The following is a 142881-nucleotide window of genomic DNA, read 5'->3' on the forward strand; positions in this document are numbered from 1 at the left end:
AAGTCATAGTTGTGTTAAACATTTATCCCAAAGGTTGTTACAATCTGAGGACAACGCGGCTTTTAGCCGAATGTATCGAATCATGATGACCGGCACATTTTGTCTCCTTCGCATTCAGCAAACAAATAACTGTGGTCCAAGGGCACCCCAAGTAGCATTTGGTATCAAAACCACCTGAATCATGTGCCCAATTGAGATTACATAAGGCTGGTATAGTTTGCCCCATCAAATTGGCAAATGATATAAGGGAATATTAGCCACTCTATAGTTTTCAATTATCAAATATCCTTTTGCAATTAAGAGATTGAGGAAATATCGATATATTTTTTATCAATGAATCATGAGCAATCATATAAATAAATCTAATACAAATGAACCTAATAACATATTTTAATCTAAAATTTAAATTTTAAATTTATAAATTTTCTCCTTATGATTCTCACAACTTTGTTACACTTGTATTCTAACACCTACATATTCCACACCATGATTTGAGGCACCAAATTGGTATTGGTAAGTAAAGCGTCTCTGTCCCACTCTAACCTGATAAAAGATGGGGAGTGGGTATAGCCTTGGCCCCACACCACCCAGTGATCATAATTCAAAAGCAAACCCAACATCACACACAGCTTTTCAATCTCCACTTTGTATACCCTCTTGAAACCAAAAGAGAAAACTCATCGTTAACCCCACCGTAGCTCATTCATTCTCACCCTCTTCTTTTCTTCAATCTTTGAGTGACAAACAACAACACCAATCACATGCCATCCAATTTTCTAACCTACAAAACTCGAAAGGAATAATGGTGAGAGGAAGGTTTGTGAGAAAACTAAAACTCGTCCCAACCATAACCAACTTGAAGAAACAAGACCTAGTTCTTCAGAAAAAGTTCCCAACCTCATATGATGACTACAAAGGGAACAACCTACCCGAGCTAGCGGTTAAGGATGATAATCATTTTGAGGAGGAAGAAGCCACCGTTGGTTCCAAAAAGATCACAGAACTCGCAGAAGAAAAGTTAGTGATTACTAAAATGCCATCGTGCAACAATAATGAATACCCATCTCTCAGTGACTTCAAAGAGTTACGTCCACAAGGGGGGAATAGCCACTCAATCATTCTCTACACAACAAGCTTGAGAGGGATAAGGAAAACCTTTCAGGACTGTAACACGATCCGTTTCTTGTTGAGGAGCTTCAAAATAATGTACCATGAGAGGGACGTGTCTCTTCACTTGGAGTTCAGAGAGGAGTTGTGGAAAATCTTGGGAGGGAAAGTGATTCCCCCGAAGCTTTTCATCAAGGGAAGGTACATTGGAGGAGCTGATGAAGTGGTTGGGTTGCATGAGATGGGGTGGCTTGGGAAGTTTCTAGAAGGAACACCAACTCACTCTAGTGATTCTCCTTGCACTGGCTGCGCCAACATGAGATTCACTATTTGTTCCAACTGTTGTGGAAGTTGCAAAGTGTTCACTGACAATAGCGACAACAAAAACAACGATGAATGCTTCGTTAGATGTTCTTTGTGCAACGAGAATGGCCTTGTCAAATGCCCCGTTTGCTGCTAGAAAGATATTTATCTCACCTTTGGTGCGTTTTGTTTTCATTTTTCAGTTGATATATATTTTTAATTACAAAAGCATCATTTTTATTTTTATTCTATATCTTGTTTTCAATTAAGAATTTGTTAAAGAAAAGGTGACAACAAAATTAATCTAGTTTTGCTGTCACTGTTTTTTTTTATAAATTTGTGGAAAAATAAGAAATAGAAAGTAAAAAAAAAAAAGTGATGTTTTTTTTTATAATTATTGATATCAACTGAAAATGAAAAGAAAACACAACGCAAAAGTGGCCATAAGTTCTATATCATTCTTCATGTACTATATTGATTTTTTCTCTTTTTAGTCTTAATTTTTCTTGGCATGTAACGAACCAGCCTTGCCTATCTGGTAGAGTCCTTAGAAATGGGCATTGTATGAAACTCGTACTATTAGATGTAAAAACTACAAGCTAATGTTGTGTAGTGACTACTGACTAGTAAACATGTTACTCGGTTATTATTAGTCCTGCAAGATTGAATGGGAAAATTAAGTTCGATGATTTCATAAAAAAAAAATGAGGTGTTAATTTAAGTGGAGCTAGCTAGGATCCATGGCTTTTGAAGCCAAACTTCGTAAAAGGTACGTAGTTGGACAAGAAGTTATACGTACCCTGTTAGAATATACTAGAGATTTCGCTACTATATATAGAAACCAAAATAAAAAGAAGAAAAGAAACAAAATAATGAAGCAATAACAAAATATGAAATGGAAACCGAGTAAAAGCGTATTATCCTATCCTCGTGGATTGATCTCTTCCTCGAGATACCGTGGAAACTCATCCACACAAGATAAACCCAATTACACATACAAAATTAGTAGGAGACATGTCGCTTTTCAATAGACAAAAAACGCAACAGAGTTACGAGGAAACTCCTCCAGTGTGCTAGGCCTAACAGTGAGTAGAAGTGTAGTGTCAACAGAAGCGGAGGTAAAAATTGTTCTAGTTTTGGGTTATAAATTATAATAAAGAAAGAAATAAAAGTAGTTAGCTTAGTAACTCGTTTACGCCTCAAAAAAGAAAAAATGTTGTGGTACGTCAACAAAAGCCTATGCAAAAGGTAATGGTCCTAGAAACAAATGGGCACCTAACAGTGACATGTTAGTTATGCAATGCTCCTAGAAACAACAGTAGAACTACATTAAGTAAAAAAATATATATCAAATAAAAATCAGCAAAAAAAATTGAATTTCAGATGCCAAATTTAGAGAGAAAATGTATTTACTGTCAGTAATAGAATTTATGACATCTAATGAAGATTGATTCACTGCATTATTTTCATATGCGCAGCAGCAAACTCCCTTCATGTGCAGTGGCTCCATCAAACAAAATTAAAGAATTTATATTACTAATAAGATAGGATTATTTGATAGTAAAAATGCAAAATGAGAAAGTATTGTTAGATTATATAAAATGAAGATAAACATGAATACCAACAATACATTCATGTCCAAGCTAAGGAAGAATTTAAGTAAAAAATAAAAATGAAATTAAGGAAAATGTCCTATCAATCTTCACTCCACCAATGGCCATATAGTTAGCAGAGACTCTATATGTACATGTACATGTAAATTATTAATTAGCCAAAGAAGAAAATTGTACAAAAGCCAAAAAAAAAAAAAAATAGGAACATTTTATTGAACAAATACTATATGCAATAATCAAAAGCTATACTGAAAAGAAAGAAAGAAAAAAGAAAAAGAAAAAAAAAATGCAAACTGTATGTGAACCCTCTTCTCAATCCCATGCCACCAGTACCACACGCCTACTTGGGAAAAAATGTAAATTATATTAAACCCAAAATGATACAATAATAAATGGGGCATATCCCGCAGTTAAAGAAAATCAAAAATTTCCCTAATACAAGAAGACCTATATCAAGATGCTAAAACAAATGCAACAGGTGTGCTTGTCTATACATAAGAAACTTAATCTTGCTAATAACCTCTATTACAGAAAATTGATAATCTTCAAAGCTTGTTCCTAGACAGCCAAATGCAGTAGACTGTAATTACTATAACCAGACAACGTAATTTTCCTTAAACACCTAATGTAGATCTGCCCTTAATTAAAGAGTCAGTAATGCGCAAAGAAGTGAAACGTCGAAACCACACACCTACTTAAACTCGGCGACACACAACTCCTCACCATCTCTTCAATCAAACCCTGTAAGTTAGAGTGGATACTGAATATAAAAAATGAAAATGGAAGCAGTTAGCGTGTTTTTTTGGGCATTAAGCAGTTACGTATGTTTTGAAGAAAGTGGGAAATTTTCGATTCTAATTGAAAGATGAGGTATTGTGCAGTTACATGAGTTTTGAAGCACACTTTGGATCCAAGTACTACTAAATGTGCGGTTATTTATTATATTGGATTCACTTTTTCTGTATACTTTTTTTTTTTCATTTTAACCTTTGATTAAGAATATGGGTTTATTTATGAAGAGTATACATGAGCACATATATCTCGTAAAAAGAGAGATCAAGATGCAGTATTCCCTTTATCTATTGTTATGAATTATATAATAATAATAATGTATGTTTTTTGGTTCTGTCTTTGGTGCCAAATTTTTATGCAAAATTCACGTCCGAGGTCCAATTAATAAATCACGCATGACTATCCTATACAACGGCCTTTGCTTCCTGCATCTTTTTTTTTCATGCTTCGTGCAACTCCAAAATTTTTAATTTCTCGCACATTTACATGACCAAGCCACCGTTGTCACTTGTCACATTACCGCAACCAAGGCCTGGCACCACTGCGACCTAGACCTCGTGTCGCCGCAACTAGAGCATCGTACCACATTCCACCATGGGATCACACCTCTCCTTCCTAGTGCTGCCACCAACGCAAAATTTTGAATCCAAAAGCTAGCCAACAATGTTCCGGATTAATACTCAAAACTAATTAACTAATGAAGAATTAATTTTAGTTTATGAAGAAGTTTATTTTTTTTTCTCTTAGAAATGTTTTTAAAAAAACTTACCCATAAACATCCCAGGAGCTCATGCATGTTGAGAAATAATAGTAAAGACAACATTTGTGTTGCTGGAGATGCTTTTCACCCTAAACTTGGACACGGTGGGTGCTATGCTATGGAATTGAGATTATTTTAGTCAGGTGCCTAGGACAAATACAAATGGATTGAGGAAGGCTTGAAGAAATATGCAAATGAGAGAAGAAGAAGAAAAAGCATTGATGTTATTCTCGTCATACCATAAAAAAAAAAAAAACTCATCAAATAAGTATGCGTTGAGGGTTTAGGTTGCATTGAACTAAATACTGCATTAGTTGCATATGCCATCACAACTCTAGTCATCAAGGTTTAACAAAGGACTACTTGATACTTAAAAAAAAACACTTATCTCATATATTTCATCCCTATCTATAAGACATAGTTAACAGTTTATTTTGATTGTTATTATAAGACTTTATTTTATCTCTTTTGTGCATTAATTATTTTTTATTAAAATATCCTAAAAAAAAAATTCTTTCTTCTATAAAGCTGTAGAAAATGAGTAAGTTTTCAATAAAAATTAAGGATAAATTTGGAAAAACATAAATATGGACATATTTAAATTAATAATTAAATTAACTAATTTTTTTAATAAGCTTAAATTTGTCAATTATATCTTATAATTAGAGAGAGAATAATATTTAAGCCAACGAGGAATTTAAGGAGACTCTGTAGTTCAAAATTTACGAAAACGATTCATTATGTTCATAATAACTGCATTTCCTATAATTTAAAAGTGAACTACATTGTTCCAGTTCCATGGAGACAGGAACCTAAGTAGAACCTAGTAAACATTCAGTAAAAATAGTAAAATGATGATAAATTGTTAACTGGAGATTAGAACTCATTTCTGAGCCCAAAACTAATGAAGTTGTATCTTCTGAACCTGTATTGTTCAGTAACAAAGCAAGAAAAAAACATATCTACATCCTAAAACAAGAATCAAAAGAAAGTCAAAATAAAATTTTAATCTTTCCCGAAGCAACTAAGTAGAACCTCGGAATCAGAGTGCAAAACAAAAGTAAGCACGCCTGAGGAGTCTTTAAAAACTAAGTTACCTGCCATTTACTAGTAGAATCTGTTCAGAACTTACATTTCAGATGCCAAAAGCATACACTCACTTGAAAAAGGAAATTACAGAGCCATTTACAGAATAACCTTCCCAAGGAAAAATACAGGTAAAACAAGGCAAGTGCCACGCAGAACTGCACAAATAAAAGCTCAGCTCACTCATTGCTCGCACCAAAAGCTTAAACGAGCCTCCATATGTTAATTAAATTCACTTCAAAATCAGAAGAACATCAATGGTTAAAGTAGTAAAATAAGTTAGAATAGACGTGCATTTTCTTCAATTTACAGCTTGGTTATGTAGAAGCCTTAGTTATTGCAAGAGCTAAGGTCTCTTAGTTCAGCCATTGGTGATGTTTCACCTAACAGTTGGGTGTAGTGAAACTCAATTTGTAGCAGTCTATGGTAAAGGGATGCTGAAGAAATGAGACCTTTCTTGGCATCTGCTTCCAATTCTCTGATAGGGATTGCAGCTAGGAAGCTTTTAATGTACTCTTTGCATGCTTCCTTCCCTCTGCATATAACTTGTTCTTCTTGCTCAGTCCTCAACTGTTCTTTTTCCCCTGCAACAGAATCCACCTCCTTGCTATTTACTTGTTGGGTTTGACTATTATTAGGATCTAATATTTCTGCTACAGTTTGCTGGTCATTGGATGTCTTGTCGTCTGATGAATGAGCAACATTTGGCGTTTTGTACATCATTGTGTTGCTGTCAAATTTCAAGATATATGCCTGGTTGCACCCTTCATAAAGTCTCTCTCCCAAAGTGTCAATGATGTAATAACAATCATATTCAACTTTAAGGATGAAAAAATGATCATTCCAACTAACAATATAAATGTGAGGTTCACCATTGCTGGGGCACTCTTGTCCAGCACGACTAATCTCATCCCAAATATTATCAAAAGACATGGCACCATGCAGAAAGTCAAATCTGCCTTCATCCATCCCTTCAGGATGAAAAAAACCAATAAAGGACTTCCCAGGAGCCACAGTAAGCGGACGTATTTTTGCTTGAATGACTGTTTCCAGGTCAAAATGCTTGTCAGGGAACCGCTCTCTGTAGGCATCATTTTCACATAAGTTCCTCCATTCTGAGGAGCCTTCTCTAATTAGACTATCTAACTGTGATTTTATGGGCATAAGATCACAATTATTTTGGAACCAGTCAGCAATCACAGCAACAAGAGCTGTACATGCACTCTCACCTGCTGCACGTTCACTGCGTTGATCAATTGAAGCAAAGAAGACCTGTGTCTGAAGCTTCATATGACCATCACGACTCGTGACTTCTTTCTGCTCCCAACTCCCTACAGCAAAACTGTCATCCCCGAAATCAGAGATTGATGATCGATGTGCAGACGTGTCATCCTCAATCTTGTACCACTGGCAAAAAAATATAAAACCATTAACATGAATAAAATAAACTAAGTGTGAAACAAAAGTTACAAAAGTATTAAGAAATTATGTCAAAAGTTAATGGCTTATGTATCATACTTTCATGAACAATGGAGATTTATACACTACATTTTTGTTAGTTTACAATCATTACCACACAAATGAGGACTAGGCTAAAACTGCTCCCCAGAAAGATCAATTGTGAAGGTTTGCAAACAAGACATGGATTGATACTCCAATGAGAAGGAAACAGGTTTTAAGAAAGAATTCTTACAGTCAAAGAAAGGGATTCATCAGAGCTAAGTTGACGGCGATCAAAGTCTATGTCATCACCACCTTCTTCTGCATACACCTTCTTTAACAATGGCTCTCCCTTATAAGCTTTAGGAGATCTGAAACTCAACTTCCTCTTCCTCCATGGAAGTATGCTGCGCTTGGAACTTTGTACTAAATAAGGCTGAGAAGAAGAAGCAGTAGAATCCTCCCTCTGTGAACACCCAACATCAGACTTGCGATGGCTGTAATAAACCCAGTCTTCATCATTACAATTTACTCTCGCATTGGAATGAAAAAATCCCCCAGCATTTGCAGAAGCCAGTGTTCCATAACTGAATGACTTCCTAACACTGGAATCCTCCTTCCCCCCATCTGTTTCACCTTCCTCAGAATCATCAAGTGACTCAGAATCCAAAGGATAATTGTATTCACCATCCTCACTCCTAGAGCACCTTCCTTCACTGCCTTCTTCCTCACGACAACCCTTTTTTGCTTTCTTGGGAGATACAAACTCCGTCAAAATCATTACTTTCCTAAGACCAGCTTTAATTGCAGAAAGCTCATCTTTTTCTGCCAAGGCTGTTTCTCCCGACTTGGCAGAGGGCGATGGCACAGGCACTATAGATCTCTGAACTGGCTCCAAGCTTTCTTGAGCTACGCTTAGCTCCATCAAACTTATTGATATCTGCATACAATCAAAATCCAAGACAAAACCTGAAAGCTAGAATTTTAATGATTGTGACTGTAAATTGGACCAGCCTATATACAGGAATTCCTATATGGCATGAGATAAAAGAAATCAGCAAAGAGACTCACACAGAGTAAAGGAGAAGGCTCCCCAGAACCTCCGGTTAGTGTGAGTGGAATGTTTAAATCAAAATCCTTTTGATCAGTTGAAGATGCAAATTCAGCAATATTTAATAATGCGGTTCCAATTGCAGGAACCTTGTTTTTTGGCCTCTGGTTCAATCCCTACAAAAGTGAAATACAAATTCTGTTCAGATTTTAAAAAAAAAAAAAAAAACAACGCCCTTGCCTATTAACCCGTGGAAAAAAAGAACTGAAATTAGGCATTAATTAACCTATGACAAATTAAAAAAAAAAAATACAGAAATCATTTAGACAAAAAAAGTCAACCACTGCACAAAAGTTCCCACTGTGGAAGGAAAAATCCAAAAAAATTCAATAATAAAACTCCTATTAGTAGTCAGAAAACAATAAGTCAACACCATTATTATCGGTAACGCGGAACACAAATAAACGCTCACCTATTCAGTATTATGACATTCATTTAAAAGGGCAGATAGGCAGATAAAAGATACGACAGAACAATAGTTCCAGACAAAGACACATGCAAACCTATTACAAAGAAAAGGAAACAGATGAAAGACAAAGACGGTGACAACCCAAAAGAACCCGATCATCCAAAATTTCAATACTCCACCAAACCATTTATTTAAAAATAAAATAACCTAGAACAATAATCCTTCTATTTTGATCAGTAATAATCCCCAAATTTGAAGGAGGAACAACATTTCACCAATTCAAATAGTCGTCTTCTTTTTTTTTTATTGGTTCTTTTATTTGACAATCCAATTTTTAAATTATTGAAACAAATTCCGTTGTAAGGGGAAAAAGGTTGAGAGAGAGAGAGAGAGAGAGAGAGACTGACATTAAAGAGAGTGAAAGCGATCTCCCAAGGGTGAAAGACATTGTCTCTGTAACCGTTCAAATTGCACATAGTCTGAAACTCCTCGTCCCAGTGAACGACGGCGGCGCCACCGCCGTCGAGTTCAAAGTCCGCCTCTTTAGTAAAATTTCTGGCGACGGAGTTCCATCGCAGAGAGCCAAGGATCAACTTAGGACCCTTCCAGCGAATCTCAAGGACCAATCTTGAACCTTGGAGTGCAGCGTTCTGCAGCAGATCGCAGCCCTGGAGCCTCCGCACGTGCAGCCTCACTTGGAACTTCTTCGAGAGGAGAGGCGGCCAGGGCCGCCACCTCATCATCTTCACCACCATTACTCTGTTATAGAAAAAAAAAATGGTGTTTGGTAGAAACAAACAAAAAGGTTAAGGTTGTTGGTTGTGGTTGTTGATATATTTAAGATTAAAAGGGAAGGGGGGATTCACCGGAATCTGGGAGGATAAGACAGTGCGTTGGGATCTTGGAAATACGGAGAATGGGAGCGAGAGAGATGACTTGGCCGATCAAAGCATGCGCTGCGGCATATAGAGAGAGAGAGAATATGCCGTTAGTTTGAGACTTGTTATAAAAAGAGAGAGAAAGCGTGGGTGGGTCTAACAAGTTAACGGGTTACAAACCGTGTGCTTTGGGGTTAAGAGAGTTAGGGGTTTGTTCTTTGTTAGTCGTTACGCGTTACTACTTGAACGGATTAAGGTTAAATCACTAACCACGTCATATGATATGATAAGCAGTCCTTGACTCAACTATTTTTTTTCACTTGTGTTGTTTTTATCTAACTATATATCCGTTCCAATGATCTGAATTTATCTACCATATGAAACTTTTTTTCATCATTCAAAATGTCAAATATTCTAATTGATTTTTTTACCCTTCCGTCGATGGGGAACGAATGACTTCGTATATTTTTAATTTATTCTTAGTCTCTTTTTGTTATACACTTGAATATAGGGGACTGTATATTTTTCGGTCAATGATAGACCGGTCTAATCAAATGTCTTTTGATTCATTGGTAACGATCGACCCACTCCAATAACAAGAATCTGGAATTTCAGATGGTTAGATCATATCATCTCATACACGTTATATTATCATATCTTATGATTAACATGTTTGGGTAGTGGTAGGATCAATCAAAATTAATTATCAAATGTGAAGTAACATATAATTAATTTGAAAAAATCATGGTGATATTACTTTGGAAAGTGTGAAATAGGTTCCTAATGGGTTTTGTAACGTCTCATTTTTTTTAATAAATTAAAAAGGTTTTTTTAATAAAAAAAATAATAATAAAGTTTTAGAAAATAGTGAGATTTTTATTATTAAATAAATATGGAGAAATAATTTTATTAATTAAAATAATGATTTTAGAAAAAATAAAGAGAATATTTTATTTATTCATTTAATAGGAAATAAAATATAGTTTGTTTTATAAAATAATAAAAATAAATAAATTGAGTAAATAATAAGTTGTAAATACCTTGACTATAAATAGAGACGTGTTAGGTCCATTTTCACACCGATATGTCTCCTCTTCCTCTGAATTTCGTTTTCCCTTTCTCCTCAAAATTCTCTCTTTTTTTCATAGACCACAAAACCTGTCTCAGAAAAATGATAATTTCGAACTCATTTATTGTTGGATCGTTGTGAAATTTAAGCACCAGGTTTGCAACTCAATTTGGAGCCTTTCCACCATTGGAAATTATGAGAACATGTCGGAATTGGGAGAAATACCCTTCCATTGTAACTTTTCCTTTCTCGCAGAAATCCTGAGTTGTCTCGATAAAATTACGATCTTGAATTCATTAACCGTTAGATTGTCGTGAAATTTGGATATGTGGTTTGTGATTCATTTTCTCATGTCTTCACCGTTGGGATTTGCAAAGTACTATATGCGGAGGGAGAAAGATGCATCACACGTAGGACCATGGAATGAAGGCTTCGATTCCTTCTCCTTCTCCCTAACGTTTGGGAACCCTAACAGAGCAACCGGAGGAGGAGCTCTAGAGAACACCAGAAATATCACAATTGATAACGGAGAACGCTTGAGTGACTACATCGAGGTAAGGGATAAGTTATTCACAATTAGGGATTAGTGAGAACATGTGTAGGGATTAGAGTATCAATTGAAATGGGTTTTTGGGTGTTTCTGCAATTTTTTATTCTATCCTTATAATTATAAGTGTGAATTATATATTTTTGATGAACCAGTTGATGTCCCAATGAGAAATTGTTATGAAATTGATGTGTTCTTGTGTTGAGTGTGAATCCTATAAATTGAATCTTTGTCTAATTAACTTAAATTGATGAAATTAAGTAGAGATTTAGCATAAGATGGAGTGAGATATTGATTTTGTATTTTCTCTTTTTCATGTTTTTAGGTTTTTTTATATAGTTTAAAATTAATATTATATTTGAAATTGACCAAAGATTTCTAGTAGACTATGTGTTGTATTCTTAGATAATATATATGAATTCATGTATACTTATATATACGAGAAAATGTTCATATAATTAGTTAGAATTGGTACATTGAAAGCTTACTTTGAAATTCATGATTCAATATGATGTATGTTGTTGGTTTTATATATATAGATTTAGCTATATATTTATTTATATTAATATTTTATATAAATAATATTGTAGTGTTGTTATAGTGTGATTCCAAAAATTATTCAAGTGTTGAAGTTTGAGAATATTATGGTTAGATTTGAGGTACATGTGTGTATTGAGTTATAAGCTATGAATTATACAATAATCCGATCAGTGTTGATATTGAGAAAAGTGTTGATGCGCAGTGTTAAAGGGAAAGTGTAGATTTCCTATTTAGGAAACAGTGTTAAATTATAACGTAATGTGTTAAACATGTTTGAAACGCGAGTGTGAGGTATAATTCATAAACAGTGTTTATAAATGGAATATGTGATGAATTGTGGAATAACATGTTGCTTTGAGATTATAATATTGTTATTGAGATTGAGTATAAGTGCAAAGTTGAATATGTGTTAATTTGTGAGATACGTGTAAACATGTGATGATGGATTGTGACATTATGAGATGTAAAATTGTGAATGAGTTTTGACTATGAATAAGTGTGTGGTTAACACTTGATGTGACATTACTTGTGTTGTAAGCTGTGAATTGTATAATAATCCGACTAGTGTTATCTTGAAAAAAGTGTTGATACGCTGTGTTAAAGAGAAAAGTGTAGGTTTCCTATTTAGGAACCAGTGTTAAATTGTAGCGCAATTGTGTTAAACATGTTTAAGACACGAATGTGAAGTCGTGGGTATTATATAATTCATGAGCAGTGTCTGTATGCAAAAAATTATTTTAGGGTTGGACCTGAATCAGGAGGGAGAAACCCTGACAGACTCTTCGGAGTGTAAGCCTTGGGGGTCACCCGATTTGAGTGTTCATTTAAGTCTGTGCCGATCTCACATGGTTGGAGCATTCTCGCAAAACAACGTGACCCTGACTGATCTCCCTATGATTTTACTTAGTGGGAGTGACCTGACATACTCATTGTGTAGTGTGTCTTGTTATGTACTCCTAAGCGTCCCAAGGTAGTTTTTCAGTGACATGGTACTACATTGCATATAGGCTTGAGTCTTAGCATAATTGTTGCATACGCTTGCTAATTGTTTATTATGAAATTGATGTGTTATTATGTCTTGATCGGAGTGTGTGATTTTTGTGTAATGTGATTGATAATTGAAAAGTGAATTTTGAATGACAAAGTGGTGGAATTACATGAGTTATGTTTAAATAAGTTTTATTCTATTTATATGATATGTATATCTAGTTGTTTTGCTTCTCTATTAGTTAGAAATGTGATAACTCACTCTCTGTGTGTTGGTTGTGTTTGGATCCTGTGATGATCTTGAACTTTGTGTTCGGGGGAGCAGATGACTAGGTGAATTGCTTTAAGGAACCTTGTGCTGAAAGACGTTGGGACACAATGTTTTGATAGGATGTAACATTGGAGCATAAGTTTTTATATTAATTGCATGATGTTAGTTTATTTTATTTTACCTCACTGATTTAATAAAATATTTTTGTAAATTTTGATGGTCTTATATTGAGCTGAATATGTTTTTAGTAAATTTTAATTGATAATAATAAAGTAAATATGAACATTTTATCCACGTGAATTTATTTATCGATATTTTTATATATTTTATTTATTTATATATATGTCGGGTAAAGGGTGTAACAGTTTTCAAACACATTCGATATTCAAGTATATGCAATACGTGTATAATCATATCTCCATGGTATTCTAATGTTATTATATCTTATTTTAACACATAATAAAGGAAACAAGTTATCTTATATGAGACATGGAAGGACTAATAGACGAACAGAATCCATTTTATGTTCGTGTTAGACAACTTTAAATCTTAAAACAATCCTGTACGACAATAACTTTTATATAAAAAAAATAGTAATGTTTTTTTTTTTAATTCACATTGTGAAAACTGAGTTTTATGACATCGAACTTGTAAATAGTCGTTTATTTATTTAGTCCATTGACTTTTTTTTTACTGAGACTGAATGAATATTAACACTGACATATAGGAAATAAAGACCTTTTAAGTTATAAATCTTATATTTGGAAGCCTCTTTTGAGATGACAGGAAGCAATGTGAAAACAAAAGGAGAAGGAAACAAAATACATCGGATGAAATGGAAGTTCTTTTTTAATAATAAACAAGTAGTGAACGAGGGTTAAAACGAATAAGCAAGGACGCGAGGGGCACAAGTGGTATGATTGAAAAGCGTTGACCAAACCAAAGTTATTAACTTCTATTTTAACTGGTGGTCTTATATGAACAACACATATAATATATTGGAAATATTAACAATTTGTCCGTACATACTATTTTAAATTTAAATAAAATTGAAATTTAAAATATTATTATTGTTATTATTAAACTGTGATAAATTGTGTACTTAAAAAATTTAGATATCTAATCACAAGGCTCAAACGCCAGATTTTACTTAAGAATATAAACTCAATTTCACTTAGATTAAACCATATGTTGGTTGTGTAACTCGCTCTCTAATAAAGTGAATAATAATGAGAAGAAATTTAATGGTCAATATTTTGCATATACATTTTGTTTATATAAGGTTTTTAATTGTTGATAATTTATTTTAAAAAATAAATTGAAAGATAGAAGAGGGAGAGAAATTACCGAGAAAAAAAAAATCTAATAATAGTCTTGTTGAAGAATAGGTTCTAAAACCACTCTCAATTATTTTAATTTTAATATATAAAAAGATAAATAATTATTAAAGTAGTGAATGTCTTTTAAAAATGGAAAAAATAAAAACTTCCTCATTTTTTTTCCCATCTAAAATTGAACTATGGGAATAAAGAATCATAAATTAGTTAAAACAAATACGTGTTTTTTATTCAAACCCAACATACATGCATGTATATCAGAAAATTTACAACAAGCACTTGTTTATTAAAATGCAAATGTATGAAGATATCTTATCATATTTTCTTGAAATATTTAAGACTGTGTTTTGTTATTGATGTCTATAATTACATTATTTTTCTAATCATGTGTATTAAACAAATATTTGTTGTATCAATCTATACCAAAAACAAATATTCATTGTAATAAAAGAACAAATATTTATTCCCTAAAAAATAAATAGTTATGTGTAACAAGCATAAAATTTTAATAAGTTCTAACTTGAGGAAAATGTTAAAATATAAGAAATTAAATACATTAACATAATTTTTTATTTTTTTTGTTAGTTATATATTAAAATAGTTTAAAATGTAAATCTTAGAGTATATTTTAATTGCACAAAAAAAGAATATAATTATAAGATTAATTTCTTTATTTTCTCTTTATTTTTTTAGGATTGATTGTCTTATTTTTTTATCTTAATTATCATTATTAACTTCCTTGATTAGTTAGGATTGTGATTAGGAGATAACTTTCAGTACCTTTATTCATAGTAATAATAATTCCATGATTAAAAAAATAGTAATCATTGTTCTAGTTAATTAAGGAAACATGATAAAATATTTGATGTTCGTGGATTTCTCTGGTTGGAATTTAGGATAAAATTGAATATAGGTGTTTGTGGATTCAATTAAATATTTGGTGTTTGTGGATTCTTTTTTCAGAAGTTATAGTAAATCAATCCCACTAAAAATAACTTCTGAAAAAAAAAATCAGTCAATATGAACCTAATCAATCCTATTATGTATTTAATAGTAAAGCCAACCTCGTATAAAATGTTGGCAACAAATTGAACATATGCTTTTTTCAACTTTGAGTGGTACCATGAACTTGCATTAATGTTTCCATATGTATTGATCAGCTCTTTATAACTCGGCGTTTGAAATGATAAAAATCTTAAATGCAGCAATATTTGTTGGATATTTTCTCTTTTTTTTTTTTTCTGGTGGAGGATGAAGGAAATGCATTTGACTATGCAGCGTAGGTCCACTAGTGTCCGTGACTATGCGTTGTTTTTGTTTCTAAAATTTTGTACAATTTCGATATATTTATAACATATAAAATAATTTTAGGAGAATCAGAATTTGAATCCATGCGTTCTACTTTGATGAAAAACAGAAACAACGAAATGATGAAAAACTCCTGTTTGTCTGGTGGTTAGAAATTCTTCTAATTTATAAAGATGATAATTTTATCTTAAAAATATGATAATATCATATCTTCTAGATAAGATTAGTAATTAACCCTTCGTTTGTAATATCAACTATCACGTGAGAGTTTAACTCATCGATCATACGCTTATTCACATTATAAGTCTAAAACAAATATCCATCAACATAATTTAAAATAACATAACATGAATTTAATAATCAATCTTATTTGAAAATCTAAAATTAAATAATTAACCCACAAATATTTAACAATCTCTCACTTAGATAACACTTATTGGCGTTTTAGAGAGAAAAAAATATTATTGTAACAAAATGTATTCATGATTAATTTAATCTCTCATTCAATTAGAATAAATAAGCAAAGAGGTTGAACTGTTGAAGTATAAGTATCCTAACTCATCCCACAATAGGATTATGTCTAGTTTTGTTATTTTTTTTACTATTAAAACATCACAGAAGTTTAGGATTTGATTCCTCTAAAGTCTAAAGTGAGTATGCATACTTAGATAATAAATTGCATTCAAAATTGTTGATTAAAAACTAATTTTTTAATGCAAAAAAAAACTTCTAAAGTTAATTACAATTTCAAAATTACAATGAATTCCTTTTTTTTGGTGCATTAACTCCTTCCAGGTTTTGTTTGTAGATTTATAAAGAGGTTGTCAAGGAAGAAATTAATTATTATTTCAAATGCAACATAAATTATAGAAGTGGAAACAGTGGCATTGTGATGCTTATGGTCAATGCTTAATAGGTAGTTTAATTCAGGTTCAAATCAGGGTTTATTCTGAAGCCTTACGCCAGAAATAGAGTTTGGCTTGTGACAAGACAAAGAAAGGCGTATACGGAATGACTCACATGCACGCCCGCATTATTGGAATGCGTCGACTAAGAGAGGAACATATTCTAATTTACACGAATAAGACTGCTACTACGTCATGTATTGTAAAATCAATGTGCATGTGCTAATTAACTTGCTTGCTCATCTTCGAATGTACAATGTGTTCACATGTCAAGCCACATATGGTAATAATAAATGAACAAAGATTGGTATATAGAAGTCGAAAGCATACACTAAATTTAAAGAACCGAAAGGCTTAAAACTGGGGAGTACTATTATGACCATAATCCAATTGAAGTAGAAATTTGAACTTTATGTTCAGTAGTTAATTTTAAATAAATAGTTGTCCACCAACATTATGATAGTCTGAATAGAACTTTATGATCAAATCCTTTATATAAAAATTCAGATTCAAATCTTATAAATGAAAATATCTGATTGAAAAGAGGTTTTCAATAAAAATATCCATCTAAATTTTTCCATAGGAGAAAGAAAGTCAATATATATTTCAAAAACTATAAAATGATAACTAAAAAAAATAAAAAGTACTCCTATTAAACTTAATGCTAAACGCAGGTAATCTAACAATTGAGCATGCATGAATAATTTTGTTTTTAAATAATTATTTTAAACTAAAAAGATTATAACATACGCATTACTAAAAAAAATTTATACACATCAGTAGATTGGCATTGTAGAAATTTTGAAGCACGAGTGAAATTATTGTTTTTATGTAGTTAAAATTAAGAAAAAAGAAGGTATGAATTAAACTTCTTCTCTCTCCCTATATATATTAACTGTGCACTCTCATTTTCTATTTAACTTCTATCCATCTCTCTTATTTTATTATTGTTTAAAAAAAAACATTAAAAACATAGAGTGTCTCTCTTTTCTTTAATTCAACTTAAATAAAGCTTAATAAAAAGCAGTCAAATAAAAATGGCAAGATGAATAGAGTTAACAACTAAACCAGTTTCAACCCGGCCGTGTGATAATATGACTGTTGTTTTTTATTTTTGGAAAAGCCAAAAGAATTACTATATTAACAAAAAACAAAACTGAAACAAGATGTGGAGTGTGGCCCAAAGCAAACAGCATTATAAAGAAGAATCCAAACCAGTTTTGAGATTGTTATTGATGCAATATAGAGACGCAGTTATTCACCATCAAGTCATGAAAGCAATCGAACAGAACTGACTACGGGCAGTGTCAGTTTGAAACTTTGAATTGACTAGTGCACCAAGTTGGATAATACAATATGAGTGGTAACAACATTTTTGTGGCTGAGAATGATGTTGCTGCAGCCAATAACATAAACTAGGTGCTTAGCTTTGTGGCTCTTTTCACTCTCTTTTTTCTTTAGTTTCCTCACTTTAATTAATTAACTTTCAATGCTTTGTTAATTGTAATTCAATCGTTGTTCACAGGATCTAAACTCCCCGTAATGATTCAGAAAAAAAATAAAACAAAAAAGAAGTCAGAAAGCATGAAATACAGCCGTAATGGTTGTTATTAATTACAGTAGTCGAACAGTACATATGAGGGGACCTCTCACCGTTTTCTTTGTATTCATTTGCCATAGTATAATTAATTGAGAACATAAAAAGATCTTGCACAGTGTAATTCGATCTTTATCTTTCAATAAATATATTTATATTTTAAAATTCCTAAATCTCAATACCTTTAGGATGCTATAGTTTGCTTGCTTTCCTCCATATCATAAATGCAAGGAGATTATTTTTTTCTTCTCAAAATCTTCGGGAGAATAAGATACTATTAGCATGTGTTTGTTTATGTGGTTAATGGAATTTGAAATGAAATATTAGTGCAAAACATAAGTATACTAATATGTGATTGATTTAAATGAAATTGACCTTAAATCTCTTAAATAAAATTTCAAATTCAAATTGGATATGAAAATGGAGAAAATATTATTTGATTTCATCAAAAATATCATTTAAAAAAAATTAATCATTAATAAAGTTAATAAATATTTTAGGCTAATAAAAAATCGACAAAAAATAACATATACTATGATCTTGAAGGAATTCACTATGGCGTACTGAGGAGGAGGAAATGATTAACTAACTATAGAATGATGATATTTTGACATCCTAATAATTTTTATTTTTTTATCTGTTTTTTTATTACATCATATCATCGTTAAATTTTTTCTCCTTTTTTTTTTATCTAGGCTGGCATTTCGATCTCAAAATATTTTTTTTTCTTTAACTATACGTGTGAACGCGTATATTTTTTTGGTCGATGAGAGAGCAGATGGGTGAGGTTCACAGGCGTACTCAACATTGGTGGGTGAAGTTTCATGATTATCTGTGTCTCTGTGGACTTATTTTATTAAAGAGATGAGTAAGCCATGGATTAGTTAAAGTGCATGTCTAAATTGTCTATCTATAATCAAATGTTTCTCAAAGTCAAAGGTCTCTAAAGTCTAATCTAAAGCATGCATTCCTTGAAGCACAGGAATTGAAAGGGAGTTATATTATATCGTGTGAGAACATATTTGGCACTCGTATTGCTGAAAAAAAATAAAGTGAGATTTTATTTAAAAGTATCACATCTTTTTAGAACCAATAGGTATATAAGATATAAATAAATAAAAATATATTATTTGTGAATTTTATTAGAATACAATGATAATGTAAATGTTTTTTGTTCTAACATTTAATATAATTTATGTATAATAAAATTGTAGAATTTTGTAAATGATTATTGTAAAAGTTATATCTAGAGTGATTTTTAATTAATTAATAATATAAAAATATTTACATTAAATAATTTAAAATAAACTCATTATTTATATAAATTTAACTCACTTAACAGTATAATAAATTTTACATTTGTCTTCATTTTTTTAAGAACATATCTCTTCACTTTTATATATTTTAATAGAAAAATATTTTTTACTCCATTTATTTCTATTTATAAGATTCAAATATAATATAATATTTGTTTTTTAAAGATTTTATTTATGATGTTTATTACATTAATTATTTTTATACTATAAATATCCTTAATTAAAAGAATAGAAAAAACATATTGACAAATAATTAGAAGAAAGATGAATATTAATGATAACGATAATTTAAAATATATATATATATATATATATATATATATATATAAATTTAAGATAAATTTATTAATATCAATTAAATTAATATTTTTTAATATTGATAAATTAGGTTATTGAATTTTATATATATCAACGGAGTATTTGTTTTCTTAACTACCCACTAGTTAGTTTTATTGACAACCACTCCTTTTAATTTTTTTGTTCCCCTTGGCTTTTATGATGATTTAAAAGTCAATTGATCACATCTTTGACAATTCAACGTGTGTTGTTCTGGTGTAATGAATTACCAAGGAGAATAATAATGCTTTGTGAATGCACGTTAGACTGACTATTCCTCAACAAATTTTCCAGCACACTGTTAGATACTTAGGACTGTTTGACATATAGTTGCCAATTTTTGTTTTCTTTTTTAATTTTTAAATGAAATTTTTAAATCAAAACATATTTAACAGAGGATGAGCTAAGTTGTTAACTTATTTTTAAAATACTTTTATATTTATTTTAAATTAAAAAAATAAATTATAAATTTGATTTGTAGTCTAAAAAATATATTCTCCTAACATTTGATAATAATCATTTTCATCACCAACGCAATCATTGTTAGTTTAAGTATCACTATTGTCTTCAGTGCCACTATTACTAACATCAAGATCACCCTTCATATCATTGTCATCAATAATAACAGCATTGCTATTATCACCAACAATTGTTACCTGTGATGGATTTAGAAATTTTTCTTGGTGGAAAGAAAAATAATTTATAATATTTTGATAAAAGAAAAATATTTAAAGCTTTTACAAAATATATAACATAATAACAAAAGAAATCTAAAATATTTAAGTTTCTACATATTATAATTGTTTTATGTGCATTTTCTTATTAAAAATGTATTATAATTTTTTCATTGTCAATATCATAAAAAATAAAAATAATACAAGTAGTATTAATTTATTAAAATATTAAAATTAGCATTAATATATTTTTATTATTTGTATTTTTTTTACATTCATTTAAAAAAATAGTTTGTGAGAACAATACCTATTTTTTTATTGGGACAAAAATACTTGTTATTACACATATACAAAATAAAAATAAAAAGATTCTTGTGGGAGGAATTACCCACAACCTAACATGCATGCTTCTGCCACCAACCACCCACCCCATAGACATTAATGCTATTACCTTCACACAAACACACCCTAAATGTGATACTATAAGTCATAGACTATTAATATGATTGTTACCTCATCAATATCCATTAATGTGATTACTTGATTGTGGGAACTAAATTTGTTAATAGGAAAAAAAAACATAGGTATCGGAAATACTAAAAAAAATGTTCATCAATAAAAAAACAAAATTTTGAAAATGCTTAACAACAAAAAGTTAATAAAAAAATTCTTATCCATAATTAACATAGTTAAACAATGCATACAGAGGTTTCTTGTTCTTACTGTTATAGCCTAAGCACAATAATAGGCTCTCATAGTAAGTTAGACTAAAAAAAAAGCAGAGCAACAATGGACTTTTTGATAATTATTTAATGTACTTCATTATTTGCTTTGGTGCACCTTAAGTGTATTGTAAATTGGACAATTTATAATACAAGTTTGTATTACGGATTGTTCAATTTATAATTGACTTGAGGTATACCAAAACAAATAATAAGGTTTGTTAAGTAATACCCTAGACTTGTTAAGCAATAAAGAATTTGTAGGGTTAGGGGCCAAACTTTTTTTGGTCATGGTTTAGTAACAATTTTTTGGGGGATTGTTATTGGCCTCATTGGAATTGCTCTTGACCTCTACTAAGGGACTAACAACTTTTTTTATTCCAAGAATGTCCTTTCCCATAAAATCATGATTTTATTGAATAAAATATATAATGAGATCATGATTTTGTTGCATAACCAAAGTCACCCCTTTATCACAATAGTCAGGATTCCATTGTATATTATATAATAAAATCACAATTCCATTGTATATATATTTTTTGCTCTAGACATAACAATAAAATCAAGGTTCTGCTGTTATATTTTTTTTTTTGCACCCCTTATCACAACGAAATCTCAACTCTATTATGTACGTTTTTTTTTATCACAACGGAATTGAGATTCCATTGTTATTTGTTTTGGCACCCCCTTATGACAACAGAATCTCAATTCTGTTGTTTAAGTTTTTTTATTCACAACAAAATAGATTTTGTTGTGTTATTTTTTTAAAAAAAATTGAATAAAAAAGGAAATAAAAAAATCTCGATTATTTTTCTGTATTCTCCTCTATCTCTAAGGTCATCTTTATTTGAGTTACCTATACCCTAGTTACCAAGGTAGAGGTGCTTAGAAAGAAGTGACTTTAGAGGTAGATTTTATGAGAAGGTGAGGTTGCTTTGACGAAGTGGATGATGGACAGAAATACATTGGGCTGTAGTGGGCAGAGAGGTTCGAAGAAGCTACGGGAATTAGCGAGTGGTAACTACTCGACATTTGTTGTACTCATTTGACGTGGGTAACTCAGAAACCTCACTTTACTACTCCTGACGGGCTCCGAGATTATGTTTTTTTAGTAGGGAGATGATGGGTCGATGTACAATGTATCTATATGTAGCGATTACTCCCGACTGTTATCCATGTGATTTTTGTAAAACCATCAAGACCTGGGAGGATTTGTGATAATGATTGGGCCTTATTGTGAATTAAGTGTGATAATTACGTGCTTAGGATGCGAGAGTGTTATTTGTTTAGATAACTACACACAGTGGTTATGTAGATTGTATGTTTTAAATTTTATTTTACTATTGTTTGTTGTTTGTGGCGTTCGAGGAGCAAGGGATTAATCTCTACAACCAACAAATTTCAGGTACTGATGGTGCCAAGTACATCGAGGTGTTTGTCGGCTCAATGTAGCTTGCAAAGAAAGCGAGTATGACTCAACATCGTAATGCGGACTACACATTACACTTGTCATACTCAAGTCCATGTTGTGTCAATTGATAGACCAAATACAACATACATCAAGTACACCCACTGAAAGTTACAAAGGATCTAGGTGACCATTTAGACATGTCGTTTGAGGGGATGAAGGAGTATCAAGAACTACTGAGGCAATTGGAACCAATGTTTGAAGAAGAGAGTGACAATTCTTTCAAGGACACGTCTTAGTTAACTCAATACTTCTAATGTGACAAGTGATATGCTCTAGTCTTAGTTTTCTTTATTGTTTTGTTGAATTTTGAGAGATGTTTTTCTCACAAACATGTATTTTATTGTACCAGGAATATAAAATGTATTTTGTTATTATCACACTATTATGAGTTGTATCCATATATTTATTTGTGACACTATAAGTTTTGTTTTATTTATGTATGGAAACTGAATTACTCTACATATGCATTTATTTTAATTCGATGTAACTATTTAGCATTTTACCACCATTGTGTTTTGTTTTTAAAAAATAATATACGAAGATTTTATTATTATTTATAAATAATAGTTAAAAAAGTGATGCGTATTTCTAAAATAAATTAAATTAAAATATTTTCTAACAATATTTTAATATAAATTTTGAGGTGTTACAAATTATATCACGTCAATTTAATTTAAATTTTCTTTTATCAATGTTGATTCAAACATTGAGGTATTTTTTCTTCACACCAAAGTTGATCCACATCTCCATAAAGCATGCCTAATTTATATGTTTTTATGCATTATTGTTTGATGTGGTTTTTTATGTTAATGTGAATTCTTAAGTGTATGTTTGGATTAGAATTTGTAAACTTAATACATATTTGATTTGTAATTAGAATTGTTATGACACACATTTCAATATCAATCTAACAAATAAAAACAAAATCACCCAAAAACAAAGATTTTGATGTGTTGGCAACAGAGAACCAAACGTGGAACTTGCAAACAAAGTTTTTCTCCAATAAAAGAAAATCAAATAAGATCCAAACTGATTTTCTTTTAAATATTCTTTTGAATTCTTTAACCAAAAATCCATACATACCTAATTTAGCGTCATGCCAAATACACAAGTAATTTTTCGGGATACACAATTAGGATATAATAATTAATTGCAACAGATCGATTTTGCTCAATCTGAAAAAAAGTTACAGTACTAAGAAAACATTGGTCCACGGCTGAAATGGATCCTACCCATTAAAGGTGAAGAGAAGAGACCCTTTGCATTGCATCTTTTGCTAAAACAAGTGCAAAAGAAAAGAGGATCCATCAGATACCGATACACACACCCACGCCTCCACACTTTATCACAACTCTCAAACCTTGAAACTTCAAATCTCAACCATCCATAAAATAGAAATCACATTAATTGAAGTTTGCCCATCACTATAAAATTTTACTGCAAGTTTGATAAATTAAATTAAAATTATTTATCCTAACTAAATTTACCTTTAATCATTTAAAAATTTAATGAAATTAAGATTCATTAATTTGTACTATTTTTTTTTAAAATTGTTTATTAATTTAAAGCTTGTGTAATAATTGCACGATTTAAAAAATAAACTTTAATTTAAATACACTTACAATCTATTATTTTATATAATTACAAGATAAAGTCATTAATTCTATATTAAAATCATTTCAAGAATGTTTTATAACTAGGTTATAATGTAAACTTTTTTATATTAACACTATATATGATAATTAAACTCTTGATAATAACTCTTTTTAAAAATGGTCAATGATTAAAGGTTAAATTACTCTCAATTGGTTTTTGTATTATTTGCAAATTTTATATAGGTTCCTAAAGTATTTTTCTTTTTAATTAGGTCACCGATGATATATCTTTTTAGTTGAATTTTTTAGGATTTTTAAAGTCGTCACTGATTATCATTTTATAACAATTTTAAGCTGCTAAAAAGTAACTCCAAGACCCACTATTTTTAGTTTAAAGATTCAATTAAAACGAAAAATAATTTAAAAACTTATTTGAAAATTTACATATAATTCAGGGACTTACGGACTAATTTAATCTTAATTAAAAATATAGTATAAATATCTTATGTTGACTCATTTTAAAAATGAAAAACACAAAAATAATTTGAACATCCTTTTCACATGTGGATTCATCTTATCTTATACTAATCAATGCACTTTAATAGTAGCATTTCGGGATAATTCTTTTGAGTTTCATTTTCATATCACAAAGCAATATTTATAGAAAGATTAGGAGAAATCTGAAGAGATTAACCATTATTACCATTCAGTTTTTTTTTTTTTTTGAAAAGAAAAGGGTGCAACTCGGTGCAAGCAAAGAATTAAGAAGTGTGATTGTTTAAAACGTGATGATGATGATGTTGCATTTGACGTAGCGAAGAAAAGGGATTTCTATTCTATGACCCGTTTATCCGAGAGACTGGTCCGTTTGCGTGGGTTGTTTCCGAAACCGACCCGTTTTCTCGCTCTTGTTTCTCTCTCCTATCTCCTTCATCTCTGCAAGTTCCTCGCTCGCTTCCTACTCTCCCAAATACTACCCGCCATGGACAACCTCTTCTCTGATTACTTCTCCGACGACTTCGATTCCTCCCCCTACCGTCCCCACCGCCGCTTCCTCCAAGACCAAGACCACCACCGCGACCGCGATTTCGCCGCCCTCGAGCGCCTCTACCTCCTCCCCTACACCTGGTGGCTGGAAGCGGAAAACGAAGGTGATCGAGGAGACGCAGTGCTTTATACGGTGTCATGCAATTCCGATTCCGACTCCGAGATTTTGCTTCATCTCAGGAAGGAAGAGGAACCACACAACAACATTGGGGTTTCTGCCCGTCAGTATGCCTTGGTTCCCGAGGGACTTTGGTTGCGTGCTCTCAAGAGGTGAGTCACCATAATAATAATAATAATAATAATAATAATAATAATAATAATAATAATAGGGTTGCAAAATAGGTAATGGGGTAGTCTAGATAATTGTTTGTCTTATTGAGGAATTCCATTGGGCAGTTGGGAGGTATGAGAGTCATGAAATAATGTCTTCTTTGTTTCCAAGTCCATGTTAAGGGGTTGCAAGTTCTAACCTTACAAGGTTAAGCACAGAAGGGCTGTGCCACCATGCTCTTGTTGTAAATGCAGCTCTATGGATGCAGTCTCCATCCATAAGGCCCAAACACGTGTCCCCCAGGATGTGCCTGCTCTATTAAGTGCGTGTCTGATACTAACTATTAAGTCTACACTAGGAACTGCATAGGCCAAATAGTTTTCATTACTTCACTTGCACTAGCCTTGGCAGCTGGTAAGCAAATACTAAACCTAAAAAAATGAAGTGGTTGAGAATTATTTAAGGATTGGATGGTGGTGTGGTGCTAATAAATCTTTTCCTCCAATTCCGCCTGTGGGTTATTATCATATGATGTTGACAGTTGACAGAAATGGTTACAAGAACAACAGAGTGCAGTAAATGAGCCATGGACTTTGCTAGGAGTATCCCACTCAGTTTGCTTGCCTTTTTTTTTAATGCCAATGTGACATTAAACGCACCACAATCAGGTCTTAATCAGAATGGGAAGCCACAGTGCTTTTATTCTTCTCTCAATCATTCTCTGCGTATATTATAGCAATTTAACATTTCACCAAAAAAAAATTATAGCAATTTAACAGTGATTTATATTTTATTGTTGCTTTTCCACTGGCATAATGTTTTTAACAGCAATGGACGATATTCTAAGTCTACTGATGAAAGATCTTCTGCCTGATTTATTTCCATTTCAAGTTAGAAAATATTTCTAGATGTTTCTTGTAAGAACATATTGTTTGCAGAAGTAGAAAGTTGATTCATCATTCATCTCACTCTCTTGTAGGTATAATGATTTTAATAATGCAGTGAAAGATTTTGGAAGCATCCCATATGAAGAGGAAAGTTTGCCAGATTTGTTCCCTTTGCAAGTTAAGATATTTGTTTCATGGGAAACCAGTTCACTGGTAGCAAAGATAAGCCAAAAGGTTGAATTAATGATTTGCTTGTTGCTCAAATTGTATTTTCTATTTTATATAAAGTAGATTTGGATAAACAGTACTCCTGTTGCTGGGATTGTTGATAAGTGGCATGATTTCAGGAAAATGTGGCTGACTTCTATGATAAAGCTTGTGACATTTTCAATTCTACATATAACCCTGTAAGTTAGCTATCTATTGATTTTATTTTGTTTATAGGTTTCTAATTTCTATCATACGTTGGTTACATATATTTATATTTTATTGATGTTGCAGGTGCACATTTGGGACTTTTCAGGACAGACAACCCAGTTCTTCTTGAATGACAAATCTAGATTGCCAAACGATTCTCCTGGTCAACTTGGAAAAGAGGTAGTTGGTGATTGTTAATAGATTGGCAAGTGTATCAATTTTATCACAAGTAGTAAAGATTAAAATGGAAGTTCAAGTATCGAATCCACGAGGACTTTGGTTGTACTTTAGTGATTCTAACCCAATTATTAAGCAATGAGAAGAAGTAGAAGAGAAAATGAATTGTAAGTGTGAAAATTGGGAGTAAAAGAAAAGAAGATAACAAGAAAAATAAATAATAGTTTAAATGCGAAAAGATAAAGTTAGAATGCAATAATGTTGGGGTCTAGTATGCCAAAATTACTTATAATATAATGTAGTAGATTTTCTCTAATTAATGAAATCCCTGTTTTCACCTGTGTCTACTGAATTATCATATTTTTGGTTTCCAGCATGAAGGACCTAGTTTATTTATCATTTTCCCCCAAATTTATTTGCAGATATAAATTAACACACCATATTAAGATAAGAAATGCAAAAATTCTTGGGCAAAATAAATGTCAATCTATTTCTAGTAATGAATTTATTCAAATACCTTTTCTCGGTTCTTTAGAAAATAATCATTTTTCAATGCATTACTTTTTAAACATTATATGAATGATCAGACTATAATAACAGAAAAGCACATAGAAGAATAATATAAACAAAAAGGGGTAATGAAAGAAGGGACTACTAATAGCAAGAAAAAGGAAAATGGCTAAGGAGGAGGGTTTTTCCTAAGGGATAGGCTCAGACTTTGGATAGCTCTAAGACGCAGTGTGTATTTTCCTTCTGCTTCCTATTCCTTTTACAGGTCTAAGGTAGCTTATTTTTCACGTTGACCTTGCGCTTAGCGCGAGCTTTCGCGTTAAGCGCGCATCTAAGCTTCCTCGTGGGCCTTCTTTTGCAGTTATCAGTGATCCATTATTTTTCTCTGTTTTCTTTTGATATAATTTTCTATAGAAATATCAATTTTGTGGTGGTCTAGGAAGGATCTAGATGTTTGATAATTGATGGTGGGATATTGGAATCAATCCATGCACCTGATAACTTTGAACTTTTTTCACATTTGTTTTTAATATCTCTATCTATTATTTCTGTCTGTTTATAGCTTTCTGGTGCTCCATGTCTATTCAGGTAGTTCTGGAGTTACAAGTTCATGGACTTCCAGATTCTGTAGGGGGTAATGGGGGCAATGAAATGATTTTAGATAGGTCTCAGACGGAATGTTCACATAGTGGCTCTGTTATAATGAATGGAAGCACCGACAATGTGATCCCCTGCATATCAGCGACCAACCATTTTCGAGGCAGTAGCTGTAGAGCAATTCAATCTTTGGGCTTAACAGGATTACAGAATCTTGGAAATACATGTTTTATGAATAGTGCCATTCAGTGTTTAGCTCATACCCCAAAACTTGTTGATTTTTTCCTTGGAGATTACTGTAAAGAGATAAATTATGAAAATCCGTTGGGAATGAATGTATGCTATTTATTTTCTGTTTTATAAGTAATGTAATCTCATTTCTAAACAGTTTTTTTATTTTATTTTTTATTTTGTAATATTATTTATTGATTTACTTTTTTTTGTTTTTCTCTTTTTCTTTTTTTTGTAAAAATATTTTTCAGGGAGAACTTGCTCTAGCTTTTGGAGACTTGCTTAGAAAGCTGTGGGTTCCTGGAGCAGCGCCCATTGCACCAAGAACGTTCAAGATGAAACTAGCTAATTTTGCTCCTCAATTTAGTGGTTATAGCCAGCATGACTCTCAAGTTAATACCTTCATCTTTTTATACTATTAATAATAGTAGTATTTATAATGCAAAATATGCATTAAAAAATTCTGGTTTCCATGAGCATCTCTTATCATTGATGAATTTTCCTTTGTTTTGATGAGAGGAAATAATTTTATAAAACATTGAAGTTTCTGGCATGCAGGAACTTCTTGCTTTTTTGTTGGATGGATTGCATGAAGACCTTAATCGTGTAAAACGCAAACCATATCATGAAGTTAAGGATGCAGATGGTCGTCCAGATGAAGAAGTGGCAGAAGAGTATTGGCGAAATCACCTTGCTCGCAATGACTCCATAGTAGTTGATTTGTGCCAAGTGAGTCTTATAGGAACCCCCCTCCTCGTGATGTGAGAATCTCATTATAGATTTTTAACATAATTTTTGGGTTCAGTACCCTCTATGTTTTTTGTACCAGAGATGCATTAGAACTTTTGATGGAATCAATCAAATAGATATCTCAAAGAGATATTTTAATTTGTTGTATATCAGATTATGAGATTATTTATTGAAGCAGTTGGCATAATATTGTTATGGTGAACTGGCTACTAGTTGCCACTGAGCTCATTTTTTATTGACTGGTTGACAACCACAATGAATGAGTTTAAAACAATTATTTCTTTAGTTTTTTTAAAGAAATAAAAGCAATACGGTAATTAGGAAGCTATAACAATACTATACTTTGTTCCATTATCTTGTAGGGTCAATTTCGGTCGACATTGGTTTGCCCTATTTGCAAGAAGGTTTCAATCACATTTGACCCTTTTATGTATCTATCTCTGCCTTTACCTTCTACTACGATACGGACCATGACTTTGACGGTCATAAGCACTGATGGGATAACATCGCCTTCCACAATTACGGTAACAGTGCCTGAAAGTGGAACACTTAAGGATCTTATTGGGGCATTAAGTACTTCTTGTTCTCTGAGAGATGATGAAACCCTCTTGGTGGCTGAGGTATGTTGCAAAAGTTAGAAATTGAATAAAACGTTATTGAGGTGTTTTAACTATAATTTATCTAATGCAAACACTTTTTTTGTGTGTATTCTTATTAAAATTATGACTTGATGGAGTTTATACAGATATACAGGAATAAAATTTTTCGAGTATTCGAGGATCCATCTGATTTGTTAGTTGAAATTAGAGATCAGGACAAACTTGTCGCTTACCGAATGCAGAAGTGTAATGAGCCTAGTCCCTTGGTTGTTTTTTTGCATGAACGTTTGGCGGAAAAGTAAGTTTTTCTATACTCCCATTCCATTCCTTACAGAGAAGTAATTTGTTTCAGTTTCATCCCTACAATACTCTTACCTGTATATCATGAATAATTATTGTGTATCCCACGACCTGAAATTCATACTAATCCCACTGTGGCCATCATGCCGTGACCTCAAATGTTGGGAGCACATTACTACTAAAGCATCTAATAATTTCACATTTGTCACTACAGAATTTGAATAAAAAAGAACTTTAGATTCTGTCATCATAACATTTTGCAAATACCCAAACAACCTACCTCTTTGTCTCAGGTTGCTAATATGATTGATTTATACAAGTTGGGCTTGTATGCCTTTAGTATAAAACATACACATTTTTCAGGACTTGTGCAATAATTTTTGTTTCTGAAATGGTTACATAGGCAAATTTTGGTGTTAAATGTCACGTGTATTGGGTAGATGAGTATGTTTTTGAAGTTATTCTGTTGGTTGTTTCTCAATTTTCTTACCTTAATACCTTTGTGATTTTATTTGGTGCACTAAATTTATGTCTATCTATCATGTATTACAGTTTTGGGAAGGAGAGGTTTGAAAACAGGTTGTTTGGTATTCCGCTTGTTACAAGGTGGTCCAGTATTTCCTGTGGATATGATGATGTTCAAAAGGAGTTTCTGAAGTTAATCAATCCATTTCTGATGCGCACTGAAGATGTATTACATGAGTATGATAAGAATGATGGTGTTAATAAAAGAGTAAGTGAAGATGATGAATTGGGTGATGCTACTAACTCTGCAGCAATAGGAAATGATGCAGACTCAAACAGTGGAACAGAGGATGGCATTCATTCTTCAACTGCCTTTGAATTCTACTTACAAGGAATAGAGAGGGCGAAGATAATAGTGAAAAAACCATTACCACAAGTCACAACATTGCCTGGAAAGCTGCCTGTGGTAGTTGTCTTGTGGTCGGATAAGATGCTTAAAATGTATGATACATACCTGCTTGACTCATTGCCTGAGGTTTTCAAGCCCCAGCTATTTGCCAAGAGAATGCAAGAATCAGTTTCTATTTACAAGTGCCTTGAAGCCTTCTTGAAAGAGGAACCTCTTGGGCCAGAAGACATGTGGTTAGTTGATATATGATATATCTAGTCTGTTATTTTATCTTTTAAGACATTTTCTTTTTGTTTTGAGAACATTATATCTTCAATACTATTAGTCAGCATGTTTAATATGTTAATCAAGATCAATGTCTTTCTGATGTTTGATATTGCAATTTGGTGCGCGCAAGGTACTGTCCTCACTGCAAAGAACCTCAGCAAGCATATAAGAAACTAGATCTTTGGAGATTGCCTGAAATTCTTGTTGTTCATTTGAAGAGGTTCTCATACAGCCGCTACTTCAAGAACAAGCTGGAAACATTTGTTGATTTCCCAATTAATGATCTGGACTTATCAACATATGTAGCCCACGGGAATAGCCAGTCTTCCAACCGCTATGTGTTATATGCAATTAGTTGTCATTATGGAGGGTTAGGAGGAGGTCACTATACAGCATTTGTCCGTGTAAGTACCTCACAATTTGTAATGTCTCTTGCTCTGTTAAAACATTAGAATGCATTCTTCTCAATTTTTTTTATAATATTAGGGGTTAATTATTTATCCATAGAAAAACTAAGCTTGATTGGTTTGAGAAGACATTTGTTTGTTTTTATGTTCTGTTTTTACTAATAATTACCTAAATTTCCTTTTTCTACTATTTTTAATTCAAATATTTAAACTCAGGGCGTAAAGTGTTTGTGATTATCACTAAAAAGTAAAAAATGAAATATGTTAGATATTAAGGGGTCAGTGGCAAACAATGTTATGATATGCGAGGCCAGTGGGAAGTAAGAGAGCTTTGACAGACTAACGGAGAGGGTGAAATATGTTTTTGTAGTTTAGTTTTTAGTAGTTTGTTCCCGAGGATGCTATGGCACATAAGTTTTCCATATAATATTAGTTTTAATTTGACATCCTTATTGATTTATGTATTTTTTTAGTTGATACAATCTTAGTGTTTTTCGGGTTATTTGCTTTAACTAAATCTCTTGATACAATATTATATTCGTTATAATTACGCTTATTCAACTTTTTTTTCCCCTTGCAGTATGGCTATGATAAATGGTATGATTTTGATGACAGCAGGGTCGAATCTGTTAGTGAGGACATGATAAAGACTCCTGCTGCCTATGTTCTTTTCTACAGGAAAATTTAGATGAAAATTTTAGATGCAATTGTGTAATTAGTGATAGCAGCATGGGATGCTTGAGGCTTTTCAGACCTTTTGCCTATACATACAATTGTCTGATTTCCTCAAAATTGCTGCTTACGCGGTACCGGTAGGGTTTTACGGAGACAAGTGAAGAGAAATGCAAAGAACTTAATATTGTACAGCTTTTAGAAGCTACAGGTAAAAGAAGGTAGGACTTCAATTTTTAAACCCAGAGGATAGATTATTACATATGTGGGACATGTACATATGCATCCTGAAAATATTTAACCAATTTTTTAAGCAGATGTAGCTTGGGTTCTTTTTAAACCATGATCATATTAGATATGGAAAATTACACATTTTTTGCCTCCGTGGTTCATCCCATTTTTCTTATTGCTCTTCAGTTAGGCCAAAAGTTCCCGTTTCAAGTTGTACGTCTGACTTGTTCAGTTAATGCTATACATTTCCTATCTTCGGTAGGGAAATGCCGATATATTTGTACTTCCAATTTTTTACTCGCATGTTTGTGAGTGTTGCATTAGCAATATTTGAAACTGAAATGCGTGAGAAATTTTTATGGTTTTATTTTTGGGAACTGATCCAGACCCTCCGACTTTGATGAAAAAAAAAATCGAGTTGATCGGGATGGGGATTGGATTTTTCTTGATTTAGAAAGTCAGGTTTGGGAATGGAATGGAACCAGGTATGCTGGGTTTTGTCCCGTCTCAGTTATTTTAATGTAATAAATATTTTAAATTATTATTATAATCTTATAATTTTAATGAATTAATATTTGTTTTATGTATCAAATTATTGCTTTCCTTGTAATTTTATATAATTTTATGTTATATCAAATTAAATAATTTAATTAGTAATTATATTTGATGATATTATTTAGAGATATTTTTTCCACTAATGATGTGAGTTCCTTCCATCTCTCACTAATTGCCAATGCCTCTTCTATCTAATAATATGCACGTGTGTGAATTTCGATTTCAATTGAATTTAAACATAATTACCAATTCACTATTGCTTAACACGTTCTTCTCCTTGTCTTTTAATTATAAACAAGTCCTCTACTCTTTTTATCACCTACATTTCTTTCTTTTCCCCAGATTTATTTATTATTTCAGCGATTTAGAAATTTGTGTTCTATTCAGGTTAGGGCGTTTGATGATATGGATTAGGAGTTAGAGTGTAACTACATTTTTTATAAATTGTCTCGATTACCCATTTTCTAATTGGTGCTATTTGGTTTATTTATTTTCTGTTTTTATTTTTTAATAAGATTGAAAAATTAAGTTAATATGTTTAGTAGAATTTTTCGAAATATTTCTTGAATTAGACTCAAATCTAACAAAATGATTTTCTATGTTTCCTTTTTAAACTTTTGAAAGGGTTTCTGTACAAATGTAATTAGCATAGATTGTAACGAAAAACTAACCAATGAGGTGAAGTTGCTATTACCAATTAACTTTTAAAAAAATGTTCGTTTCATTAATGTTTTTGAAAGTAATAAAGGGGTAAAAATTACAGCGTATACTTAAAGTAAAAGTAACTTCAAAATTATTTGGGTCTCTTTCATTTGGATGCTGCATTCCACATCCCTACGAGCTCCAGAGGTCATCATCTTCTTATTCTTCATTTTGTGTTGGAATGGGTAGTGATTGCATGCAAGTGATTTTATCCTGAGTTTCAAGTATATAGATTAGAGAACTTAAACTTAGTAGTAGTAGAAATTGTGCTTGGACTGTCTTTATACCTCCCACGATATCTTATTTTTCTGGTTTAAAATTCGACTGTTTATCCATGTGAACAATTTAGTTGTCCTTCTCCAAGGTGTGATAATTTCTTTTGAAGCAACTATCCACAGTTCATGCCTTTATTCTTTGCTCACCGTAATGATGTGCAATTATCCGTATGAATTTTGTTTCCATTTATTACAAATAAAACTGTATACGTTTAGCATTTTGTGTATCAGGTATGTGTGAGAGATTTTGGAATTTTGGTTTGGTTGGAAGCAAGGTTTTAAATTGCAGTTGTAGTTGTTGTGGCCATCTGTAATGGAAATTACATTAATAGGAATGTAAGCTAAAACATCTCAAGGATTGTGGTACCATTCGAGGGTTTCGGTGAATACCTAAAATTGAATGATGCCGGAAAGAATTTGGATACATACATTAGTTGGTTGTGTATTAGCAGACTATATATACAGAGGTTCACGATGCATTGCCGTTAGAAATCAAGATATTGGAATTTGATTTATCAATCGATTTAAAACCTTTCAAACCCGATCTCATTGTATTCCGGAAGCCCGAAGCATCGGTCATGATAAACCCCAATTTATTACTTCCTTTATATCAACTACACCTACCCCCTCAACTTGTTTTAAAAAAAAAATGGGATTTAGCATAATAAGTTTTTGATATTCAATCATTCTTGTTAAAAAATAATCACAGAAATTTGTTGCAATTCTTGATGTCACAGAAAATTGTGAACCATTGTGGCCGATACAACTATAATTGCAGCTGTGATGACTACAAAAACCTTGACGTTGCAGTTGAAATTGTGGTCACAGACTGTTTTTTAAAACCTTGGTTGGAAGTGGATATGAGAGAATCTCAAGGAGGGATTCTTTTTTTGTTTAGTTTCTGTTGGGCTAGGAGATGGAGAATCCTTGTTTTCTCTGGTTGGTTGGTTGGTTGAGATGGGTGGATTGGTATATGGTTGTATAAAGTTCAGACAAACAATTTTTTTGAGGTACTGAACCTGTGATTCAACTAATAGCTAAGAGGTGCCAAATGAAATCACATTTTGGAAAGCGTGGTCTGATGATGAGAACTCATGTTTTTATTTTATATTTATACACTGTTGTATAGTTTACAGACTACTTTCTGGACACAAATGTGCATGGTGTGCTTGTGTATAATACTGAGCAAGTCAAGATTCAATGTTTCTGTCTTGATTATCTGCTAAAGCATATTCTGTTGGACACTAATTGAATTGCAGCTGGAAAATTATTGATGTACAAGTTTTATACTTCAATTTTGTTGTTGCTTTGATTTACTGCCTCGTCATGTATTGTTTCCTCCTTTTTTGTTGCATGCGTTTATTATATGAAATCAATATGAGGAGGATTAATAAATCAAGAAGTTCCTTTTGTGAATCAGAGTTTTACTTTTTAGAGTTTTTAGTGATGGTTATATTTAACAAAGGCACTTGTTATATTTGATTTGATTTTTAATACTAAATACGCCTTTGCATTTCTACTTGTCATTGATTTCAGCAAAAATGGAATCTGATGCACTGACATGGGGAGACAAACTCATGCTATGGGGATTGTCATTCCATGGTTTTCATGGAGCAAAGCCCGAAGAAAGGACGCTGGGCCAGAAGTTCTTCATAGATATAGATGCTTGGATGGATCTCAAAGCAGCTGGCAAATCTGATCACTTATCAGATACCGTTTGTTACACAGAAGAAATATATGAGTGAGCCACCAACAACTTCAGCACGTCTTTGTTCTGCTTTCATCGTTTGATTGAATAAACTGTCAGTGGCGCTCTTCATATTGCTAATTTGCTAATGTAGTAGCTGTAATCTTATTAACATATCAATAATTGGTGATGCAGTATAGCTAAGGAAGTTCTTGAAGGCTCACCTCACAACCTTCTGGAGTCTCTGGCCCAAAAAATTGCAATTACTATCACAAATCATAAAGAAATATCTGCTGTTCGAGTGAAGGTTGGAAAGCCTCATGTTTACTGCTTAGGCGTTGAGATTCTTAGACGCAGAAGTTTCATATTTACTGCTGCAGAATTTTTATATTTTCACGTTCCACTTGAGACAAAAGCAACGTAACTCTTTCCTTCATGCCCCATTAGTCTTTTATCTCGTATCAATCTTGCTAATGAAATTACAAGATCAAAGTCAGGCATATTAAAGGAACTAATCAATTAATGTGGATTCTCCAAAATGGATGAAATGGAGAAAAGCATCGGGGGTGTTATGTGATGCAAAGGTACCGATCAAGCTAAAGGGAAAGTTTTATCGGACTGCGGTAAGACCGGCGATTTTGTACGGCACAGAATGTTGGGCGGTCAAGAGCCAACATGAGATTAAAGTAGGTGTAGCGGAGATGAGGATGTTGCGGTGGATGTGTGGTAAGACTCGACAGGATAAAATTAGAAACAGAGCTATTAGAGAGAGGGTTGGAGTAGCGCCTATTGTAGAGAAGATGGTGGAAAATAGACTTAGGTGGTTTGGGCATGTAGAGAGAAGACCGGTAGACTCTGTAGTGAGGAGAGTAGACCAGATGGAGAGAAGACAAACAATTCGAGACAGAGAAAGACCCAAAAAGACTATAAGAGAGGTTATCAAGAAGGATCTCGAACTTAATGATTTGGATAGAAGTATGGTACTTGATAGAACATTATGGCGGAAGTTGATCCATGTAGCCGACCCCACCTAGTGGGATAAGATGTTGTTGTTGTTGTTGTTGTACAGTTATTTAATGTGTTTGCTTAAATGTGTGAGTAAAGTTTATGTAACTAATTAACTATCATAGAATATTCAAGAAGCCCGAAAAGAATAACCTTCGGATTTCAATTTTTCTATATGAAGAGAAACTATGTTCAGCCTTTCAAAAAAAAAAAAAAAACTTCTGTTCATTACTTAACAAATTCTTCATTTGTAATTTCCCCCCCTCGGTGATACAGTCTTGAACTGAAGGATATCTTTTATAGGCTTATAAAAGCTTGAATGTATAACTTTAATCACATTTCATAACTCTGAACCGAAGGAAATTCAAAGCCAATAACTCTCGTCTTGATGTTGACAAAGATTACCAATGCATAATTGTATCTTCGATTATGTTAAAGAGTTCAAAGGTCAAAACAGGTTACAGTTTTCTTTGAATAAAGTTGAAAAGAATTTATGAAACCCGACTCATCAGATGAACTACGCCATTATAATTAATAAATCAAACTGAACAAAGCTTATTCAATGACCATTTCTTTTTCAGATTAGCATCCAAGGCTAGAAACATTCTTGCTCTTCTTTCATCTTCCAAAATTCACAGCTGTCTAATAACTATATCGTCATCATTCATGTTTGGTATATCCGAAGAAATGCTCATAACAGTATTTACTTTATTTTTCTTCTTGTTTAGTAATGTACCAGAGGCTGCCATATTTAGTAGTATCTGTCAATTGCCATGCCCTGGTTGTAGTAGTGTCTTGTCTCCACTTAAGGTTTGGAGCAAATTAGGCTGAAAAATTAATTGGTGACCAGACCCATTATTTGCACGTGGCTTAGAATCTAGAGTAGAGTTCTTGATCCCTTTTCTATATTTGACTTGCGATACACTCACTTTTCTCCCAGGTATGCCTTTTTAGTTCAATTAAACCAGAAGCTGTGATGAACCCGCAATTATAATATGAAGAGTATTACAATCCCATTAATCCTTGAAATTACAGCCATCAACCAAAATTGTAAAAGTATGTTTTAAGTCTTGAAATTATCAACATAGGTCATTTTGGTAGTTTGACAGTTTTAGAAACAAAAATAACATTTTTGTAATTTTAAGGATTAACTTTATTCCCAGAATTTGGATATAGGAGTCTCTTAAAATAAGTTCTTTCTAATTCTTCAAAAGAACAAACATCATTTAGGTATCTAACATCCTACCCAATAAAAGTACTCTACTTTTACAAGAGAGATTTTATTAATACTTCTCGAATTACAAGATTTTAGATTATTTACTCAACACAAGTTTTTTTATCTCTCGATGTTCTTCAAAATGATGTTACAACCTTGTTCCTAAACAATTTTTTTTACATGATGACAAGCTTTATTATCTTGCTTTGATTTTGAAATTATTTTATACATTAAAAGAGAGAAAAATTCATTACCTAGTTTTCTTACTCAATTTTTTTTAAGGAAACGAATGAGTGAAAAATAAAAAAGAACAAAAATCAATAAAGGAGGACCTTTAAAACTACCACTTCATAATCTGATTCAATAACATTAAGAATTGCCTGTCTACAAATTATCAATATCACCAATATCAAATGAGTTAACTTAACTCAACTTGTCCTTAACCCACTAACAGCTGGGTTGGGTTAAACTTGTTTTTCATGGAGTTCAAAATCTTAACCTAATTTTTGTTGGGTTGAGTTCCCCCAAAAAATTATTGTTTAATTAAGTTTTTCATACCTGAAAAATAAGTTATTTTTATATTATTATCTAATATTCATTTTTTTTCAATTAAGTATCGAAAAAAAATTTATGTTTCAATTTACTACTTGTGGTTAGTCGGTAGTCTCAGTCTGTTAAGTGATAACATGACAGATAAAGTATCATGTTATCACTTCTTATCACTAACATTTCATTATCATATCATCACTAATTATATATGATTTAAATATGTTTTTCATATCTAAAAAATAAGTTGTTTTCATATTATTACATAAAATTTCATTTCTTATCAAATAATTATCTGAATTTTTTTTATATTCTAATTTATTACATGTCATTAGTTCTCTTCCATCAAGTGATGATGTGACATATGAAGTTTTACATTATCAAGTCTAACCAATAACACGTCATTATCACGTTGAAGGTGATAATGTAATAATGAAGTATCAATGATAAGACATGATAACATGATACTCTGTCTATCACATTATTATTTAATGAACGAAATAAGACTAACGACAAGTAATAAATTGAAAAATATTTTTTTCCAGGTATTTAATTGAAAATAATGGATGTTAAATAGTATTCTAAAAACAGTTTATTTTTTTAAAGTATGAAAAATTTAATTAAGGCAATAAAAAAATATAAAAAGTAAAAAAAAAAAAAACTACTGTAATATATACATAAACTACACAGAAAATCTAACTGAATTATCCTAGTAGTATAATAAATCATTCAAATATTTTAATTTTAAAATTAAAAAAAGTGTAAATCTGAATTTGATGGGTTAACTCAACCCAATCCATTGTTGACTTGTCAGGGTTAATGGGTTGCATTGGGATGAATTAACTATGTGAATTGGTAACTCAACTCATTTAAACGGGTTCCTATAGTCAATTCATTTGCTCAAATTGTTCAACAAGGGCCACCATTACCCATAAAAAATCTTGTAGTTCTGTCTTACAATAAAATTATCACCCTACGATATCACAGTACCCTGTCAAACCTTCTTACCTTGTCTCCCCAAAACCTCAAAAACCTGAACATCTTTGTACGAAAAATCAGACTGCCCCCCATTTCTCATCCTTGTAACTTGGAAGGGAATGATTCCTAGAAAAATCGCACAGTATATTTTTGCTCAATTATGGCAATATCCTTGCCAAGATCCTTTGAAAAGTTGGAGATCGATTCTATGAATTCATCCTTATTTACACTAATTCCATAAAGATCACTCACAATGCCAATGAAGACGGGCAAATTATATATTCAAAAGTCAAGATTCTTAAATTCTTAACTCCAAGATTACAAACAATCCATACATTATCTTATACTTCTCATGATCCTCTAATTTCCAACTCTATAATTATCAAGATTATTGTTATGTCTGATACAACATGCTTTACTATAAGCTTGACCAACACACTTCATTCTTATGGTTCAAGAGAGGAATTTCATTAAAATTTTCAAAATGGTTCATTGAATGGTTATATGACTTTGGATCAATAACAAAACTTATGCCGAAACCACCTATCAACCTTTCAAAGAAAAATAGTAATTTTATCTTAGGATATATCCATGTTTCTTTTGTTGCAAGTCAAGTATTAATTGGATTATATCTTGGGATTATACTATTGTCAAGATCCTTCAAGATTTAGATGTCCAATATTCGGTACAATGCTATAATCAATAAAGGTAAAAGGATGGGTCAAATTTGACTTGAAAATGCTCACCAAAGAAAAAGTAAGAGAATGACTTCAAAAATCACCTCAACATAAAAAAAAAAACAAGGATTCAATATTAGAATGAAGCATTGTTTCTTAAATACAAATCCAAATTAATGTTTTCTTTAACCTCAACCACCTCACCAAAGGACATTTTAAAAAGATTAAAACAGACTATATGTCTACATAAAACACACAAAAACACACGACGCCAAGAAGAAGAAAATGAAAAGGTGGAATCTAATAGTGAGTATATCCAATCAAATGAGGATATGCAATTGATCAACGTTTGCATTTTGAATAATAGACAGATGACTAACAACAAAGAGGAGTAATTTAAAAACCTGATACAAGATAATAACATTACAAAATTTAGAATCATATGAAACAAAATTCCGAGACTTTGAATCATACGAAAACTACATATCAGACCCAATGTCTCATCACCAAGACTTAGAATCACATGAAAAACCGCATCCCATGCCCATAATCAAAATTTAGAATCATAGAATTCCGATTCCCGAATGTCAAAATCACATATGGTAAGAGATCAAGGGAACATCTCAAGACTTCATAATCTTCTTTCTATAAATATTCGATTATAAAGATGCAAGGCAAAGTGAACTTCATACTCTCCTGGTGCTAAAACGTTATTGCATTATAAAGTTTTCAGGTTTTCTTTTTTCGAGATTGTATCAATCTTTCTTTTTATCAACATTAACTAAATTCTTTTCTACATTTCTCATCTTATCGTTCTTTCATTTAAGTTTTATGGGGTAAAAATGTTTTCACTTTTTGTTATATTTATTACTTCTTTATGTTTGGTATCAAAACCTTAGCGTCAAAAGATACACACACAAGGACGAGTTCATAGAATATCTTATTTTATTCAAACCACGTATTCGGAGTACCTATGCGTGAAGTAAGCTTCTTTAAAATTAAATCGTGGTCATGCACTTTTTATGGTTGTAGAATTAACCATTTTCTACTAATATTTTTAATTTCTTATAAGTATCCTTCTTCGAAGATAATCCGTTCAAAGTATGACTAGGTATTAAATGTGGGCACCCTTCCAATGAAAATTTAAACTTTCGTTCTTCACATCGTAAGGGATGAATTCCTTCTACTAGAACCAACCCCATTATAATTTCCTCTAATAGTACCAAGCTCTAATAATAACTTGATTTGGTATAAGATTTAAAAAAAAACAATTCATCATATTGGCTTAGGTATATTTTGTTAGATAAAGAGATATCTTCTTTATATTAAAACGTTTATTCTCTTTCTAAATGTGATGGATTCATACCATAAAATATTACATAACTCTATGAAAATTTACTGGTTACTCTTAAATCTATTAAAATATCTTCAGAAAATTAAAAAAAGAGCATATCAATACTCGATAATTTTAAAAAACAATGAAAACGTACATCATTGAATTTTAATTAATCATATCTGGTACATGTAGATATTATGTACATGGAGGATACTTGTCAAATCGCATTTATTTATGCCACCTCATTAATTGGGCCATCATACCCGTATTTGCAGCACATTGATTGATTGGATTTATTTTTAAAATCATATTCAAATTTAGTTATTATTTTCATTTATCTGACTTTTATCTGGTTAATCCAAGGGATAACAGTTCATATTTTTTAATTAAGTGATACAGTTTTAAGATACAAATTAAATATATGAAATAAATTATATTAAAAATAAAATATTTATTTTGTGTGAGTGCTTATGATTATTAATAAAGATTAATTATTTTTTTTTTACGATAAATACTTTGTATCAATATAATAATAAAAAAAGTTATAACTTTTAGCTTTTCATTTCATTTTTTATAAGTTAGATTTAAGTAAATCAATTTTTATGAATATTAAATATATTAGTTAGAGAATATTAAATATAACCTATTTAATATTTTCAATATGAAAAAATATAAAATGATTATTTTATGTTTGGTATTACAAACATTTTTCTTTTAAGGGGTTGGAGAGATTGTGAACCCATTTAGTTACTATGAACCAACCCTCCCAAGCACTTATACCTTTTGACTTAGTACTTGAGGGGTGTGAATTGTCCAATCTTCGATCTTCCCAAGCAATCATACCTCTCAGCTTTGCGCTTAAGGAGCTGTGAATCGTTTAATCTCTAGGTTGACCCATGTTGTGCCTAATTAGGAAACTTTTGGTCATTGGTTGCCTTATGTACATTTGAACCCCTGTCAAGTATATAGTGACAAAGGTTGTATCACCTTTTTACATGTCAAAGATACAAACACAAATGCGTGACAACTATAAAAGACACCACCACTCTTTTATGTCAAGATTGCAAGACACATTACAGACGTGTCAGGAAGTGATTACCATCATTGTCATCTAAATATCCTATTTTTTTAATAGAAAAAAATCACAATATAAATATATTTATGCATTGGAGTAATAAATCATTGGGATTTTTTTAGTCTTTCTTTAGCTTTATGACTGTTCAACAAGTGATTACTAACTTGAGCACGATATTTATTTATTTATATTCATATCATAGGTACAAGAAATTTACAATAATGAGCTGATATATTTTTTTATCACCAACTTAGCATAAAATTGTGATTAAAGATATTGTCTTTTTTAAAGATAGATCGATCAGGTAAAACAAAATAATTAAGATCCAAATAAAAACATCAATTAAACAATATATATTTGTAATTGGATTATGTGTTCCAATTTGGGGGAAGAAAGACAGACACGTGCATTGTACGTTGCTTGTTGTCTTGTTCTGATTCATACACCACCTATTGTGCCAATACGTCTCACCACGTTGTCTGAGTCTTACTATCTTTATTAGAATTGCAACTACCAACCTAACCTCACCTTACCTTGGCTGAATTCAATTCATTGACTATGATACGTCACACCCTTGATCTGCACCAGGTCCTACTACTACAAGGACTAACCATTCACTCACTGTCAAGTCTCACCCTTCCTTCCACCTCTGGGGTCTGTGCAGTTGCAATCCCCACGTTCACCTATCCCTCTTCTCATACGCCTTTCCTTTTACCAAAGACGATATCTTCTTCAAAAAGGATGTTTAACGGATCTTCATAAATAATCCATACATATCATAAAAACGACAAAAACAACACTATCAGAAATCAGAATACTTTATAACTCACTTTTTAAGATGTAATCATGTATTCAAGATTCAAACACAAAATCATTTATTAAGCTAAAATAATATCTCCACGTATTTCATAATCATATTCACTTTTAGTTTAGAAAAATAGTTAATAACATATTTGTATTGTACTATATCTCATTGAAATTAGCTGGGACTTCATGATCTTTTGGTCTCACAGTTCACACAATACTATAACTTCTTCTTTTATACATATTTACTTTTATTAATTAAAATTTATTAAAACTACAAAATCATAAATATGAAGTGATGTAGTATGATTTATAATAAATAATTAAAAAAGTGAGCACACCATATAGTAACTTAATTCCTCCTTTTATATATATATATATTTATTGATTGATTGAGCAAACCATACAGTAATTGTTAAAAAACAAGTGTTCCTCATAGTATTAAACTTGGTTTGGTTGTTCCCATGTCTGCTGGCCTCCGTATGGGTGCTTTCACTTCAGAAAACTCCGTCTCCTCTCTAAATGGTAAGGACAATTGAGTTACTCTTGGGTCGATGCAAATTTCAGCTTTTTCGTATTAAAAACCACAAGTGATCCACCGAAAGTTTCGTGTAAGTGGGGTTTGTTTCAATATAATTTGCTTCTTTGGATTGGATATTAGCGCCTCTGTTATAGCCATGAATTGGAACTGATGAATAGTCCTTGAGTTTGGTTCTGCTCACGTGGCTTCGTTAATTTTTGCCACCCATCTTTCTTGGTGTGTGTGTGTGTCCAAATTCTGGTGACGACTGGCTCAAAATTTTCAATACTTATTTATTTCTGAGTTTTATTGGTGCACAGTGGTAGCTAAGACTCACAGCTTCAAATGGATGTGTCATAGACTTATGCATATAATATGCTATTTTTGTTCTGCTTCGTTGAAATGCGAAATTGAATTTAACCTTAATAGATGGCTTGTTTTTGGAGAATGTTAAGTTCAGAATCTTAGAATTATTATAACATTAATGGTTGTTTTAGCACATGACTTTCTGATAGAAGGCTCGTTCTTTTTTCCTTAGAGATATAGAGATGGTGAAAAAAGGAAACATTGTGCAGTATCGGGAAAGGTTGGACAACACCCTTGCCTTACCTGATCTGACAAATGAACAGATACTCAAAACGCTTGTCAAAAGTCAACTCCAACGTTCTTCAGAAGTGGAAATTGAAGGTAATAGCATTCCCTTATTTGCTTTGAGCTCTTCGGCAGAAAAAAAAAGGTACTAGGTGACAGGTATTGTTATTTTAGGTAGTTATGTAATTATATTTATCTTTATTATTATTATTTCTATATTTGGTTTTGCAGGATGTAATGAGAAAGAAGTTGAAACCAAGACTACAGAGTTATGCAACCTTCTTGATATGTTGAGAAGTGCTTCTGGAGACAATGGTGGAGGATCTAGTAGTACATCACACGCTGATTGGAAAGTAAGCTATCTATTTTTGTTTTCTTGATATTTCAATTGAATTATTTAGATCATCATCCGTTGACTTAGATCTTGAACTTTCCTGGCTTATTTACCAGACAAAACTTACATACAATTTCACATTATTTTATGTATTGTTATCAAATCAGAATTAAAGTTTTATCTCGATAATCTATATTGACATTTAATGCGAATTTTGATTATGCTGATTAACGAGGTAAAACTCCAATTTTGATTAAAAAGACCATCATAAACACCTACTAGAATTAAGTCTAAGTTTTGTCCTTATTTACCTAATTGCTGAGTTCTTTTAATAGAAATAAAAAATTTACATTGGCTGATCAACTTCTTGCTTCAGTGATTTACCTACTGATATTTCAACGCACTGATGCATTCTTGTGTAATATTTATATTTTGAGTGCTGCTTATGCTTTGGGCAGTAGATATACACGAGTTGTTCAATCAACTTCTCGAGGAAGTTTTTGATTTTAGTTCTTTCAACAGTTAAAACAGGATAATGAAGAGTTTCGTGTTATGTATCGTGAAGGACCAGAGGGAACTCCCATTCATACATTGCTAGTTGAAGGCTATGTAGATGGGCCTCTAGATCTTTGTGAGTCAAGTTATAATGAGCCAAAATTTTTAGCATCGTCCTTTTATTTAGTTTAACAACAAAGGCCATGTCATGATTTTAACATGTGGATTTTCGTTTTTTTTTGGTACTGACATGTGAAATGTTAACCTTCGTTACATTTACAGCTTTATGCCTTTCATGGGAGACCCCCCTCTACAAGAAATGGTACGAATCATATTGCAATGTGTGCTTTTAATTTTCTGTTTAAGGTTCGAATTGAAGTCATACCAATTAATTAATATTAGAGTTACAAGCGCTATGCTGTTTGCATCCTTTTGACATTATTTTTGTATAGCATAGAAATTATTTGAATCTATGTTAGGGGATCACTTTAAAAATTTCAGTGATACTTCTAGCTGATACCCTTTTCACAATTTTCATTGTTTCAGGTGGCCTCAGTTTACTCTTCCCAGTTTCAAAGTTTTAGTATCTGATCGTTTGCAAAGGGTCCAAATTGGGGAACAAATATCACTAGTTAGGTTTGTCTTTACCTGTATCAATTAAAAAAAATTAATTTTTAGTGTCACTGACCATGCTAAAAGCCTTCATTTTTGAATACTTATAATGCTCATTGTGGAAGAAAGGATGAAGGTTCCATGGCCACTATCTACAAGGGAGGCTATAGTGCATTATTATCTGTTTGAGTACTTTCAAGATGACTTAGTAGTTATTCTTTTGAATACGGTAGTACCCTAGGCCCTTTTTTTATTTTTTTTCTCAAGAAAGCTAATTATAAACTAGATCTAAGCTTCAAGAAATGTGTGTTTTATTTGCTTTCAGGTCTCTGAGTCAAAAACTGATAATTTAAACAAGGATGCAATTCCTGAAGCAAAGGATGTCGTGAGAATTGATTTAGTGGGAGGCTATGCTATGCAAAAGGTGACATCAGAAAGAAGTTATTTTCGGTGAGTTTTAAGTACTAAAAAAATTAGAAGTAACTTGGAGTGTGGAGATCGAAGGGGAAAACCAAATATGAGTACAAGTATTGAGTAATCTACAATCTACAATGAAGGTTGCTATGGTACCAAAGGAATCTAAGAGTTTTGGTATAATTGTTTTTTACGCCAATAGTTGACTGAGCTTGCACACAATAGTTGATGACTGAGCTTAAATTTCCAGAAGTACTATAGAATTTCTCAAGACACTATAGGTGAATATGATATTTTAAAAAAATTAGAATGAGTACAAAAATATATATGAAATGAAATAAAATATAATTACATTTATATATATTTCTTATATTTCATTTATTTATTTTTCTTTAATTCCCTTTTTCTTAATATAATTGATATTTATATTGATTTGTCATCATTAGTGTAATATTATTAAACTAATTAAACTGGCTTTAGTTTATAGACTAATTGTTTTGCTTAACTTCCAACATGTGGTGAAAAATGAAAAAGGATTTTGGTCAGCAATCCTTATTTCGAGACTTAAATTTTTTTGTCAAATTTTGTAGGATAATAGCAAATTTGGATTTAAAGCTGGATTTTCTACCTCCAACCCTCCTAAATTTCATTTCAAGGCAGCTCATCGGCAGTGGTTTCAGGCTTTATCAGAAGGTGGAAGATTCTTTTCAGATTTATTTTAAGCATCAACCAATATTGACTTTGTTTCTACTTTCTGGCATCTAACTGATAATAAGATTATCAACTTCTTTTAAAAACAAATGTACAAATTATAAGTAAATGTAAGGCAGAAAGAATTATGTTTTAAATTCTACATATCATTAGCTTCATCGATTCTTTATTGTTATTGTTGTTGTTGTTAATATTATTTGATAAGAGAGCTACTTTATCACAAGGAAATCAGGATTAGATGGAAAAAGAAAAAAGGATAGCATTCATACTCATTAATATGGATTCTTTAATTGTAGCATGTATTTAACTCGATTCTTGCTAATGATTGTCTGAAAGACTCTTGTAAGGAGTATTTGACAATTGACACAGAACTAAATACTTCTTATTACTTAAAAATGAAGTACTAAATAATGTGAATTTGCCCTGGCTTATGAACTTATAGTCACTTTATTTGCAATGGCTTGTTAGAAGATAGGTTTCAGCTTATTTACCATTTTCTGCTTGCTCATGTATACTGCATTCAGTGCATTGTTATATTATTATTTTTCATCACCTTTTAACAATTACCAATTTCTCATATTGTTATAGGCAGTAACTTCTATGATGGGCAATGATAAAGACAAAGACTTCAGCAAGGCTTTGGAGGACACGTTGTATGTTAGAATACACGAAGCTCTATTAAGCACTAGGGAATCAAAGGCTATGGCTGGGGAAGAGCTTAAGCAAGATGCAAGCATTGTTCCTACTGAAGAACTTGTTCAAAGTGAGGATGAGGCAAAAGATGTAACCTGTGAGGATAGCAGCAACCAGTGTTCAAATAATTACATTGGAGAGACTTTAGATGCAGGTAGTGAAGAAGTTGTTGAAGCAGATTGTAAAGAAATTTTGCAAATTGAAGAGGATGTCAATAAGGTACTTAGCATTCCAATCGAGGAAGGTAATTCATTAAGTGTACTGATGGGAAAGGAAAATGGTGAGATTGTAGAAACAGATAGTGAAGAGATTGTTGAGATTGAGATGGATGTCAACAAAATGCATGACCTTCCAGTTGAGGAAGATGGTACAAAGAGTGTACTGAAGGACAGAATGAATGCATATATACGCTCAGATGTGAGAAATGCTCTAGAAACAATAGAGAGGGTTATTTCAGTGGTTAGAGAATGTGGATTTCATTCCCTCGGGTCCACTTTAAACTCTGCTGGTGAAGAGTTCCACTGCATGGAAAATGGTGGCACAGTTGATTCAGATTCTGCAAAAGTTATTGAAGTATGTTTGAAAAATGAGGTTAGTGTCAAAGTATCAAGCAGCAATATGCTGGAGGAAAATTTAGAAGAACCTGGGACGATACAAAGCTTCAGGTGATTTAGTTTACTCCAACTCTTGTTTAAAGGAACAAAGATTTTTGAATAATATTTTGTGAACATCTAATGCAATATAAGCCAAGTAGTTCAGAGTGTGGTTTATTATGAATATGTATTTAACTGATGCTCTTATTCTTTTTGGTTCCTTCAGACACACAGGAACAAATGCTAACAAGGAAGTAAACTATAAGAAAGTAGTACCAGCTTCACCAGAGCAGAATCTTTCAAGACCAATGGAAGCAAACCAGGCTGATTCATATTCTTTGAAAAATGGGACAACTCTGGACCAAACAATATATGATAACAAGCAATTAAACAGTGATGCAGTCCAAGATATGTCTTCAGATGACCTGAAAAAGTCAACCAGGGAGATAAAGTATCGATACTGTTGTTTTATGCATTAACTAAGAAGAGAAAAGTGTGAAAGCCAATAACAAGAAAATAGGGTATTTAGAGGCATGAGGTCCACTTGCCAAGGGACCAGGTACCGGGTTTGGACTAATTTTGTCCCTTATTGTTCTACTAAAATGTCAAATTATTATTAGTATTTTTTTTATGCTCAATCTATCTCTAGAATTAAGTTTATTTAGAAATGTATGATTGATTAGTTAAGGTAGACTGCGTAGTCTATGAATGTTATAATTATAATTAACTAAGTTTTATTTTGTTCCTAGCATACAGGGTGTGATTTTTAATCCTCCATTCACTAATTCGATGATCCCTATGGATGTTTTGAAGTCAAGGTCTTGAATATTAGAAAAGGAAAAGGAAAAGGAATGAGGATGGTATGCTCACGTTAGGCCGGTGGCAAGGAAGTAGGAACTACGCCTTCTAAGTGTTATTTTGATGAAACCTAAATAGAAATTTGGAAAACACTATCATAAATTCCGAAAGAATGACTTCCTCTTTCTCTAAGAAAAGATGAAAGAGAAATATAAATTATATTTTAGATTTGTAATAATAATTTATATTGTGTTATGATATTTTTTAATCATTAATAATTTCTTTTAAAAATATTAAATTTTAAATTAAAATTAAAGATAAGTTAAATTGATCCCAATGTTTCATATATTTACAATTTTTTTAATTAGGTCCTGTTTTTTTTTTTCTTTTAATTGAATCTCTAAACATATATTTTTTTTTTCAATTGGATCCTCCGATTTAATAGTTGATACAAATTAGTCATAGACACTTAATTAGAAGTGCAAATAATGGATTGATACTTTTAGAATGTATTGTAAGCACAATTAAATTAATTAAGACAAATTTATACAGAATTTCAATCTTCTATAGAGTCAAATAATGTAAAAAAAATAATACTTGCACTAAATTGATCAACAGAGATTAAAAGTTGAAATTAAAAAAAATAATCTCACAGTGTATGTGATTAATTTTTTTATAATGAAAATTAGATGGAAGGAATTAACTGAAAATAAGAAATTCAAATATTCAATTAAAACAAAAAATAGTTCAAGGGACTAATAGAAAATTTGGTAAGAGTGCGAGGACACACAAAATAATTAAAGCTTAAAATATAGATTAAAAGAGTTAAAATCTCGTGTTGAAGCCCCTAAAATTGCCATTTAAATGCAATTTGTCTCTGAAGCAGGAGCTCCCTTGAGGCTGTTACTTCCTGCACCCCTTAATATAGTCTATTAAAATAAAATTAAACCCCCAAAATACCCTTGACATTTCACGCATCCCTTTCAATTTCGGCTTTGGCGCCGCTTTGTTCTTGTGTGTATAAGCACCGTGGAATGCTCCGGTTGTCCTCCGCTTCGTGCTCTAATCGTCCGACGCACTTGGTCTCATCAAAGGTGATGACTTTTCGCATGTCCTTTTTCTTAGCACATCATTACTTTCTGTTTCTTATCTTTCTTCCGCTTGTGTTGTTAGTTGTGGAAGCTCGTGATAAGCAACAAGGTGTTCCTCAGGTCGTAGAGAGATGGGGCGACCCTCATTCTTCTGAATTTGTGACTGCTGTATCAATGATCGTTCGCAACTCTTACCCTGTATGTAATGCCAAAATGTTGTCTTTTTTTACACTTCATTGTTTTTTTGTCAAACACAAACTCATCTATAAGATATAAGATGAGTTGGATGACACAGGTATGCCAACGTCATGGGAAAGTTGTCATAATTTAAGGACAGTGATTATAGCATTGTTTAACTTGCTCCCATATTATACAGTGACCTGTTTTTTCCTTGATATTCCTTATCTTTTGTGAGTAAAATTTTTGGACACTATTTAGTATTTACTTCATTGAAGTCCTGTTTATTATGTATATGGATATTTATTGATTCTATACAATATTTTTTCTTTTGGACAATGTTGTACTTTAGTTATTTATTGCATTTCACATGGGTGAGTTACATGCACTTTTTGTAGCAATTGATATAAACTTGAAAAGTGTGATTTCCAAATGTTTGGAAGTTAATTCACAGCTTGAACATTTCATATTTTAGTCCGTGCGAAACAAAATGCAATCATGCTTGTATTTACCTTTATTGAGGGCAAATTTCAGTGAAATTTTTGTGTGGGTTTTAGTTTTGGTTAAACTAAAGATAATGAGGTACCTATCCCAGAAATATAGCTATTGAAAAAAATACAAGTTTCACATCGACTAGAGACAGGATCAAGATAAAATATATAAGTGGAGGATAACTCTTATCCCATGAGCTAATTTTTGAGATTGAGTCAGACTCAAGTCCATATTCATTAAAGGATCATTCACCATATTGTCCACGCACACTAAGCCAAAAAGTGTTAGGTGTGAGGGGATATATTGAGAAAAATTCAAATTCCGCATCAGTTAGAGACAATATCAAAATAGAGTTAGATCCAAGCCGACATTCTAAGATGAGCTTACATTTTTGTGATTTTTAAAGTGTCATTTTGTTGCCTTGTGTAACCTCTATGCTGGTGAATGCTGCTCTTTCATTAATTAGGTTTCTTTAATTAGAAGTCAATATTTTATCTTTAGACATGATTAACAACAAAACATTATGGTGTTGTTTGATTCATGGAGCTGACCATAGTCAGAAAAAGGCTTGGTTGATGTTGTCTTTTTGTTGACCTTTTTGTATGCGGTTGTTTTTTTAATTATTTTAACAAATAATTTTATTGCAGGAAAAATGCTAGGATGTTTTTTGGGAAAATGCTCTGGAAGCATCAGATCCATAGTCAGGGAGCTGCCTGTGATAGCTTCATGCGGCGAGCACTATTTTCCAATATCTACCTTTTGCATATTTGCTCCTGAAGCTCATCCAAAAAGTATGGGGCGTGTAGTTACTGGATCACCTTTTACCTGGATGAAAAGTGATTCATTGTTTCTTGGTCTGATCAAAATGTATTAAATTCATGTTATCAATTCAGTTTACCATGCCCAGCCTAATGTCTCATCATAATCTTTCTTTTCAGGACCTGGATAGCTATTTACGCATTTGGGATACAAATACAAGACAGCTTCTTTCTGTTGTAGGTTTCGTACCGTGCTTCCATGGCGGCATCCTATATGAAGGCTTGGAAACTAAAATGATGTGGTGATACTTGTCCATTATAATTTCTAACCTGTTTATTGGAATATCATGTAAGGTAAGGTAACCCTGTTATAAACTACAGCCATTAACCTGTGTTAACATTAAACCTACATTCTGTTAGGGACTGTTGTCTTTATTTTTACCTTTTCAGTTATTCCTGTAAAATAAAATTTAGAAGGACCATAACTACGAAAATTACCAAGAATTTCAAGATTAATGCTAAGAAAATAAAATTGATTTTTTTACAAAGCATAGTGATGAAGGCATAGTCTGTAAGATTAACGCTAAGATTAATTACTTGATTTTAATATGAAAAAGTTTTTACAAATTTATTTATGCTTAAAATCTTGAATATATTGAATTTATATAAAAAAAATAATCAAAATTAAACTCATTTTAATATTAAAAGTTGATATCACAACATGTTAAAGCAAAATTTAAATTCTCGTGGCATGCAAATATTATTATTCGAGCATAATTGTGTAGGAAAGAAGATACTTGTAAGGAATAAAAAAGAAATTTATTTGCATATTTAAAAATACTAATAAAATGATATTCTATTAACTAAAATAAGTTAATATTGTTGTCAATTAATCATTTTCAAAATAATTTTTGAATTTATGTTTTATTACTTGCATAAAAAAATAATATTTAAATGAGTAATTTATATTAGTGTCTTTTAAAAAAATTTCAAACTGCACATCATACTCTTCATTTTTTTTTGTCACTATGAAACTTTTTGAAAATATTATAATGACATCGCTTCTACTTTAATTAATTTATTTGTTTGAAAAATATTAAATCATTTACTTTTTATAAAGAAGTTTTAAATGCTAAAAAAAAATGATATATTGTATTCAATCTTCAAAAGAAACATTGATGTCAGTGTCCTTAATTTTAATATATAAATTTATCTAAAATTCAATAAAGCATCGATCGGGATGATATTGGATTTGATTTTTTTTTTTTTTAAGCATAAGCAAGATCACCATTCAAGCTGATGAAAAAAAAAAAAAGATGATTACAGAAAACTCTACTAAATCTAATAAGTCAGGTTCCACGACAGATTATTAACCCTAAAAGCAGATATGGTGCGCAAGTTGCAAGCGCGAAAAATGGGGTGGGTTTGGAGGGATGACATCAGCGATGGTCTTAGACGCGATGTGTCTTCGGAACTTGTGAAATCTTAGTGCAGAACAGAGGAGGTCGAATCTGGAAAGTTCGTCAGAAAGTGCGAGAAAACCGAAGAGATTCTCAGGAATTGCATCGGAAAGTGATACTTCTTTTTTCCTCTTCTTTCTCACTTATTTAAAAAAAATAATATTTTGTCAATACTCTCAAATCTGATGCCCTATAAAATACGATTGATTGATTAGTTATTAGGAAGAGATTTGCTATGAATTCTAGCCTACCGTGTGTGGATTTTTTTCCCTTAATGATAAACTAATTTGATGAATGTTTTGAATCAAAATCTGGGTTATAATTGGTAACGGATGCACTGACATCTTTGCTCCGTTTAAGAATTAGTGTAAAGCCTCGAGGTATGGATTTTCAAGGGAAAAATGTCCAAAAAGTCTGTTGTATCTTCTAGAGCTATCTATGGGCGTATGACAGTGGTATATATATCCTTTTCTAAAGGATTAAGATAAGTTGGTAAGTCACAAGGATTAAGATAAGTTGGTAAGTCACAAGGTGCAGGTACTATTCGCTTAAAATCGACTTGTAGAAAATCTATAAAACTAACTGAATTGTTATGAAGCTTTCACAATGACCTTGACATGTATCTAAGGCCATGGTTGAAAATTCTTAAAAGAGGCAAACTGAGTTTTATAAAAAGCCTTGAGAATGATTTGTAATGAAGGCCTTGTTTGTCAGTCCTGTTCTTCTATTGATCAAAACAGAAGCTTAAATGTATAACCAAGATTGTCATAAAACTCAATTCAATATAAATAATAATTTGTCCTGAATCTCCTATTCTATTTCTCTCCAACTTATTTTGATTTCATCTATCTGCATTCATGCAAAACCAGGTGAAAATGGCTTGTTATTTGATATGACTATGGTAAATGGGTGAAAGTGGGTAAGAGTAAGACATACTATGTAAATATGTAATGGCCAGATTAGTTTTTTAAATCTAGTTTGTTTAGTCGTTTTAAGATATAATTTGAATGATTAGTTTTTTTTATCATGACAAACCATATAATCGCCTTCGTAATATTATAGAATAATGAATTGTTTCTTGTTACATTGTTGGATGTCAAATTATTTTCTTATCATGACTCACAAATAGAGGACTTATAACCATATTAGAAGTGGAAGATTCAATTGATTTTAATTGTCTGTTCTTTCAACTGAAAATCAAATTGCTATAATGTTTTGTTTGGGAACGTGGAGGGAAAGGGAATGCTTCCAGTCACACTTACACACACACACAGGATTCTTGCAATTGAACTTGTCATCAGTGAGTTGGTCCATACTATGCACAGTTGATATTTGATGGCCAAGCAGCCCTAGTTATAAGAACCTTTGTACCCCACTTAGGCTTTGACTCAGAAGAAGAAATAAGAAGGTAAAATAAATTGAATTTCTCTCATTAGTTTAAATCAACTTATTCAATTAATTTTATAGAAGTTTTCCCATCCAACTTCTCCAAAAGCTGAGGAGCATAAGTTGATTTTAACTTATGCCTCATGGGTGAAGCTCAATTCATTTTACATTTTAAGTGCTTATGGAGAAGGTTATTCGAAAAGGGCATGATTTGGTTCCATTCAAATTTATGATATGGACCCATCTCTATTTGTATGTGGGTGCACTAGTATGTTTATGTGCATCAGTGCATGTGCTTTAATTGATTCCAGTTTTCAGGCTTTAGGTGTTGCACAGCCTTTTAGAGGTGCTCCATTGGAGTATTTTCATATGGATTTTTAAAAGATTCTGTTCTTTATAGGTTGATTTTAATGTTTGGGCATTAAGAGATTATTTGAGAATATGGCTGGACTATCCAATTACTGTCTCTCTGTAACAGTCGTATTACTTTCACTCTTTTTCAAATGTGACTCAAATTTTCATCTCTTTTTTACCTTTCACACTTTCCAGGCCTGCTGAATGTTGCAATCAAACAAAGAGTATACTGAAGAGGATATCACAGATGAGGTACTTAAAGGAAGGTCTGTTCCATTTAGCTCATCTGACGGTGGTGTGTTTGATTTCCCTGGGCTACGAAATGATATTGAAGTCATGGAACGTAACCTGTTAGGTGGTCTCAGTCGTTTCTTCGACACAGCTGAATAAATGAAGAATGGGTTTTTTGATGTTTTTTCTAAGTCTCCAAGCATCTTTTGATGCAGAGTCATCCTCAGTGCCCTCTGTGAGGAGAGGGATACCTATTGAAGAATATCGTCGGCCAGAAACCTATCCTAAATCCAACGAAAATGAATCAGGAGATACTGATTTTGTTGCAATGGCTAAAGATGTTTAAACTTTAAATATGCCCTGGATATAAAATAAGTTTTCTTAGTTTTGTATTAAATTGTTAACATCTGAACCACAAGCAAGTCCTCTAATATATGCTTCTCTGCATCGTTGGCAGCTGTTTAAAATGTTTCTTTACTCTTTTTCTTTAAGCTGTGGCTGATGGAGCGTGTGACCCAATTTATATCTTCCCCTACACTCAGTTATAGGCGATATGAATGATTAAGGGGCTCTTTCATTTAGTTATTTCCTGTTTTTATTTTTATCGAAAATAAAAAATGATGATGGAAATATATTTTGTTGAATTTTTGAAAATATTTTTAATAAAATTATTTTCTCAAACAAATAAAAAATAAAAATAATAAAATTTTATTTTCAGAATTAAAAATAAAATCTATTTTAAATAAAATGAAAATACGGTAACAACAAAACAAATATAATTTTAAGTAAATTGTGAATCGACTAGTAACTTTGTTCCTCTGAAGAAGTAAAAAAACACGTTCAGAACGTTCAGTTGCTAATGGAAGCTAATGCGGCACCACTTATCTGTTTGACTTTTTTTCTCGTAAAATCCATGTTCATGTCCCCTTACCTTTTTCTTTTTTCTGTTAATTAAACTGTTAATTTTAAGGGTTTCATTTTGATTCGTTGATAATATAAAAACATTTTCATTTGATAACGTGATGTTAGGTTTTTTTTTTTTTTTTTTTTTTTAAGGACGTGTTGTTTGTTGTTAAATCATGAAAGAGTTGATGAATACAATGGTCATTATTTATTTTTGATTTAGATTTATTAACCAATACTACTGACTGGTACTGAATGGGTCACTTGCAAAAGTATGTCCAGATGGATTTGTCAACCTTTGTGTCGATGATGACGTATTTGAATTGATCAAATTGAACATCGAGGACCAAGTAAATTTTACATTTTTGTATATTAATAACTAATATATATTACGTATATTGCATGAATATTTGTAAATTTAAATTAAAAGCCATAAAATATAAACTTTAAAACTAAAACAAAAGATAAGTTTAATTAATAAAGATTACTTTATTGATAGTAAAAATATTAAATAAAAAAGTACAGGCATTCAAAAATTTATTCTGAAATATTTAAAATTAATACAGCTAATATAATATTTTTAATAGTGACTTGTATATATCTCATTATATTTAATTTCATTTAAATAAAATTAAATATTACTTAATGAAATTAAGAATCATTCAAAAAAATAAGAAAAATAAAAAGATTCTTTATTTGAATAACGAATTAAAAAGGAAAAATACAATTTTATTTTGACAAAAAATCAAAAGCATGTGATACAAAGCAAGAAAGACATTGAGAAGTATATAGAAAAGTTATCCTATCTTTAAGAATGTATCATACAACTTACATGGGTGATTATAATTTATATTGTTTGTTAAAAAATATATTTATTTTAAAAGAAAGTTATTTATTAATCATTTGAAACTTAATACTTTGTACCCAAAAGCAACATTTTTTTTACAAATATTAGTTTTTATTAACATGAAAAATCGAACGGCAACCTTTTCCCATTTTCTTCTTTCTTAACCCAAAAGCAACATACTAGTACTTGCTAAGGTATTATTTTTCTGGTCTTGTTACATTTTAAGTAATTATAAGTGAAAAATTTTATTACAAAAAGGGAATATTGTTGTAATTTTAATAGAAATTTTATTTATTTGTACTTAAAATTAATTTTAAAAATTGATGCTACTAAAACTATATTTTTTATCCCTTCTTAAAATAACTTGGAAAATAACCAAGCACGGAATAAAATTTCTTAAAAAAACTATTCGGTTCATACAAATTTCTGAAATTATTTAATCTTTTGAAGTTCATGTTGGATTTAAACTCTTGACTTCGTAAGCAAGGTAAAACTATTACATGTGTATAGTATAGGTTTCTAATCTTATCCAAAAAAAAACCTTTAAAAAATAAGCACAAGACAAGCCTTGAATAACTTTATATATGTTTATGATGATAAAAAAAACTTTATTTATGTTATTTACATTTTTTTATTATAAAGAAAGAAACCGGCGATGGCCGGAGGATTAGTGCCTTCCATTCCAGTGAGGCCTCCCTCACACAAGTAATCCCTACCGGAAGAAGAGTGCCAATACCAAGACCATGGTCACGTGCAACTGTACTTATTTTTTTTAGCATGAAGATGATATTTATTAACTTTATTTATAATTAATTTTTGTCCAAAAGTTTTGCTTGCCACTTTTGATTCTGTTCTCTTATGATTTTTTTTTTATTCACAAAATTTAATAAAGAAGTCTGAAACATTCACTCAACAGTCAACACGTGGCATCCCTTCATTTCCATTGGATTGCCTCGCTCGCACGCGTTTCCTCCAACGTTTGAAACATTCTCCATTAACAGAAATATAAACACAGGTAACTGTCTGTCACCCGCTCATTGTCCTTCCCTCCTTTTTGTCGTACCTAATCCCTCTCACTCTCACCCATTGGGACCTTAAATTCTCACATCTTTATCTCTCTCTTTCTTCTTAAATATACACAAACTTTAATACTACAATTTGATTCATTTCACTTAATTTCTAGGAAAAAAATACACATTTTCCCATGTGTAAAAACTAATAAGTCATCATGGAAGGATCATTCATTCCCCTCACTCATCATGAAAGAATAATTTCCATTTTTTTAATTGCTTACAAGAGATTGCACACGATCTTTTCCATCTATATAACATCAACACTTTCTCTTATCCTTTTCCTTATTCAACGCGAACAATTCCCACTCGGACTCTGTCTCACACCTTCTAGTTTACAACTTTCACTCCTTTGAAAACTTCCACTTTTACGCCTTCAAAATTATCCTTTTACACCTCTTTTCCTCGTCCATTTTCGTTTCCATAAAGGGTTTCATTCATTAATTCGAATCATTCTACTTCTTCTTCAAATCTCCACTGATTTTCCCTTCAATGTTCATATGCTCGCTTTAGGCTATAGTGGGTTTGGTGCAGAAATTCGAATCTGATTTCGGGGCTTCACCTGCTTCTTGTTTCTTATATGCAAAAACAGTGACAAGTGCATGATGGGAAACAATTGTCTCGGATCGAAAACCTCAAATGATGCACTATTTCCCTATGTTCTTCCGAGTTCATTCTGGTGGCTTCATCAAACAAGTGTCAAAGAAATTTCTGATGCACCTTCAATTGTGAGTAGAATTCAAGACACACATTTTCTAGAGAATGTTCAAGAAAAGCCACCACTTGTAGTGAAAATTAACAATGAGGAGATGAAGCTGAAACCAGTTCCACTTCCAACCAATAAACACCAGAAAGAGACTAACATGTCTTCAGGGGAACAAATAAGGCAAATACAAAAAATGCCTCACAAAGTTAAGAGGCTACCAATAGGGCTTCAAGCCGAGTCAATTTTGAAGAGAAAAAATGGTAACTTTAAGGAGTACTATAACTTGGGACAAGAGCTTGGGAAGGGGCAATATGGAACAACATTCCTATGCACTGAGAAAGCCACTGGGAAAAAGTATGCATGCAAGTCCATTCCAAAAGTGAAATTGGCTATGGATGATGATGTGGAGGATGTGAGGAGGGAGATTGAGATAATGCATCACTTGGAAGGGTGTCCTAATGTGATATCAATCAAAGGGTCTTATGAGGATGGTGTTGCAGTTTATGTTGTGATGGAGTTGTGTGGAGGGGGTGAACTGTTTGATAGGATAGTGGAAAAGGGGCATTACACAGAGAGAAAAGCAGCTAAACTTGCAAGGACTATAGTCAGTGTTATAGAGGGGTGCCACTCCCTTGGAGTGATCCATCGGGATCTTAAGCCTGAGAATTTTCTTTTCGTTGATGGGAATGAAGAGTCTACTCTTAAGGCCATAGATTTTGGATTGTCTGTTTTCTTCAAACCAGGTTTGGCTAAAATGTTCATTTTCTTTTTCCCTGCTTGTCTAATCAATATTTGTTTTCCTTCTGCCATCGTTTGTTTTTTGTTTTGGGAGGTAATTAATTAGTTAACTTACCTTTTTTTTACTTTAACGTCTCTTTGGAAGGATGTTTTGGGGGAAAAAAAGAGACATTTATTTTTAAATTAGGACTGTTATATAATTTTAATATTTATAAAAAAAACAAAAGATTAAGATGGTAAGTGCATGTTAATTTACTATTTAATTTCTTTTATTTAAAAATTTAAGAGAGTTATATAATATTTATAAAAATAAATAAAATATTAGGATATTGAGTCTGTGTTAGTTTATTATTTTATTTAAAATAGTTTGATATGAGAACATGCAGAGCTTTCCTGAAGAAATAAATTGTAGCTGATGCTTCCCTCAAAATAATTACTTGAAAAACTAAAATTTCCTGCATTGTTCTACTTACATGGTTGCTATGAGTCTTTGTCACTAACAATCTTAATTTACAGGAGACATTTTTAAGGACGTGGTTGGAAGTCCTTATTACATCGCACCTGAAGTTCTACGGAGGCATTATGGTCCAGAAGTTGATGTGTGGAGTGCAGGTGTGATCATATACATTCTCTTATGCGGAACACCTCCATTTTGGGGTGGTAAGAGTTCTTCAGATATCTAGCCCTTGAATGATACAATCGTTTTTCTTAGTTTGTATTTCCTTATTGTTTTTCCTGGTTCTAAAAAATATTTTCCTTGGTGATAGAATCGGAGCAAGAGATATTTGAAGAAGTTTTGCATGGTGATCTTGATTTCTCTTCAGATCCTTGGCTTAATATCTCTGAAAGTGCTAAAGACTTGGTTAGGAAAATGCTTGTTAGAGATCCTAGAAAACGGATGACAGCACATGAAGTTCTTCGTAAGTTTCTGTACTCATGTTCCATTTAGATGCTAGTGAAACACATTTCAATGCCACATCTGGCATGCCATTACACATTTCATATTTTCTTTAGTATGGCCTTATTATTCTTTTAATTGCTGATAATTTACTTTGATACACCTTCAACACATACAAAGTTACTATGAAAATCTTTTAAAAAATTAATTATTCAGTGCTTAATTTTTCATCACTAAAATTGCTGAGCTGTTAGATCTTTTCAATTTATCAAACACACTATAAGAAGGAATATCTTGTATTAAGATTTTGGACAAAATATTAGGCATTTTATCAGACTTTCTGACTAGTGAATTGTCATTGTCACAAAATCATAGAAGTTGAAGGTTTTGTTACCACCTTGTAAATGATAATGTGCTGATTCTTTGCAGGTCACCCTTGGATTCAGGTTGATGGAGTTGCTCCAGACAAGCCTCTTGATTCTGCAGTTTTGAGTCGCCTGAAGCAGTATTCTGTAATGAGCAAGCTCAAAAAAATGGCTCTTAGAGTAAGTTATTTTTCCAAGACATAAACTCTGCACCATAACTTCTATTAGCAAAGTAGAATATATCAACATACTTCCATTTGGAATTGTCAAATCGTGCACTCATAATATTTTCCTTGTTATCTCTATAGGTTATTGCAGAGAATCTCTCAGAAGAAGAAATTTTTGAACTGAAAGTAATGTTTAAGATGATAGACACAGACAACAGTGGTCATATTACTTTAGAAAAACTTAAGGCTGGATTGAAAATGCTTGGTGCTAATCTCAGTGAACCAGAAATTTTGGATCTAATGCAAGCTGTAAGTATTAGTACAGAATTATCTTAAATTTCCTTAATGTCACAAAATAAGCGTACATTTTCTCTCTTTTTCCTGTTCGGCCAAACAATTTTTCCTGATAGAATATTAAGATTCTTATTGTTTTAGGAGGTATGACTCTTATTATGTGTGTAGAACTATAGAAGTAGTCCTATTGGACTTCACATGTTCAAGTTGTAACTTGACCTATATTATGGTTAGTGTTTCTAATTCCATTCTTTATGATTAGTCTTACAAGGGAAAGATTTCTGAGTATCATTTAGTCAAACATTCTTATGCAAGTAGGGAAAAGTAAAATTGTAAATAGAAACCAAAATGGTAAAGGTAGTGTTAACCAGTTTTAGTAGCACATCCTTATAAATTATAATCCATTTGTTCCATTTTAAAAAAAAAATAATTCTGATCGCAGGCAGATGTTGACAACAGTGGCACAATTGACTACAGAGAATTCATAGCTGCAACATTACATTTAAACAAAGTTGAAAGAGAAGATCATTTAGTTGCTGCTTTTTCATTTTTTGATAGAAGTGGAAGTGGCTACATCTCTCAAGATGAGCTTCTAAAAGCTTGTAAAGAATTTGGCATGGAGAATGTCTGCTTGGAGGAAATGATCCAAGAAGCTGATCAGAATAATGTCAGTACATTTTATAGTAACGTAATTTAATGCTTGGTATCTGACAAATGAAATCCCAACGTGTATGCCTCTGAGACTCTTAAGAAGTAACCCTTGTCCGTTTTCCTACATCGGTGACGGTAACTATGTAGAAGTAACCCTTGTCCTCATCAAGATGAAAATTATGACTGAAAAGTAAACCAACATTCTAAACAATGCTTTCTTTGCTGTTCGGATGTTTGATTCTCGTATAAGGTGTTAGGTCATAAGTGGCCTTCATAAGCTCAAATTTATGTTAAAATAAATTTATGACGTTGTTATTTTCATGTTTTACCCTTTCAGGATGGCCGAATAGACTACAATGAATTCGTGGCTATGATGCAGAGAGGCAATGCAGATTTCAGTCAAAACGGTTTAAAGGGTGACACTGATTTTAGTATTGGATTTAGGGAGGCACTATTAGTGTGTTGAGAAAAAGTGGAAACGTTTTTTATTCCTTTTCCTCAAGATATGGTGAAATTAATTGCTTTTGAGGAAAATTCATATCAAACTTTTGGGTTTCAACTTGGTGACCTCTAAATTCCATCCAGGCCAGCATTTAAGAGTGTTGAATGCATCATTATGGTTAGGACAATTCATATCAACAAGTTTAACATGAACTGATGATTCTTGATAATGGAGTTGGTAGAGGGAGTTTTTCAAGTAGTGTTTGTCATGCTTAACACTTAGGGTTAAAGGATTATAATGAGTTTGCCTAATGTCAAAAATATCACTATCTGAATTTTATTTCTGTCTCGCCTCCAAATGTTATAGATATGAATTATAATGTAAAACAACCTATATATAAAAGGGGAAACGGTTTAATCAATTCAATTTTAAATCTTTACAATTTAATATTTAAGATCAATGGCTAAAATTGAGTTAATAAAGTCAAAAAGAAGGAAAAGAAAAAAGAAAAATTGCAAACTTTCCAAATCCGCTTATTCAAACACAATCTTAAATGATCCTCTGTCTCAATCTTATAACTTGGCCATGGTCAATGTATCTTCATAACGATTTTTTGGATAAGAATTGTGTGTGTGAGAGACATAATTAACAGTAGACAGTAGGACTCAAAGTTTATACCTACACCAAATTGGTAAATTCTATCTCTCTATTCTACCTTAATCTAAAGATCAAGATTTTATCATTAAATTAAGATGACTTGTTTCTCCTCTTTCCTCTCTGCCCATTAAACATCAAAAAAGCCTTTCTTTGTTTGTTTTTTTTTTAATGATTTCATTGAGCATAAGCATTAACTAGAGATTCTCACAATTATCAGTCTCAACCTCTTATTCCGATTCAAAAACAAACTGAAAAACATTATCAAGAAAATGCACAAAAAAATTATACTACAATTGTTTGTAGTCCTCACTCCTCAAGAAAAACTGAAGAATTTGGGGGAACTGCTGAAAACTCCAAAGGACAAAAAAGAAAATAAGGTACAGCACCATTAAAGCATAGTGAGTATATCAAGTGAGAATACTTTATTATTATTAAAAAAATGAGAATTATGAATTTAAATATACATGACATTTTACTAGGATTTATTATTCTCATAGCTCATTAGAAAAAAAACAAAAAAAAAATGTTAATAAAAAATTGTTAAAATAGTGATTTGACACTTTTATCCATTAATTAAGATTTGAAGTTCAATCTCGAGTTTGACATGAAATACCATAGAAGGTATCATTTTTTTCCAAAAATGAACTGACCCGGTGAGAAGGAAACTACAGCATCGGGTTAAAAAAAAAAAGCTAAAATGGGAGCAAAAATCCTTCACACGTTTGCAGATCCAATTTTGGTCAAGTGTGTGGCATCAAATCAATTATTCACTGCATATGTACTTCTATACTGAGAAACATACCACGCAGGCTTTTTGACTACGTTTTCTTTCAAGTTTCAACATATCCTCGAGCATTTTGGATGAGGACAATGGAAGGTCCACTTAACGCTAGTCAGTGCCTTCAATTTGTTGGTATGCATATGGCTATATGCTGTTCTTTAAATTATCATTGCCACTTGTCTCTTTTCTCTCTCTCCCTCTCTCCTTTAATGTCAATGAAAATAAGGATGTTTAAATATATAAACTATTGCAAGCTAACCAAAATCTTTCACAACTAGACTCTCTTTCTTTTTGGCCTTCAGTAATTGGAAAATTATTTGAGATTTGGACAAAATTTGTATAAAATGGATAGAGATTTGGACAAAATTCAACTTGCAGTGATTTCCATTATATAATAAAAGAAAACATGTGGACTGGACATCAACATTTAACAAAAATATGATGCCTACATGAAGGTTGAGTGATAGTGCATATCCCCTTTCATTATCCGAAGTTGGCTTGAGAGTAATTGTCAATATATATGGGTCATAAGTTCTGGCAGATCAATGAGTGAGATTTTGGCTGTCTGATTAATTATGAAATTCTTAAATTAAGTGGGGATCATTACTCCAATTAGGATTTTTTAATTATGAATTTTACTCAAATTAGGATTAATATTCTCTTTTATGGCATGTAGTTTTACTCTAATTACATTTTGTGGCTTGTAATTTTGTCCTAAACTGTGTAAGGGTAGGGTACTCCTTGTACCCTTATCCTCTTTCTTTATAATAGTAGTTTCTTAGCTGATAAAAAAAAAATCTCTTTTATGTACAAACCAGGCCTCAATTTTGTCTTGAAATATTTAATGGATTTGGTGACCATTGCCTTTTTTTTTTATTGTCTATCACTTGGTCAAATATCCCAGCTTCATAATCGAATCACATATAAGAGGAGTGCTGTCGTTACACTTGTTACTTCCATGGTTAGCTATCGAAGGTCACCTAACGAACTAATACTTTTTCCTCTCCTCATAATCTCCTCCTTTGCTTTTCTTGGTGGTTTGTAGTATCTAATATATATTGTGAACTTTATCAACTACATGATTCTTTATTAACATTGTCTTCATATTATCTTAAATTCCTGCTACTTAAACATGTTTCTCTCTAATATTTGATGCTTTAGCTTGTTATTCACAATTACAGGGGCCTACTCATTACAATTTTGTAACATAAAGTACGGGATTTGTATTAAGATTGGAAATCTTCGTTCTTGTTTCCATTTATTTTGAAAGGACCCATTACCTTCTTATGCCTTAACTTAAATCAGAATAAAGATCCCTTCTTTTAAACTTTTTATCTATTTGATTATGGCCTACTTTTTTTATGCACGTCATTTCTCACATTACATTTTAATGTTTATTTAATTATGTTACTTAACCTTTCATTCATTCATTGAATTTCACATATCTAAGATACTAATAAATTAAAGCTGACAAAATGGATTGGTCAAAATAGGTCAAACACAATCTAATTTATATTCTTTTTAGGTTTAGCACAGTCCTACGTGGTACCTCCCAAACCAAATTAATTATAATTAAACATGAAAAAAAATCTTAGTATGAATTTAATAAAAAATAATGATGCCTATAGACTCCTATCAAACGCTTCCTCACCACCAATAGTGATCATAAAATGATTTAGATAGCGCTTTAGGAATCAAAAATAAAATTTTAAATTTATTAGGGATCAACAACAATTTTTTTTGTTGGAAATAAAAAATAAAATTTTGTTATCTATCAAGAAAAAAATATATTTAAGTCTGAAATTATTTCGATTTCAAATCCAAATAATAATAATAATAATTTATATTTAAGTCAATAATTTTTATCAAGTAAATTATTTTTCAATATTATTATTAAATTTTTATAAATTAATTGAAAATATTTAAAATTATATTTACAAATAAAAAAATAAAAATTAAAAAAAGAGTAATACCTTAAAAAAATAACCATTAATACATATAATATGAGATAATTTTGTAATGTTAATTTTTTTGCATTATAGTTTAATTTTGGATTATTCAATAATAGCTTGCTTTGGATAAACGCGATGATAAAATGCTAGTCAAATACATCTGACATTGTTGAGGTACTATTCTTTTTACTGTTTGGATAAATGCATTGAAAAACACACTTCAAAGTTCAAACAATTTAGCTCCAAATCTTAATACATATTTTTTCCTTGTGCAACAGATATTTATTTATTTTTATTTTTATATGAATAATTTCTTTCTCCATGAGATATAAATATTTGATATAGGTTTAAATTTATGCCATAAATTAGAAATATTAAATTCTTGTAAGAAATTCAATTACAATTAAAATATAAATTATATAAAAACTATATTGAGTAATTTATATTACAATAAATATTAATGACACACATATCTATAGTGTAACTAAGAAAAAGAAAAATAGACTAAAGAAACAATAACTAACAAAAAACCAAAAAGAAAAATCAATTTTACATGCTAAATTTAGTGTGGTCTATTAACTAGCCTATAACATAAGGACTTTGAAAGTTTTACCCTATCCATGCAAATCATATGAGCTAATTTAAATGGTCAACTGAAAAAAATGAACATTTGACTATTTGAGTAGGATAAAAATTAGAGTTTAATGTTTATGTATTGAAAATGTAAAATTATTTTATATTATCACTCAATCATAAATTACATGCTAAATTTAGTGTGGTCAATTAACTAGCCTATAACATAAGGACTTGAAAGCTTTACCCTATCCATGCAAATCAAATGAGCTAATTTAAATGGTCAACTGAAAAAAAAATGAACATTTGACTATTTGAGTAGGATAAAAATTAGAGTTTAATGTTTATGTATTGAAAGTGTAAAATTATTTTATATTATCACTCAATCATAAATTATCGTTTAAATTACTTTAAAAAAATTATTTTAAAAGTCAACAAACTTACCATATATAGTAAATTAAATGGTAATTGAATGATTGTGTAAAAAATTTTACACTTTTTTTATCAATAAGAATAAAAAATAATGTTAGATGTTTAGAATAATTCAGACACTCTATTAAACCAATTAAGTTAAACTTCATTGACATTTTTTATCCTATTAGTCTATAACTCTTTTTCTCTAACAAAAAATATATGTTTTCTTTTGAGTTCATTGACAAAAAATTGATTTACAAAATATATACTTTAAATTGGTTATAAAGCAATGGATCATTTTTTATGTTATATTATTCTTGGTTAAAGTGAGAATGAGTTTAGTCTTTTAAAATAAGATCATGAATTTGAGTTTTATGGATAAAAAATATGATTGGGAAGAGAGACTCTCATGTTCTCTAGCGGAATTAGTCACCAATAAAACCTATTAGTACTATATACCAATGTCATGATGACAAAAAATAATTAATTTCAACAATAATAAAGATAATTTTAGAAGAATAATATAAATTATTGACAAATTTATGTGACTAACTAAAATAACAATTTTTTCAAAAGAGTGTAAATTAATTGAAATGATATTATGTGTGAAGAGATTAATTATTATAAAATTCAATAAATATTTATCATATCACAATTTATGATTAGCTAACAATGTAAAAAAAATTACTAATATAATTTAATTAAACTTAAAAATTAATGAAAATTATATAAATAATAACTCTTTTACAGTACTATAAAATTTATGTTTTTTTTCATGTAATATTTTTTCTTGAAAACGATACTAAATTATTTATAAAATAAAATAGGGGATTGAAATGCTTTAAATAGGATATTTTAATTGGAAGGAAAATAGAAATTAAGAGAAGAAATTGGATGGTGTGAAAGCGGCACGTTCTGACAGCTCACGCGCGGTTGGTGGGAGGTGAGGTGGTGGGGGTACTTGTCAAGGTTGGCCTAATGTGCGACCAATCATGTTCCTTGCTCCTGCCATGTTCTCATACACTACACTTGCCCCTTCCCTTCCAAATATTCATTCATTCCTCAATTTACTTTCCTGCCCTTTTCCAAACCTTCATGTCTTTTCTACCATCATTTTGTTTTCTAACTTAACTTATTACCTAAATCAAAATTCAAGTATTTTATTCTACATGATTTCAATATAATTATAACCCCTTATCAACAGAATTGAATTTAGTAGAAAGGATTAATTTTTCACAATATCATAAATTAAGATTTAATTTTTTTTAATTGAAAGAAGTATTTATATTTAATATTTAACTGGAAAAAAAAAACAACTGTAACCCCCCTCCCCCTTCCTCTTTCGTATAATATAATGCTAATGTGTATCTACTTCCAATTTCCATAATGAAGTACTTAAATTTAAGCAAAGGTATCCGAGGTATATGAGTTCATTGTTGATGTGGTAAAGAACAAAAAATGTGATTAATACAGTGCGACATAATTAATAAATAATTTTATTTCTTAAACATTGTGATTAGGAAATCAATTCCTTAAATAAATCATATTACCTTTAGAAATTAGTTATTAACTTTCGGTCGATTAAAAAAATGTGTATGCAATTTTGTGTTTAATTAATCTTTAAAATCACATGAACTAAACTAAGAGAGTGATTTGTCCCACACTATAATTAAATTCAATATGTTTAGCTGAAATAAAATTCATGGGGTGTGGACAAGGTAAGGTTCTCTTCTTTCCTTAGAAGAAACAAGCATTATCCTATTCATCAACAATCGGGTCAAATTGGTTGAACCATAGTTAGCATTTTGTAGACAACCACATATGCCTGTGCCAAAATCTCCAAACCAAAAATATTACAAAGAAACTTTCCTTTAGGAATTGATAATAATTATGAAAGAAGTGAAATGATTGATTAATTAAAATAGTGGTGATTAACAAAGAAGGAAGAGGAAGAATGTGAGACGTTGTTTCCGAACCAATGTCATGCAATTTCACCATTAGATGGTTTGCATTGACAGTTAAACAATTAAAGAGAGGGAAGTTTGCTTTGCTTCCAGTGACAGTTACGAAGTGGTAGAAAAGTCATTGTAGCAGTTCCTATTAATCCATCTATCCCGTTCATTGAAAGCTCGTCCCACTTAAGACGAGTTTTCTTTCCACAAAACAAATCTTGAGTTTTCTCTCTTACTCACACACCTTTCAAATTCAACAACTATATAATCGATCACACTTTAAAAGCCTTCTCTTCTCTTCTTGTGCTCCTATTCCAATACTCTCTTCTGTCTGTCTTTTGCTCTTCCAATTATAAGCACAACCCAATCTTTTAATTCGTTACCCGATCTCCATTTCCACTGTGTCCACGTGACTCAAGAAACACAAGTTTTTGAGGTAACCATAGTATATGTTTTACATCTAACTTCTGGTAGAGAACGGCTCTTAATTTTCACATTCATGATGTTTTACAGATGCATTTTGTCTTCCTTCCATTGTGATTTGATTCTACAGTTGATTGTGTGATTCAATTCTGTGTGTTTTAGATTTGGATCAAGTGAATCTTATCTGTGTAACAAGTTTGCAAAGAGTGTGCCGGGAATGAAGATTCATTTCCTTGTTTATTGCTTGTCTTATTTCCTAGGATTGATATTCAGAAACTAATCTTACATGAACGGAAAACGGTGAAGTCTAAATTTAAGTAAAATCATCACAGACACACACGTATAAGCCGCAACAAATTTACGTAGCAAGGAAGATTTCGAAGTTTAAGTGTTACTTTTAGACAGAAGTTTAAGTAAAAATTATGAAAAAGAAAATCTCTAAAGTAAACTTGTCTTATATATTTTCTAGATCTCGCCCTATTTAGAACATCTTTATGTCATTATAATGGAATAAATTGCAATGACATACTAGTAGTGTGCTTTTGTTCTCTCATAGGCCATCATTTCTTGCATATATAAAATATAGCACAAATCCCATTAGCATCTCATAGATTTTTTCAAATAGCACTTAATATTTCTCCTTAATATTTACACCTATCTCCTTTATAAGGGTGTCAATGTAATTTTTTATTTTCAAATATTAAAAGAGTTAGTATAATATACAAGAAAAAAATGTCAGTGAAATGTTTTCTAATATTTGGGAATTAGTCTAAAAAAAAGCATTATTTGTATTTCAAAATAACTCAAAGTACCAATGTAATTTATTCTAAAATATGCTTTTAGTTTGATATAAAATTTTAGTCATTTGAAAAAAATAATTTCGTTTTGATCCTATGTCATTTCTTGCCTACATAAATTATGATTTTAATCTTGTAGCAAATTTAATTTTAGTCATTTGAAAAATTTTGTCCATTTATTTTTTTAAGATGATTTTTGTCATTATTTCTTTAGTGATGATGTGATGCATGTTCACAATAACCATCCTAAAATGACATGTGATGTAAGATGTATAAATACATATCACATAATTAGTAAATGTTGTTAAGAATCATTTTCAAACCTTTTAAATTTTATAAGACACAAAAAAGAACAATTCATTTAGAGTTTAAAATAATTACACGGATGATATAAAATAATTTTACTTATTGTAAGAGTTAACTAGATGATCATATATGATGATCTATAAATTGTTGAGTAAAAAAATTTATACTGTGTACATATTATTTTCTCTTTTTGATGGATTAGAATTAAAATGTTAAGTATAAAATAAATTACACCTGATGTGTACCTTGAATATCCCATAAAGAAAAGGGAAGAGTGGGCCGTGCTCTCTTGATTTCAGGACTCACTATGCTTACGCATGGCCTGTTTTGTCCTTTATCCTCATTAACACAGCAATTTGATTGATGTAAATTATGTAATCAGACTTTTTCAAAATTATAAAGAAATCTGCCTTTTGTATTGTATTCTCTATCCATAATTATGTGCACCAGAAACAGAGAAAAATATTTGTCTTTTTTTTTTTTTTACAATGGGTCATCCTTCAACTCGACTTTACTTTGTGTAATTGTTTACAGCACAATGGAATCTGAAAACGGGGTTGCTGTGGAGGAAGAGAAACGTGTTATTGGGGTAACAACCAAGGTGGAGAATGTAAAGAAAGAAGTTGAAAATGACTGCAATGGTGCAGAAATTATGACCAAGAATGAAGTATCTAAACCCACAGTAGTGGCTAAACGCCCCATTTCTGCTGGTGACAAAGTTGCAGTTGAAGCCTCCAAAACTTATGCAAATAAAAATTCAAAAGGTGCTACTACTAAGGTACCATACAGAATGTATCTGAATTATTTGTTTAAACTAAAGTATTTGTTCGTGATGATTATTTCCAGTTCCAACGCACAATACACAGTAGGGGGCTCTTACTAATTAACTTAACATGGTTAGGAAACTGTTGGTAGAGCAAGTGTTGCTTCCAAGAACAACAAATATGCCAAAGATAAACCCATTTTGAAGGGTCCAAGTTCAATATCTCAAAAACAAAGGCCATCCCTTTCCCAAAGCCTTTCTTTCCCAGCCAAATCAGCTGGTGAAGATGCCATGCAGAAAAGCATTGATGGATATCTTGTGAAGCCTAAAGTTAGAAATAATCAAGGTAATGGGATTAGAGGTGAGGCCCCCATTCGTCATTTAAACAAGTCCACAAACTCTGAAGTCAACTCACTGGCAAAAACCAACACTGGCATGCCTGGTTTGAAACGCTCTGCGGTAGAGACTTTCAATTCCCCATTGCCTTTCTTTGTGTAACTTCATTGCCTCTTATCAATGGTTTGTTTCTATGTTCGTGACATTAGTTTTGTGTACCAGTTTGGAAGGTCCACTACAGTTGCTGCATTCACCAAGAGCCAAACTTCTGAGGCATCGTTGTAAGTTACAACCTTCCAAGATTTAGTGAATCCTTCTTTACATTTTGTTTCAGCCTTAAGGTTTGTAGTGTTTATATCAAGAATTTTCGGTTTATGGTAACTCAATGCTGGGCCTGTTTTGGAAAATTTATGCTCAGAAGATTGTTCTGCTGAATGGAATCATCATGGATTTATCACGTTATGGTTTTTTACATTATTGCAGACCCGTTGACCAGGTGTCAAACACAGCAAAAACTGCAAAAGCAGATAAAGAGAATGATGATTCTCATTCCACAACTTCGTATGATTATACCCTATTACTCTGAGGACATATTGTCATCCTTGCTCTTCTATTTCTTATAGGATTTGAGTTCTTTCAATTCTTAATGAACTAGCTTTCTTTCTTCGTTAGCTAAAATGTTGGTGAGAACTTTTTTATGTGTCATCAGAAGTGCTACTCCTTGTCTGAGAAGCAGTGGAAGTGGATTTTCCTTTAGATTGGAAGAAAGAGCTGAAAAGCGGAAGGAGGTTGTTGTTAAATTGAACCTTACAACTCTATTGATGTTACTATTGGAAATGCCTAAACCAGATGTTAATCCCATTTTATCCCTTTTTACTCAGTTTTTCTCAAAGTTGGAGGAAAAAATTCTAGCCAAGGAAGCAGAGAAAACCAACCTACAAGCTAAATCAAAGGTAGAATAAGCACTTAAGGAAATAAAATACATAAAAGAGGTAAAATAAATTAATTTTTTCTTGCAAGTTAAAATTAACTTGCGCAACAACTTATTCATATGTGACATCTAGCTTCAATATATTTCTGATTCATCTAGTGGTTTAACAAAGAGCTTATCTGCTGCTTTAAGCTTATTCTCTCCATATTTCTGGATTTTCGGCAGGAAAACCAAGAGGCAGAGATCAGGCTATTGAGGAAGAGTATGGCATTCAAAGCAACTCCAATGCCAAGTTTCTATAAGGAACCACCTCCCAAAGTTGAGCTGAAGAAGGTAACAACTCTAAAAGTTAACTTCCAATTGGGGTCATGAAATGTTTGTCTACATTCACAATCTATGATCTATTTTTTTCCTTAATTTTTTTTATGGTTATAGATTCTCATCTTGATGGTAATATAATAGCTACAGTGTTTTTAATCTCTTTTTTGTTATTCTTTCTTTCGTACACATATTCTGATGTATTTTATCTACCAATTAGATACCAACAACACGCGCAAAATCCCCAAAGCTTGGAAGGCACAAAGAATCTGCTATGAACAACAATTCAGGAGAAGACAAGACTTGCTCCATTCCACGTGGGAAACAACAGCAGAATGATTCAAACAAGGTTAAGGGTCATAAAGATATGGTTTCAAAGAAACCAATCCGGAAAACCCAAGCCAAGGTGAAGTCTCAGGAAAATGTAACGCCAGAAAACAAAGAACAATGCCAAGATACACATGTTAACAATTCTGAATGCAAAAATGACATGGAGTTACAATCTGAAACAGGTCATGCACCAAATAGTACACTGCTTCTAAATTCAACTACACCTGAGCTTTTGTCATATGAGGTTACTGTTGGAGTGTAGATTTATATCACCGGACTTGATAATTATGTAAGATTAGAGCTCTATGTTGTTAATTATTTCATTATCTTTGTGAATATAGAGGTTGGTTCATTTTCATCATAAACGTGTATTGCAAATAAGTTTTTTTTTTTTTTTTAATGTTGAGCTGTTACCCTCTGTGATGTACGTTAAAATGCCTTATTAATTCATTATTTAGCCAGTCGTCCATGTATTTGACGGATTTTTTTTCGTTAATTGAAAAAAAAAATCTCTTTTAAATAACGACTTTTTTTCTTAGTTGCAATTGTGCTTTAGTAAGGTGTTGGAGGAATAAAACATTGCACTTGAGACAAATAATTCTGATGCTTGTGAATGCAAATAGATTTCTCCTATAATGCTCTGATGTTTAGTTTTATCTCATCAAATAAAATATAAACATATGTGTAAAGATGAGCACGATCCATGCAAATGCACGGATAAATTACTAGTATATGTTGAATGAAATATCAAGACATTGGCCATTCTAAGTTCTATTCATTAGGCTACGCATATGAAGAAGTTTCCATTGAAGCGCATGGTAAGGTAACTAGAACCTAGAACACATTGTTTTTAGAATGAAGGTTTGAAAATTTAATCAATACCAAAAGATAAGTAATTCTAATCGTGAGTTATACTATTTATACATATTTTTATGATAACAATTTTTTCCCATCAAATTAACTATGTTATCTCACTATTCATTTTGTTTTATTTCTGTCTTTTTGTTATATAAAAAAAATGCAAATACAATTTTACTTTAAGTTTAAAGCAATAAATAGAACAAGCGGAACTCCTTACCAATGATGAACCTATGCCTATATCTCTTTTTTTTACTTGACATACTTAAATATCTTGTTACTTTTTTATCTTCATTTTGAAAGAGAGAATATAAATTAAGAAATGTAATCAATATTTTTGTTTATATCAAAATTATTTTTAACTTGTAATAAGTATATAAAATATTTAAAAATTAAATAGAGAAAATAATATAATAAAAATATATAACAGATAATATTATTGTAATTTTTTAAATAAATAGATAAATAAAGAAAACTTTTAAAGGTAAACTGATGAAAAGATAACAAAAAAAAAAGTAAGTATTGGCGACACCGCTGGCAAAAAAAGTTATAATGTATTGGATTGAGAATTCTATTGGATTATTGGACTATTGGAGTCAATAATAAGCATGGACTCAGACATCACATGGGTATCCTTAAAAAAAATGGACTCAGACTATTGTTATAAAGAATAGATAATTACTAAAAATACCTTTCAAATTACTAAATGCACTTCCCTCTCATTTTTTTGTATTTTTTGTTTACTTAATACCGTTTTATATAAAATAATCGTATAACCTTCCATCACCAAACTGATAGATGTCTTTCTTTTATGCATTATTGGTATTGCACGTGGGGATACAATGTTATACTTTGGATGCATCAGTGGAAGAAAGATATGTATATATAAACTGAGAAACAATTTGATTGGGGTCTCTTTGCTCATAAAATTTGCAGCTAGGACCTTTCTAAAATTGACAAAGGCAGATTTCATTGAGGTTGTAGATTTTGAGAGAGGCACTGAATGCATATATTACTGAGACAAGTCAAATTATATATATTCTGTTCTAACCTCGGATGGCTATGGAAAGCTGTATCCATTAACTTCTGTGTTGAGGCTATCATCCAACAGAATGTTCTCAATCTTTTTATTGTTTGAATATTTGCTACTATAAAAAAATCGTAGTTCTTTGGAACATTGTTTATTCTGGAGCTATACTTGAAAGCGAAAACTATGTTCTGGATGTTAGTTTCCGGAACCAAGCAAACAATAATCCAGAACTAAGATTCCGGAACGAACTATAGAAAGGTAAAAACGAAGCGAAAGGAGAATGGGAAGCGGCATTCCTGTCACCAGAGAGTAAAATGAACACTGGAGAGTTGAAAGGAATGAACATCGGAGAGTATGAAAGCCAGTGAAAAAACGTGTGCTGTGGGAGACGATGGAAATCAAAAGTGAAAACAGGAAAAAAGGGAAGTGAAGAAAGGATCTTATAGAAAAAAGAAAAACAATTTTCTGAATAGGTTATTGTAAAAAGGGACGGTATCTACTAAATATAATTAAAATTATAATCAAGAATAATAAACTTTTTATGAATTTTCATTCTTATATATACATAAATCACATTATTTCTTTATTATGACCTACAATAACTATAACTATAAGTACTTAACTCATAAGTTGCATTCTCTATTTATTGCACCAAACCATCATTATAAAAACTATGGGTACTCAACCCATAAATTATGTTACCTCCTCACTGTTGTTAACATAATCATATCATAGATCTATGATGAGAATTAAAATTTACATTCAAAATACATTATTACAATTTTTAAGAAATACAAAAAATCAAGTTCCAAATAGTAAAAAATAATTTTTATACTTATCTTCATTCTCAAGTGCTCATGAAAACCATAATAAAAAAAAAAGAACTTATTTTAAAATTTAATTGTTTCTTTAATAAACACTAATTAAAGTGACATTTTAAAAAATACTATAAACTACTAAAAACACTTGTTTATGAAACATTATTTATAAGTCAAACAAGTTCTTCATCTAATAAAAAAATATTTTTTAACAAATTTAATGCACATAATTAATTATGTAAATTGCATAATCAATTATGTAATTTCAGATGACATCATTCAAAAGCAAATTTCTCCTCAATGACCACCTAATTAATTATGCTAAAAGCATAATTGATTATGTTTTCAACAAGGATACACAAAAGTTATGGGGATAGAAAGAGTCCATTTTGAAAACTTCTCTTTTCATGTACTGTGAGTGTTGCACACATGTGACTTTCATCCCATTTCATCTCATTTTGAGATGAAAAATAAAATACCATGAGACTTACCTTTATTTCAAAATTTCATCTACTTTTCACTCACACTAAATATTCATATTTATCTCTTTTATTTCTTTTCAACTGCAATCACTTTCATCTATGTTTTATCCCTCTAAACCATACACTACCTAAGTGCTGAAATCGCCAAGAAACAAATAGAGAAAGAAAAAATGATGACGTGCAGTAAAGTATGCAAGCTAAGTTTTATGTCAACGAATGCTACTATAGTGCAAGTATTATACAAGTATCATCTCTTGGCTAGTACTACAAATGTCAATGCTTCCAAAGGATTACAGGATTAGGATAACATCTCAAGGTCTATCACACATGTAACGCCTTATACCCCACACATGTATGTACTAATAATAAAAAAAAATAAAAAATCATAATTAATTTATAGTTCTTAAAGCATATTTAAATAAAATCCTTTCAAAAAGGTATAAGGCTCACATTCACTTCATTATTACTAGATAAACTTGTCAGAAACATTTTTTTGCTCAAAACATCATGCAATTAAACAAAACTCATGTCCCAATGTCACATCCTATCAGAGCATTGTGTCCCGACATTCTTGAGCACAAGGTTCCTTAAAGTAATCCACCCAGTCATCTACTCCCACGAACACAAAGTTCGAGATCATCACAGGATTCAAACACAAACAACACACGGGGAGTGAGTTATCACATTCCTAACTAATGGAGAGAAACAAGACAACATGTAGGTATAAATATTATATAAACAAAATAAAACTTACTTAAACATAACTCACGCCATTTCACCACTTTATCGCCCAACATCACATCACAACACAACACGTCTCATTCATTTTTACAACATTCACGTACTCAAAGATCAAAACACAATATCACCAAGTCAATAAATACCGATCAATACACAAGCGTTATGCAACATATACACTAAGACTCAATCTTATATGCAATGCGGTACCATGTCAGTGAAAAATCTCGTCGGACGCCTAGGAGTACATGACAAGACAAACCATACACTAGTAAGTCATGTCACTCTCACTAGGTATATTCATAGGGAGACCAGTCGGGATCACACTGTTTTGCGAGAATGCTCCAACCATGTGGGATCGGCATAGACTTAAAGAAGCACTCAAACCGAGTGTATTTATCCCCAAGGCCTACACTCCAAAGAGTTCGTCAGGGTCTCTCCCTCCTCATTCAGGTCCAATCCAGAAAATATTTTAGCACATAGACTCTATCTAAGAACTGTACAAAACACACGACTCCTCAATTGTTCTCAAAATAGTTTTATCTCGTCGCGCTTGTAATTAAACTCGTCGGATCCCCACAGTGGTTCCCATCACAATACTCGTTGCACATTAACTCGTCTCCCTTAAAGGATCTTAGCATTAACTCGTCGCCTTTAAAGGGTCTTATAGTCATGTGATTGTACAACTCATAACTCACAACTCAATGCACACAACATCTCAATGCACATATATATTACAAGTCAATACATACTCAATTTATCACATATATTCGGTCTTAATCACAATGATATAATCCTAAAGTAGTATGTTATCACACCTCATGAATCATACACTTTACTTATGAACTATGCAATACACACAATTACTCAATCGTTTTCAAATCATTTTAACTCGCTGAGCTTGTGATTAAACTTGTCGGGTTCCCACAGTGGATCCCATCACAATACTCGTCGCCCTTAAAGGGTATAACAATTGTGTAATTGCACAGTTCATAGCTCACAACTCAATACACACATCTTAATACACATGTACTTCACCTTTAATCAGAGGTTTAATTTATCACATATTCACAATTTGAATAACAATTTCATAATCTCAATATAACAATTTATACAAAAGGTTTATCACAACATCGTAAGTAAAATCCCTCAAATAATTTCTCACAATTATATCAAAATCAATTAATCAAAATCATAGGTATGAAAAACGAAAACACCAAGAGAACTCAATTTTATCAATCAATTCACATCAGGACATCAATATTGTATTTATAATTATAAAGGAGAAATTCAATAAACATCCCAAAATAAACCCAATTTAATCCTCTAAGGATCCCTACACATGTTCATTCTAACCCCAATTGCGATAAACTCATCCCTTACCTCTAAGCGGGCTCACGTGTGTATTGTGACAGTGATAGCGGCATGTCTAGTGGTTTCCTGAGATTCCTCTAGCTTTTTCTCTGATTACTTTGATGGGGTTTTCAAGCGTTAGAGAGAAGATAAGGGATTAAAGCCTCCATTCCACTGTCTATGTGTGATGAGTATTTCTCCCTCCACAGACATTATTTTGCAAATCCCGACGGTGAAGATGTAAAGAAATGAATCGTGAAACACATATCAAAATTTTATAATAATCCAACGGTTAACGAATCCTGGATCGTAGTTTTACTGAGACAATTTTGGGTTTCTACAGGAAAAGAAAAAGCTATGATGCAAAAGGTATTTCTCTCAACTCTGACATGTTTTCGTAATTCACAACGGTGAGAATGTTCGAAAATGAGTTACAAACCTGGTGCTCAAATTTCACGATGATCCAACGGTGAATGAGTCCGCGATCGTCTTTTTTCTAAGATAAGTTTGGTGGTATGTGGGAAAAAAAGGGATTTTAAGAAGAGGAGAAGAGAAAACGAAATTGAGTGAAAAAGGAAACATAGATAATAAACTAACCTAAAATACATCTATTTATAACTAGGGTAATCACAACCTATTATTTACTCTATTTTTTTATTATTTTATAAACAAATACTCTATTTTATTTCCTATCAAATAAATAAATCAAATATCTTTCTTTTTTTCCTTTAAACCATTACTTTAATTAATAAAATTATTTTTTCCTATTTATTTTATTATAAAAAACCTCGTCATTTTCTAAAACTCTATTTTTAATTATTTTTTTTTTAATTTATATATGAAAAATGAGATGTCACATCCCACACATTAAGGAATACGTCTAGCTGGACTTTTCTTACGCGAGAGTAAAGGAATAAATCTTGGGTGCTAGAAAGAAAATTATCTTCGCATTGAAAGTGCTGTAATTTTTCTCACTCCATAGTTTAATCAGGAAAGAAACACGGGAAAGAGAGTAGAATTTGTTAATCTAAAGTTAGGGTCAACTTTAAGAGTAATGGTTTCCTACAAAAGCACAAACGTGACCTTACATCAAGAGGCTTTTATTTATTGATATTATAATAACCGACACCAGCTTAGGCCCAGCAAAGCAAGACCATTAGCTGCTCTGTCTTCCTCAGCAAAAAATTAATACCACAACTACTCCCTTTCCTTCCTGCAACAGTATCACCGCCACCATTACTTTAGCTTTCCATGAAATAAACCCCTCAACAACAGCTTCGCTTACAATGACAAGGAAGTGAAGCACACACACCTGCCTCTCAAAACTTAGCAGTGGTCCATTTCTTTGCTTTCTTCTTTAGAAAGAACATCATTATTTATTTCTTTTAAAAAAAATATCTTATGTTGTCCATTTCATTGTTAGTTGTTTTTCTTTAAAAAAAAAATGTGCTAAAGAAAACTAGTTGGAACTTGGGAAGGCATAATAATAATAATAACAAAGTAGATTATGTATGACTTGATTCACTTACATATAAGCATGAGAGAAAGAAGAGAAAAAAAAAAAAAGGCAACCAAGAAGGGGTGTCGGTTATTTACGCACAAAGACGGAGAATCAACATAAAATAAAATTTAATAAAAAAATGGTATGTAATTACAGTATGAAGCAAAATGACAGAAAATTTGTTTTTGTTATCTTCCGTGTAATCGCTCGCTCTCCGTTTATAGATTCACCATGCATCCATCCTTTGTATTGAAATGACTACTCTACAACTGCATAATGCATGGGAAAAAAAAATGATTCAGATCATACTGTTATCCAAAGAAATGAAGAAACCCAAGCAAGCAATGAGTGGTGGGTAAAAGTAAAACTTACCATTCTTCGAGTTTACATACATTCACTCTTTATTATTTTTGTGATTAGTTGAGAATGCGATTTCATTGGCAGACTTGTCCAAAAGATCCAAACATGCTACAAGCGATTTCCATCAACTTCCCTGCCACACGCGTTAAGGTAAAAATAAAATGTTAAGTCAACTATTAGCCAGGCAATTCCATTACACTTTCACATGCATATAATAAAAAGAAAAAAGAAAAAAAAAGTTATATATTCAGAGGGTGATTGGAATCAATGAATTTTATATCCCTCCTAAATTCCTACCAAACAATTAAATTGTAAGAAAAATAAGGAATCCAAATATATGTTAGTTGACTAGACTCATGATATGGTGTAAATAAAAGATATGAAGCAACAAAATAGAGGGTGTGGGTGTATATAATAACCAGATTATAATTTGGACAGAGAGACTGTTTTAGCACCTAAGTTGGGCTGGGTGGGGAAAGTAGACTGTGGCTTACAGCTTGGCACACCGAATTATTCTTATATGGTGTATTAATCAATCACATGGACTAGCCAAGACAAAGAGACAGGCTAATCAGACTAAACAGAAATGAAAATTCGGCATACACCACCCTCCCTTTTGTCTGCATCTTTGATATTTGGCAAGTTCCTCACCGCTTCCAAGAATCTCACATTCATACATAGTTCTTTACTCAACAGAGCAGAATGGGAAGCGCTTTTCTCCTCTTCTATTATTAACCCAAGATAGTTTAATAATGCGTGTAAAGTGGATACCAAAACCCTAAACTAGAAAAACCAATAGAAATAACAAAGAGAAAACTAGTTTACTACACACGCGAATCACAAAAACTCCCTTCCGAAAAAAGTGAAACGAAACCATGGCTTCACACGTGGTATTCTATTCTACACCAGTCCTTTCCAGAAAGCTCAATGCCATCAATATAAAACATAAAATCAAAAGTGCTTAACCCAAACAACTTTTCCCTCAATTCACTCCAACCAAACACTACTCACCGAAAACCTAAATATAATCGATCCCTAACTAATAATAATAAAAGACACAACAAATAATTAATGCAGAGATAAAATGAAGCAAGCAAGGAAAACCAAAAGCAATAATAATAATAATAATAAAGAATACCTCTTCTTGGTTTAGGAGCAGCAACCTTAACAAGTGGAGTGGTGCGGCGAGTGCGTTCTTCTTCTTCTTCAGGAGGGATAAGAACGCCGTCAATTCCCTGAACGGAGATCCTACCATCAGTGTAAATATCAGGATCAAACAGGTAGGCGGAGGAATCGCCGTGACCGAATTTAACGGAGCCGTCAGACTCTTGAGCCAGAACCTTGTGCGGTAACCGCAGTGTATCGTAGCTAACCTTACCGAACCTTCTAACCGTATTGTACATACTCTCTTCGGTTTGATACTCAGGAATAATGTGATAATACATTATCTGTTCCGGTGCGCCAGGTTCGCTCAACTGATCCGTCGTTAACTTCGCCATGGCTTCGTCGTTTGGAGCCAAAACGGTGAGAACGTAACCTTCTGAAACTAGCCTTCCCATTTCGGTGGCCAGAGACGTTAGGTTTACGAGAATATCAGCCATTTCGTTGTAACCTCCGTAATGTAAGAGTGTGTGGATGAAGTCCTTGACCTGGCGCTCGCCGTTGAAGTGGTGCTTCGGGCCTCCCGGTCCCGGCGCCGGCGCCGGCGCGAGGGATGGGCCTGGTGCCATGGCGTCGTAGATTGGGAGGACCGGAGGCGCGCCGGCGGGAACGGGAGCGGGCTTCTTGAGGCGGTGAGTACGGGGATCGACCTCCGGCGCTCCCTCGGGAAGGACGGCGGAGATGGCGGCGAGGTTGCGGCGGCGGTTGAAGTCCTCCTGTACGGATCGGGGGACGATGAGACGCTCGATGCCGTGGATGACGCCGTCGGGGCGGAGGACGTCGTCGGCGCGGAGGATCTCGGCGGAGTCGACGGTTCTATGGCCGGAGGGCTTGGAGGCCAAATGCAGGCGGTGATCGGAGAGAGTGCGGTGGCGGAGGTCGTCGGAGGGCCAGTGGTGAGAGGCGATTCGCGTCGGGAGAATGTGAGACATCAAGAGCGTCTGAAGCGACCTAAGATTGCGAGGCTCGAGAAGGAATCGCTTAAATTCAGGGTCTAGGTCGCGTTCCAGGGCTTGGTTTCGCGGCGCGAAGATGGTGATGTTGTGGTTGCCGACGGCTTCTTCTAGCTTCTGGAGAAGAAGCGCTTTCTCAACAAGCTCAGCGAGTTCGGTGTAATGGGAATCGAGAAGCGCGACAAGGATGGAATTAGAGTTAATTTGAGACGAGGAAGAAGAGTTATGAGAGAATGCAGAGTGAGAATGGAGTGGCAGAAGGAAAAGAAGGAAGAGGGTGAGGAAGTGTCTGTGTGAGACACCATAGATGGAAGAGGAATCCATGGTGCTCATGGAGGGAAGGATAGAGTGGGGAAATGAAATGGCAGTGAAGAAGAGAAGAGAAGAGAAGAGAAGAGAAGAGAAGAAGGTAGCGTGGTTGCTGAGTCTCTGTCTTACTCACTCACTCTCTCTAAGTTTTCAATGCTTAATGGTTGAGCTTAAAGGAGATGTGAAATACCATATAGCATAATAAGTATACTATTCTTTGACAGCCTGTGTGTGGGGACCACACGGCAACTGACAGCTCCATGTGTTTCTTTCCAAGCCAAGCCAAGCCAAGCCACAACTCCATTTTAGTAAAGCATTTCATTATTAGTGTAATTAATCAACAAATTGATGTAAACCAGTTATAAATTAAATGATTAATGAAGATGGCACGTAATACCAGCTGAAAGCACAAGTATTGTTGTTTTGAAAGATAAATAAAAAAAGGAGCCGAGCGGAAACGTGAATGCTGTGTGTGTCTGGCAAGGTGTCGGTGTCCAAGAGAAGAGAATCGGGTTCATTTATTTTCTACGCACCCTTTCTTTCAATTTCAACCGTGACTCGTGCGTCATTGTGTCACCAAAACTTTTTTAACTTTTAAGCTTCCTACTACAGAGACGACGGTGACTTCCCGTCCAGCGGTTGTTCTTTTGTCTATTTTTCATCTTCACTTCTTACTTACAGTTTGACGTCCATATTTCCTTTTCGCTTCTGCTTTGCCTCTCCCCTTAAACCAGGACATCTCCCCTCATCTTAGAACTTTCTTCTATTAGAAAAATCTCAAAATTTAAAGCAACTCATTAACAAGTTATTATAATAATATCCACCTTCCATCATGTGCTTCGTTTTATATCTAGATTTCTACAATAATGATTACGTTTTATATCTTTTGTACATAGATCCATTTTCATCATAAACTTCTTTTATGTGTGAAATTATTACGTGTGAGCTTAACATTTCTATTTTGTATCTAGTTTTCAAATGCATGTTTCCTTTGGCAAAATTTGTCCTCGTCCCCAGAATCACTCGTGCACAAAACACTTAAAAAAATTACTATCAACCGAAAACATGAGATCACGATTGATTTGAATGTTTATTTTTTTTATTTTTTAAAATGATTTTTATTTTCAAATTTTCAAGAAGTAAAAAACATGTTTCGAATAAAATATTTTGAGGTGTCACTACATTTATTGGCCTATTTTTTGAAAAAAAAAACATGTTATTACTTCTTTGGAAAAAGTGAAAACGTTCATTTATTTTTTAAAATTTTTGGCCTATTTTTAAAAATATTTTCAGAAAAATATCTTTTAAATTTTAAACAAATATATTCTCACTCTTATTTTCTATTTTCTTTGAAAATGAAAATAGGAAATACTCAAACAAAACAAAGGGCCACCTAATTTAACTATATTTTATAAAAAAATTGTACTTACCTCCCTTTGAGTTGTTCTTAAATGAAATTCACACCCTTTTTTTTAATTTTTACTATATTCATCCTTTTATATAAGACTTTTTTTTATATAAGATCCTCTTCTAATTATTTGATACATTAATTATTTGTTTCCTTTAATACCTTCAATTAATTAATCATACTCTCTCTTGTTAGGATCGAAGAAAAAAAGAAGTCATATCAATTGATGAGGTGGGAAACAATAAAATAGAAAAAAAATAAAAAAATAATTTTAGAAAAATAATATAAATTATTAAAAAAAATTAATATAATTATCTGTATTAATTATTTTTCTTTTAGCCGAAAGAATCTAGAGTAATAAACCTTCACTACTCCATTAAAGAAGGGGTGTGTGTATAACCTAAAAAAAGGGTGTATATCACATTATTTAGTATATAAGATTTTCTAATTTTTACATTTCCTAGATAACATAAAAAAGGGATGTGTCACTTTGTTAAATATACGAGTGTAGAAGATTATCGGGTAGGGAGTAGCTGGTTATGGTTTATTTTGTATTTGGTTGCTTATGTTCCTGTACGCAGCTTTTGCTGGTGTTCTTTCTTTTTTGGTCCTGTCATTGGCACATCTTGATTGGGCGTAATTAAAAAATTTGCAGTTCAAAAAAACAAAGTGTGTAGATGTCAGTTTAAAAATTAGAGAAAGGGCAATTATCATTTAAGAAACCTCGGGAAATACGAGTTGAATTTCCCCTATTTTTCTACCAAATATCAACGCCTGATATTTTAAGATTTTATACATTGTTAACCCTTGACCTATAGCATCAATTATTAGAAACTGCAACAACCTTTCCATCAAAAAAGAAACTGTAACAACTATTTGTTTAGGATTTTCTTCACTGCAACCGCAAGTAACCGTGCATGTGAAAAAGTTGGAATGTTTGCAATCTAATTGCCACCGTCTCATATCGATTTATTTGATAAGCGAAAAGTAAAAGAATCAGAACAAATCACGGGCACAAGTTCTGTTGAATTTCATAGCATTTTTCTCCCACGGATAGATTGATGTCCAGAGTACATGCCAGTTTATAAATCCGTTCACCCAGACACTTTAGATACGTACAACTCTTCACTGTTCCATGCACATAATATATATACATAGAAACGTTAACTTTTTAGCTATAAGCACAACTGTTTTTCATATCTTCATCTTTATTGCAAACCACGACGTAAGTGCCGCACGACTATTTCCGAAGCATCTGCTCCTCAGCATGTCATGTCTGGAGAAAGTTACCTGAGGAGGGGTTAAAACCTCCGGTGAGACCAAATATGTAAATGTAATACGCACCAAAGGGTTAGTAAAATGAACAATTTTACACATACGCTACACGCCCAATATTAAGTTTCTGCTCTGATAATAATCGATCATTTTCTTTAGTTTTAACAGCGTCCACAAAACAGTTATCATGCTAAACTCAAATATCACACTACAGAACTAACACAACAAAAATTTATCATAGCTTCATCTTTTGATCTTCTGAAAATTTAGGAAGGAAAAAAGGCCTCAAAATCTGTGACTCATGGTACCAATTCAATTGAATTGGCATTGGAAATGGAATTGAAGGCTATAGAGATCTCCCCTTTCATGTGGAAGATGGTGATGGAAGACAAATTCTAGAGTTAAATGTCCTAATTTGACCTTGTTGATACAAGGTTAGGAGATACAATAGGATTTGGACTTCATTTATCATAGTCCTCAAGGAGCAACAATTCCAAATTTAAGACCCTACAAGTTACCCCATTATCAGAATAATAAAATGGAGAAAACGATTAATGACATGTTGATGGCTTGAATCATTAGACCAAGCAGTAGCCCCTAATCAAGCCTTGTGATTTTGGTAAAAAAAGGATGGGGCAGATGGAGGTTTTGTGATGACTATCTCAGGTTACAATCCCAAATAAATTTCCCATTCCTATCATTGATGAATTATTAGATGAATTGGGTGCTGCCATGGCTTTCTCAAATCTGGTTATCACCAAATTATTCCTAAGACAGCATTTGGTACTCATCATGAAGAACACTATGAGTTCTTAGTGATGCCTTTTAGTTTGACAAATGCTCTCTCAACCTTCCAAGCTTTGATGAATGAGTTACTTAAGCCCTTCCTTTGCAATTTTTTTTTTCCGATGATATCCTAATAGACAAATGTTCTCTCAACCTTCCAAGCTTTGATGACTGAGTTACTTCAGCCCTTCCTATGCAAATTTGTTTTTTTTCCTATGATATCCTTATATATAGTATAAATGAGGGGAAGCATGAGAAACACTTGAAGATAGTCCTACAAACCTTTAAGGAAGCAAAGTTGGTGCCAACAGGAAAAAATGCAGTTTTGGTTGCAAGAAGTTTGAATACTTAGTACACATGATCTCAGTAAAAGGAGTATCTGCAGACCCTAAAAAGCTGGAAGTAATGGTTGCTTGGCCAATACCTAAGGAGATGAGAACTAAGAAGGTTGCAAGAATTCTTAGGTCTTACATCTGGGTTGTCTTGCAGGGTAATGAATTGTTCCAAGAAGAGGTAGGTGCTATCTAAAGATTCAAACAAGCTCCCATTGCTCTTGGTTCATTTCCAGATGTTCAAAAATTCGTGGTGGCATATGACACTTGCCAAAGAAATAAGCAGGAATCTCTGTCACCAGCAGGGTTATTGCAGCCCTTACCAATTCCCACTTGGGTTTGGAACAACATCTCATTGGATTTAATTGAATGTTTTCCAAAATCAATGGGAAAAGATACCATGATATTAGTGGTGGTAGACTATTTTCACCAAGTACTTCCATTTCATTCCTTTCAGTCATCCATTCACAGGTAGAGACATAGTGAAACAATTTGTCCAAGAGATAACCAGATTACATGGTTCCCTTACACCATTATTTCTGACCAGGGCAAGGTATTTCTTCAACAATTCTAAACTTAATTATTTAATCAAGCTAGCACCAAGTTAGTTGAGCTCAGCCCATCACCCTCAAACAAATGAGCAAATGGAGACCATCAATAAGTGTTTAGAAAAATACCTAAGGTGTCTCACTAGTGATAAACAGAAACAGTGGAGGGAATGGTAAGCTTGTGCTAAGTTTTGGTTCAACACTAACCATATTGGTTCCACAAAACTTACACCTTTCAAGACACTATATAGATAGGACCTTCCTCTCATTTTTAGGGGGATGCAGCCAGCCTCAAAGATAGAAGATGTCAAGCAGCTGTTGACTGACAGAGATTCTATTCTATAAGAGCTGAGGACCAATTTTTTAAGGACCCAAGATTCTATGAAGGTCCAGGCTGACAAAAAAAGAAGTACAGTTTGAGGAAGGAAATTGAGTATTCCTTAAGTTACATCCTTACCAGATGAAAACTTTGGCAAGAAAAAGGTGTGAGAAGTTGGGACCAAGGTACTATGGTCCTTTGTCAAATTAGAAAGAAAAAAAAAAAAATAGGCAAGTAGCTTAGCAAGTACAACTGCCTACAGGGTGCTCCTTTCACCTGTTATTCCATATCTCATTGTTAGAGAGCGGTTACCCCTTCCACAGCAGTTCAACCTCTTCCTTCAGCATCGACACTCAACAGATGACATGGAATTACAAGTCAGCCCCGAATCAGTCCTGATTGCCCATAGTAATGCTTCAAGAGAAGTAGAAGTCCTCATTCATTGGCATGATATACCCATTTCCAAGGATTTTTTATATTTATTCAGCCTCATGCAGCAGCAGTTCCCAAGCTTTCACTTTGAGGACAAGGTGAGTCTTTTAGGGGAAGAGTATTGTTAGGCCCCCCAGTTAATAAATCTATAGTAGAGAGTGTAAGAGGGGTCCAACTCTGTTGTGTTAGCTGAATATTGAATAAAGAATATGGAAACAGGGGCAGGTTAGTTACAATAAAGAGAAGAGAATAAATGTAGAGAAACCATGTTGTAATGTAGAGAGGGGATCAATTTTGACAGTTGGGGAGGTGTTGAGGAGAGACAGGGCTCTCAAACTAAAGCAAAACAGCTATTGGTGACATCTATAATAGGAACCAAAGCAGCTATTTAGTTAATAAATGGAAGGCAGATCTGTTAATTCTGTTCTGAATGTTTAGACAAAGATCAAAGCTTACCTTCAAATATGAGATGCTGAGGAAAGATGAATTAACAGAAACAAAAAAGAGCTCAATTTAAATGTGAACTAGCAGAACATGCAGCTGGAGTATTGTCATCATGTGAAGATTTCTCTCCACTAGCTTCAACATTGTTCTGGTTGCTCACCCCTCCCATGGAACTATCCTCTATATGATTTTGATTTGACAAAGAAGTACCCACAGCTCTATTATTTTCACTAGTTTCAAGGGATTCCATCAATCGGGATACACTAGCAATTCCAGCTTTCATCTCTCTCCTCCTTGTTTCTGAACCAAGTTCTGACATGGAAGAACTATGCGAGAACAGCCTCTCCTTCCATCCCCTAGTGCCCTTTGAGATTGACTCTTTGTATCTAGTCACAAGATAGGTTAATATCAGATAAGCTAACTAGACAATACAGTTCACATTCATTATAATTTAGAAAACCATACCTCATGGACACCGCATTAAGTCTGGACCGCAGAGAATCAGAAAATGACTGCAATTCAGATGATTCTGCTCTATCTTGGACCACTGGAGAAGAACGAGCAGTAGAGCCTCTGCAAGCAAATAAATGCACAGGGTATAATTCCAATAATCCCCAACCAATAACTGATCCAAGAAAATAAATTGAGTAAATTACTCTGCCCTCCTTATGTTCATTGTGCACCTCTGTTATTAAAAATCTACACAAAACTCTATCATATTTACAGAAATACATTACAATTTGTTAGAGACTTGGAGCTCTGACAAAATCATAACTGAGATAAGAAATTAACAGTTTAAAAATCAGATAATTAATCTATTAGGCATGACAACACTTTGGATTTAGTTGTAGCATTTTATATAAATACAAAATGAACTTTTAGTAGCTTTTCAAGATGGAAAGAAGGTGTGCCGAGTAACCACTTTCTTAAGATCTAACATCAAGAGGTATGACCAATGTAGTCCTTAAAAGGTGTAGACAGTACTTGCATTATAAGCTGGTTTTGTGGAGTAGATTTAAACCTTAATCCCAAATTCTTAGATGACATCAAAGTTTATTCTACATTCATTATTTGGCCACCAGCAAGTTAGGGCCTAAGTCTAAATCCTAAGATGCTATTTAGAATTTATCTTAGATCTATTATTGAGCCACTTGTGTTTGTCTACACTCTAGATGTCTATTGCTAGGTGAAGGAATTGTTGTTATTTGGCCACCCACATTTGCCCACACTCCAGTCTCCAGATGTCCAGTCTTGGACATGAGTCACGTGAGGAGGTGTGTTGAGATCCCGCATCAACTAGGATATGGTCAATGTAATCCTTATAAGGCAAGGGCAATCCTTGCCTTACAAGCCAGTTTTGTGGGCTGAGTAAGCCCAATTTCTAGACATAATATCAAGGAGAGGAGAATGATTTATGCAAATAAATAATAATGCCATAATGACCTATCATTAGAGTAAATTCCTTGGCGATTTGTAGCCATGACAGGAGATCCAGAAGCTGAAGAAGAGCTTTGAGTTTGAAGGTGCAGGATCTGCTGCGATGCTTCATTTCCATCAGATGTTATTGGGGCAGATGGACTTCTATTAGGAATTGCTGTTGGGTCATTTTCCCCTCTGGAAACTGGATCAAGACCTGATGAAGGCGCAATAGGCTGATTAGAGAACACTAAGAAGTGTGGATGAACATGAGGTGATGAACGAGTTTGCTGCCCTTCCCTCCGACCAAGCTGGTTCACTCTCCTCATCGTTGCAGCAGCAGCTAAATGTTGAATAATTCTCTCTTCAAAGTCAGCATCATTTGCATTCATGCGCAACTGCAGAATGATTTTTTTTTTTAAAAAAAGTACTAACATAAACAAATGAAAGAATTTTTGTGTGCTTAAGACATAAGACAATCAAATAGACACTCGGAGATTGGTAACTGACATGCTGCAATTCAAAATCACCAAAGGCTGGGTGATGAAAAATAGCAGCATTTCTTGAAGGGGTAGCCCTCCAGCTTCTCTCCTGCTCTACTGCCTCAAACAATTCTTGACTGCCACAAAATGCATAAAAGTTTAATTACACAATCAACAACAGAATGATAGCATAGATCTTGTGAGCAAAATAATAACCAACCTAGTAGGATCCTTCAAGCTAATAGGTTGCCAGCAAATAGGACACTGGGAGCTTCTCTGACACCTAGAAACAAGAGCCATTAACAATTGCTAGAGTATATTCTTCCAATTTTTTTGTTTATGAGAAGAGAAACTTTAAGGCCATTAAGGTATTGGCTATTAAGAAATACAGATATAACAAGAATATCTTCAACAGCGAAAAGACCCTCCCTCCTCCCACTCAAATCCATACTACAAAACTATAGGCCAGTTGACTGATTTTCTAGCCAAAACAGTCAGCAAAGTCTAATCTCAGATCACAAGTCATAACCAGTCTGAATGGCCTTAACATTGATGAAAGTCAGGAGAACCAAAAGATAGGTCAGCATTCCAATTCATGCAACCAAAGAAGTCAATGAAATTATGATTTCCACGAACACTCCATCATTATAAGGCACTAGAGATTATGTTTTTATGCAGGAGCTGAAATTCACGTGTATCTTTCATCCATACTGGTAGGATTTTACTTCCATGTTCTTTCACTTCTAATGAGCACCGAAACCCAGATATTGTTGGTGAAGGTAAATTTGAAGGTTCTATGATATGTTTTATACTGAGCTTGGTGTGAATATGATGGGAAAAGGAGGGGAAATGGATTTTATGCATTAAAGAAAATTCAATTAGAAATTAAAATTGAAGGAAATTACAACATGGGACATTGACGGAAGTCAAGCTTGCGTTAGAGGGATTTTTGGGAAAATATACAGGAATAGAAGTCTGAAATTTGAGAGAGAGAAAAATTAATGGATATTAAGATGTACCATTCGAGAATGCACTGCAGGTGAAACTCATGCTTGCAGGTAGTGACCTGAAAAAAGCAAGAGAAAGAAAAAAAGTAAGCAATTTTTTTTTTCAAATAAGCTGGATTTGCTTTTCAATATATTTGAGAAACGACAATTGCGAGACACAAAAGTGGATATTACCGTCGAAGGATCACTTGCACAAAACTCCTCAAGGCATATGCTGCAAGCATCATCACAGGATTCTTGAATCCCCCCTTCAACAAAGGCAGCAGCTGATGTCATACGAATTTCTGTCTTGCCTTCCATCTCTACAACATTCTACATATCAGCCCACAACCTCAGAGTCAGATGCAATACTTTGCTTGTGCAAGTGGTGCTCTTGAATGCACAATATTGTGAACAAACACAAAAGGAAATCCATTTAGATTCATTATCCAAAATTCATTTCAATAAGTAAATGTAAAATCCAGATTCTACCCGAAGTCACCTACTGAAGCAGAAAGCTGACAAGGAAATAATGCATCGCATTACTACTCTACTTTGCCAAACTCCCATCTAGTTTGAGCTAAGTTCATAATCTCACCGTTTCAATCATCTATCCCAACCACAATCCAACACAGATGATAAAGTAAAAAAAAAAGGGTCCAGCTAATAGAAAGTTCACCAGAGAATAAAGAACAACTGTTGTTAAAAATGAAATAAAACAAACTCAATATCAACCCAAAATGTAATAATAAATGCAGTTTCTGGGAGTCTGAATTTATTTGATGATTAAAAAAATCCCGTTTCGGAAGTATGGGTGGAACATTGGATCAATTCGTTAACAATTATGAATTATCCATAAAATATAAGATGGAATATCTAAGGCGGTAGAAAACCGTCGCTATTCATTCTTACGTATACATGACAAAAATAAAACTGTAAAATACCAAAGGAAGAGGATGATCATATGTAAGGAGTAAGGACGGAATCAAAAGCAACCCCGGATAAAATAAAAAGTGTTTGCAATAGGAATTTAGGGAAGGAATGGATACCTGGGAATGCATTCAGGACAAGAAAATAACGGGTGAAGACGGAGGCATGGAGAAAAGGAGGGGATGAATGCGAATGCTAGAGATCCATATCCATTGCAGAGAAATGAATGACACTTGTGCTGCTTTACCTTTACCTAATGACAAACCCTCCCTGTCCCCACTCCCAACCGCATCAGAGACACCAGAGGGGAGGGCATTTTTCTCATGCTTTATATTCCGTTGGACGCACTTATTTTTGTGTTCCCCAAATATCACCTCCTTCTCTTTCCATCTTATTCAATACTTTCTTTCCCTGTATCAAGAAAAAAAAATTAATTATACTTAAATGTAAGAAATTTTTAATTAATTTTATCATATTTAATATTATTATTTTAAAATAATCTTCGTTTAATTGAAATTTTAATTCCAATAATTCCTTTTTATTTCTAATTCTAAGTTTCAATGATACTTTGAAGAAAAAATTATTTTTAATTAAAATTAATACAATTAAATGTAATTAATTAATTAATTAGCGTGAATCAATTTTTTTCTATAGAGTCAAATTATTAAATATAAAAATCAGGAGATTATATATATTTATAAATTCATTGATATTATGTTAGTATATTCGAACTTTAATTTTAAAACATCTTTTATAAGTTCATGTGCTAAACAATAATACACATAAAAAAAGTTAGGTGTATATATATATATATACTAAAACATAAATTATTTGATTTTTTATTATTATTTAATTTTAATAAAATTTGACACAAACAATTATCATGTAGATATAATTCAACAATTAAATCAATATAAATCATATTATATTATCCATTTTGAAACAACATTTTTTTATTTTTGTCTTTGTTAACCCACCTTCATCGGAACTGCACAGAGATAAATAAAATACCTTCAACTTCTTCATTTTTGGAGATGACTTCTATTTCCACAAAGTAAATATATCATTTTAAACTTATTTTGAAGTGGGGTCCTTCTACAAGTTATTCGATGGCCCAAAAAATATGTATTTTACTAATCCAAAATAAGGTTTGGTTATTGCTTGGAATCTTGTTGGACCCAAATCAACAGACAAGTTGATTATTATCAGACTTAAAATTAGGGGCTATTTTTTTTTACTTTCCATGACGCTTTTTTTTTTATGAAATGTTCATTTCGAAATGTAAAATTACATTCTAGAATATGCTCCCTTTTTGACTTCCTGAATAACCATTCTGGAAGGTTACAAAATATTCTATTAAGAGTGCAGGAAGCAATATAGAAGTGCAGAAAGCAATCATCAAGATTAGGATGAGAACGAGATTAATTTTAAAAAAAATCATTTTCAGTGAGAGAAAAAAAAAACCTGTTTTAAGAGTAATACGTATGAGTTATGACCAATCACATCTTAGAATATCTATATACGGATTTCGTGTTCATGCTATCAACTATTATACTTTATATTTCATAGTTTAATAAATTCAGTACTAGTGCTTGCATTAATATTCAAGAAAAGAGATTTGGTTGTACAATTATGTTAAATTAATTAAAAAAAATACCATTGAGTGAGTTTGTTATTTATAGTAATCTTATTCGATTTAAATAATGTTGAGTAAGCTTTTTTAAATAACCATTTAAAAAGTATTTTTTTAAGAAGTAGACAGAAATTACTTTAAAAAAACATAATATAGTTTATTTACGTAAAAATAGTTTAAACAAAAAAAAACATATACTTTTTTATTTTTTAAAAAAGGTTTTTATTTGAAAAATAAGTTTAAACAAGACTGTTGCACGGTCTCTCTTAGTTGTAACCTCATGTAAAAAAAATAAACAAATCCAATACTCTAACACAAGGGTACATTATAATTTAATTGATTACTTTTATTTAATATTTAATAAATAATACTATTACTGGTTTCTTTTGTATAATTCTTTAATTATTATGTGTATACATTTTTTAAAAGAAATAGATGAAATTGTGTTTTAATAAGTCTATCTCATATCATCTATTTTATAAGATAATACATCTTTTGTGAAAAATTCCTAAAACATAATTCAACTTCTCTTTTTTCATTTTCTTGTGTTTTACACTTGTGACCTCATAAAAAAAAATACTATTTACAGGAGTATTCACTAATTAAATGATGACATTTATTTGATTTTTTTAGGTGAGAAAGATAATGTTGAATCTTGTTCATTAAATGAAAATGAATGTTGAGATTAAAATATCAACTTGAAAATTCACTTAGGTTGGTGGAACATTATTATTATTATTGTTGTCACATGATCTCTTTATTGATATTGTCATTGATATCACACCTATCGTCACAATTATTGTCATTGTCGATATTGCTATCACTGCTAATGATGGTGGTACCAATGGTAGCAATATCACTACCTAAGTGAATGGATTTGGTTAGGGGTGTCAAATCAGGCCAAGTATGATAGGCTGGCTCGGCCCGTTCTCCAAAAAAGTTGAACTGGGCTGGAATTTGAGACTCGTAAACCATTTAGGTTCGTCCCGTTTAGCCTGCAAGCCCGACAGGCTAGAGGCGGGCCGGGGAGGGCCAGCCCGTTGGCTAGTGTTTTTTTATATAAAAAAAATAGATTATGAACTCTGAAATGACTCAAACGCACTCTCGTAATCCAAATGACCCAAACGCACGCAAGCCAAACCAGACCCTCACAACCTCTTGAATTGAATCTCATTTCTCATTCTCTTGAATCTCTTCTCTCAAGACCCTCACCCTTGACCTTGAGCCTTCACCCTTCCCTTTCGATTTCAAACCCCATCAGCCTCATGTCTTCGATTGGACTTCGAGAGCAAAGTAATTATTATTTATTTTATATTATTTTGGTAATTATTTGTCACTTCTCACTTTTTTTTATAGATGATGATGATTTGTTTGATGAAGATTCAATTGTGAAGACAACTTCTTTCAAGGGTGCATCCAATGTTGTTGATGTGGATTAGAGGCACACAAGGTGATAAGGTCATCTAGATTCTAGATATTGAAGTTTGTGATAGGTTTTATTCTTTTATTGCTTACTACTAGTATATTATTATTTTTAGTTATAAAAAATTATAAAGAGACAAGAGTTAGATTCAAAATTGATGTTACCAATAACGATAAAGGACAATGCTAAATTGATGTTACTAACAACGATAAAGGACAATACAAAATCTGAAGAAAAAAAATAAATTGACAGGATAGCGAGTGGCTCGCGGGCCAAGCATGCCAGCTTGAAACAGGCCAGACTAGAAAAGATAGCCCGTTTTGCTTAGCGGGCCGAGTCGGGTTGGCCCGTTTATGACGAGCTAAAAGCGGGCCGAGCCAAAACGGGCCAGACCGACCCTTATTGACAACCCTAGATTTGGTCTATTAATCTGTATCATTGATTTTTATTCAAGGATTCTATCTTGACTTGAAAATACATCATAAAATCGTAATCAAATACTTAAATTAAGCTTTGATATAATATTTAAATAAAAATGAATTCATTTTTAATTTATTATTTATAAATATAAATTATTTTTTAATATTAATATTTTATTTTTAGTTAGAGGATGAAGTATGCACACATGTATAATATATTCCTCTCTCTCTCTCTCTACTTTCTTTTCTTTTTTACAAAAGAAAAAACCTACACTCTCAACAGGGACAGAAAACCTTACATGTCTCTTTCAGCAACTAAACCATGTTTTTTGCTGGTGAATAACAAATATAAATTAGTATAAATACGCACAAAAAGTGAAAGAGAAAGAAAAGGCTGATAACCGAAATAGCCAAAAGTTAAAAACATGGATCGGTTTCGTGTGATATTGGTGCATATCAAACAGAGGTCAGCGCATGAGCAGAACAGTAAAAGATACCAGTCATATTTTTTTTTGTTAAGGGAATAAATAAGTGTTTCATGAAAATGGACCATTAACATAACTGTGACGGTATGCCACAACCGATCAAATCACTGGAAAAAAAGGATTTTAGCGCAAAGGCCAAATAGTAAATTGATAAAATGTATACAGTTTCATTCTCTCGGTTCAACGCAAACAAGTAAATTTTAATCCTGTGCAAAAAAAGAGAGAGAGTAAATTTTAGTGCCATTAGTAAGTTTCTTTTAGGTCATTTTAATTTTACAAACTTAATTTCGAGCAAAAATAGTTTTTAAAATGAATTTATTTGTATTTTAAAAATTTAATGTTAATTAAAAAATGTCTGTAGTAAATTTGAATATATAAGATTTTAAAATTGTTCTGCTTGAAAATAATGAGGTCACAGGAGCTAGCTTACAGGTTTCAACCAGAGAGACACTTCAGTAGCTGTCTGAAAGGAGGGATTTTATGGTTGTCCAATTACAAACACTAAATAGTATCATTAGAATTCAATGGATAAAAAAAAATAAACTTAAAAATAAAGATTTTAATTTGTTGATAAAATTATTTTTATCTCAAACGTAATTTTTCAGTTGATTTCCAAACAAGCTCTAAGACACTCAAAAGTAAGTATGTGTTCAATGTAGAAGCTAAAAAAAATAGATGCAATAATTTTTAAACCTCTTTTAGAACTTGATTGCTAGCAGTATCCCTTTCCATCGATTGCCTTCGAATTGTTTCTTGTCTTTTTCATTCTTCACTTTCATTGGTTAATTATAATTGAATATGCTTTATTTTTTTTAATATATGCGTGCATTTGGTTTTTCTTTTTTCTTTAATGTCATTGGTTTTGGCAATTAAGTTTTTAAGTCATCGTCCCTTCTAGAATTAACAAGGTACAGCTGTTGCATAAAATCAAATAATAAAGAAGCAAAATCGTCGTGAATATTTTAGTTTTCCGTAAGATTTTTTTTTTCTTTCGTTCAAATACGTGGCTTGAAATAGATGAGTTTCAGAATGCTTCACGCATGCATGGAAAATACTTTTGGAAGCATTGGCCCATGTTATCATATATAAATTGAATCCATCACAATCCCGTTCAATTTATTGATTATATTTGTGCCAGATCATGTCATCCAGTGATATTATACACCATTTGTCAATAAATTATTAATTTTTTTTATTATATTTGCTTGGATGAGTTTGACACTCAAAAAACTAGTGAAAATATCAATTTCAATTGCATCAGCAGTTGTAAACTATCTATTCGTAAATTCATCTACGAGAAAAAAACTTGTGATCAATTTAAAATACGATTCAAGTAAAGTTTAATATCAACTTAGTTAATAAATAAATTACCACTCTTTTTTAATATGCGACGTTTGCTTATATAATGTTTTATAGCACTGAAGAGACATGGATACAAAAGTGAACGAGGTACATGGAATTGAAGTAAAGTATGTTGTTTGAGAATCTATTATAAAATTAAGTCCGACTTAAAAAGTAATTTTTGCCAACGAATCAAATTTCTTGTTTTTATATTTATTGCTTTTATTTATTGATTTTACGTTGAAATATGTGTCGTAATATTTTTAATTGCAAATCAAGCTAGCAAGCATTAAGTTTAGGTTAAATTTAAGTTTACAAAGTTTGTAAAACCATCACAAATCTCTCAAATTGAATTTTCAAACAAAAGTTACTCTCAAACATACTTTTTGAGAGATAATCAAACATAACATCTAATTCATTTTACTGTTAGACATACTTTCGAAACTCTTTTACTGTAAATCCAAACACAGCCTATTGGCGAATTTATTTCTAATTCCTGCCAAAGAATCGAGTACTATTGACAAATAACTCACTTTTCTTAATTACCCTTTTCTCCTATATATTGAATTTTCTGTTTCCAGGACTCAATGAAACACACTGGTCACATTTAATGTCTAGAGTTTAACCATGTTGTGGACCCTTGTACTCAGCATCTCTCAAGTCTCAGTATTATGAATGAAGCTGGATCCATCAAATAATCTTAGTAATATTGGATGGCAACTATCACTGAATCATTGCCACAAGATCTGCATTTTTACCCATATTAGTATCCCAGCGTTATTATTTTGAATCCCCATTGGCCCCTAACTGGTACAGTCCAAAACAATGTGTCAGAATAATTGGGAGGGAAACTTAGAAGAAGAACATTGGGGAGAACAAAGAAAGAAAAATTGGAATGGTACAAAGGAAAAGTGGTATCCATGTCTCTAGACAAATTACAAGGTCCTATCTCACAGGGAGACAAATGGTATAACGTGGACGTTTAGCACCCGCGGACCCCCTCCATTTGAAGCACCTGCAGCCTGTACTACTAACTCAAGGGTCTCATGGATTGGATTCTGATCCCTTTATTGCTCTATCTATACAGTGTCTCAGTTCATCCACACACATTACATTCAAATTAATTACGTCGAAAAAACATGTTCGTCATCTCGCCTAATTTGGTCTCCATTTGCGAAACTGACAGTTTGTTCACAAGTTACAATATCTATTTTTTTTTTCAACACCTTTCTGATAGTCTAATCTTATAGGTTATGACTTACTAGCTAGTACCCCCAATCAACATGCGGCAGGTAAAACGTACTATATAACATAGGTGTAATTGTAAAATTAAAACCCATAAGGCCCACAATAATAAAATCATTTATTAGGCAATAATGGTGGAATTAAAATTAAAGCTAAAGTACCATTTTACTCTCGTCTAATTTTTTAAGATTTAATCCCTTGAGTTTAAATTCCTTCAAGCAGCCTACCTACTACATCAATGTTAACTTCAGCTTCCACGACAAATAATTGTATGGTGTTACATTTTTTAATTTAGTGTGTTACACTTATAAAATAATTAATTAACTCAATCTTACATTCAGCAAGCCACCGTTTTTTTTTTTAACTTTTTTGCGACTCTTAAATGAATTTTACTACTCTCTCTCTCACACACACACACATATATATAATTTAAATAACTACATGCCTCGTTAGGATTGGTCTGGTCATAAGAGGTTGAGATAAAATATATGAGGTCATAAATTTAAAAATCAGCCTGGCCATTAAAATTAAAATTACTGTAAAAATTTCACTAAATAAGTCTCTCATATAACTTTGCATCCTTATATTCTTTCATCATTCACTACTTCATAAAAATACATGAAACTCAGATAAACACCCAACTTGAGAAGTACTTCCAACTTGAATAAAAAAGTGAGATAAACACCCAGATGAAAATGCTTTAAAAGACTAAAAAAATATAACAGAAATTAGTATCCTAGGTCTGGAGCGTATGAGTTCACAAATTCGAGTAAGGCATCAATCTATATCAATCAATGAAACTGGATCTTCTGTATCTCCCTTCTAAAGAATAATATATATACAGAAATTCCAACACCCACAAGTTCGTAAAGGAAATTGAATCGAATAATCTTCAATACATTCATCTACCAGCACAACTCAATTACTTAATTTATTAAAATTAAAAAAAATAATTAATTTAATTAATGACAATAAATTTATTTAAAATTTATACTTCTTCTAAATAAAATTTTACACAAAGTAGCCCAATTGGAAAACGCAACAAAAACCAGCAGAAAAGGGGGAAAAAAAAGTCATCAAAACCAAATACGAACAAGTTGAGTGTGATGAACATTAAAACAAGACCCAAAAACTCAAAATTGCATTCTCAATAATGAAAAATTAAAATTGCGCATACAAATTGTGTATGTAGTAGGGTTCAACTTGAACTTGAAGCAAAAAGCTGAGGCTGAGGATTGGGAACAAGAACATTAATATTTGAAGAAGGGAGCGTTTGGGAGGGTTTTACTTCTTCTTCTCTGACTTCTCTGTTAGAAGAGCTTCTCCAAAACCCAGTGCCGTAAAACTGGTCCCACATCTCCTTCTCGAGCGCGCGCGTGGCGTCATCGTTGTTATCAAGCTCCGTCGTCGTCGAACGTAGCCGTTTGATGTCAACGGCGTCGTTGGCGCACATGGGGTATATTCTGGAGCCGCTAACGTCGTCGCAGCACCCGCACGAGCAGTGGCGGCGCGTGGGCTTCCGCAGCCCTTCCTTCAGCATCTTCTGGTGCCGCCGTTTTTTCAGCACTCGCCGGTACAGCCCCGCAGGGACCTTGTAGATTGCCAGGAGGAGGAAGTTCGCCACGCCGCAGGGGAAGCAGCAGCACACCGCCACGCACTCCGCCGCCGTGCCGCCCACCACCTCCCCCACGCGCGTCGCCATCTTCGAGGGACGCCGCTGCAGCAGCAGCGGCTGCCGCCGGTTCGTCGACCCACCCGCCTGCCGGAGAATTATCCTGTTCGACATCGTGGGCCTGATCAAAGATTCAATCTTTTTCGGTTGGAGCCTTGTGGTCTCTATTTCTTTCTAGGTGCGTGTTTGATTTAATGTTTGTAAACTCTCAAAACAGCCGTTAAAATCGAAAGTTTAGAATTCTTATTTTTCACAAAACGTGTCCGTTATTTTGAAGTTTTTTTTTTTTTCTTTTTGATGAACAGTGGATGAAATGGTTGAGGGTTGAAAGCAATATAAAAGATTGAGTATTGAAGGAATATTAGGGTAAGGGTGTTAGGAGTGGTGGTGGTGTTTGGGGTGTAACAAGAATGGGTTTTGGTTATATGGTGTGAAGGGATGAGAGGAGATTTATTATTTGTGAGGGGCATTACTAGGAGTGACGTGAAATATTGAAATGAAAGAAAGCATACGTGAAACTAAATGAAGAGGGTGAAGACGTGGACTCTATCTTGCAACCCTAACAAATAACGTCCTTTTCCTTTCCACCTCATCTACGCGGCCTGATCGGGCCCGGAGTTTGTTTTTTAAACAGAACAAAAATATGTAACCAGGAACTCATTTTTGGTTGAATATAATAATCTTTACAAATGAAGTTGACCTTTTGTGTTTAACCAAAAAACTGAAATAATATTTCCGGTTTTAAATTGCTTTTCTGAAATTCATTTCCTTGCATACAAAAATTTAATGAATATAAATTGATTTGTATTTATTAATACTCATGAATATAAACTAAAATTGAATTATACTACTAATTGATACTTATTAATATTAAATTATTATATTCTTTTAAATATTTTACAGTATATATTTAACCGTTTAACAAGCTATAGTGAAGATTGAAAACTAATTTCAAATATATATATATATATATATATATATATATATATATATATATATCTTCTACTATTCAAATTACAGCTTGTACTATCTTTCTAATATTCTTCAAATACATTCCTAATATCCCGTTGATATCCTTGTAATAATTAACAAGCTCTAACTGAATAACAAAACTCGATTTCACTCACACATGTTATTTTCAAAATTTGATTATGCTCCTAACATATATTTGATATATCTTTTTATGTTTTTATCATCAATTGAGCGCTTGGACTTAGACTTTTTTTTTTAATCTATCATTTTTTATATCTTTAATTCTAACTTAAATTTATTTTTTAAAAAACAAATGATCAATAATTTAAATGTTAAAAAATATTTATTTATTATAGATTTTAATTATTATATGATTCATATATTTAGAAGTATTTTTTATTATAATTTTTAATTGTTTAAAATAAACATTTATTCTGTGCAATACAAATTCTTAAATACTATATTGTTATTAAACTTCTAGCTCCTATTAAAGGCTAACGATTCTACGAAGTCTAGGGTAAAAAAGACGTGGTTCCTCTCGTGAGAAAAAAGAAAAAAAGGAAAAAGAAAGATGCCGGTCCATTTTCTTCCCAACATCACTACTACTTGTACGTTTAGGGTAAGAAAATTTATTATGTGAAATGGACAAGTTAAAATATAGTTAATATAATTTTTTTTTGAAGTATATACTTGATTGCTTTAGTTAAAAATTTAGAGGTGATGTAAATACATTAATTGATTGAGTGTAAGAAATTTTTAGAATAATTAATTATTGATTTTAGTAATTTCTTAACTGAGTGCCTTGAGCATGCTAGTTAGAACATCTACGGTGCGGTTGTTTATCAAATTGCTTACAAATATTGTTGCAGCATTTGACATGACATTTTTTATACAAATATTGTTACTTTTTTTTTTATCAATGAAAAAGATACTTTCGAAGTCAAGAATTAGTAGAAAAATAAGGGAGTGAATTTTTGTGTAGAATTCTTGAACCTATATTTATAAGATTTAAAAATTTAAAATAAATAACTTATTCGGATAATTATGCATTTGCTCTTCTAATATATTTGGATGAGATAATTTAAAATTTTAAAGAATTTTAAATTCTGAGAATTTTAAATGCTTCAATTTAAATTTCTTTATTTTTAAAATTCTGTGTTTGACTACAACAGCGCCCAAAATCACAATGGCATTTTCATCCTCCCTATGTTCTTCCCTCTCTATTGCGAACCCAAGCAGAACCGCCATTTCCACTCGATTCTCTCACAAATCGCCCAAACTCCCTCTCTCGTTGGCGTTCGCCATCCTGCCGATCTCCACGACCACTGCGGCAGACGTCTCGGGCGCCATCGACGGGACCACGATCGTGGTGGTGAGCGAGGGATTCATGGCGGCACTGGCGGCGATGCTGTCGCTAACAGACCCGGAGCAGCGACGACAGTTGCAGGTAGAGGTGGGCGACGACGACAAGGAGGTGGTGAGGGAGTACTTCAACAACTCCGGGTTCCAGCGCTGGAAGAAGATCTACGGTGACACCGACGAGGTGAACCGAGTTCAGCGCGACATTAGGTTGGGCCACGCTAAGACCGTGGAGAAGACGCTGAGCATGTTGAAGGACGAAGGTTCCCTTCAAGGCGTTACGATTTGTGATGCTGGGTGCGGTACTGGTTCTCTCTATTCCTCTTGCCAAAGAGGGCAGAGAGGTTTTCGAGCTCGGGCACAATGTTGCCGATGAGCTCCTTGTCAGAGAGGGCAAGGTATTAGAAGTGTTGCCTAGTGTCGTACCAGGGAGGGATCTGGCCGGAGAAAAAGTTGTCGCTGAGATGAAGGTGACGGAGGAGAGGCATGGCAGCGACGGAGAGAGGAATTTCCAAATTCACTCCCTTGAAAATAGAATTTAAAATTCTATTCTTTCAACGGACTAAAATTCCTTTTAAAATTCTAAAATTTTGAATTTATTTTATTAAAATATCCAAACAGTTACTTTTAATAAAAAGAATTTAATTTCCTATAAAAAATACATTACCTAGTTAAATTACCTTATCCAAACACACTCGTAATCCAAACACACTCTTAATGTTAGCATTTTTCTAAAATAAACTATAGTTTTGTTGGAAATTAAAGCTTTGATAATAGATAATACTATAATAGAATCAATATTGCAACAGAACAATCAAACGCCCGAACAGTAAGGGAAAAAAAAAACTAACCTTCTTTGTACAATTTGCACAAAGTATTGTTGACTTTCGGAAAAAAACATGTGTTGACTGTCAGGGTGCTTCAAGGGATAAAAAAGATCCACAAAAGTGAACAAAAGGATGCTGACAAAAGCTGGGTTCGTGCATGTGGTTTTGAAGACGAAGAAGGGTCACCACTCACCACTCATCACTGTGGGGCTAATAGTGCTTAGTGCATGGCTTGGAGTATTGATGGAGATTACAATTAATGCTTCTGTTGCGTGGAGCTTTAGTGTCTTGAAAATGTTGTTGGGCAGGGAGTCAGAGAGGGTAATGAAACTAAGTGGATATTGACAAAAAATAAAATAAAATTGCCTAACATATAGTATTTTTTTTACATAGTACATGATGCATCTGATTATCAGTGTGTATTTTTTTTATTGACCAATAATAAACAATTAGCAATTTTGTGTGAGTCATTGGTTCAAATGATTCATTAATTAAGGCCGGTTATACTGTCCCTGTTAAGTGTTAAGTAGGTGTGTTGCAACTTGCAACACAGTTGTAGAAGTCCTAGTTAGTGGTGCCGGTGCATTAATATGGCCATATCAAATTGCTAGTGGTTGGTATTATTAAAATTTCTAAAGTGATATTGCAATCCATTTCTTCCCTTGTTCGTGCTTTTATCAAAGTTTGCTGCCTCATTTCTGGCAAGTATTCTAATTTAAGTGGGCATCCTTTGGGTTTAGGGCTTTGAGCAATAAAGATAAGCCCCAATCCAGCTTCTTCAAATTTGCAATTGGGGGAGTAAAATACAAGACTTACATTGAACCATTACGAGTAACAATTATATATGGCAGTACTTAAATGACCGGTTATTTTTCAAGAAGGGACAAATATCAAACATTTTTTTTGTATTGACTTAATTGATTACAGGTATGAAAAAAATGTGCTCTCTAAATTCTTTAATAAATTAACTTGCTAATTTTGTTTCTTCGCTTTTATACTGGGAAATTCTTGTTGTGTCTTGGAGAACTTGTACGTATTACATAGATAATTTGCTTAAGACAGTGTGTTCACATGCCTCAAGTTAGATTGGTTGTGTTTTTAACATAGCATACTACATCTTATAGGCTCATTTAAGATGTTATATAGTGTGTTTTTTTATTGGAGAAAAAAAATGTTTGGTTTGCTTAAAATAATAAAGATATTTTTGGGTAAACTCAAGATATCTCCTAAGTGAGAACTAGGGACTAATCACTCAAATTATTGAAATCTATTTAAAAAAAACAGACATTTTCTAATATATGTTTTTCCGTATATCAGAATATGGAGATGAAATCCCATGTAGATGTGGGCACCACTCCATGACAATGAAATAGTGGAGTTAGTATGATAGTATAGAAAAATGTAAAGAACTATAAAATATTATATTAAGTAATGGGTCGAAATATAAAGATGATATGATACTGTAGAAAAATATAAACAACAACTATAAAATGCTGTTATATTATGAAAATTTAATGGGTCTCTGTGTAAAGACATCAAAGGAGCCATAACTAAGACGTTTTTATTTTTTCTGAAAAAAAAAACCTAAAATCGAAGTCTCCCATAAATACTCCTATTCCTATGTTTCATAATTCCCCTGTATAGAACTGCCCTGTTAGGAGGCATCATGTCCTCTAATTTCGGCCCATGCCTCCATTTCTGAACATTCTTGATCACCAAAATTTCCTCAGCCTTGATCCGTTGCACCCTTATCTTAACCATTCTATCACCTTTACGACAATTATTGTTTCCCAATGCTTCTTTTGCAAACCGCACCTTCTTCTTTGCTTGATGTTTCTCTGATCCTAGCAAACGCAAAATGAACACTCTATGACATAAGCTTTTAATTTCAATTACACAAGGAATTTAATTAGAACTAAAGTGGAAAAGAAAATGGTAGTTAATTAAAGTTGAAATTAAGGAATGGAAATGGTACCACACAAATTCTTTTGGCCATGTGCGTATAAGACGCCACCCATTTCACACTCAAATTTCTCCATGAAGTTAGATAGTATACGTTTATGGACTTGATGAACCAAGAAGGCCATGCTTCCAGATACAGCAACCACAGCCATCAATCCTAATCTCATGGAGTTCTCCATCTTTTTGTGTCTTTGCTATTTGACAATCAAACTTTGGATTGGAATAGATATATAATCTTTTTGGTCAACTATTTTAAACCACGAAAATCCAACAATGCAATGAGGCCAAGTAAGGAAAGACCTTTTTCTTTGGTCAAAAGTAAAGACTTTTTTTTTGTCATAAGGAAAGTCCTTAAATAGTGAAACAAGAAGAATGTTCCAATTATAATTTGTTAATTTTGGGCCCACAGAGTGGCTGCAGGATTTATCTTTGGGTTTCTCTATCTTGAATCTAACGATTTTATCTGCAAGTGTTTCTCTATATTCACCATTCGGATAGAATTGCCTTTGTAAGATGGGTATATTAGGACAATAAACCTGCAATGCTTAATTTAAACTGATCCGGATATACTCTTTCCTATTTTTGAATACTAGGATATGATTCTTTTAAATAAGGAAAAGCACACTTTAATTAATACCTTAAGGATCTTATATATAGTCAATCAAGACTAATCTTGCATGACAAATATTATCTCTTCTTATTTGTAAGATGATCATTAACAAGAAGAATTCAAACCCCTAATCTTCTTACAAATGAATTATGTTTCGGGTTCAAATATTATTAGCCAAACTATATATATGTTGTCACATGACTAACTAATTAAAAAAATTCACAAGTGAATAAATATTTGTCATTAAATCTTATCTATTGAAGATTAAAATACATGTCATAATTTTTATTAAAAGGTCATATAACTTTTTAAATAATTATCATATAACATTAAATTCTAATAATTCATATATTGTGTAACTTAGATTTACTCCTCTCACTCATAAAAATTAAGTCTTTCATTAAATCTCTCATTATGTATGTATTTTGTCTTTTAAAAAGGTTTACCATGTTCTAATTTTAATCCATGAAACTTTTAATTTTAAAAAAGCTTGCAAATGAGTATTTGAAGCCACTCACCTAAATTTTATTTCTAATCATTTTTTATTTATTTTAAGTTTATAAATGAGAATAATTAACTACCAATTGATATTTACATGTTAAAATATATTTTTCATTCTTATAAAATATTTAAAATTTCTTTTTAATCCCTTTAAAAATTATTCAGTTTATTATTAGAAATTTGATTTGGATGAATATAAATTTAAATGATATTTTTTTAATTTCAATTATTAAAATATAAATTTGAGGAGTTGAAAACAATCGTAAATTAAAAAAGAAATTAGAACACAATTTGTGACATTTAAAAACACCACAAATTGTAGAATATATACATATAAACATAACAGCCACCATGAACCACTTCGCAACCGTCAAAACCACCACCTCGATCACCAAACACCATAACAACCACCATTCGACAACTGTCTGTCTCCTTCTTCTCCAGATTTTCAAATCCATTTTTCAAACCAAATCTGGAGATTCAGTCCAAACCACACTACTCACCCACTGTCCAAACCCAAATCCCAACAACCCAAAGAAATTGCGACTTGTTTCTCCGCCATCTTTCGGGTGAAGAAGCTCTCCTTGTTCGCTGCCGACGCCTACAGCTGCGACCGCGTGTAGATATCCTCCGTCGACCTCGACCTCGCCGGCGTGCCACCTCCGCCATTTAGCATCATTGTTCCTCCGCGTCTACGTCAGAGGCAGTTTCCCCTTCCCGGTAGCGGAGAGGTTTTCCTTGGCCACTCGCCAACGGTGGCCCCCTGCGATGGCCTGGATCCGGTAACGGTAAACACAAACGGCGTTCGAGATGCAGCTGCACAGGCAACAACGTTCGAAGGAAAGGGAAAAATCAAAGTGACAAAACTGGAAAATTGAGGAAAAAGAAATTAAGCAGCTAAAATTAACCATTAATTTTAAAATAAACTGATCTAGCAGCTAAAAAAAAGTTTTTCTAGTGGGAGAAATGACAAAACCTCCCATTGTAGAAGTTGTCAGGTTTGGACTAGTACAAACTAAACTTTGAGCACAAAAATCACATTATAAATTTATGTCAGAAAAAAATCACACATTATAAATTTATGAAGATAAAAAATGAATAATTTTTTTTAAGACTAAAAATAAAATTTGTAAGAATAAAAAATATTTTTTAATCTTATTTATATTACAGCGATTTACTCACTGCTGGAAAGATTTATCTCTTTTAAAAATTCTAAGGATCTTTTAGTTATACAAAATAAAAAATAAAAAATAAATTAAATGTATAATTTAGTCCTTATATTTGTTTCATATTCTCATTTTGATCCATATACATAAAAAAAAACTTATTAAATAAATTCTTATATGCGTCAACTTCACCAATTTAATCTGTCATATACATATTCTTAATTTGATTTGTATGTAACACTCTTAATTTGAGACCAAATTAAGAATGCACACACATGCATACAGAAGACTAAATTAATAATCCGTCACATAATAATGAATTTGTAATAAACTCTAATATCTTCTTTGAATTTAAATGTAGGGTCTAACTAAACTTCATAAAATCAATGCGTAAGATAAAGATTATCACACTTCATAAGAAATACATTGGCAATGTCTTTAGTCGGTGTTAAATCTCAACAATAGAAGTAACGGACTCATATTAAATTTAAATTGATCGCAGAGATAAAAGTAGATTAATAGTTCATATTTATTGTTGAAACTTGATTAGTATAGTTGGTGGCATAATCAACTAAAATTCTTAATACTTACAAGTTACAATTTACTAATATGTTGCACAATCACCTTTAATTCTTAACTGCCGGAGTTGCGAGCTTGAGTTAATGAAACACATCCTAAGAAGCTAAATAATTTCAAAAAGCATCTTCTCTAAAAAGCATCTTTAAGAATATGATTCAGCATGATTTTGTTGCGTCAACATGCTAAATGAAATAATACATGAGATTAGACAAATTGAGTGCACTTCACTTGGAGTAATTACGAGTCGTCATTCAATATCAATTTTCTTAATTTCCAGCTTGAAGTTTCATCCGCCGCAATGAAAGATATGCCAATAAACGGTAACCAAAAACCATGGCCGTCAGAGCAGCAACCTCTCTGAATCCACTGTCAATTCTGATCCCATCTATGGTAGGTGTAATGTGTTCATATTGAACCTTGAGCAAAAGTTTATACGTATGGTAGTTGAAAGATATGTAGCGAATCCATGATATAAATATGGGGACTTTCTGTCAAATTCAGAAAGCACGAGTCAGTAACATTTAACAATTACAAAATTTAGATGAAGTTTCTCATATTCATTGTTATCAAGTTCTCATATTAAATTATGACATTTATTTAATATTCAATAGCTTCTATTAATTGAGAATATGTTTTTGATTTTTTTAAGAAAAATGTGATCTGACTTGAGGTCCAATAAGTCAATTTGTTCCCTTAAACAAATTTATTGAACATATGTCAGAAAATGAGGATTTTGTAGTCCAATAAAAAAAAATGTTAATTAAATTTACCTTCACAAAAAACCCTCCAGCCAGCATGAAAGTCATCACAGTTACTGAAGCCAAAGTTGTTGCCCTTTTTAAGTCCATAAGTGTAGCCCCTATAGCAAGTCCAAGACCCTGCTTCACAACCAGTCGTCATTAGAACTATAGGCCGTTTTGTTTTATGTTGTTTTCTTAATAGTTGAATTGTGAGATGCAATGCATACCTGAGCTGCTATGATGCAGAGAAAAACGGTAAGAATACTAAAGAAAAAACGCCCTGAACCGAGTCTCAAATTGGCCATGAAATAAACAAGAAGGAGGAAAAACACTGGTAGCACCAGGTCCAGTAGAAGGTCACTTGTAGTTCTAGCCACGAAATAAGCACTTAGTCTGTACATATCGGTTGTTCGTTCCTTAGTCAGCATGGCTCTCTCTTGAGGAAATGTGAATATTGCAGTGAACACAGGAAAGAATCCCCAAAACACAGCAATAAAGAAAAGCAGTCCGGCCTGAAGTGAAGAATGAAGATGTTAGCATACATATTCATGTTTATGCTCGAAGTTAAAATCTGATTATGGCCTTTTAAGAATAGGGATTAGGCTCTTGGCAAAAATAGTTTTTACCTGGTCTTGCAAACCTTTAGGTGTTTTAGCATCTGATTGCCACCAGAGTAATCCTAAGATGACTGCAGTGGCTAGAACTTGGGTGATTCTTAACCAGCTAAAGTAGTCATGCCTCCGTTCTTTGAATCCTCTTGAAAATAATATGGAAAATTGCTCAAACCAACTTGCTCCCCACTGTCTTTTACAAGAACAAACCTTAGACTTCAGTTCTACATCAAGAGGGACAGGAACCATTAACTTTGTCTTCTCTATTTCTGCGACTCGAGAATCATATGCCTCCACCAGATACTGTTAAAGTTCAAATGAAATCAGATGTGAAAATTTTACTCTAAAATTAAATGATGTCAAAACTAATAATGAGGATTTACCTCTTGTACAACTGAGGCTGAAGGTTTCCCATTGCATGTTTCAGCTTCAGCATTTCCCACCTGCACTATATCCTTTAACTCTGATGGCACAGAAATATCATTTACGTTTCCATTTGCAAGGTCTAATAAAAACTCTGCTGGGTTCATGGCAATAAGAGGTGCACAGCCTATAAACTGGAAATAGTCCATTGCATCAGATGCTTTTCCAAAGTACAGCAAACTCCCTTTTCCTAGAAGGATCAACTTATCAAATTTATGAAAGAGTCTGCTTGATGGTTGATGGATTGTTGTCACCACGGTTTTACCAGCCTGGTATAAGACTAAAAGGTTAGTGATAAAATTAGATTAGACCAAATCATTGTCTAGACTAACATCTTTCCATGTCATGAGTTTAATGACTAACTGTACCACAAGTGATGTGACAAGAATTGAATTGTAAAGGATTCCATTGTCAAGAATAAGATAGTCAATCAGGCTCAATAGTAGTAGATATAATAGGTGATATAATGCAACAAAAAAAGAGACGAAGAGAAATAAGGGGTATCAAAAAGTGTTTGTAATTAAGGACTGTCCATTTATAATTACTGTAGGTATGATAAGTTATATGATGTGATAAGGAAAGAGAGATAAAGAGAAATAAGAAGTGTTAAATAGATGTTTGTAATTAAGGGGTGTCAATATATCATTGTCGATACTACTAACCTAAATGTGTAAAATTTAGAAAGTTTAATTGTCTCTTTTTGAGTTATTTGAAAGAGATCTAAGACTTTTTCTTTGATATAATGTTTTTAAAATAAACTATAACATTCATTTGTAAGTTTAAATTGAGGTGGTTGGATGCTAGTTCATTTAACTCAAAGGGAAGAATGAGGACAAATACCTCTGCTATGTCTTGTAGCATCTGAACTATCCTTAACGCTGTTGTAGAATCCAAACCAGAAGTTGGTTCATCAAGAAACAGAAGTGAAGGGTTGATTATGATCTCATTGCCAATACAAACTCTCTTCCTCTCTCCACCAGATATTCCTCGAACATAGGAACCTCCTATCATAGTGTCTTGGCACCTGTTTTCATACACCCGAATTACACTGATTGTTTTTTACAATTTATATATAAAATTTATCACTCACAAGGGCTCACAAATGATTATGACTTTGCTCATAATAATTGAGATGCTAATTGTCATGGATGGAAGCATTTACCTCTCCAACCCCAGCTCATCAATGACTTCCAAAGCTCGTTTTTCCTTTTGCTCTTTCGTTAATGTATTTGGCAATCTTAGGCGGGCTGCATAAGTCAATGTTTCTTTTACAGTAAGGTGAGGAAACAGAACATCGTCTTGTGTCACGAATCCAATCCTGCCAAATGCATTCTTAATGTAAGTATGGTACTATGGTATAAACCAGATGGTTAGAATTTATTTATTTTTTATTATCTGATGGCCCCTATGTTTGTCTCAGACCATGTAAAAATTTGTCATCAAAATTGATATAAGAAAAAATTCTAACCATCAAAATTGTGGGGCTACCATAACCACAATTTCCATCTGATTGACTCTTGATTAAAAAACCTTTGATCGTATAAAAGTCAGCGAGTTTTCCTGCTACATTTATAATATTTGACTTGTTAAGAATTCATTCTATGTATTTTAAGTACCTTCCCAGTTTCAGTACAGATAGTTATTAGTAGGATTTTTACCTGCTCTTTAGGAACTTGGAATAAGGTTGATCATTGTAAGTGATAGAGCCACCAATTGTGGATTGAATCAACCTTCCTCCAAGCAGATTTAACAAAGATGTCTTTCCACTTCCTGACGGACCCATCAATGCCAAAACTTCCCCAGGATTTACAGAACCAGTGATCCCCTTTAAGATATCCTTCTCCTTAGTTGTAGTTATGCCTTTCATCACTACTTTGTATGTCACATCTGTGAACTGCAGATTGCAGAATAAGAATTTATCTCAATTAATGGGATCCATCACAAACACACGATATAACTTAAAATAAAGCACAAAAGGAAGCTCAATGCACGAAGGCATTTTTTTTTCCTTCAAATTTTTTGTCTAACTAGTCATACTCATACCCTTTTTTCTCTGCCAAACCATGTTATTAAGCCTCACATATAGCTAAATCCTCGAAGCCAGAAAGGTTCCAATCTTGAACCTAGGTCTTTCAAGCGTATGAGAAATAAAACTAATGTGTTGATGCCCTGTCGGAGGCATCAAAAAAGAAAAAATTCAGAAAATTTTAGCACCAAGTTAGGCATTTGTTGTACTTGTATCTACTGTATTACTAATCATTTACGGGGTAGTCTTGTACATTGACATCACATGGAATGAAACTTTGTACAAGACTGAACCTGACCATGCTATATTGATAGCCATGTAACATGTTCTATTGGTGGTGTTGATCGCTAAATGAAGCTTCATCGTTGCCTGCCCAAATAAATACATATATAGCACTAAATCAAACTCATGCTCTATTGAAGGTTTGAACAGTACCGACAGAGGTAGGTGCAGGCAGGGAATGAAGAGGAACATAGTTAATTTTTGACACATAAAAGGTATATTACCTTTAGATATATTGGCAGAGTAGGTTCCGTCTGAAACTTTGGCTTAGGAGTTCCAGCTTCAATATCCTCCGCTGCAATATACATAGTAACCCTTTTTATACAATTCATTCACAAGGAGGGAAAAAGAATGTCCTTCATCATGCAAGAGCACCAGGCAGTTAATTAGTACGTAGCTTCACATATTGCATTATTGTACTAAAAATTAGAAAATGCATGTTCATGACTCATGAGTATGTGTTGCTCAAACAAACACACGGCAATATAAGTGAAGTTGATTGTTTAAACCGTATACATGGATGCTGGAAGTTTCAAAGGGATCATATATATCATGTGTACTGCATGATTCCATAGAATTAAGGCATACAGGACAAGTTGGTATCGAGCACTAATCATGACACTTGATAAAGTTAGTCAAGCTAACTCCATGCAGTGGTGAATAAAGTCAAGCCGAAATTTAATGAAGGGGCCCAAGAATGAGACAACATGCTCTCCCACAAAAAAGGAAGATTGGGTCCAGGCACAACCTAGCTAGTTGTCGTTGAGGAATGGGGACCAAGATATATAGCAGTCAACAAGTTATAAAGATGAGTCATATTCCCCACATTGTTAGTTATAAAGATGGGCACAAGATAGTCAACAAATCAGGAAAAATGCAAATCTAGTGAATCTAAGTGTCTGTTTGTGGTAAAACATCAGAATCAATCCTTTCTACTCTGTCATAAGTTGGATTGGAATATAAAATTTTACAAGTTAAATGATTTAGATACATATAAGAAATATGTTCATTAGTTTAAAATAAATTTTATTTTATTTTAAGACAAAGAGAAACCTAAACCAATCAAATATCAATCCACCGAGTAGAATCAACCTAATGGTACGAGAGTTTAGATAGTTTGAATAAGATCATGCATGGGTGTCGTCATTTTACACACAAAAATCAAATAGCAATCCATTGTTTTGATAAAATTATTAACAATTTATTAGTTTATAGCATGTTTGGAAACATGTTGAGAAGTAAAAAATCACATATTAAATGTGAAAGCAATAATTATAAGCTTCTTAAATGAAAAATCTCTCCTTATTAGTTCACTAAGTTAAAAATATTTTATTTATACTAAGAGTGTAATATTAAAGAGATTTAACTTAAGTAAAATGTGTGAATTATTATAAATTTTGATATTATTTTTAATTTTTACGGATAAAAAATATTAAAAAGTGTAATATATCATTAATGTTTCTTAAACAAATGTTAGCCGCTTTCGATAAATTAAAGAATTTTAGTTTGGGCATAAGTCATATCCAAGTAAATAAAACAGTACCATGAATGCAGACTAGGGAGAAATAGACGTACACTGAGCATGCATGAAATGATAATTATATTAATTAATTAATTAATTAGAACCACGTTACTATGTAGGTGTGAGGATTGGGGGGACCATAGCTAGGCATAACAAGTGATTCATAAAGACAAGCACTGAACCACACTCTAGGACATATATATAACACTATTTTCGGTTCGGGGAATAACTACGAGTCACTTGTTTTTTGGACCCTTATTCACGGATTTGCGCTAAGAGGATGTTGGTTGGTTTGGACCCGACCAAGACACCTCCACGTAACTGAAAACAGGTGAGACTAACAAGACATGACACTGACAAGGATGGAAGTCAAGAGAGGTTCAACTTTACGATAGTGGTATTTAGTGATATTTTACTAGGAAGCATAAATTGAACCCCCAGAAAAACTAACATTAGATAGGAAAAAGAAGAAAGAAAATACATGTTCTATTAGTGTTGAACCCCTAGCCTTGACGAGAACTTACATTTCATGCAGATAAATCCTGGTAAACGTTATGAGACAACGGCATGAATGCTGTCTTTTAAAAAATAAAAATAAAAATAAGAATTGGAGCATGAACTTAAACACCCAGAGAGAGAAGGTTCTTCGTGTTTTTCTTTTCTTTTATTTTTTGTTAGTGTTTGCAGAATCCGTCACACATTTTTTAATGCCTTTTAAATACTTTAGCCAAATAATTGAAAAAAAAATGTCATAAAATGTAATTGTCACGTCATCATGGAGAGACTTAATGGTAGAAATAAAAAATCAAACAAAAAAATTGTTTAAGAACCAAAATCGTGGTCAAATAAAAATTTAAGAATTAAAAACACAATTTTTCTATTGTTATTTGTATATTATTCTTTTACATTGTTTTTGTTTCTATAATAGATCTAAATGCATAAAGTTAAACGTGCACTATTTTATTTTAATTTTTCGATCAATAAATATGCAAAACTAATATATCAAATTGCAAATAACAAAACTCTGTAGTAAAACAGCATCAATTAATTTGGACCATCTTTCAAACCCTATTATTTCATCTATCAATAGATTTTTAGTTAAATTAATCAAATTTCTTGGTTATATAAAGGGGGAAAATGTAAGAAAAAAACAGAGTTCTTGAGTTTAATTGTATGGGAATTTAAGTTGAAATGTGCAAAGTTTGATTGTGTTAATTTGGGACAAAAGGAAACGTTCTTTTAGTCATTGGGATGGACCAATAAGTTTCACATCGCTGCCGTAGTACCAAACAATCGTTTCCAAAAAACCAAACAACCAATGCTCCGCCAAATTTTATGAGTAAGTCAAACAGACCGTACTTTCCTGCCTCTGTTAACTTTTATGACTTTTATCAATTTAAATGAAAATTTTGATAGTTCTGCATCCTTTGCTTTTAATGTCTTTTTCTTAACTATTGCATTGTTTAATGTTTATTACATTTTTTTTCTATTATCCAATGAGATGTATACGCTTCGAATAGATGTTAATTTTTTTCTTTAATTAATTTTAACGCATTGTTAGTGGTATATTTGTCATATGTATATCTTACAACTATTAACGTAGGTAGCTAAACTTATTAAGCATATTGTCAATAAAAAAAGTAAAAATATATATTAATTAATAATATATCAAAATTAAACTTTTTATTTATTTGTGTATTGTCTTGGATTGTTTTGTATTCTAATCCACACATGTTTAACCTCTACCCACATTGTACTTGAGGCTAAAAGACTATGTAGTCTCGCGGATTAGATCGTATTTCAATATGCACACGTGATTTTTCACTAGTTGGGTGAGAAACTGATCATTAAATCAGAGTATCAAGGTCAATTTAATCATCCCTGAGACATAGGGAGTTAGACTATATACTTCACTTTACTACTTTGGATTACCTGATTTATGTTATGAAAAGGTCTTTTCTAAAACAATTTGAATAAAATAATCTAAATTTATAATTTTTAAAAATGAAAATATTAAACACTCAACCAGAAAAGCAACATTATTGCTTCATTTGTTTTGTCATCACACAAAGGTTACTATTGTAGTTCTGGATGCACACGTATTGTCATTTGTAGAAAAGAAAAGCAATTAATCACCCACATCGATCTGGACTGTTATAGACACTCTTATCATCAATGGATAGAGAATCAATTTGGACCTTTGATTATTTTATTAAATGATTATCTTATATAATTAACTTTAACTAGTGAGATTGTGAACTGCACAACATGCAGTTTTAAACTGAACTGCTTTTGAGCATTATCAATGTATAGACTTAAGCCTTAATCTCCCAATATATTTTTGTGGTTACCGTAACGACACACAAGACAAGCTTTTGAGCATTCCTAACCGTTTGTTCTTTAAAGGACAGAAATTAATGTCAAACAAAACGTAGCATATCAAATTAAACTCGTGAACATTTAGAAAGGTTATGGTCATGTAAGCCATTCTCCACATAGTCTAGCTGTGAAGATATGGCAAAACTTCGTATGGGAAATAAATGTATTACTAGCTAATTGTTTTTTTTTTTTTTTGCAGACTAATTGTTTGAATATACTAGTATAATAAGTTAACAAATTTTAATTAAGTAATGAACTAGCGATTAACGGCTAAATTATTATATCGTGAGATTGTTGATAAAACAAAACAAAAAAAGCAGATGATTAATTATGAGCGTGTGAAATTATACTTACGGATATCATCGTCGCTGAATGGTTTGGAATCGGCGATTTCATCGGGAGGGAGAGTGAAGCCGGTGAAGGAGAATGAGAGGCCCAAGCTGGCGCTGGAAGCTCGGCTAAGAGCCACGCCGCTGCCAACCTCGTCCACCTCTACCTTCAACTGAGCGCTCCTTGCCTTCCTTATGTATGTGTTTCTCCCACCGCCGCCACCCGGCGACGACGCCGTCATCCTCCAGCTCGATTTCCTTGACAGGACCCCGCCTCCCTCCGCCGAAGGTGGCGACTTCTCAGCTGTTGTGGCCACCGTCTCCAGTAGCTGATCCGATTTCGTTCTCGCTAAGCTAGACGTGCTTGCATTTTCCATGCTCACCGCCACTGTGTGTTCATTAAATAGAAAATAAATTCAATCTAAATAACACTTTGCATGTCTTATTATAGCAAAAAAAAAACAATCAAATGAAGTCACTTATTAATAATACATTGAATTGCATCCTTGTGATGATCTATAAATGTTGAAGCTACAAATTTAAAGACGGAGAAAGATGAAGATCAGAGACAACGATAACAGTACTAAGACTAGCTACTATAACTAATTTAGCAAAGATACACCGTACGTTTGTGAAATTAAGAGCGTGAGAGATCAGAGATTCTTCGTTTGGTACTCAAAGTAGTGTAGTAGGAGAAGATTGTTTGCCATGATAAATTAATTAAATAATTAAACTATACAAGATAATACGAGAGAAGATGAATAGCTGCGGGCTTTATCTTACCGTACTTTTTTTTCCTGAAAAAATCAGAAGAGTGCGTGAGAAGAAATTCGCTGGATTATATGACCAACTTATAGCGTGGAGCATTCACCCTTTTTATAACGGCCAGTTACGAGCCGGGAACGAAAGTACTAAACTAGCCTCCTATTTATTGGCTAATGTCACCTGCTCTTATAATTATTGCATATCTGTGATAAGCTAATAATTAGCTAATTAAGTACTCCAGTTGTGCCCAGGAGTCAGGACCCTATGAAAGTAAATATTGATGCTGGCTGGTTTGGTCAGGAGAATTTGCAACGGTTTATGGTATGCTCATAAAACTTACTAGGCACGTGATATATACCTGGGTACACACAATTCGTGTTGGTTAGCGATTAATCACTTTTTTTTTGTTACATTATTATGAATTAATTATATCTAGTAATTTGAAAAGGGTAAAGGGAGACAAGGTTCTAATGCCTTGATTGACATTTATAATTAAAGTCCTCCTAATCAGTATTTTTTTAGGATATTGATTAAAAAATTAAATGAAAAAAGTATTTAATAAAATAATGTGATATGATTTATAAAGAATTTTATCTCTTAATCACCTTATCATGGGTTTGATGTCTGATTCATGCCTTCAGGAACAATATTTATTGGGAGAAATCAATCCTTTAAATAAAATTCAGACTTTAAAAAATTAATACGGATTAATATTTATCTTATAATAAAATCAACAAATTAATATTTATCCACATAGATGATGTAGTGGAATTTCTCAAGCAGGGACTTCCTATTTAACTGAAACTCGAGAAGACGCTAAAATAATAGGAAAATTCCTGACACTCAGATGGAGTACGCACAGGGCAGTAGACTATGGTCTGGAAAATTTTGCTTTTCGGGTGGACTCAAAGGAACCTTTTCTAGCTATGATGAAGTAAGAACAAAGTCACTCGATATGCAGAGCTATCCTCTTAGTGCATGTTTAGATACCAATGAGAAAATTCACAAGTACTTTTACTATATCTTTTCTAAAGATATTACAAAAATAAAATATATAAGGTAGAGACAATCGTTGCCTCGAGCTGAGTTAGTTTTTAATTAGAAGTCTAAAGTGAAAAATCCTAAGATCTTCGTTTTATGTTTGTATTTTAGAATTCTCAAAACCATGTTCCTAACTTTTATCTAAGCAAGCCTTAATTAATGTCTTTCATTGATTAATTAATTCTCAAATTCCATTCTGTATATATATTTTTCAGTTGTCAATCGTACAGTAGCTCATATTTTAATTAGCTTCTTCAGCTTGTCAATATTTGATCATTGTGCCGGCGGGGAGAGCCTCCCCCAACTGGGTTTCTTCTTGACCTTGCAGCGGGTTTCTTCTTGACCTTGCAGCAGACTTTACTCATTTTCAGCATTTATGAATTTTACTCCTTACATCAAAAAAAAAAAAAATACTACATTTGTGACTAATGTAATAGGATAACCTTACAGGTACAATAAGTTCTTACAACACTTTTGATTTACAGTATATTTTTTGTCTTTATATCTCTCTATGACACCACTTGATTATCTCACATTTTTCTTTGTTCATTTTGTTTATTATTATCCTATAAATTATTATAAATTGAATATATTACGCGGGGGTGGCGTCATAGTACGTATACATGTTTATATCGTTGAGACACCATTGACTTTGCATCAATGCATGCCGAGCCCTGCCATGTTTACCGTACACGTATTGGACATGAATAGTTTTTCTCATTTTCCATGAAATTCTGAGAGTTTGGACACATTAAGGATGTGTGTCAACTGGTTGGAATTTTGATGTCATGCACGTCAAGGACAAGCCTAACGCTTTTGGTATATATTAATGAAGGTTTAACCTTATATGAGGATGCCTTATCATCACTGATGTGTGTGCTAATCAAGTACACCTAATATGGACAAATGCTTTGTAGTTTGAATAACGGAGTTGTGTTGGGTTTGGAGGGGTCTCTGCATGTGTACAAGCTTAAAAGGTCCTTAGCTTCTTGCATGCATCCCATCTAGATTACCTGCACAAAAGGGAAGCCAGAGTTTTGGAATTTTGCTTACGAAAAAGGTGTACTTTTTTTACCCCCTCAATATGGCAGCATATATATCCATTGTTTTTTGTACGTTAACTATATGTGAGATTTGGTTTATTCTAAGGAAAATAATCATCGTGTACCCATTTTAGAGTTGATTGGGTAGAAGGAAAAGAGAGATGAAAAAAAAAAGGAAAAATGATGTTTCCATAACCATAAAGTCTCATACTTACTCAAAGTGAATGATCATTTATAAATATTTTTTGTTTTCAAGTAATAAAAGATAATTTTTACAAGAATAAAATTGTGAGATACATCCAACATATAATTAATATGGTAATTAAGTGATGTGAAGGAAAAGAAATAGAAAAAATTAATAATAATAAAATATGAGCAGAAACAAGATGGAAAAGAACGTAAATATATGTAAATTTATAATAACCCTTCTAGCTACCCAAAAAAATTATATAACCCTTGATTTGATTATTAAGAATGGTACTGCTATTATGGAAAAATGATTAATGAAAAGCTGTCAACTATATATATGGTCCTGGTCGTTCTGTCCGTCCTTTATTTCCCTCATCATTTAATTAAGTTCAATTAACTTGTGAATATTATTGTGCTAGCTTGGTGTCTCGAAAATTTCTTTGAAACTAGCTTACATACACAGTAGCTAGGTATATAATTTGTCCAAATTTCTTGACATGTCAATTTAAACTATTACAAGCAGTGGTGGAATGCATGGGCCACCTGATACCCTAATTCCAAATTCTAACGTGCTTAGCTCATAAGACTCTCAAAGATAGTTTCATTTCAATAGGATACACTACTACATGTAACTTGATTGATAATCTGCTATGATTTAGTTATAGCTATATCGAACTAATTTACTTTTTTCTTTAAATATTTATGGTGTTGAAACATAATTACTCATATTCCTGATATAGATAAGTTTTGGGTTGAATAAAATATATATTGAAACTTGCAGATATGTATTCTGTCGAATAATTAATTAATTAAATTGTTTAATAGATTGCCATAGGACATATACTGATCAAAGTCGATCTTTTCTGTTTATACTAAAGAATAAAGATAAAGATCATAATAATATATGTTCGACTGCATATAATTCGCAATGGCTAAGCTTTCGTTATCTATGGCTAGGAATTTGGTGAGAGTACACGGTTTCTACGTTGAAAAAACACAGGTCATTCTCATGCAGTGAATAGCTGTGCAGAGAAAGATGTGGCCCAAAAGGACTTATTTGGTGCTTCCTATCGATAAGCAGCTGTCTATATATCTTTTTCGTGTCCATGGTTGGTCGCCTTCCTTTTACAACATCTCGCCACGTATTACTCTAGTCCAAATGTGCAGAAGTGCATTTACACTTAAATATATTTTTCATTTCTAATAATTATTCGATTTTTTATTATTTTTCTAATAAATTTTTAGTCTGTATTGAATTATAATCAAATAATATTTTTCTTTAATATTTTGTTTTAGTTTTAAGCTAAAATAATTTTTTTCTTTTAATACAACACAAACTAAAAATTTACTAAAAAATAATTACGAAGTTAAATATTTATTAAAAATAAAAATATATTTAATCCTTCGATTAATGATCCCATTATATTATATCCAGTATTATATTAATATATTTTATTCCAAATACTGATAAAAAATATTTTTTATTCCAAATAGTTTGCATTTGCACGTGACATGTAGCATGCCTTTATCTTCCCAGCAATATTAAATTTTTGGGAATGCAAAGATTAAATAGAGTTCAAATACATAATGAACTATGCGCTTCATAAATGAACGTTCAGTTCAATCAAATAATGCTCCAGTTCAATTATTTTGATGTGATGCGGGAAATTTGATTAGCAAACCCTTCAACTCTCGAACTTCAATTATTCATTATGGAGATAGGGTAACCATTTTTTTTATAATTTAAACATCACTATAAATTATTGAACTCAATGTAACTTCATAAATATATGTATATATGCAATAAAGTCCAACGAATAAAAAAAAAGCATCATATACCGTGTCTCTGTCTCATTTTTTTACATCTATCTCAATTTAAATAGTTGGGTCAACATTTGTCAATTATACAAGTCATGATAAGGATGGAATTCAAAGAAATAGAATACATAAGGATCCAAGGCTCCTCTCCCTTTATATCACTAGTCACTCACTACAGTAACTAACCACTGTTCATAAAAACTTTCAAGGGATGTGGGCGGTGCCCTTAGTGGAAGGGAATCTCACGTGACAAGGACGTGATGGTTACTCACACAGTGTGTATGAATTAGGTCCACTCACTTATCGTTTAATTATTCAAAATAGCAAATTATTATTATCTTTAATACTTAATACGTCAAAACAAAAATGCGGAGTTGAGCCGTCATCTCTCGCCAAGTGTGTTGCCCACAATTCACACCGCACTGCCATGACACGCGGCTTTTCTATGACCCAAAATCCTCCATTTTATTCCACGCATCATCCATCAATTTCTCTCTCTGTTTTTCCCCACTTTTGCCCTTTCAGCCACCCTTATAAACACCATAATGTGATATACAGAAATATATTAAGGACATGTTCCGTAATGTGAAATTAAAATTAATTAAGATACAAAATTTGAATCAATTAAATTATTAAAGTGTATAAATGTGAGCTTTATTTTATTTTATTATTTATTTCACTTTTTCAGTTGTTTTTCTCTGTAAATGATCTGAGCAGGCAAAATTGGATTAGCCTGGTTTATACTCTAAACTTTGAGGTTCGAACAGAACTCAGGCAAGTCAAGGGCGTGAAGTGTGGATCCAAAAATTATCGAGCCAAGTTGTCACTGTATTATTATCTTTTGTTTTAAAATGCTATAAACTTAGACAAAAAATAAATAAGAGACTAATTTGACCCGCCAATGAAAATACAGCCTGTAAGAAATTTGGGTCAAACCGCTTTTCGCATCCTATAAACATATAATAAATATAACATAAATTATATATATAAAATATTGATGATGTGCATATATTTTTAAATTTATGCTTTGTGATGTGATTGATTATGAACATATTAACGACATAGCAGTGTAATAAGGAGTTGAGTTACACGTTGCTAAGATGATAACGAGAGTGCGTTAGTGGATGTTTCTTTTAACTTTGAAAATAAATGGGTTTGAGGTAGGGATGGTAATGCGGGTCGGGCCATCCCGCTTTCGGCCGGTAAAAATGGGTTGGGATGAGCTAAATACCTTGATCCATCCCGCTTGTGGCTTAGTCAGCGGATTGGTCCATTATATTTATAAAAAATTAAATTAAAAAAATCCTGAAACATGTGTATGATATTAATATTTCTCAACAAATACTTACTTATTTTTTTATCAGCAAAAGTAATAATATCATTAAGAGTGATGAGTGCTAGTTGATTACATATCATTATTTCAACCCGTGCACTTCCTAGGCAAGAACAAACAATGATTCCACCTATATAAAACTAATTATTGCAATCCATTTGTAGGAGGAAATGGTATAACCCACTCCCTCTGGTCTTCATATTTGGCTATATGTGTTTGTGCTAGGTGGTGAAGTCGTTTGTGGGTTTATCTAAGTTAAAGCATTATTAAGTATGCATGCTTTCATTATACTAGGAACATGAATGAATTGTAGGATACAATATAGTTTTTACATATATATGCTATAGTATCATTGGTGATTTGTTGTTTTTTAAAGTAGAAGCAAGACTCCTATATATATATATAACAAATAAAAGCAGCACAACAAGCTAACCAGTCCTATCTTGTCGAGTTGGTCAACTTGGTGGAGCAAGCCAAAGTACATTAATGGACTAAAGTCTCCACCTCACTTCACCAAATTTATGATGGGCTAGTGGGTTGTTTCGCATTATCATCCCTAGTTTGAGGCGCATATGTGATCAAGTGAGTGACTCTTTTGTGTCATTTTAGTGGTGAATTTATAGTCATCAAAATGGGTCACAATTCAGAGTCTAACCTGACCCATCAATATTTAGACTATGTTGAGCTTGAAAAAATAGTCTTTTCAAGTATCATGAAATTTTTTTTTTACCTTTTTTATGATCCAATTCATTGAAATTTTGTGTTGGGTCGGACTAACCTATGGATTGTCCAGTTAATACTTACTAAAATCACATATCCCCCTCACATCATAGGCCTCACTAATAGATTATAGGCCCACTTTGTTGCTCCTTAACAAATTATTGTATGTTTGAGTAACAATTACAAACAAACATTTGAACCAAACAAAGATTTACAAAAGCATCTCCACCCTCCCTTTTGAGAGGATTTACAAAATAAAGATACCTTATGAAATCAATCCTTAGGTTGCAAGATATATTGAGAAGATATTTGATAAAGATAAAGATACACACACAAAAATTGACAGAATAATGGAGAAGATTGAAACCAAAGACCTCTTCCTTCTCCTCCCTTCAATCCTCTAGCCCCATTATCAACCATCAAATCAATGCAACCTTATAACTCCTACTTCCTAAGCACAAATATTAAAACTCAACAAAATATGATAAAAGTTACATCTATCAAAATGGTACTATTAGAAATAAAAGAAAAGGAAATTAAGAAACTCAAACTTCAAAATATGAAATCACTCCAAATTACCCCCCAAATGAAATCAATGATATTCTTGACAAGCTAAACTGACTATCAATGTAGGTGAGTTCTCGCAGTCTCATTAATAAATATTATTGACTTATCATAACACTAAAAAACAATATACACGTCCACAAGCTATGATGTGCGATATGCAACTGCATCAAGCGAAAGGCATATATAGGAGACCTCATCATTCACGCAGCCTGTTCCAAATTCTTTTGCAAACAGACACGCTAGTTGATTTGAAAAGGCTATGCATATGTGTAGTTACATATGGTCCGTAGTTTGCAAAGATGAAACTGACACTATGAAAATGTGGCTAGCTAGCTATATACAGCTGCCAATACGGTGGACTTTTTGTTAAAACCAAAACATCAATTTAGTCTTTAAATAAGCATTATCAGTTGAGGTGAGATCAATTTGTATAAATATGTATTTAAACGAGTTTTCAAAATGCTTGCTTTTCTTTAAAAACAAATAATGAATAAGTGGATCAATGTACAGATTGCTCGACAAACTACAATATTTATTTATTTTTCTTAGTTTAAAAATAGTTGTTTTTTTAACAATATATTTTTAATTTATACGGGTATATAGAAGTTGGTCTGTAATAGCAAACAAGTAGACCAAAGCTGCTTATGTGTTTAACTTATGCAAAACAATCTGCGTAAGTCTAAAACATATATTAATTAAACAGATTAAGATTTTGCTATTAATTCAAATCCATGCAAGTCGGAATTTACTCTAATGAGCTTTTTGGGTTGTGATTTTATTAGGCATGAGTTGTTTAAATAAAATGTTAATAATTGAATTCGTCACTTTTTTTTTAAGTCAACACACCAAGTTATATGCAATAGATATGGATGGGGGAGAGATCGATGCACAAACTTTTAGCTTTTGGTTGGTAGGAAGGAAATAGGATGGATGGCAAGATAAATTTTTACGAATAATTATTTAGAATTTGCATTTTTTACATTCTGTTTTAATTCATTTTTTTATACTATTTTCATAATCTCTATTTCCAATTTTATCTCTATCAAAGGGAGCATTAGGGAATTCATGGGTAAAGTCAATACCCAAGCTATTTATTACTTCTTATTTTGAAAAAATATATTGACTTAATATAAACGTTGACATTCAATAGGAAGCAGCGCTTTTTGAGCGGTCATTTCTTAGCATCTGAATTAACAACCACATTAATTAATCTTAGTACGGAATACTAATTTTTCTATTATTACGTATACAATAAATTTTCTTTATTCTATTAAAATAATTGTGTGATTATTTTATTTTATTTTTTCATTCCATAATAAATACACGTATAAGTTAATTAAAGATTAAGAGACAAAATAAAATAATAATTAATGTTAATTTTAAACTTTACAAACGATAAATAAATAAAGTTTTTTTTTTCAAATCCGACAATTAAAAATGAAAAGAAAGTATTATATTACAGCCGGCCAATAAAAGGAAACAAAAAATGTCTCCTTATATATTATAATAGGAAGACTTTGACCGTGATGATCTTTTTTATTTATCAGCAAATTCTGGTCCAAACCTCGACTTTTAGCACTATTCGTAGCAAGTCAGACATGACAGCCGGCAAATATTGTACAAAATATAGCAAATTTCCCCCATGTTGGTATCTAAAGTCCAAAAGCACGAAAAATAAAATCAAGTAATATGTAATATTATCAATGCAGATTGCAAAGTCGACCAATTCAGACTAGACCATGGCGTTTGAGTTTTGACGCTTGTCTACTTTCAACCAACACGCACCATTTCTGACTCATACAATCATACTATATATATGCTTCCCCGTACCACCCATAAGCCTACACCACTATTTCTCAAATTCTAAAGCTCAAGCCTTATCAAACTTATAATTATATAAGCAATTAGTTCAACATCTTCTTAGCTTTTGTGAATTCTCAAACACACACACACACATACAGGAAGATGAATTCCCAAGCAGCAAGCAGACACAAGCAGTTGCAGGGTCCAAAGCCTGCTTCTCTAATTATTAACAGAAACTCCACAAAGATCAGTAAGCAGAAGCAGCACCTCTCACATCATTCACCAGTTATAGTGCATTTGAAATCTCCCAAGGTCATTCACGTCAGGCCTGAAGAATTTATGAGTCTCGTGCAGCAGCTAACTGGGAACCCCGTATCTGCAGCTGCTGTTGCTGCCAATTCTCCAAAAATGGAGAAGAGTAGCACCGTTGCAGCCATGGATGAAAACCCAGTAGAGGATTTTATTGGTAGCCTAGGGCGTACTGCCAATATTTCAGTTGATTTCCAAGCTTTAATGCACTTTGTAGATTTTGTATAATCGCTCCCTCATTTTAATAGCTAGCTGTTTTCCTAGTTATTTCCAAATTAATATCTGTGCGCATAAACGAAATTAAATTTAGTGAGTTTGCATGAGCCATAAACAGGAAATTATTTACTGTCTCTTCCAATATAGAGTCTAACTCTTCTGTCTATCTGCTTCTAAACAAAGGAATTAATTAATAGTTCAAAAATTGGAGGTAGTAATTATAACGAAATATATGAATTTGTTCGTCAAAATTATATAAACATGGGGCGATGGGGCTGAGGATGAAGTGAGACAAAAGTTGAAAGAATTTTAGTAGTGCCATAGAGGAAAATAGTTGAAACTTGGTTTCAGTTGACCAGAAACTGAGTGGTCTTCGAAGCGTTCAGGAACAATATAATTAATGTTTGACCGTGCATATGGTTTCCTAAAATTCGCAGGAGGACATAGATTTGAAAATATATTAATGTGCGTCAATCTAACCAAAAACAAAAAAGTAGCTGAGACTTGAGAGCTGAATTGAATATTTCAATGATTATGATTTCTGACCCGGTGGACTGACCAAATATTACTATCTATATTTAATTAGTTAATAGCCGTGTGTTCCCAAACCAAAAGACAATGATGAGTATATTGAAAAAATTGAACATCAAGTGAGAAAAAAAATATAAAACTTTAAAGTTTTAAGTAGAAGTGTAATGTTAAATTTATTTATGTGATTGCTGATTTTTTTTTTGACTGCAATGGTTTACAACATGGTTGTTGTTGTTTTATCATAATTCGTTTTATATATATATTTTCATATTCCATGCATCAGCGCCGGTCCTTGGACTAAAAAGAGCCCTTAACTAATTCACTTCAGCCCCGCTGTTTGTGTTTTGCTAATAATTTTCTAACTAAACCATTTTATGTCATGTTTGGATAAAAAAGAAAATGAAAATAAAAAAAATGATAATTCTTTTAGTTGTTTAAATTAAAAGAGAAAGGAAGAAGAAGAAAGTGTATCATTTTATCCTTTCTAGCTTCTACATAATTAATATGAATGATTTATTCATTCACTGTAAAATACATTAAAAGTCATGTCATTTTATTATCTCCACATATAGAACTGATTTCATAGTTCATATAGTATATGCTTGGACAATGGAGAAATGCTCAACGTACACGTGTTTAAGAGGGAGAATAATAGCGTGCAAGAGCAACCTGAGGTTCATGAGGGGGAAGCTTTAGCTGTTTTTACGTACGGCGATAAAGTGGGCGAAGGAGCTATAGTTCAAGAAGGTGGTGTTTGAAGTGGATTGTCAAAGAGTAGTCTCGTGTATCAGAAACTGGAGGACGGACTCGAACGAGTTTGCTAGCATAATAAGTAGTTGTAAGCTTATGCTACGGTTTGAATCAGACAAAAAAAAAAAAAAAAAAAAAACAGAAAAAGAATTGTATGACTGATATATGTTTGAATGATTTAATAAGACAAACATGTTTCCTTCTAAAATATATATTTGTATTTCAAGTATAAAAAATTTCTAAGATGCAATTGTCTAAATAAATTTTGCAAGATTTCTAAGTTTAAATTTAAATTTATTTATTTTAAATTTTGGCTTTATTCATTAATTTGAATCAAAATACATAATTATATAGTAGAAGGTTCAAATCATGATTAATTGTCATCATTAAATATTTAATAATTAAATAATCATCTTAGTTACTATATTTATATATTTTATGAATTAGAAACTACAATATAAAGATTTAGTGACATTTCAATAGAAAAAAATTGATATGGTGCTATCACATAATTTTAGTTTACATGGCAAAACCTTTTTATGATAATAATAATAATAATAATAATAATAATAATAATAATAATAATAATAATAATAATAATAATAATAATAATAATAATAATAATAATAATAATAATAATAATAATAATAATTATTATTATTATTATTATTATTATTATTATTATTATTATTATTATTATTATTATTATTATTATTATTATTATTATTATTATTATTATTATTATTATAATTGATAACTGATAATTGATTGATTTTTTTACTTTTTTCTACCAAAATGCATGTGAGACAATTCTTGAATTAATTAGGGAAATCATAAGATTTTTTTTAAAAAAAAAAAAAAGAAAGTAACAATATCCAAAGTTACTATGGAATAACTAAGATAATTATGAGATATATATTTTTTTTGTAATTATGATATATATATATATATATATATATATTATAAAAAGTTAAAAAAATTCATTAATTCTAATTTGAAATAACTAAATTAATTTGAGTTAATTTAAATTAAGGTGAACATTAAGGTAAATATATTATTTATAACAACTTCTTAATTTTTTAAATCTAAATTCAAATAAGACTTAAATTTGATGCGTTGACTGTTGTTTCTAATGTTGACGTGATGATATTGTGTCATAGTTACTTGTTAGTTGCTTATTAAGTAATGTTAATGTTTTAATTAGGCAATTTAAAAAATGAGGAAAAAAACTAAAATCATTGTTCTCTGTTGAACCTTAAAATCACTATTCTCTGATTCTCTATTGAACCCTAAACACGATTTTTGTTGTTGTTGTTCTTCGCAAACACGACACATGAAATTGTTGTGTTTCACACACAATGGCTAGCAATGAGGGTCATTGGGGATATGCATCTCACACAGGGTTGAAGGGGAGCAAACATGAGGATCATATTTACTGTTCTATGTAAGATTCTTGACAATATTCGGGGAATATTTGGGTCGTAGGAAAAGTTGGAGAATGTAACCCAAGGTTTATGTTTTTAAATTGCTTTTGGTCCTCAATCAGGATATTTTATAGTGTAAAACATGGGTACTTGTTGGTTGACTTCAATAGGATTGATTCAAAGAAATGGGTTTTCATATCTGATCAACAAAAGGTTTGTTTACCTTAAAGAAACTTAACTGTGTTACTTAATTGTTTTTTGAGTTATTTCATTAATTACATATAATTAACTGTTGTTTTGATTATATACAAGGTTTGGTCAATGTAATCAAGGACTTGGAGGGAAATGTAGAGCATCGGGTATGCGTAAGGCATTTATATAACAATTTCAGGAAAATGCACCTGGGTGGTCACTTAAAAGATTTAATGTGGCAAGTTGCAAGAGCCACAACTGTTCCTTATTTCTAGAGAATCATGCAGAAGATTAAGGAGGTTAATGAAGGTACTTGGAAGGAATTGCATGATCTTGAAGAAATTGCCTAGACTAAGTTAGCATCTAAGAATAGCACACAATGTGATTTGCAAGTTAACAACAACAAGTGTATCTTAAAGTATAGGGACAAACCAATAATCGACTTACTAGAAAGGATAAAGTTCTACTCGACAAAGAGGATTGTGAAGTTAAGAGAAAAAATGATGAGATACAAGAGCACTATTTGTCCTAAGATTCAACTTATATTGGAGAAAAACAAAAAAGATGTTAAGGGATGGACTCCTAATTGGTCTAGTGATGACCAATATTCATTATTTGAGGTCTGTAATTACTATCACTAAGTTGTTGTGAACGTTAAGGAAATAACTTGTAGCTATATAAGACAAGATCTCAATGGTATCCCTTGCTGCCATGGAGTTGCCTGTTTATGGCACGACAACTACATTCTTGAAGATTATGTTGCCTGTTGCTACACATATTCTTCTAGTAATATTTGATCTTGTTTTTAAACAAACATGTTATTAACTAAATGTTATTTCAATGCAAGAAAACCACATACCTGGATACTTATGCATATTATATAAAACCTTGTGATGGTCCATTGTTGTGGCCTGCAAATGAAAATGAATCACTAAACCCACCTGAAATGAGGAGAGCACCTGGTAGACCAAAAAAATTTAGGAACAAGGCAAATGATGAGCCAAGGAACAACTATACCTTACCGAGGATGGTAAGACAACCTCCCATTGTAGTTTGTAGAGGATGTTGAAAAGTTGACCATAACATAAGAGCATGTTGTAGAAGCAAGTTTCATGATGATGAACCAAGCAATTTTGATGATGCCAAAAGCCTAAGTGATTGATTCAAGACTTCAAGATCAAGCATCAAGAATTCAATCCAAGATTCAAGATGAGAAATCAAGAAGCAACAAGTCAAGACTTCATATAGGATAAGTATTAAAAGATTTTTTCAAAAACCAAATAACACAGTTTTGTTTTACAAAAGAATTTTCTCAAATTTTCTAAGTTACCAGAGTGATTACTCTCTGGTAGTCGATTACCAATTATCAGTAATCGATTACCAGTGACCAGTTTGATTTTCAAAATGTTTTCAAATGGTTTGCAATGTTCCAAAATGATTTTCAAATAGTGTAATCGATTACAAGTGAATCTGAACGTTGGAATTCAAATCCAATTATGAAGAGTCACAATTTTTCATAAAATGCATTGTGTAATCGATTACACCTTTGTGATAATCGATTACCAGTGAAGAGTTTTGAAGAAAAAGTTAAGAGTTATAACTCTTAACATGGTTTTCTCAAAAGTCATTACTTTTCCAATGGTTTCTTTGACCAGACATGAAGAGTCTATAAAAGCATGACTTTGGCATACATTCAAAACATACATGATATTCTTCCAAACAATTTTTTTTCACAATATTTCTCTAACCATTGCCCATTGCTTTCTCTTTGCCAAAAAAACTTTCTAAACTTTGTTTCAAAACATTGTTTTTCTGTAAGTGGAAATTTTGCAGAAAACAAAAGTGTGCTATCTTTTCATTTCTTCTTCCTCTTGACAAAAGACTCAAAGGACTAACCGCTTGAGAATTCTTTTGATTCTCCCTTCCCCCTCTTGACAAAAGATTCAAAGGACTAATCGCCTGAAAATTCTTTTGATTCTTCCTTTTCCCTTTAAACAAAAAATTTCAAAGGACTAACCGCCTGAGATATATTTTGTTTCCCCTTACAAAGATTCAAGGGACTAACCGCCTAAGAATTCTTTGTCTTAACACATTGGAGCGTACATCCTTTGTGGTACAAGTAGAGCATGCATCTACTTAGGTTGTTATACTGAGAACAAGAGAGGGTACATCTCTTGTGGATCAGTTCAAGTGGAGCGTACATCCACTTAGTTGTTCAAAGAGAACAAGGGAGGATACATCTCTTGTGGATCTTTGCTTGTAAAGGATTTTACAAGGTTATTGGATATCTCAAGAACCGGTGGTTGCTTGGGGACTGGATGTAGGCACGGTTTGTGGCCGAACCAGTATAAATCTTGTGTTTGTCTTCTTCTTCCATACACTCTTTAATTTTCGTTGAGTACTTTTAATTGCCGCTTTTACTTTTGGTTAAGTTATTGTTTCTGTTCTTTACTTTCTTAACTTAGTAGTAAAAGCCTTGTTGAATCTAGTAACATAAAGAAAGATAAAATTTAAATTAGTCAATGCACATTAATAATTAATTTAATCCCCCTTCTTAATTATTCTAAGGCTACTTGATCCAACACATGTAAAGGAAAAACATGAGTTGATAGGGAGATTCCTAAAGGTGGAAACAAGGTAATAAAACTTAGTTCAAATTAGTTGTTAGCAAGTTACTCGTTGATATAAAATTAACATACAGAATTTGAAGAGAAAACCAACCCAACAAGAAAAAGTTGGAAACAAGGTTTGAAGTTCAACTATTTGGTTTTTGTTATGGTAATTGTTTATCTGATGAATTCTAATTTTGGTGGAGAAATAAAAAAATGCAGCAACATCTGCCCCTGTTCCAACCTCAAGTTCAGGTGAAACATCTTTAGTTGCCTTTGTTCCAACACCATTTGCACCACCATCAAGCCAAGTGTCATATGCAACTGGACCACTATCATACAATGTTTCAAAATTTGCCCTACCAACACAACAGTCTCAAGTTGGATCATCTATAACAAGAAACTCAAACCAATACTAAGATTTTTTTTTGTATTATGGTTCTTATGTATTTAGATTAAGAAATCGAAACCAACACTAAGAAACCGAGACCAGTTAGTTGGTACCTATTGTGGGTTTCTATTAGACAATACTTTGTTGATCTTGGTATCAATGATAAATACCTTTTTTTATAAATACAATTATTTTTGTCAATTAAACAAATTAAGGAAGTATTAAAACGGATACAATTAATCAAAAGGATGTACACTTGATCATACCAAAATAAGGAACCAATTTCATTGATAATCAAAACCTCTTGTACAAGCTTGTCATCTTACATTCATGTTTAAATAACCCTAACACTTACAACATATCGCTTGCTAGCTACTACAACAAAAAACAAATTTACAAAACTTTTAAGACAAAATTAGTCCAATGGCTAACAATTTCTCTCTATTTTTTCCTTTCATTCAAACTTGTTTTCTCCATCTTCATGGTTGCTTCCATCTCATTCATCTTTATCATTAGCTCATTTTTTAAGCAATCCAAGAATAACTCTCTTCTCATGAATATTCATTTCAAGATCTTACCAATAAAAAAAAAGTTACATCCTCTTCTATCCGATACATGTAAAACAACAAAAAATGAACCAGTTACATCCTTATCCTTAGCAAACCCATTACAACAAAATCCAAAGAACAACCAAAAAAACACAATGTAGTGTTGCATACCTTGTATAGCCCACAACCAAAAAACCTTCTCCTCGGGTTATCCTCAGTCCATGCCATTACCAACGAAACTTCTACATTACATTCACAAACACACAACACCTTCTTAGGGGTCTAGAAAGCTACCTAAGGCTCTATTGTTTTCCATAAACTAAGTAGAAAAACACGAAATGGGTTAGGGTTCGTCAATAAACAAAAGAAGAGAAGAGTGAGTTAGGGTTCAAAATGAGTTCTCTGTTGGGTCGAAGAGGAAGAACGAGTCGAAGGGGTCCAAGGGGTTGAAGATGACGAAAACATGGAACAAAGCTTCAAAAGTGTTCAACCATGGCTTCCAATGTTGTCCCTGGTCAAAATAGTGAAAGAAAAGACTTGCTTAAGGTTGTAATGTTTTATTAAAATTAATTAATTTTTTAATCTTTTAATTAACTTTAATAATCACAATTAGTCTTGATTAAATCACTAATTGAGTCAACATTATCTCATTTAACAGCCAATGTATCAAATTTAACGGTTTAACCAAAATTGAGAAATTTTAATACTAGAGGAATTAAATGCCTTAAAACTTTTTTAAAGAATTTAAATTCATGAATTAGAAAAATTAGACAAATCAAAAATATAATTTAGCCTCATCTTTCCACAACAAAGGAGTTAAGGAATATTTCAGAGTGGGGTCCACCAACTAAAATTTATTATTTAGGTGGAAGCATGAAAGCCCTGGACCGAAGTCCCCAGCAGGCAGCAGGCCAGCCCAACAAAAAATCCAAAAGTACAAACGGTCCCGAACGGTGCCGTAACGGCGCCACAAACAGGAGGGAAATCAAAATTTTTCGTTTTAAAATGTAAACGCACATAAAAATGAAACGAAACATTTTGACAATTCCACTAGGTCCCGCTTCGCTCGCTCGCTCGCTCTCTCTTCCCTCACCCTCTGCTGCGGCGAAAACCGATACGACACCGTTCGCCGTTGAATGAATCTTCCACCACACGATTCGGTCTCTTCTCTTCCCTCCTGCTTCCGATTCGCATTTATTCTATTCTAATTTCAAAACCTAAGCCATCAATCTACACTCCCTCGCGCTCATAATTAGTAGCACATTTATCCTGTTCTCTGATTGTGCGATTTCTGAATTCCATTGCAAATCCTTTCTCGCTAACGGAATCTGCACTTGCAGATCAATCTCAATGGCGTGTTTTGATTGGTAAAGTACGCGCGACGGAACGAGGCATGGCAGAAGTGGCTAAACCGAGTTCTGTGCCTCCGAGCTCTCATCGAATTGGTTCAGGACCTTTGAAAAGTGGATCTTTGGTTAGAAAGAAGACACCGTCAGAACTTAGGGTAAGTTCCCAAGCTCACGACCTCAATTTAGCTCTCGATATGTGTGGTTATAATGGAAAATGCTTCGGTTATCCTAGTTCGTGATTTATGCTCTTATTGTTATACATTTGTGACATATAATTTGATTCTCACCACTCCAAGGATTAGTTGCTATATGTGCTTTTTGCTTGACTAGGCACATGCTCTCAAGCTGTTTGAAGTAAAATATTCCCTGGGATTATGATTTGGGAGTGAACTATGTAGACTAATTGTTTGTGATGAGTTGCATCCTTATTATTTGTCATTTAGTATTACTATTGTCTATGCTCATTTCAATTGAAATGGAGTTTGTAATCTGATGCCCCCCAATTCTCATAGCCATAGCTCAGTTTCAATCTGATAAATGAATAGTAAATTCTTTCTTTCCATATGAACAACTAGTATTTAAATGTGGTGGAGGTAAAATTTTAATTTTCTCTCTGTACATTCTTGACAGGGAGAGTTGTTGAAGCGGGCAAGTAATGTGGACCTTACTGATGAATCTCAATCCACCTTGGCTGATCCTACGAAGTAAGATTCTGCTTCCCTTTCAATTTATTGTTTCATAATTTGCTTAGAACTTGCTTGATTTATGTTTGCAGGACCACTGAGGTGGACAATGGATTTAAAAAAACAAGGTTATGGAAGCCCCCTAGATACACAGACACACGGGTTGATGAAGTATTTGCTGCCAAAAAGCCCAGGTTCAAAATTGCATCTGGAAAGGAAAATGCAAAGGTTATTATGTTTTTGCCCAATTTATGACTCATTTAGTTTATTCAGTTGGCATCTTCATTAAATCATTGATCCCAAGATGTTAATGTTGTTGATATTTGTTACTACACTCAGGAAAATCCATCTTTGGGGCAAACTAGTAATCTGAAGAATTTTTCAGTTTTTTCAACATTGGAGGCCAAGGGACAGCAAGGAAATTCATGGTTTGCTTCATATTTTATATGTTTGCTTGATCCCATAGTTAAGTTTTCCCAATGCTGATCTTGTTCCAAATTTGTTGTCAGCTTGGAGAATTCTGTTACTTCTAGTGAGGTCAGCAAAGATAGTGTATTACAATCTTGCCAAACATTTCAAAAGTGCAGCCAAGGAAAATTTCGTAGTGTTTCTGAGCTTTCATCAGCTGCTGATAATTCTTGTGGCACAGCTGCTATTGACCTGGTATACAATGACAGTGTCTGACATTTTCTTATGTGTTTACTTACATTTTAGATCCTCATAATTTGGCTATTAATATTGATAATAATAAATTATAGGGAAAAGCATTAAGAGGACTATCTGCACTTGAACCATCTAATGCTAATGACACGGCTGCTGATTTGGCTGAAGGACACAAAGATTTGACAACTGTTACAGGAAATTTCTTATCTGAATTCCTTTTACCTGGCAAGAAGGTCCCTTTGGATCTTAGTCTAAAAACCAGTATGCGAATTGTATCCTCCTCTTCTGTGAATTGGTAAGTAATGAGTGCATAAGATGGACTAGTGCATTGGCATCAAGCCTGGTAGGAATAGGATGGCAATGGACTGAATTAAAAAGCTTTTTACACTGGGATTCATAGTTTATATATTGAAAAGATGAGGTGTTTTAGGTTTCCTTAATGCTTTTTTTTTTTTTTATAGTTTTTATAAAGATTATTTGATTTTATGCTCAATGTTGATATAGAGTCTTATGAATTATTTACCAAATGTTGTTAAGCCAATTCAACTGGATTGCAGTCAGTATTAGATGCACTGGCTATTAAAACATTTTAATCATAGTGGTCAGTTTGAGCTATATGATGGGAGTCCAGTTTTATGTTATTTCAGAAATTCAGAATAAAAATATTGACCTTTGATGTAATAATATGGGAGTTGATGGAACTAACGTATTTACCATGCATGCTGTATAGTATGACTGAAATATTTTTCATGCTCTCAATAACAAGTTGCTTATATAATTCCTTTTTCTATCTTAGTAAGTAGTAACCATGTTAATTTTTCATGTTTCTATTGTAAAATCTGTTTTGTCTGTATATAGTTTGTTTTGCATAGATTTTGATACCTTGAATGGGTAACCAGTCTCTTCTGTTTATCTACATCTTATGTAGTTGCAGCACCTATTTATGAGATTTGTTTGGATTTTTCATTTCTTGCTTACTTTGGTGTCAAATCCTTGTTGTCCATTGTTATCTTTTTTCGAAGGTTATTTTGACTTCCAAATTTCATGATACATAGGTCACTTATGCGTGGTACCATGCCTCAGTTAACCTTCCAGCATAGTTATTTCACGAATCAAAATATGAGAGGTTCCGAGGGCTTTAAAGTTTTACAGTCATGGATGTATCCTCAATCCATTCTACCACCTTCTCTAATTTCCGTCTTGAGCTCATCAACATCAGATGGAGGTTGTCAAGCAGTTCCCATTTATGGTTTCTTCTTTGTGCTTTTCCTTTCTCTATTTTCCTTAAGCACTTTTCCCCATCTTTTCATGCGATAGAATTGGAGTTCTTAAGGAAAAGACAAGTAGCTTGGGAAGAATCCTTCCGGGACCTCTATTACATGCTTCGAAAGAACATTTGTGGCCTTTTTTATGGTAATTACACAATACCTTCATTTTCTTTTGTCAGATAGTGTTGTAATAATTATAAAAATGTGTATATGATGCCTTTTTTACATTGCATTTTCTATTCTTCTGGATTTTATGTGTTTGCTTGTGAGATGCAATTTAATTTGTTTCTGCATAAATTTATTTTTCTATTATTGATGCAGACTTTATTTTTCTATTATTTGAACCTTCCAACTTCATTATGCATCAATTTCTTCCTTTTGTTTTCTAGTTAGCACTGCCCAGTTTGTGGTGATGTTCACTGGTGGCGACATCTCTGGGAAATCCAAATGTTCATGCAATGCTTATATCTCTCAGTCAACCCAAGGGTTAAGATCATTGTTAAGAGAGCATGTAAGCTGTACTCATGTATTATTTGTAGCTCATTTATGATATATTTTGTAGTTTCTAGGAAATTGTCTGTGAAAGTGTAGTAGGTATAAGGCATTTTATTTGTTTTCTCTTACTAGGTTTTTGTCAAAGAGTAGTAGACTCATTGTAGTTGCCACTTCCCAATAATTTGTGTTCTTCAAGTATATCATGACAAGGAGTATATCAGTATAACGAGTAACAACTCAACAAGGGCTATACTTATTCTAAGACTTTGACTGCTGACATTTTTAACTAAACGAAATGTAATTTTCCATAAACTTACTCATGTTATTTTAAGGCTTTACTCTAGCCTGCTTGTTTTGCTGAGCTTCTTTATATTATTATTATTGTTGTTGTTGTTATTATAATATTTGTTTTGTAGATGAACTCTGAGCTTTATTTTTGGTTGTATACCCTTTATTAGGATCTCTGTTTCTCTATGCCTCTTGGCCATTCGAAAGTAGAACAAGTTTCAACTGAGGATCTAGTTGAGTTGTCAGAGATAGAGAAGCAAAACTTAGGACAGGTTTGTATCTATATGTTATTTATATAGTGCTTGTTTTTCCAAATGATGTTTGTATTTATCTCTGAATGATCAATTCCTTGACATAGCGTGCTTATCTCTTTGTGATTCTATTGATAAATTTGTACTGAATATTGAAACTATACTTCTCTGTTACTGTTGGCTCCTAGTTAGCATTAATTGAACTATTTGGTGTTTAATTCAGAATTGTGTGTAAAATGTTATTACTCTATTCTCTAACTATGTCTTCTTACATTACTAAAAGAATTAAGTTTTACATGTATATCTAACTTAAACTCAACTAGTTGATGGATAAGTTTTCATTAATAAGATGCGTGCAAAAGTTATTTGAATTGGTTATTGTCTTGCACTTCATGTTAATAATTGGCTGTCTCTTTTGTGTATATTATGGTGTTCTGTGAGTTTGTCTATCAATTAATTCGAATGCTTTTTTTTCCCTGTGCATCATTTATATTAATCGGTGCTTGTTATTTGAAATAACAGACTCGGCGATTAAGGTCATTATCTGATGTTGATAATAGCCCAGAATCTTTGCTGGTTTTTAGTGGCAACAACAATGTACATGCTTTATATGACTTTTTACTAAATTACAGGTGACTGACCTTTTAATTTCTTTATAGCTTCTTTTCCAGGTTTTGTAATTCAGACTTATGGCGTGTTTTGGTAAACAAATTAACTAAGCATTTATTCTATAAGTTCTAATCAAATGAGAGCTTATTTGTAAACTTGAGTGTGAAGTTTACTGGAAAAAAATATTTTGACAAGCTTCACTATGACAAAAGCTAAACAATGCTTATAGGAAGATCATCAGTCACTTTCATTAGCCTAAATTAAATCAGACTTATTTGATGTTTACCCTTATATTTTCAATCATGCTGCTGACTAATGTTTTTTTCTTCACTCTGCAGATTTCTCTTGACCTCACTGTCTAGTGTGGATGTACCTGTCTTGTGCTCTCCTGTGCCATTTCAAAATTCTGCTTTGTCTTCTCCTGACGTATGTCAATTTAAGTTGATTATTGATCTATCCTACCATTCCTCTAACAAGTTACTTGGGCAAGTAATACTAATAGTGTTTCCACAATAGAGTTTCTTATGTGGTCAATGTTATTGTTACTAGTTGCTTAGTTTTTGAAATCTGTGCATTTGGTCTACTATCAATAATGTATTGTTATTTTACTGAAAAACATGCAGAGGAACCCATAGCTTGAAAATTGAAATTTCTTTGTACAGTTTGTTTAAAGCTGCAATAATTTTTTTTCTACTGCTAGCTATTTTAAATCATTGGAATATCTATACTTCTGTTTGTCAGATTAAATGCGTGGAGACTAGAAGAGCTGAAGACATTGCTGCTTCTTCTAATGGGTCTATATGGAAAGATGTTGAGTCAGCACAAGGATCATCAGATAGCCTTTGTACCATTGAAATTAAGGATGCACTTCTTCCACCTTGGATTATTTGTGGTATATGTGCATTGATGGCCTCTGAAGGAAGAAGCTTTGTGGCAAGGTATGAATAGCCTTTGTTTGGTGATACTTTTTGCCGTGTTAAATTTGAGCTGTTTAGATAGGATAATTTCATGTGGCCAATACAGCTACTTTTAGTTCATCTGTAGCCTGCCCAGACAATTAGGGTTATGGTCAAGACTCACTCTCTCTGACCTTGTTGGAATGCAAGCCATGTGTTGGAGGTTAATGAGTGAGAAAATGGGTATACATGCAAATTCAAGTAACCTGGATTTAACTTTAGAGGAACACTGCTTGGTAATGAACCATGGTTTTGAAAACAAGTGAAGCAGAGCCCTGACTGCTATGATTGGGGTTGGTTGTTTGGACACAGGAGCTTGACTTGGTTAATGGTTGTCTAACCATTTCAGCAAAACAAATAATCAAATTCTAACTGGTTATCAAATAAAATGGAAGTTTTATAACCAGCTTTAATCGACCTGTTATCGTAAAACTGGTTAAATATGGTTATGGTTAAATTTAATAAAATTGTTTAATATGATTATATTATATGAACACCCCTTGTGATGAATGTGGACCTATGACTAGTGGGTTTTTGGAGCCATATTGTTTCTGGTTGAGCTCTGGTAACGAAGCTTTCTAATATGTGAATGAGAAAACTTGGGTATATGTCGATCTAAGGAATTTATATTACGAACAATTAGGCGATGTTGGTTTGAGAAAACATTTCTTTCCTTTCCTTTTCTCAATTTCTCATAGTAACTCGCCGATTGTTCTGAGTCACAGTGAGCTCTATCTAATCTAATAAGTAGAATTTCATGAACGTTTATACTGATATATTATGAATTTTTGCTGCACATTATCTAGTTAAAACTAGTTGTACCATACATATTTGTTTTAAACCTAAATGGTGTTATGTTTTTCATATGGCTTACAGTTTTGTGACGGAACCTAGCTCAATTGGCTTGAATGTTGCCTTAAAATCAACTTGTGAGAAGTCGGAATCTAAAGCTGCCGGCAGTGAAAGCTTACAAGACCAAGGAAGTACGTTTGGCATTCCAGAAGTTGTAGTCTCTTCTCGACTGTGTTCATGTTCATTAAAAGGCGTAAGGTACAGTGATGAATCTTATACAGCATCGCTATCCCCTGTACAATCTTATATAAACAAGTAACTTATATTCATCACTTTGATGGCTAATTTATTTAAATGCCTACCCGTCCCTTGACCCTCCAGAAAATTAAAATCTAGGAATGTTGCATTTGTAAATCCAAAAACTAGAGGAACATGTTGGCAACCAAGAATATGTAATATCCATGTCAATTGCGAGTTGCTAATTCCATCAATTGGTGCATTGAGAATTTCATTCAAGATTACAAAACTATGACCACCTTGTGAGGGGAAACAAATCAATTACGAACTGTCGAACTCATTGTGCCTTTGGGCCTTGGCATTGGATATGTAATTACGGGATATTTTTCTTCCTTGAATTGCGTTTATTTTTTATGGCAAGTTGCCTGAACAGAACTTGACATCTGTTTATAAGTATTTTCTAAGTTTCGAACTCAAGAACATATATATAATTAACCAAGTAAACTCTTAACAATGCAAATTTCTATATTTGTGACCATTGATGATATCGTGCTGTGCAGAGGCACATGGACCACTATATACGTTAGGACAATAACTGAGAAAGTGCACAAACTGGCTTCTTTAAAGTTCATTCTTAAGAGTCCTTTATTCACTTGTCTAGGCTATCTTCATTTGTCATGCATCTGGATATAAAGGTGTCGAGGAGTTGGTTTGGTTTAAGTTTAAAGTCAAAGTAAAGTTTAAATTAATTATTGGTCACTAAATTAAAGTAAAAAGATTATCCTGTTTGGTTTTCATTGAGATATTTTTTCATCAAATTTTAAATCTTGTATCATTATAAACCAAAAAATTATTTATTTCAATAATCTTAGACAATTAAATCACTTACTGGTATTGATGTTTTTTAATTTAATTTAAATGCACCGGTAATACATTTTTTATAATCATTTAATCACAAACTGTGTATGTTTATTTTTAATACCAAGTATAATTTTTGTTTAATTATACAAAAAATTCGACGCCGTCTAGTGTTAGTGCATATAATTTTTTTTTCTATATTCTTAATTAATATAAACAATAAAAAGTTAAATAATAAACATCTTATAAAACTGTTACAACAACAAAAAACGTTTAAAATAGAGATGTTTTAAATACTAAAGCTAAAAAATTAAATAAAAGCTTATCGAATAATCGAATTAGTTTTAATTCAGCTTTAATAATTTGAACATACTTAATCATTTGATTTGAATTATTGAGATCATCGATCAATCCTATCCGAATTACCCTATATCCTAAACATAGCTCTAATCTGTATTTAGTCACATTGTTGTTTCACCAGTAATCCATACAAGAACACGTGCCTTCTTTAAAATGATGGAATCGGTTTCGATCTCTCACAATCAACTCCACTTCGAAAACCTTTGAAATCAACTTGGTAGCTGTGTGACAATCTTCACAGACACGCAAATTTTTAACAATCCGAATTGGTGTAGGAGCCCGAATCTTCATAATTCCATATGCAATGGCCAGCTTCTCACTATGCCTGTGAAGGGCACCTTCCTTTTCCTCTTCATCAATGTCAAACATTGTCTCAGCTGTATTTCCAACATAGCCAGCTAGTTTTATTTTTGGGAGTATTATATCTTCCCATATTCTTTCTATTTTCTCTATTTCCGGGTGTGTTTTATCTCCAATTGTAAATTCATGAACTTTTCCATCTATCTCAATGAGACTATACCCAGGTGGTTTTCTTACTCCTTTGTCCTTCATCATTTGCCTCATGACAGTAACATCTTTCCACTTATTTGCACGAGCATATATGTTGGAGAGTAGCACATAATGACCACTATATTCTGGTTGCATCTCTAACAAAATCTTCCCCACCCTTTCCCCAACTTCCACATTCTTGTGAATCCTGCAAGCTCCTAGCAATGCTCTCCATATTGGAGCATTTGGCTTCACAGGCATTTTAAGAACAAACTTCTCCGCCTTTCTCAACTTTCCTGCACGACCAAGAAGATCAACCATACATCCATAGTGCTCCAGTCTCGGCTCCACCCCATGATCACGTTTCATGCTTTCGAATATTTCCAAACCCCTTTCAACCATTCCTGCATGGCTGCAAGCTGTCAACACTGCAGTAAACGTAATGTCTCTAGGAACAAACCCCTTTTTTGCCATTTCTGAAAAATACCAAAGTGCTTTCTCTGCATAACCATGCATGGCCAATCCAGCAATCAAAGCTGTCCAACAAAGGACATCTTTTTCTGGCAGTTGCTCAAAAACCATAACAGCTTTCTCAACATTCCCACATCTTGCATACATATCAACCACAGCTGTCCCAAGAATCAGATTCAAACTCAACTTATTCCTCATCACATACTCGTGAGCTTTCTCCCCCATTGCAAGAGCCCCCAAATGAGCACAAGAAGATATCACTCCCACCATCACAGTCTCATTAGCAACCACCCCTTCTGCCTGAAGAGCCTCAAACGTCTCAACCGCTTTCTCAAAACAATTGTTCCGGGCATAACCGCTAATCATCGTGCTCCACGTCACCAAATTCCTCTCCGGCATTCTATCAAACAGTTCACGTGCAGATTTAGCATCCCCACATCGGTGATACCCCGCAATCATGCAAGTCCATGACACCACATCAAACCGACACATCCTCTGAAAAACACTCCTCGCAGCATTTATGTCCCCAACAGAGGCATACATATGAACAAGAGAGTTTTGAACGTAAAAATCTTGTTCAAATCCATGCTTAATGGCTTGTCCATGTGTTTGCATGCCCATAGGTGCATTCTCAAGCTGGGCACATGCCTTAACCAAAAAAGGGTGGGTGATATTATCAGGTAATAGACCAAAGCGTAGAGCTTTGATATAATAGTGAAAGGAGTTTTCAGGGTTTTCACTTGTGGAACACCCACGTATGAGTGCATTGTAGATGAAGAGATTGGGATTTTGGATTTGGGACGCGACCCTTATGGCGTAATGCAGCAAGTTGGTGGTTGAGTCTA

At 32.5% G+C, this 142881-nt stretch overlaps 15 protein-coding genes and 2 pseudogenes across 31 annotated transcripts in view; 10 read left to right on the forward strand and 7 right to left on the reverse strand.

Annotated features, from left to right (window-relative positions):
* Positions 1–393: 393 nt before the first annotated feature.
* On the forward strand, positions 394–1638 carry LOC100791272 (uncharacterized protein At5g39865). Its single transcript, XM_003553574.5, has one exon. It carries the CDS (start codon positions 803–805, stop codon positions 1565–1567), a length of 765 nt encoding a protein of 254 aa, XP_003553622.1. The 5' UTR covers positions 394–802; the 3' UTR covers positions 1568–1638.
* Positions 1639–5653: 4015 nt separating this feature from the next.
* LOC100815920 (uncharacterized) lies at positions 5654–9660 on the reverse strand. Its single transcript, XM_006604600.4, has 5 exons — positions 9488–9660; positions 9029–9380; positions 8173–8328; positions 7355–8041; positions 5654–7068 (listed from the first exon to the last, which is right to left on the reverse strand). Exons 2-5 carry the CDS (start codon positions 9374–9376, stop codon positions 5992–5994), a joined length of 2268 nt encoding a protein of 755 aa, XP_006604663.1. The 5' UTR covers positions 9377–9380; positions 9488–9660; the 3' UTR covers positions 5654–5991.
* Positions 9661–24901: 15241 nt separating this feature from the next.
* Positions 24902–32561, forward strand: LOC100791802 (ubiquitin carboxyl-terminal hydrolase 8). The gene is made up of 12 exons (XM_006604601.4): positions 24902–25491; positions 26472–26613; positions 26727–26786; positions 26881–26976; positions 28072–28416; positions 28563–28703; positions 28870–29040; positions 29424–29681; positions 29807–29958; positions 30513–31067; positions 31232–31505; positions 32089–32561. The coding sequence occupies exons 1-12, from the start codon at positions 25013–25015 to the stop codon at positions 32194–32196; spliced, it is 2781 nt and encodes a 926-aa protein (XP_006604664.1). The 5' UTR covers positions 24902–25012; the 3' UTR covers positions 32197–32561.
* Positions 32268–36757, forward strand: LOC100792326 (dihydroneopterin aldolase 2). 3 transcript variants are annotated; one of them, XM_041012685.1, is made up of 3 exons: positions 32268–32401; positions 35480–35684; positions 35826–36757. In XM_041012685.1, the coding sequence occupies exons 2-3, from the start codon at positions 35485–35487 to the stop codon at positions 36052–36054; spliced, it is 429 nt and encodes a 142-aa protein (XP_040868619.1). In that variant the 5' UTR covers positions 32268–32401; positions 35480–35484; the 3' UTR covers positions 36055–36757. The 3 variants fall into 3 exon arrangements, with proteins under 3 accessions (XP_040868619.1, XP_003553623.1, XP_040868620.1); XM_003553575.5 differs by lacking the exon at positions 32268–32401 and adding an exon at positions 33569–33815; XM_041012686.1 differs by lacking the exon at positions 32268–32401 and adding an exon at positions 33837–34032.
* A 6881-nt stretch (positions 36758–43638) lies between these two features.
* LOC100792855 (uncharacterized) lies at positions 43639–49298 on the forward strand. 7 transcript variants are annotated; one of them, XR_420031.4, is made up of 12 exons: positions 43639–43792; positions 44326–44474; positions 44610–44731; positions 45235–45343; positions 45490–45529; positions 45754–45843; positions 45949–46048; positions 46145–46269; positions 46824–46926; positions 47533–48302; positions 48457–48789; positions 48987–49298. XR_420031.4 is itself a non-coding variant. In XM_006604602.4 (11 exons), exons 2-11 carry the CDS (start codon positions 44336–44338, stop codon positions 48707–48709), a joined length of 1851 nt encoding a protein of 616 aa, XP_006604665.1. In that variant the 5' UTR covers positions 43639–43792; positions 44326–44335; the 3' UTR covers positions 48710–48961. The 7 variants fall into 7 exon arrangements, 5 of the variants coding, with proteins under 5 accessions (XP_006604665.1, XP_006604666.1, XP_014627613.1 ...); XR_420032.4 differs by having other exon boundaries at positions 48980–49230; XM_006604602.4 differs by lacking the exon at positions 48987–49298 and having other exon boundaries at positions 48457–48961.
* Positions 49299–52788: 3490 nt separating this feature from the next.
* On the forward strand, positions 52789–55444 carry LOC100816977 (fra a 1-associated protein-like; annotated as a pseudogene).
* Positions 55445–57911: 2467 nt separating this feature from the next.
* On the forward strand, positions 57912–63136 carry LOC100793377 (calcium-dependent protein kinase 26). 2 transcript variants are annotated; one of them, XR_005889951.1, is made up of 7 exons: positions 57912–59246; positions 59758–59901; positions 60009–60161; positions 60569–60684; positions 60813–60980; positions 61408–61806; positions 61954–62089. XR_005889951.1 is itself a non-coding variant. In XM_003553577.5 (7 exons), exons 1-7 carry the CDS (start codon positions 58400–58402, stop codon positions 62080–62082), a joined length of 1782 nt encoding a protein of 593 aa, XP_003553625.2. In that variant the 5' UTR covers positions 57912–58399; the 3' UTR covers positions 62083–63136. The 2 variants fall into 2 exon arrangements, 1 of the variants encoding a protein (XP_003553625.2); XM_003553577.5 differs by having other exon boundaries at positions 61408–61632; positions 61954–63136.
* A 5325-nt stretch (positions 63137–68461) lies between these two features.
* Positions 68462–72956, forward strand: LOC100794426 (protein WVD2-like 4). Of its 2 annotated transcripts, none has more exons than XM_006604606.4 (9): positions 68462–68823; positions 70448–70691; positions 70815–71135; positions 71235–71293; positions 71496–71573; positions 71725–71800; positions 71894–71965; positions 72169–72276; positions 72482–72956. In XM_006604606.4, the coding sequence occupies exons 2-9, from the start codon at positions 70452–70454 to the stop codon at positions 72851–72853; spliced, it is 1326 nt and encodes a 441-aa protein (XP_006604669.1). In that variant the 5' UTR covers positions 68462–68823; positions 70448–70451; the 3' UTR covers positions 72854–72956. The 2 variants fall into 2 exon arrangements, with proteins under 2 accessions (XP_006604669.1, XP_006604667.1); XM_006604604.4 differs by having other exon boundaries at positions 68464–68823; positions 71722–71800.
* A 6398-nt stretch (positions 72957–79354) lies between these two features.
* On the reverse strand, positions 79355–82334 carry LOC100818575 (fasciclin-like arabinogalactan protein 15). Its single transcript, XM_003554432.3, has 3 exons — positions 80870–82334; positions 79744–79864; positions 79355–79640 (listed from the first exon to the last, which is right to left on the reverse strand). The coding sequence occupies exons 1-2, from the start codon at positions 82176–82178 to the stop codon at positions 79806–79808; spliced, it is 1368 nt and encodes a 455-aa protein (XP_003554480.1). The 5' UTR covers positions 82179–82334; the 3' UTR covers positions 79355–79640; positions 79744–79805.
* Positions 82335–84584: 2250 nt separating this feature from the next.
* Positions 84585–91891, reverse strand: LOC100819110 (E3 ubiquitin-protein ligase RHF2A). Of its 3 annotated transcripts, none has more exons than XM_003554433.5 (9): positions 91632–91891; positions 90778–90915; positions 90616–90662; positions 89817–89879; positions 89625–89733; positions 89142–89512; positions 88164–88271; positions 87711–88084; positions 84585–84852 (listed from the first exon to the last, which is right to left on the reverse strand). In XM_003554433.5, exons 1-8 carry the CDS (start codon positions 91641–91643, stop codon positions 87763–87765), a joined length of 1170 nt encoding a protein of 389 aa, XP_003554481.1. In that variant the 5' UTR covers positions 91644–91891; the 3' UTR covers positions 84585–84852; positions 87711–87762. The 3 variants fall into 3 exon arrangements, with proteins under 3 accessions (XP_003554481.1, XP_014627477.1, XP_014627479.1); XM_014771991.3 differs by having other exon boundaries at positions 87099–88084; positions 91632–91880; XM_014771993.3 differs by having other exon boundaries at positions 90778–90905; positions 91632–91645.
* A 7365-nt stretch (positions 91892–99256) lies between these two features.
* Positions 99257–99844, reverse strand: LOC100794951 (uncharacterized). The gene has a single exon (XM_003553580.2). The coding sequence runs from the start codon at positions 99842–99844 to the stop codon at positions 99257–99259; it is 588 nt and encodes a 195-aa protein (XP_003553628.1).
* Positions 99845–101888: 2044 nt separating this feature from the next.
* On the forward strand, positions 101889–102603 carry LOC100795483 (magnesium protoporphyrin IX methyltransferase, chloroplastic-like; annotated as a pseudogene).
* Positions 102604–104362: 1759 nt separating this feature from the next.
* On the reverse strand, positions 104363–104957 carry LOC100305471 (uncharacterized). Its single transcript, NM_001248932.2, has 2 exons — positions 104864–104957; positions 104363–104732 (listed from the first exon to the last, which is right to left on the reverse strand). The coding sequence occupies exons 1-2, from the start codon at positions 104925–104927 to the stop codon at positions 104473–104475; spliced, it is 324 nt and encodes a 107-aa protein (NP_001235861.1). The 5' UTR covers positions 104928–104957; the 3' UTR covers positions 104363–104472.
* A 2874-nt stretch (positions 104958–107831) lies between these two features.
* On the reverse strand, positions 107832–116922 carry LOC100796008 (ABC transporter G family member 22). Of its 5 annotated transcripts, none has more exons than XM_006604608.3 (11): positions 116802–116922; positions 116044–116406; positions 112013–112083; positions 111139–111374; positions 110643–110798; positions 110321–110504; positions 109441–109749; positions 109073–109360; positions 108674–108958; positions 108477–108584; positions 107832–108194 (listed from the first exon to the last, which is right to left on the reverse strand). In XM_006604608.3, the coding sequence occupies exons 2-11, from the start codon at positions 116393–116395 to the stop codon at positions 107973–107975; spliced, it is 2211 nt and encodes a 736-aa protein (XP_006604671.1). In that variant the 5' UTR covers positions 116396–116406; positions 116802–116922; the 3' UTR covers positions 107832–107972. The 5 variants fall into 5 exon arrangements, with proteins under 5 accessions (XP_006604671.1, XP_006604670.1, XP_006604672.1 ...); XM_006604607.3 differs by having other exon boundaries at positions 116807–116842; XM_006604609.3 differs by lacking the exon at positions 116802–116922 and adding an exon at positions 111805–111875 and having other exon boundaries at positions 116044–116114.
* An 8537-nt stretch (positions 116923–125459) lies between these two features.
* Positions 125460–125834, forward strand: LOC102661590 (VQ motif-containing protein 8, chloroplastic). The gene has a single exon (XM_006605182.1). The coding sequence runs from the start codon at positions 125460–125462 to the stop codon at positions 125832–125834; it is 375 nt and encodes a 124-aa protein (XP_006605245.1).
* A 7436-nt stretch (positions 125835–133270) lies between these two features.
* LOC100796531 (protein downstream neighbor of Son) lies at positions 133271–140132 on the forward strand. The gene is made up of 15 exons (XM_006604611.3): positions 133271–133427; positions 133608–133771; positions 134247–134320; positions 134392–134527; positions 134639–134727; positions 134809–134962; positions 135058–135257; positions 136018–136187; positions 136280–136375; positions 136620–136741; positions 137184–137285; positions 137787–137896; positions 138212–138299; positions 138615–138811; positions 139706–140132. The coding sequence occupies exons 2-15, from the start codon at positions 133661–133663 to the stop codon at positions 139938–139940; spliced, it is 1884 nt and encodes a 627-aa protein (XP_006604674.1). The 5' UTR covers positions 133271–133427; positions 133608–133660; the 3' UTR covers positions 139941–140132.
* Positions 140133–141072: 940 nt separating this feature from the next.
* Positions 141073–142881, reverse strand: part of LOC100797063 (pentatricopeptide repeat-containing protein At5g06540) — a 2124-nt gene continuing 315 nt past the window's right edge. Inside the window, exon 1 of the mRNA XM_003553582.4 lies at positions 141073–142881. This exon is cut by the window's right edge and continues 315 nt beyond it. Coding sequence (XP_003553630.1) covers positions 141191–142881 — 1691 coding nt within the window. The 3' untranslated portion in view covers positions 141073–141190.

The sequence above is a fragment of the Glycine max genome, chromosome 19 (genome assembly GCF_000004515.6).
Source record: "Glycine max cultivar Williams 82 chromosome 19, Glycine_max_v4.0, whole genome shotgun sequence".
Classification (NCBI taxonomy): Eukaryota; Viridiplantae; Streptophyta; class Magnoliopsida; order Fabales; family Fabaceae; genus Glycine; species Glycine max.

Coding starts and splice junctions, on each gene's coding strand:
- LOC100791272 (XM_003553574.5), top strand. CDS start 803: ATGGTGAGAGGAAGGTTTGTGAGAAAACTAAAACTCGTCCCAACCATA.
- LOC100815920 (XM_006604600.4), bottom strand. CDS start 9,376: ATGGTGGTGAAGATGATGAGGTGGCGGCCCTGGCCGCCTCTCCTCTCG. Junction 8,329..9,028: donor TCGCTTTCACTCTCTTTAAT/GTCAGTCTCTCT, acceptor TCACTTTTGTAG/GGATTGAACCAGAGGCCAAA. Junction 7,069..7,354: donor ATGAATCCCTTTCTTTGACT/GTAAGAATTCTT, acceptor TTTTTTTGCCAG/TGGTACAAGATTGAGGATGA.
- LOC100791802 (XM_006604601.4), top strand. CDS start 25,013: ATGACCCGTTTATCCGAGAGACTGGTCCGTTTGCGTGGGTTGTTTCCG. Junction 25,492..26,471: donor TGGTTGCGTGCTCTCAAGAG/GTGAGTCACCAT, acceptor ACTCTCTTGTAG/GTATAATGATTTTAATAATG. Junction 26,787..26,880: donor TCAATTCTACATATAACCCT/GTAAGTTAGCTA, acceptor TTGATGTTGCAG/GTGCACATTTGGGACTTTTC.
- LOC100792326 (XM_041012685.1), top strand. CDS start 35,485: ATGGAATCTGATGCACTGACATGGGGAGACAAACTCATGCTATGGGGA. Junction 35,685..35,825: donor TACACAGAAGAAATATATGA/GTGAGCCACCAA, acceptor TTGGTGATGCAG/TATAGCTAAGGAAGTTCTTG.
- LOC100792855 (XM_006604602.4), top strand. CDS start 44,336: ATGGTGAAAAAAGGAAACATTGTGCAGTATCGGGAAAGGTTGGACAAC. Junction 45,844..45,948: donor GAACAAATATCACTAGTTAG/GTTTGTCTTTAC, acceptor TGTGGAAGAAAG/GATGAAGGTTCCATGGCCAC. Junction 46,927..47,532: donor GTTTCAGGCTTTATCAGAAG/GTGGAAGATTCT, acceptor ATATTGTTATAG/GCAGTAACTTCTATGATGGG.
- LOC100793377 (XM_003553577.5), top strand. CDS start 58,400: ATGATGGGAAACAATTGTCTCGGATCGAAAACCTCAAATGATGCACTA. Junction 59,902..60,008: donor AACACCTCCATTTTGGGGTG/GTAAGAGTTCTT, acceptor CCTTGGTGATAG/AATCGGAGCAAGAGATATTT. Junction 60,162..60,568: donor GACAGCACATGAAGTTCTTC/GTAAGTTTCTGT, acceptor GATTCTTTGCAG/GTCACCCTTGGATTCAGGTT.
- LOC100794426 (XM_006604604.4), top strand. CDS start 70,452: ATGGAATCTGAAAACGGGGTTGCTGTGGAGGAAGAGAAACGTGTTATT. Junction 71,574..71,721: donor GATTCTCATTCCACAACTTC/GTATGATTATAC, acceptor ATGTGTCATCAG/AAGTGCTACTCCTTGTCTGA. Junction 71,966..72,168: donor ACCTACAAGCTAAATCAAAG/GTAGAATAAGCA, acceptor GATTTTCGGCAG/GAAAACCAAGAGGCAGAGAT.
- LOC100818575 (XM_003554432.3), bottom strand. CDS start 82,178: ATGAGCACCATGGATTCCTCTTCCATCTATGGTGTCTCACACAGACAC. Junction 79,865..80,869: donor TGCTCCTAAACCAAGAAGAG/GTATTCTTTATT, acceptor CGCGTGTGGCAG/GGAAGTTGATGGAAATCGCT.
- LOC100819110 (XM_003554433.5), bottom strand. Junction 89,880..90,615: donor CTGCAGTGCATTCTCGAATG/GTACATCTTAAT, acceptor TCTTGTTTCTAG/GTGTCAGAGAAGCTCCCAGT. Junction 88,085..88,163: donor CTTAATGCGGTGTCCATGAG/GTATGGTTTTCT, acceptor TCTTGTGACTAG/ATACAAAGAGTCAATCTCAA.
- LOC100794951 (XM_003553580.2), bottom strand. CDS start 99,844: ATGTCGAACAGGATAATTCTCCGGCAGGCGGGTGGGTCGACGAACCGG.
- LOC100305471 (NM_001248932.2), bottom strand. CDS start 104,927: ATGGAGAAATTTGAGTGTGAAATGGGTGGCGTCTTATACGCACATGGC. Junction 104,733..104,863: donor TGGCCAAAAGAATTTGTGTG/GTACCATTTCCA, acceptor TGCGTTTGCTAG/GATCAGAGAAACATCAAGCA.
- LOC100796008 (XM_006604607.3), bottom strand. Junction 112,084..116,043: donor ATTCAGCGACGATGATATCC/GTAAGTATAATT, acceptor TGTATATTGCAG/CGGAGGATATTGAAGCTGGA. Junction 109,361..109,440: donor CAGCCTCAGTTGTACAAGAG/GTAAATCCTCAT, acceptor GAACTTTAACAG/TATCTGGTGGAGGCATATGA.
- LOC102661590 (XM_006605182.1), top strand. CDS start 125,460: ATGAATTCCCAAGCAGCAAGCAGACACAAGCAGTTGCAGGGTCCAAAG.
- LOC100796531 (XM_006604611.3), top strand. CDS start 133,661: ATGGCAGAAGTGGCTAAACCGAGTTCTGTGCCTCCGAGCTCTCATCGA. Junction 137,286..137,786: donor AGAAGCAAAACTTAGGACAG/GTTTGTATCTAT, acceptor TTGAAATAACAG/ACTCGGCGATTAAGGTCATT. Junction 138,812..139,705: donor GGAAGAAGCTTTGTGGCAAG/GTATGAATAGCC, acceptor TATGGCTTACAG/TTTTGTGACGGAACCTAGCT.